At 40.3% G+C, this 130444-nt stretch overlaps 6 protein-coding genes across 19 annotated transcripts; 2 read left to right on the forward strand and 4 right to left on the reverse strand.

Annotated features, from left to right (window-relative positions):
- Nucleotides 1-5834: 5834 nt before the first annotated feature.
- Nucleotides 5835-10277, reverse strand: CH25H (cholesterol 25-hydroxylase). 3 transcript variants are annotated; one of them, XM_064662870.1, is made up of 2 exons: nt 9994-10277; nt 5835-7332 (listed from the first exon to the last, which is right to left on the reverse strand). In XM_064662870.1, exon 2 carries the CDS (start codon nt 7209-7211, stop codon nt 6387-6389), a length of 825 nt encoding a protein of 274 aa, XP_064518940.1. In that variant the 5' UTR covers nt 7212-7332; nt 9994-10277; the 3' UTR covers nt 5835-6386. The 3 variants fall into 3 exon arrangements, with proteins under 3 accessions (XP_064518940.1, XP_064518942.1, XP_064518941.1); XM_064662872.1 differs by having other exon boundaries at nt 10151-10276; XM_064662871.1 differs by lacking the exon at nt 9994-10277 and adding an exon at nt 9332-9987.
- Nucleotides 10278-12533: 2256 nt separating this feature from the next.
- On the reverse strand, nt 12534-26098 carry LIPA (lipase A, lysosomal acid type). Its single transcript, XM_064662869.1, has 9 exons — nt 25816-26098; nt 24190-24310; nt 20206-20404; nt 19801-19910; nt 19061-19197; nt 17454-17600; nt 16194-16265; nt 15085-15156; nt 12534-14429 (listed from the first exon to the last, which is right to left on the reverse strand). Exons 1-9 carry the CDS (start codon nt 25918-25920, stop codon nt 14196-14198), a joined length of 1197 nt encoding a protein of 398 aa, XP_064518939.1. The 5' UTR covers nt 25921-26098; the 3' UTR covers nt 12534-14195.
- Nucleotides 26099-26245: 147 nt separating this feature from the next.
- On the forward strand, nt 26246-33952 carry LOC135418034 (interferon-induced protein with tetratricopeptide repeats 5-like). The gene is given in 3 exon segments (XM_064662854.1): nt 26246-30350; nt 30352-30389; nt 31895-33952. Coding segments are annotated over 3 exon segments (1683 nt in total). The 5' UTR covers nt 26246-30140; the 3' UTR covers nt 33330-33952.
- Nucleotides 33412-77437, reverse strand: SLC16A12 (solute carrier family 16 member 12). Of its 6 annotated transcripts, none has more exons than XR_010432299.1 (8): nt 77301-77437; nt 54244-54452; nt 52230-52333; nt 51068-51211; nt 48106-48697; nt 46799-47058; nt 42512-45792; nt 33412-35138 (listed from the first exon to the last, which is right to left on the reverse strand). XR_010432299.1 is itself a non-coding variant. In XM_064662857.1 (7 exons), exons 2-7 carry the CDS (start codon nt 54351-54353, stop codon nt 45530-45532), a joined length of 1473 nt encoding a protein of 490 aa, XP_064518927.1. In that variant the 5' UTR covers nt 54354-54452; nt 77301-77437; the 3' UTR covers nt 39590-45529. The 6 variants fall into 6 exon arrangements, 4 of the variants coding, with proteins under 4 accessions (XP_064518927.1, XP_064518928.1, XP_064518929.1 ...); XR_010432300.1 differs by lacking the exon at nt 33412-35138 and having other exon boundaries at nt 39590-42706; nt 43830-45792; XM_064662857.1 differs by lacking the exon at nt 33412-35138 and having other exon boundaries at nt 39590-45792.
- Nucleotides 35505-39511, forward strand: LOC135418035 (interferon-induced protein with tetratricopeptide repeats 5-like). The gene is given in 3 exon segments (XM_064662856.1): nt 35505-36314; nt 36316-36353; nt 38077-39511. Coding segments are annotated over 3 exon segments (1560 nt in total). The 5' UTR covers nt 35505-36227.
- Nucleotides 77438-87787: 10350 nt separating the features above from the next.
- Nucleotides 87788-126224, reverse strand: PANK1 (pantothenate kinase 1). Of its 7 annotated transcripts, XM_064662866.1 has the most exons (10): nt 123670-126224; nt 123295-123413; nt 119416-119600; nt 118484-118596; nt 104459-104811; nt 97402-97655; nt 94992-95168; nt 94472-94595; nt 89922-90047; nt 87788-89289 (listed from the first exon to the last, which is right to left on the reverse strand). In XM_064662866.1, exons 5-10 carry the CDS (start codon nt 104792-104794, stop codon nt 89230-89232), a joined length of 1077 nt encoding a protein of 358 aa, XP_064518936.1. In that variant the 5' UTR covers nt 104795-104811; nt 118484-118596; nt 119416-119600; nt 123295-123413; nt 123670-126224; the 3' UTR covers nt 87788-89229. The 7 variants fall into 7 exon arrangements, with proteins under 7 accessions (XP_064518936.1, XP_064518937.1, XP_064518932.1 ...); XM_064662867.1 differs by lacking the exon at nt 119416-119600; XM_064662862.1 differs by lacking the exons at nt 119416-119600; nt 123295-123413; nt 123670-126224 and adding an exon at nt 122370-122680.
- Nucleotides 126225-130444: the final 4220 nt, after the last annotated feature.

A 130444-nucleotide genomic window follows, 5' to 3' on the forward strand; every position in this document is an offset into this window, starting at 1 on the left:
TCTGCCAGCCAGCTGCAAGCTCCAAGCCAGATTTTGCTTCAGCTTTCTGGTTTAGGAAATAGGCCTGCTACATAACACGAAATGGAGATGTCATAAACTGGAAAAGCAATTCTCCACAAGCGAGTCACAAGAAACATCAGACAGTGCTGAATCCAGGATGAGCCATGGCTGTGGGAACAGAGCAAAGACACTGGAAAAAATCAAACCCACAGAATAAGTAATTACATAATCTTTTGCTTTCCTCACCACAAGAGTAGCAAAGTTACTAAGCCATTACTAGCTTTGGGTTAGCCCTGATCACACTGGAATTGTGGCTGACAAGAAGCTTTGAAACCCTCAAGCACTGCATCCTGCAGCTCTATGTCAGCATGGCCCTACTGACTCAACTTTCACAGCCCCATCAGAGCCCCTTCCCCTCACACACCATCAGCATGCTCTGCTTCCTCGCCAGAGGACCTGGCATTTGATTTACACCCAGGGAAGAGACTGCACACGGGAGTATTTGAGCCTCCCCCTGCCATAAACACACCTGCACTGCAGTAAAGTCCATCATGAATTCAGGTCATTTCAGTGATCACACTAAGCCAAGCCAAGACCTCCCTGGACTAGGATTCAGGAGGGGAAAGTCTTCCTTCCTGCTCCTTTGAGCTGGGCTTAAGTGAGCTCTAGAGAGGCAGGTGGGAAGGTAACAGGAGGCTCTCCCACCCCCTGTGGGAAAGACTTTGAGAGAAAACACCTGAAATGCAAGCCATCCTGCCTGGAGCTGAGTAGAAGAGGAATATGGACAGAGGAAGTGCTTGGCTTCTCACACATAGTTTTCTAGGACAAGGTGTGAGGGTTAAGCCTCAATTTGCAGCAGGACTTGTGCATGCAATGTGTTACAGGTTCTCAGCTGATGCAGGCACCTGGGAGTGATACATGGGATAAAACATGGCAAACTTGGCAAAGCAGCTAGCAGGACTTGGCCAGTGTCCTCAGGGGAGGTTCTCAGCAGCTGCTCAGGAGAAGTATTTTGGGGTTACCAGGAAAAGAGAATACCAGTGGAGAAGATTGCAAGGATAAAAACAGAGGGAAGTCAGCTGGTAGGCATTTGGTTTTTCTGTAAGCTCAACTGAGCAGGCCACCTCTGATCCTGCACACTTTGTAAGCTGCAAGTGTCAGAGGAGCATGCTTGTGCAGAATTAAATCATTCCAGTGCTTAGCACATACATATTTCCCATGTTCATTTGTCTTGATAGCTTGACAAATTCCATTTTCTCAGCTATTAAGGCTAACTCCGGAAGTTTTGTAAATAAATCCCTTAAAAGGGCTGTAAACTATCCATGTTCTTAGGGTATAATTTTCCACAGCTGGTGTGAATGACTGAAGAGGTGTGTAAACAGACATAAACACAATTTCGAGCAGTGCTTTTTTATAATCTTTTGATAAAGATGGTACCTCTTGCTCACCTTAAAACGAGATTTTCTATAGCTCATCCTAGGCTTTGGACTACTTAATCCCCTGAGTTGTTTGCTGCTTTCTTCTGAGGACAAATAAAAATACCTGCCATCTAAATTCTCCCTGGAAGTATAGGTAACACATCCTTCCACATCCCACTGAATCATATATCTGTACTGTTAAAGTCTCTCTCAATAGACTGAAATCTTTAAGAAAAAGAAAGTCTGAATAGAAGGATTAAAAACTCAACATCATTTTCCACAGCTAAAGGGCCCTTTGCATTGGTCCTGTTTCATTTAAAGTCTGGAATGCTTATGTTGATTGGTCTGGGGGGTTGGGCATGGGGCTTTTTTTCTGTGAACAACTTCAAATTTCCATGAATCAGAAACACATTTAAGTTTTGGAAAACAATTGTTTGGCAGCTGCTTTTACAAGAAAATCATGCTGTACACACAACTCCAGACTGTGCTACAAAGACCCTTCAGGTTGGATTGTACTGAGCAATGCAGGCCCAGTGTAAATATTTGAGCACACAATGCCAGGGTCTTTGACGCAGTTTACATGTAAATGTGATAGTCAGTTTGCACTGATTAGTTTCTCTTCCAAGGAAATCTGTGAGTAAATCCAGTGGGGGGTTCATATTTTGAGACTGTCCAAGGTGGCTGATTTTTTCAGCTACAGAACCATAACTGGTTCAAAAAGGGTTGCATGGCTGTAGGCAGGTAATGCAGAAGCTTAATGCTTGTGCATGAAAGCAAGATTAAGTAAAACTGCTGAAGTGACTGCTCAGTCCACTCAGATAAAGCCACATCAGAGTTATTCACTCCTTCCAATGATATGAAGGGGCAACAGATGACAATTAAGTGTTCAGTCATTACACATTACTTCAAAACTAATTTAGAGATAGCATAGCCCAAAGAGATGCTATTTTTTCATTTAATGCAGATAACACACTAAATTAACCGAGTCACTAAATCCATTAATGATATAGGTTATTTTTCAAATCATTAAAAGTCATAAGAAATCATACTTGCAGACTGTAGACTGTGTTGATTTTCCCCTGTAAAGTACTTGCACTTGCTCAACATGAGAGAGAACCAAGCCTTTTCCAGAGCTGAATATTGACTCAGCGTGGCTATAAACATCATACACTCACTCCAAAGCACCTGTGGAGCCCACTTTCCAGAGGTGTTGAGGACACACCCACTAAGTAAAAACCTGTCCCTTTGCAGTGGTGGATACAAAATTGCCGAAGTGGGTATCATTTGAAAGACTCAGCCTAAATTTCAGAAGAATTATAGTACTAATTGTCAGTGAGAGTTTGGGAATTCCTGCAATTCATAAGTTCAGACAAAGTGTTCAATATTTAACCATGTGCCTAAGAACTAAGACACACTTACAAAGAGAAATGCATAAAATCTTATTCCTTTAGCTTTATTACATTTTAAGATATAAAGTCGACAATGGCAGCATCAAAAAAATCTCATTTTATAGCTTCAAGGGTCTCTGTAAACACCCTCTGTTTACTCACAATGACCACTAGTTAGCTTTTGGCAGATAGGAAGTCTCTGTGGCACATCATGTCACATCATAATGAGGAAGGAAACTAGGAGAATTTTGGAACAGAAGAGAGAAAGTTGGTTTTGGTTTTCTTACATAAACCCTTACAAACAAGTGTCATGCCTTTCCATTTGTCTGGTAAAGACTTGTGGTAAAGACCATGGGGAAATGCAAATATAGGAAGTAACATCTGTAAAATCCTATTTTCAAATCTCAGCACTATCAATACACAGAACTTGCTGTTCTCTCACACTCGGTGGCACAATATATGCTGAATTTTCAATGAAAACAGGAAAAAAAACAACCCTTATTTGATTTATCTTCAGTATATATTTTTGTCTACATTTTGCTTTTCATTGAATTGCAAAGACCTGAAGTTACATGTTTATTTGGGTCTTCTTTGGGTCATGAGTTTTTCTCATACACCCAGCTAAACTTATAGTTCACTGTTACAGAAAGCACTTCAAAGTATACACAATATGCAAACGGATTCAATCCCTTAGAGTTTAGAACTTAAGTTACCTTCAAAAGCATTGGAGAAATAGGGACAAGGTGTGCTAGGATTATGTCATTATGATGAAGTATAGAAAATGTTTTTAGCATGGGATTCAAAAAAGCCATTTCAGACATATATTAGTGAAATTTTCATTTGACAACCTTTTTTTTTTTTTTTTTTTTTTTAGTATTCCAAATTGCTGCAATAATGAGCCTTTGGCTAGAGGTTAGGTACAGATATAATCTGGGGGAAATTCCATATCTGAGGAAATGCATTCTTGGTGTGTGTCTGAAGTCACACAACTATTGAGGATGTGAGGGAGAGAAGAGCAGGCAGTACGTGGCAATCATGTAGTACGTGGCCTCCTTCCCTTGTCAGTTTGATCGTCCTCAGTGCTGTTACACCGCGCAGTCAATGCCAAACAAGACTATCATTTCACTTGACTTGACAAGAGCAAGCACAGTTTTGCCTGCAGCTGACTAGAACTCTCTCCAGGAGTAAACTATTTATTATATTGACTCTTAAGCTTCATACGAAAAGTAGAATAATCCCCATGGATTCAGCTACAACCTTTCTTGTGGGTTTTGCTCATAGGCTTCCTATAGCAATGTAGCAAAGTACCAGTTAGCCTTAACCTTGCTTACTTAGAGAGCAATAGTACATGAAACAGACTGTTAAAGTGTACAGTTACGATATATGGTATAAGGTATAACTCATTGAAACCACAGATTATCCCCATCAGATGCTCAGTATTTGCCAAGCTGAATTAAATGGGATTTCTAGAACTGAAAGGATAATTTTGGGATACCTCAAAATGGCTGAACAGCTCCAAGAAACCAGAAAATGTATTTTGCTTTGTGTTTTTGGCCGAAAAGAAAGAATATTTCCCTCTCTTTGTAGAAAACACCAAAATACTTCAGGTTACAATCATCAGAAAGACTGGCAATTCCTTCTTCCAGCTGAATAGATAAATGGCAAAGATTCCAGTTTTGTACTCTTTTAAGGCTCAGTTTTTGCTCTCAGTATGTGTCATGTTCTTACCAGGGAAAAGAAAGGTTGCTCTTCTGTGATATCCAGAGAACAGAGGGAGTAGTTAAGTACTAAGACCGCAGCATTTTGTACTGTTTATGAAGATGCTTATGAAAATTGTTTCCTGTTATCAAAAAGACACAGTGCCCAAAAATGACGTTCCTTTTATAAGATCACATCATTGGAAATACTAAGGGTTCTCTCTTCTCCTGGACAAACAGCCTCTGTAAGGTCACACAACCCTCTAGACATAAGGACAAAGACATTTTTGGACGATGATGTGTAAATGTTCTTTACACACTTTCTACATTATTTGCACTTTCTCTATTTGCATCATTACTCTGAGAAGTTTATTAGTAATACAGGATAGATGACTATAAGCATTAAAATGTTATGTAGGAGACATTAGAAGTCCATGTTTATCTCTGCTGAATGAGACATTGAAGACTTGCTTATCTCTTCACTCTTAATTTTTCCAGTGTGACTTCTGTGAGACTGCATTTTGATCTTCTACATATAACTGCTCTTTTAGCAACATGTAGTCACTTTGTTCTATGGCTTAGGATCCTGAAAGGTTTGATTCTATTCCTCTGAAATCTGGTTGAAGGAATCATCTACTTTGTAGAAACCCTGTTTATATTCCTTGGTAGGTTTTTGCATGCAAATAACAATTAATTGATGTGATTGTGAAGGATCAATGCTCCCTTGTATTTAGAGGCTGCTTAATGTTTTGTTTTCACACCATAAATTTAGTGAAAATTACACAAGCTTCTCGAAAATGTAATAAAATTCCACCACTGCTTTTTAAACTGCATTCTTCAATATCAGGTTTCTACAAAATCAAAAACTATTTTAAAATAACATATGACTCTGGAGAAAAAGTAAATGGTTTACTTTTGAAATAATATTACAGTACTTTAATAATAAGAGTCTGCAGCTCTGAAATTGAAGTGGATGTCAGTCTCTTTTCCCAGGTAACAAGGGAAAGGACAAGAGGAAATGGCTTCAAGTTGTGGCGGGGCAGGTTTAGATTGGATATTAAGAAAAACTTCTTCAACAAAAGGGTTGTCAAGCATTAGAACAGGCTGCCCAGGTCCCTGGAGATATTTCAAGGGTGTGTAAATGTGGCACTGAGGGACATGGTTTAGTGGTGGACTTGGCAGAGTTAGGGTAATGGTTGGACTAGATCTTAGAGGTCTTTTCCAACCTAAACAATTCTATAAGTCTAGAATTCAAATAAATGACACCTATACAAAAGGAATCATACATGTTCCTAATATGAATAGAGGAATGAATAAAATGAAACATAATATGATTTTAAAAGAATGACCATATTTATTTTCTATTAAAAACAGACAGTACATCAAGGTTGAAAATATAAATATGAAAATTATTGCACAGTTAGCCAACTCCCCTGGTTTGGCAGCAATATTTTACAATATCATTGCGTAATAATATGCTCTGGCAGATTAAACTCTACAAAAATCCATGATGTGTACCTTTTCTGTTTACATCATAAATCATCCTACAACAGTAAGATAATTGTTCTGGCGTATGTATAAAACATCATACAGTAATATGATACATGCTTTATGAAAGCAGGAAAGAAGGAAAAAAGAGAGAATGTCTCTTAATGCTTCCCTTAAACCTTTGACTCAAATCTAAGCAACAGATATTCACCTCCCCATTTGCAGTCATTTAACACAGGCAGTTCCAAGTACACATACAAATACACATATATTAAGAGGCTTTGTTATAAATAGCTATTGCTTTAACAGGCAGATTCAAATATACAAATCTTCTGTATGTCTTTAAAAAAATAATGTCCCAGTTCAGTCTATAAAAAATATGAGTTTGTCCATTCTTAATTAGAATGTGACTTGGTGAATGTCCCGAAGAGTTTGTCCCAGTGTGTGAAATAAGGAGCATAGTTTGATTTGAATTTCAGATGGTGGAGATCATGATGTGGTGCTCCTCCATACAAACCAAAAGGTACAAGTCGGTGAGTTGACCACGGAAGGTCATATCCTGAATGGTCCTCTACTGACAAAAAAATGTTTACAAGGAAGAAAATCATTTCTGTCAAAGGATGGCATCCAAGGAGCAGTGGGTTAATAGCAGCAAAAAATCCCAGTGAGAGTAACTCCCACACACTGGAATACTGTGTAGTAAGGGCAAACGTCGACACGTGCTTGTGATGCACCTTGTGGAAGGTCTTGTAGAGCCAAGGCACCCTGTGATGAAGCAAATGCCACAGGAAATATTCAAAATCAAATAGCAGCAGGCAAACTGTTACTTGCAGCAGGACCTCAGGCAGCGCTGGAGCTATCACTGGTAGATTCATTGGTTTCCAATACCAGTGGAGAAATGTCACTGGGAAGATCAACATAACATGGTGATACACACTTTGAATAATGCAAGGCACCATCATTCCAAGCGTTGGATAGTTCTGTGGCTGGATTTTGTATTTTCTCAAGTTTGGTAGTCTAATGCTTAAGAAGTCCAGTGCAATATACGGAAGACAGAAAGCCATGTATGCTGTAAAAGAAAACAGCACTGGAAAAAATGGTGACTTGATCAATGGCTCCTTTGCTGCGACAAAGTCCCAAAGAGACTGTAGGCACAGCCTGTGCCGCCGTCCCTCCATCGTGTAGTGGAGCAGCGCTCCGTCTGGCAGGCTGCAGTTCATGCTGATCGCAGTCTGAGAGGGCTGTTAATCCCGCAGCCTTTATCTGCTCAAGAAATAGCTCCGCCCCATCAGAAATCCTCCTTACATAGTAACGTGCCGCTTTAAAGAGGAAGTTCCTTTCCTGAATACAGAGATGATATAATGCATTACAATCTCAGAGCAGAATTAGCTGGCCAACGTAATCACAGAGCTCTACAAGAGACTCGCAAAGTAGGAAACACAAGCAGAAGTGGAGAACTCTTAACAGTGGAATTCAAAGAAAAAGGGATGGAAAATACTCCACTTAGTGCAGACACTTGAAAAATTGCTGTTTGTTACTAATTTTAAACTGCGTCATCATCCTTCGTTATCTTTTTGCCTTTATAGGTAAGGAAAAACAAATCAGCTTTTTTTTTTAATATGTGACTGCTACCAAAGATGTATGGGTACCTAAGGACCTGGTCTGACTTGTGGGTCATGTAGTCAGTAATGGATGTGTGCAAACACATGATTTCTTAATGATCCCTTGGTTATACAACAAGCTTAGTCAAAACCTTAAGGAGACCTACACTATGCTCCCAGTCTGAATGTGGTGGCTGTGACTTATCTCCACCTACTTTTGAGGCCATGTTCTCCTTCATGCACTTGTACTTGACATGGAAAAATTTTAAAGTAGATGCAAAACTGAGCTAACAACTTTTGAAGAACAAAGTATCTCCCTGCTTTGGAGAACAATACAAGGTAACACCTCACTATGCTTCCAGACAGATACCCAGTGACAAGTACTATTGCATTATTACAAGATTCACTCCACATCTCCACAGGTCTTTGAGCAAGATGATATGGAAATCATCCGTTACCCGAGTATCAAACTAATGTAAGCAACTAAAAGGTGCACCAGTTAGACCTATATCCTTTAAAGGATCTCCCTGTGAGCACAGGCAAGCACATTGCAGACAGAAAGTAGCAGGCTTGACTCCTAACTTTTCTAATTTGCTAAAAATATTTTAGGGGTAAATGATGGAGGTTTTGATTTAACCGCTAAGACATCACTTCTTTTGTGCTTTTAGAAAAAGAAAAACAAAGCTTTAAACACTTAGGGAAACAAAGCTTGCCATCAGCTTCCTATGAACTCACTTCTTTTGTAGGTACAGAATTTATTCTGCTGTTGGAAATGAGCTCAACTTCCTGGATGACTTTATTAGCTTGTTCAGATGATTTTAGCTCTTTGCTAATCAAAAAAGAAATCTGATGGGGGAAATGGGAGACAGATTTTCCTTGCTTCTCGATAATTAAGAATGATTAATTAGCAGTGAGCTTTTCTGAATATGCATGAACTTGTAACACTTAAGTTTGCTCTCAGTCTCAACCATTTTCTCTTCAGTAGATTCTGCTCTTAAGGAAGATTTTGCTCTTTCCTTAGGCTTTGAGGGGTTTGCTGAAATAGTAACATTAGCTGTGCTATTATTCAGGCAATCAGAATTTCTTTGTTGGAGACAGGTCTACCTGTCTCACATACATTTTGGAAATAAATTCAGATTCTTTGCTATTGTGAAACTGTTTTGTTGAATTCAATTAATTCAGACTGTTAACTGTAGTGAAATTAAAACCCATTAAGAGACACCAATCTAACACACGAGGATCTATATCCAAGAGCTTAATATCAATCTTCTGACTGTATTTTATCCTGATCTCTATTTCACAATAAGGACATGAAAAATGCATTTGTAATATAATCATCATCTGGGTCTGAGAATATTCATGTGATTTCTGTTGATTTATATAGCTACAATCAGAAATTAAGTTTCCCAGGTGGGATACATGATTCTCTATTTCATTAGAATTATGAAGGGACTAAATTTATTCTATATGGTATTCCATGTCTGCCTAAAGGGAGATTGACAGTAGTTGCTCAACTATCTTAAAGACATTCCCCTGACTAATCCCTACAGCCATGTCAGGTTTTAGAACCACTGCTGCCTACAAACTAAATTTTAAAGAATAGGCATTTTGCCTGCAGTTTAGGTCATAGAAAAAATATTCTGAGGTCCCTTAAGAAAGAATAACGGAGTTCTGCAGTCCTGTTACTAGTATATCCTGCAACACAAATCCCAAGCAAGGCGCAAGAGAGCAGCACTTACCTGGGAGGCTGGCGCCGCCCAGAGCCGGGTCCGCAGCGAGCCTGGCCCCGCGGCAGTGGGCTTCGCCACGGGAATGGGCTCCGCGGGGATGGGCCCCGCGGGAATGGGCTCCGCCGCACGGCTCCCCCCGCTGGGATCCCGGCCCCGCTCACCGAGCGGCTGCGCTCGGGAGAATGAATCCTCACGCATGAGAGAGGGCAAACCCTCATCCTCCACAAACCGTGTCCAAGCCGTTTGGCTCGGCCACCAAAATGCACTTATGGCACATCTCCGTTTCGCTGACTTCAGTTTCTTGGTCAGCGTAAGGTACAACGCGAAGAAAAGACCGAGTACACGCAGATCCTTTCCGTACCTAATTCAACAACACAACCCCAGCTTTTTTCACTCAACTTACAATGCTGCCAAACTTTCCCATGTGTTACAAGAATCTAAATGGTTCTCTCAAAAGCTCGAGACTCCTGCTACAGAGTTAGGTTGAAGGGCACATAGTTTGGAATGAGGCCCCACAAAGGGTCTTAAATAGATTCCACATGAGCGCAAGACGCAAGCACCTACCCCAGGCTGCACTGTTAGGTACAAGCTACAAGGTAAAGTCAAATACTACCGTGGGTAGGAAAATGAGGAGAAGTTAGCAGAACATTAGAAAACTAGAATCAACATACTGAAATTAATACAGCAGCAGAGGGAAAAATTCTTTTTCTTTCCTCCTCTTCTCCCCCTCTGTATGGTAGGATTGTTGTTGTACCAGAAGTAAGGCAACATCGCAGTGCATGCTGAGCCTTCTAGCGGGAAAAGGGTGCTGGGGAAGAGGGATGGTACCTTGCTCAGGACCAGTACCAGGGAAGCAGGACAGCCACCAGAGCAGAGGAAGGCAGCGGCAGGCCCCTGCTCTGGTTTTAGAGGGAATCGTTACCATGCTGGGCACGCAAGTCAGTCCGAGGTGCTCACACCGCGACTCACCTGATCCCGGGGCCGGAGCTCGGGACGCTCCCATCCCGGAGCAGCGGCGGCTCCGGGGGCGGGTCCCGCCGCCCCCCCGCGCGGCCGCTCCGCCGCAACAGCGCCCCCCAGCGGCGCCCGCGGCAGCCGCGACCCCGCCGCTCCCCCTCGGCACAGCGGGAACAGCGGGAACAGCGGGAACACCGGGAACAGCGGGAACACCGGGAACAGCGGGTATAGCGGGTACAGCGGGTATAGCGGGTATAGCGGGCACAGCGGGAACAGCGGGCACAGCGGGAACACCGGGAACACCGGGAACACCGGGAACAGCGGGTACAGCGGGTACAGCGGGTATAGCGGGCACAGCGGGAACAGCGGGAACAGCGGGCACAGCGGGAACACCGGGAACAGCGGGTACAGCGGGTATAGCGGGTACAGCGGGCACAGCGGGAACAGCGGGCACTGCGGGAACACCGGGAACAGCGGGTACAGCGGGTATAGCGGGCACTGCGGGCACAGCGGGCACTGCGGGCACTGCGGGAACAGCGGGAACACCGGGCACAGCGGGAACAGCGGGCACAGCGGGCACAGCGGGAACAGCGGGCACACCGGGCACAGCGAGCACAGCGGGAACACCGGGAACAGCGGGAACACCGGGAACAGCGGGAACAGCGGGAACAGCGAGCACAGCGGGCACAGCGGGAACAGCGGGAACAGCGGGCACAGCGAGCACAGCGGGAACACCGGGCACAGCGGGCACTGTTTGATTAAAAACTTTAGCCTAAACACAAAATACTTTTCTCAACAGAACTAACCCATTGTCTTTATCAAATTCTTAATCTCCACCTCCCCAACTAAGCTTAACTCTGTTTTACCACCTCTTCCTACGCTGAGGCACTTCTACATTGCTCGAGTTGATGCACATGAACTTTTGTTGGCGTTATCACTAGCCATGGAATCACTAACTAGCCTAAAAATGCTCAGCCTGGAGCTAGTGCATCACTCAGTACACTCCATTAACATACACACACTCCACCATCTTAGGCCTTCTGCATGAAATGAACAGTGTGAATGTACTTGCAGATGACTACAAAAAAATTCTTTTCAAATTCCAAGCACAAACATGAGGACAAAAACATGTGTCTTTACATCTGCGTTAGCCCTCACAGGTCCAATTGTTGTCATCTCTAAGTCAAAGCCCTGGATTGTGTATTGTCTTCAGATGCACACAGGTCTGTGCATCAGCTGAACAGGGACTACTTTCTTCTGGCTTTCTAGTAAAGTTTGATCATGTCACTAAATGCTGAGACCAAGTTAGATGAAGGTGCACTTTTAAGCTGGTGCACTTTTATATTATCCAAAGCTCATGTCCAGCCAACCTTCAACATCATATATATACACACACCTGTAACACACAGATGTTTATAAAACAGGCACTAAGTATGTAAGATCTGCTTAGAAAAATGTACCATCCACCGCTGCTGATTCTTATTAGCTTCTCGCTCTTCTCCTCTGTGTTCAAGGTGTTTTATTTTGCACGTTTCTTTCCACTGACAGCTCTGCAACCTTGTGTCACACAGTGCTTGTCACTTTAGCCAGCCAGGGAGAGCACAGCAGCTCACAATTTTCATAACCATCCCTGCTCCAGTGAGGGAGAGAAGCTCCACAATGGCTTTTATTTCCAGGCACATCAGCTGACAAAGGTGGTAACATGTAGGATTTAATACACTCCACTGTCTTGACTGCACAACTGTAGTATTCAGAACATACAGAACAGTATAGACTCAGCATATTTATTATTGTAGGTGAAGGTGACAAAGCTCAAAAGGTGTGCCATGGCAAAGATTAGTTCCCCGACTTACTGTGGGGTTATATGCTATTTATGAGATTAGCAGACAGCGTGTGAAGCAATCCAATTACCCAAGGTTTAAGAATATGATACAAGAAGCTTTCCACCCTGTCAGTGGTTTGAAAGAAGCCTCACCTGGAGGCTTAGAAAATTACTGTCTTGTGAGCAATTATTTACAAGTAGTACCTTACTTAAAGTCTTGCAAAACAACACGAATGGCCTTTTAGGTTTTGTTTGGGAAAAAATTCTTTCAAGGAAAAAGTAAAATGAAGCTTACTTGGCTATTTTACTTTTTTATTGTGCTTGGTTTATGGACGAAAAGCTGTGAAAAACAGACTTGGCTTTCTGGATTCTATCCCAAAGATTCACATGCATTCATGAAACAGGAAGTGAAACACGCCACACCACTGCAAATGCCAAGCAGGTCTCATGTTTATTGAAGTATCTCAAGCTTAATAAACATGATGCACATGGCTCTTGCCATATCACATACTCTCACAACGGCTACGTTAGCCACCTTGGATTCCTACAGAAGCTTCCTTTCAGCACAGCAAGGTGAAGCAAATCTGGCTAATACAAATATAAAGCAAACTTAGAGGTCCTGCTAGGAATTGCAACCAAAATATCCTGAACCAATGAACCACTTTTTCCTTAAACAACACCTGACAATTCCCTGAGTCTGAATTAGTAATAAAATAAATCTGAACAAATAAGCCCTAATTTATGGCTTATGAATACTTTTTCAACTTTTTTTTTTTTTAGTAAAAAAGCATGGCTCAGTTTAAAATGCACAATTTCCTATACCATGTAGAAAGGCTCTTTATCCTGTTGGGATTACTGACAGAAATCTGGGTTGAATCCAACCATGGCACAGAAACTATCACCTGCACTGAGGCAACTAGCTCTGGAGATTGTTCATTTGGCATGGAACTTTTAGGCATTTCAGAGGAGCAAAAGTCCTCTGCACAGTCAATAGAAAGAGCTCCAAAGTAAGAACTCTGAGGCAGATGTGAATCCTCTTCCCCATTAAATGGGGGCTTAGCCCCAGTTTGAAGTGGAAACTGGGACAAATGGAACTGCTGTTAATACTGTCAGACTTCTCCAGGCTGTTGTACAGTTCCTGAACACACTGGTGGGGAGCACCATATAAACAGTTAAGAAGTAAATAGATCTTCAAAGCAGCACATGATTAAGGGGAAAAGTCCACTCAAGCTGTAGAATTAAAGCTTTGGCTCTTCTCCCACCAGTAGTTTACTGGGAGAGCTTGTTTTCTAGTTAGTGGTCAGTGCAACATGCAAGTATATGTTAAGTCATTCTCCTTGAAAGCCATAACCTATTGACAAAGTTAACTGAAAGTGGTTTTCTTTGAACCACTACTCTTGTTCCAGAAATCTGTGAGGGTAAATAACAACCTGTATCCATAGCTGGTACGTGAAACATGAAAGGCTTTAGGGACACCATTAAATCAAGAAAATGCAGCAATGAATCAGTCCCAAAATAGGACATTTTAACAGGCAGTGGTCATCTCTGGCTTCAGGACAGTTCTTCTGGGCAGTATTGAAAAAGAAAGTAATCTGATGTAGCTAGCTTTTATGTGATGGCTAAAATAATAACACAGCCAAAAGTCACTAAGTGCTTTGTAAAGTGCCAGCACCAAATGGGTCACTGCAGTACACAGAGTACTTGTGAAAGGTACTAAGAAATGGCAGTGTTTTATGCACAGTGAAATACTTATTGTTTTAATTTTCAAGCAGCTGACGTGCTGAATGGACTAACTTGTCTTTCAGGCATGTCACTAAATTTATGTGCACATGACATACTCCTTTTGTGCTAAGTCCTACTGCTGTGTTTTGAGTACCATGCCACTGTGTGCAAAATCAGCAGAATACGATGAGGAGAGAGAAATAATACTGAAAAAAAACAACCAAATATGAATCCGATTCACTTGTCGTTGCTGGCATTTTAAAAATGCATCATACTAAACAATGTAGCATTATTGCCAGAAGAGTGTATTTTCAAAAAAAAAAAAAAAAGACAAATTCCTAGTGAAGTAATACTCTGAAATACCATGTCAGTTTAGAGATACTTCCTAATCATGTTAATTATTTCATTATACATGCGGTAAGGTGCATCAAGGCCCCAGATGAAATCCAAATGTTCCCATTCTGGAATGTTTTTGTGGTAAGCCAAATTTGTGATCTGAGTGAGCAGCATAGCAACATCCTTTGGGTCTGCCAGCCAGTCCTGTCCACCAGTCCACACCGCAGTTGGTACAGTCATCTCTTTTATTTTGTAGAAAGGGGGAGTAGACTGAGAAGGGGGAAAGTGAAAACAAAAGCATTAGAAAGAGAAAATCTTCAGTACGATTCTACTCTGCAGTGTAACACAATAACTGCAAGAATGTGTCAGATTCTCATTTTCTCTTTTGGGCAGCTAGAGATGGAGGTGGAGTCCTGACTCAATCAAAAATGTAACTGCAAAAGTCCTGCAATATTACAGCATGCCTAGCAGTAAAGACATGGTTTGAGGAGTTTACAAGACAGCAGGGTAGCAGAAGTCTCAGAGAAGGCATCCTGTTCAAGGTATTGTGTGCAGCAATTTAGAAATAAAAATGCATGAAGGTTAAACAGCCTAAAGATAAGCAATACACATGAACTGACACTTTCTGCCCAATGAGGAGAAGTGCAGGGGATCTCACGATCTAGGCTGGCAGGACTCCCCCTCAAGAAGCAGCGTGTCTCCATAACTTCATATCCAAGGATGAGCTCCATAATGAACTAGGGCTACCTCATAGCTCTACAGTCCTTTCTTTTTTCTTTTTTTTTTTAAAAAAAGCAGATCTCCAACCTGGTTACTGGGTAACACTAATGGCTCTTTAGCATGCAGCATAAACACAGTACTGAGAGAAGTGCCTGAGGACTATTTTCTTATGACACTCAAGAATTAATCTGTAAAAGATGTCTACCTGGTTGTAGTGAGCCATATTTGCAGCCTTGCTTCCCCAGTCATAAGCTTTGAGTTCCCCAGTTTTCACAGCCTAGAAATAAACAAATACACATACAAAGAACTGCAACACTACCACAAGAATTACGAAGTGCAGGTTGTCTGGACAACTGGCAATGGCAACCAATACAAACAACAGTGGAATACCAAGTATTAAAGTGTCACTGCTTTGCCCAATGTCACAGGAGTGGGAAACAAACATTCAATACCATTAGACTTTCTTCCTTAAGATTCCAAACGCTCTCATAGCAATAGTAGAAAAGATTAAGGAAAACAGCTTAGTGTGTCCAAAGCCAGGATGTGGCAACTCCATGCTTACTTCTCATACATTTACCTTGCTGTCTAAATATGTATTAATAGAGCATGGAGATTTCTTAGAAAGTCTGCTCTGCATGATTTACCATCTATTTTTGAGAAACAGATGTCTATATAACAGGGATCTGAAAAAAACCCAAATCTTCACAGATTTCTTTCTGAGCCAAGAGTTGAACAGCCTTGTAGAGCAGAACACATTGCTTCTGATTAGGTGACCAAGTCCAGCTACAAGATCACAGATAGCACTGAACACTGCTTCTGTGGCAAATGTTTCATTTGCCAAACTGCTGAGCAAGCTTCAGGCACAACAGTATCACAGGCATTAAACTGTGCATTGAGACGAAATTCAAAATATACTAATAAAATATAAAATGAAGCCAAACAGAATAGAACAGAAAACCTCCTGTTTTCCACTGGCTAAAAATATAACCTGTAATCAAAACAGGGTTTGCTGAAAGGGCAACAAATACTTGTTACAGCATCTCTGCAAGTTAAGTTATTCTGTTGTATTTTTTGTTGGCCTGAAGTACTTACAGTTAGCATATTTTCAAAGAAATAGGGAAGAGGGGTGAACCACTGCAAGTCCTTACCATGAAAAAAGACAACACCTGCTGTTCTGACAATTGTCAGTTCCAAATTTCACTTGGGCTATGCTGCATATATATTTTTGGTATTTTATTCCATTTAAATATCAGAGGCATCAATATTCTAAAAACAAGCTAGAATCACGGACATTTCAGATTCTGCAAACTCTACCTGGCTCCAGTGGATCATGTTTTGGACAGATGTTCCTGCAGGACAATGTGTCGAATACACATCCACTCGGCTCTGTAACAAGATAATTAACATGTTTTATTCCTCATAGTGCATCAGTTCTACTCATTGTTGCTTCCTGAACAACTAACAGAAACTATTCCATTCCTCTTAAAACCGTTATAAACAAAAGTTAAGTGGAACCACAAATATAAATGAGATAAAAGGTTCAGACATTTGGGGGATTAACTACAATTAACTGCAGAACACTAAAGCTGAGTTTTAAACCTAATAATGATATCCCTTAAGTTTTTATATATTTAGAAAAGAGTGTGCTGGTATTGTAAGAATTGGGTGCACATAACTAATATTTAGATGGACCTCCAGAAATGTTGCTACTCTACATTTAAACTAGCAGCTGGCAGTCCAAAGTGGTTCAGAACTTCATACACTTTTTATTTAGAAGTACAGAGCAGCACAGGGAAACTTAAATCCTAACAGAAAAAAAATATTATCAACCATTAAAACTATAAAAACCGTATGTGTTGGGCAAGGAAACACTGAAAAACTGTACTTTTTACTTTGATATAGGTTACAAAAAACGTACGCTTTTGCATACAGTGATTAAAAAAAGATAATTATCTCACTCCAGTAAAAAAAATTCTCAGCTTTCATCTACCTGTGGTTAAACTGATATCAGTTTTTACTGATTTCAGGGAGCTGGAAACACTTCAAGAAGCACTATGAAAAAAATGCAGTCTCACACCACTTGCTGTTAACCAGCTTGTAGATAACAAAGCAAGTTCTGTGAACAAATCCTTTGAAACTAGAGATGCAGATGAAGCCATCAGCAGAGTCAGAAACTGGTCTCAGAAAAAGTAATTGCATACATTCACCAAGAACCAGAAAACTTCAACAGTACTCTTAAAAAGTTGAAAATTATATCTTTATTCCTCAGTTCCTTGCAAAAGGAAGCAAATACTTGCCCCATCATACTAATTAATTTCTCAGATTCTCTTCCCTAAAAGATCTGAAATAATGTATTTTAGTTTTCCAGTAACATTTTAAAAGGTTAATTCTATCCATCCCAACTGGGGAACTAACCTATACAAAGGAAAGACATTAATCCAAACTCAGTATGATGAAGGCAGCATTAGTGGTTTTCTAATTACACTAAAGGTCCATCAGTACAGCGACACACAGTCAATACTGTGTCAGAGTTCACCATAACTTAGCTATTAAAAAAAAGTCACTAGAACACACCATATTCAAGTTTCTCTCATTAAAACCACACAGAAGAAAGAATAAGTTGCCACAAAGATCATCAAGAATTCTGTGGGTGCAAACATGGGTAGCAAGCCACTTCAGCACAGAATTCTGCGGGAGGAATTGCTTCTTTCCAAACATGTCCTACAAAATAACAAACACACAGGACAAACATGTAATTGCATAGAATGACATGTTTTCAGTTTTTACACTACAACATTCTTGATGTAATTATTTCCATTTGCACTGGTGACAGGTGTGTCCTATGAAATTATTTATCTCCTTATCAGCCTTGTTTACAGTCCCATGGGAATGTCACAGTTAATGCTTCTGCTACAAAGTGTGCAGTCCATTAACCCCATGAAAAGTAAATGGGAACTGGTAAAATCTTGCAAGAATTCCAAATCTACCCTCAAAATCAAATAAAATTTAAATTCAGTAGTACAGCTTCTTGTCATCAGAATTGTTTAGGGCTAAAGTATATTAAGCTGTGTCTGCTAATGTTAAATGGTTTTATACTTGCAACTTCCTCTCTTCAACCCATGAGAGAAAAACAAGTTGCACGAGCTGTGGTGACCGCTTCCTCTTGATGGATATTTTTAAAATGTTCAAGGATTTTAAAATAGCTCACTGAGAACTTCCTTGAAAGTGACAGCTCTATAAAGATATGACTGACCCATGGGTTTGTCACTTTGAGGAACTCCATGCACTCCATTTTTTTTGCAAGTCATCATGAGAATCAAGTTCCTCAGCACAACATGAACATCTGCACAGGGCACTGATCAGCCATTAGTCTCCTTTGGCAAAGTTCATTATGCAAGGAACAGGAGATCACAATTGTTAGTGTCCCTTTTATGTTAACTGCCTTTGGGGGGGGGGGGGGGGGGGGGGGGGAACTAATAATGTAGACAACACATTAAATCAGTACAAGGTACATCAAAGGAGGGTTTATATCACAGAACAAACAGCTTTGTGTGGGAATCTCCATGGGTGGTGGCAAGAAAGTGATGGTTAAAAATGACACACAGCAGGGTGTTCACAATGTCTGACTTCAGGCACTTACTGCAGCCTGCCTACATTCCCCTTGAAGTTAATGGGTAAAAGGTAAAATCCTCCAGAGGATGATTCACAGCATCTAAATAAAGCTGCTGCTCTTAATCACCCTCTGAAGGATCATCTTCCAATACTAGATGGTTAATTGTGAAACAAATCTGTTAAAGTGCATGACAATTCGGAAGTATTCTGTATAAACGTATCATATGACTCTTCCAAAACAGAGCAACTATTTAATTAATCGTAATTTCAGTAGCTTAAATTCTAGAAAAATGTTAATGGAAAAACATTTTTATTCTATCTATTAAGTTGTAATTGTAAAATACTACTTTAAACCAATGCAAATTGTTTCACTAGACAGTAATAAAGCCAGAGAAGCCACTGCTGACTTCAAAAGCATCATTATGGTAAAATGGACTCAGAATTCTTGTCATACATTACTCTCTAATCCACAGCTATTAACATTCTTTGCTATGCTATTTTCTATGCTATTTTCAACTAGAAAGGGGCATAGCTCATTCGGCTTAAAACATTTACACTCAAATACAAACCTTGAGTAGCAGGTCAGGAAACTCTCCCAATTTTACCAGAGGGCTAGTGGCAAACTTGACTGTAGCTACTGGTGCCAAGGCAAAAAACATTTTGATTTTCTTAGCCAGCTGTGGCAAAGTTGAAAAAGCAGCGAAAGCTGTAAACAATGTAAGAACAATTAACAAACCTCACTGTCACAAGTTAGATGAGATTTTTTTCCCGGTAGGAATTCTACAAAAATCTATGAACAAGTGTGCCAAAGTATTTTTAGATTAATAGTTTGATTGTAGTATCTAGGATCAATTTAGATAATGTAAATTAATCTAGTTACTACAAAACACAAATTAAATGCTTCCAAAAAGCAAATTAATGCTTACTCACCCAACATGTCTAACTCTTTCTATTAGAAGGTCTAAAGCACATGCCTTACATACAGCAAAATATTCTGGAAACGGGAATCTTAATTCTATGTGTCTCACGAGTCTAATTTTGTTATGCACAGCTCATCAATTTGTTTTAATAGAAGCCATTCTGCTGGATACCCAGGACTTCAATTTATCATTTCAACACCCTTCCACTTTAAAGTAAACACAAAAGGTTAAGTATTTTCAGTTTAATGCTGATGAATATTCCAGGAAGCAGCTAAAACCCAGAAGCAGTAGATTTCAAAAGCTCTACTTTTTCATCATTAAACCACATATGTGGAACTTAATACCATTTCGAACACAGTATAGCCTAACAAATGCATCTCTTCACATACCCATTGTGGTGCCTTGTGAATGGCCAATGTAAAATATTTGTTCCTGGCCAGTTTTTGCCAAAATGAAGTCCACTGAGGCTGGAATGTCATACTTAGCCATTTCATCAAAGCTACAAAGCAAACACAGAAAGTCAGTTCTGTAGGAAAGTTATCAGTGAGGAACAGCTGCACAGAGCTTCCCTGCACTGTTGTCTGGACATAAAGAAACACTTCTTTTGGCTGAAGCAGAACACTGGTTTTAGAGTCTTCACACCAAGCACTGGTGAAAGCAACCAGTGAATCTCAGCACACTGCACTGACCACAAAACTCCCCTTTACTGCCCCTACATATGTGACAGCACATGTAACAAGAAAAAAATATTTTGTACCTTCACAGTGTGATTGAAGATAGTAAGACAAGGATACCTGAAAACCCAGAATTCTTCTTGTTTCACTGTGAAGTGTGTATGCTTCCTGGACCAGGTGTTCCCTCTGCTGTTTCCCAGCCATACATCATAGCCAGCGTCTGCCAGCATAAAGCCAAGGCTGTTGTAATCCAAATTTGTGATCCAGTTGCTGGCATCTGCAAGCAAACCATGCTGCAGAAACACAGCAGGCCTTGGACCTGAAAAATAAAGCATTTATCATAGCTTCCTGTTCATTTGGAATTGAATACCTAAGAGTAATTCAAGTGAGCCATTGCAAGTCTGTTTTAGACTTGCACTTTGAGTATTTAATTTACTTGATTTCATCTACTAAGACTAGCAATTTGTATAATTGCTATGTCATAATGCTATGAAATCACACGCTTGTTCACAAAAGCTACTTTTTATCATTAAGGATTTTGAACTAGCAGCTTGTTAGTTTCCTAACTTGAAGCTCAAAACAGACAACAAATATGCAAGAAGCAAAAAGGAGAAAAGCAGGAGCTACAAGAAAAATACAGGTAGCCCTTACAACTGTTTCAAGCTCACAAGGACAAAGCCAAATGGCCCAAACACAGAGGCTGTTAAACTACTTTGGACCCTTCTCCTACTCCTACACGTGGGGAAGGCATTCCCACATATGTACTACTGAGGTCTTTGTTTTCCAGTTAAGACAATGCCAAACAAGTGTGCTGAGCTCTGGAAATCTCTGCAACTGTACTGATATTATCTCTATACAACAACTCCCTTCCATTACCAAAGCTCTGGCAGAACCTGAAGACCAGTACAGTAGCCAAAAAAATAATCTGCATTTCAAAGGACTTTCTCCTCTTGACTTCAGTTTTAAAAAACACAGCTAAGACGCATGTAGAAGGTAGGAAGACCCTCTTCTGACTTCCCCACCCTGAAAAGGTAAATGACACCTTCATGTGGAATATAGATCTAAAACCTCAAGGTTCTTGCTTCTACACAAGGAAAATAAATTAACATCTAATCGTTTAGGAGAAACATGACCTTCAGAAAATACAAAGACCTGTCTCTGTTTCTCATAGTGATACAGGTGTTTTGGGTTTTACTTCTGCTTTAATAACTGAAATCAGATAACATGATAACTTTATCTCAATGCCAGAGATTACACAGGAATTTACAACCTCCAATGACACATCGCTCTTCTACAGTACAGAATCACACAATGCTTCCTCCATTGATAATTCAGACTTGGATCTTTCAGCAGAAACAGCCAAATCAAAACTGTTTCGGTCACCTATACCCTCCATTCCAGGTCATGTCCATAAATATTTGCTGCAAGCTCCAAAAGGCAAATTAGCAATATTCCCCTTTTCTGGCAATCTTTATACTTGTGATGGGGAAACTTTTGAATGCCTGCTTTTCTCATTTTGTTAGAAAAGCCCACAATGCATATTGTGAAACAAGTGGAGCAAATCTCCAGCTGTGCCAAACTGGCTCTGGAGACAGTACCGTTCAACACTACTGTTTACTCTGCTGCAGTAATATTAATTGATATTAATAGGATTTTCAAGCCTAACACTGAATTTGTTTCCCTTTTAGCTTTGATACCTTTTTCCCTTTTACTAAACTTATATAAACCAACTTCTGATTTTTTGAAGAACAGGCTCTCCTCAAGCTGCTATTGCATGTTTCATAACATCGGAAGGGGAAGACTGTTTAACTGCTTTAATGCTTTAAATCTGTTCTCCTGTTAACCTCCAATTCCTGCCAGTTCCTTTTTCACTTTACTAAGTAGTCAGCAGATCTCCACGTGAATTGCACAATCATATGACAAAGTGACTTGGATGATAATAATTATTTTCTATCACCTGTGATCCCAAAAACCCCAGAGGGGAAATAAAAAAGGCAGGGCCTTAAACACCCTTTCTGCATAGAACATTTTGTTCTCTTCACTATAAACCCAAGAAGTTGAAGAGAGACTTATTTCCATGCCCCTCTTACCCATGCTATGCAGTTGGTTTAGGTTTTTCTTTAATATTAAAACCAAAAATCATCCATGTTTTGCCTTTAGGTTCTCTGGACATTTCTCTTTTTTTTTTTTTTCCTGAAGAACTGTGGGTTTTGTTCCAAAACATCATGTGATACATAATTCCAAGGGATCCTATTCACATTATGCAGGTATTGCAAAAGAAAAATACGGCATATATACGCTAAGTCAGCAGTAACACATCATTGGTATCTTTCTGAGAAAAGATACCAAGTCTATAAAAACTGAAGATCAACATGAACTTTGAAATCTTCATTCTCACAGGAGCTCATACTTCCACAAATGTGCTCAGTAATCCTTGGTTTTAAAATTAAAGTGCTCTGCAAAACGTGAACTTGGGGTCGAGGGTGCGGCAAGGGGAATGTGGAGAATTCCCAGAGGTCAGGAAACTTCTGTTTGCTTATGTCATCAATGAAGGATTCAACAAAATCAACAGGTACAAAGGCAGCCTGTCTTTCTCCTGTGGGCTTCTCTGAATTTAAGTACAAAGACACCTGCCAGGTTTGATGGGCCTCATCCATGCACTGATTTTTACAAACCCCTTGTTAGAGACAATGGACAATGCAAACATCCCAACCCACACCAACAGATAAGGTCAGGAAGACTGCTGGTTAGCCTTTGGCAGGGGAAAGGGTTTTTCCACAGGTCTTGCTCACATCAAGGCTATAGGACAATCACTGATTTCTTTTTTGAGCTCCATGATTTTACCCCTAATCCTAACTTCTTTCAGTCTAAAGCATTCTAAGGCAGTGCTTAGAACATGTACAGTTTCTATTCAAATGGGCTGCTGCTGTACAAATGTCTGTACGAATGTTTATAAGGGATGGTGTCAAGACTGATACCAAACTCAGCCACTACTTGTTCACATACTCTGTTAACACCACATGCAGCGTATGAGGATAGCAAGTCAAAGGGTACATGTCCCTCCTCTTCCACATCCATTTGTCTCATTTTAAAGCATTTCATCATCCAGTCCTCACTAAACCTTTGCCCATATTGCTCTCTTATAAGTTTGAGCTTACATTCCTCCTATCCTTTCTCTCCCCTGCCTCCTCAGCTGTACACCTCCTTCATCTCTTCCATGGTTGTACATCAGCTTTCACAGTAATCCTTACAGCTTGTAACAGCACTCTGGTAGCATGTGCCAATGCTCTCCCAAGGCCTCATCAAATCACATCCATAAAACAACCTGGCTGGGGGTTACTGACATCAATTACCTGTTACACATCCTAATTTGCAATATATTTTTAAATGTTTTGTACTCAAGATATTCTGAAGCAATTTTATGCTTTTCTTTTTTAACCTATTTAAGTAGCTGTGTGAAATATGACATCCCAGTAGTATGCAGTATTGGTCTGGCTTGTACCTTACTGAAAAGGGAGCTTCAGAGAGGTTAAATTTAAGAAATAAATTCTTATTTTATGCAAAAATCAAGCAGTAATTATTTTGTGAACATTCTAGTGAGAACTCTTGCAGTTTAGTTATACTGCACCAAAAGAGGTACACGATCTAGCCCTACTTCTGAAAACAATCACTCATTTTAAACAAACTACTAGTTAAAAGGAACCATTTTTAAAAATGGGGGTTGAAATAACCCAACAACGTTACAACCAGTATCTTTTCAAGAGACTTCATCACTTTAAAACCCCAAAAAATCTAAACCCTTATTTTTCACTTGCCAAAAAAAAAAAAAAATAAAAAAAATCAACCAACCATGAACAGCTTTGTATTAATGACACAAAAAGATAACGCCAGGAAAACATAGCTTTTTAAATCCTTTTCCCTTCCTTTATTCAAGCCACTCTACAAGTGCCTAATCTATTTTGGCCACAATATTCACCAATAAAATCTAATTGCATAGGTCATGTAGTCTTTAATATTTTTCTAGATTATTAGAGGAGCAAAAGTTTTATAAATCAATTGAGCTTTTTCACTACTTCCATTTTTCCAAATGGACAGAAATCTTACCTTTGCCTCCCTCATAGCCCTTTCTTCCATAAGGAATTCTATTAATGGAAAGGATATACCCATCTTCTGTTGTCACTTCGTACTCCTCACTAGGGTATCCCCTGAAGGTGATAATTTCACTCTGAGGAAAGAAAAGAAATCATCTTGGAGCCAGACTGTCAGGCTCCTCAGTCCAGGAACATATGCAAAGTACTCTGGGTTTCTTCTAAAGACAGCCATGCAAAATTAAAGGATGTGGCAGGAATGTGCAATACCACCTGCCCATTCAATGCAGGCAGGTTTTCTAAATGAGACTTACCCCAGTACAGAGTCAGGAACTAACCAGCGCACAGACCTTATCCCAGGAATCTGAGAGGACTCCCTAGCCTGTCCCTAGCCACATGGTGCTTACAGCAAGAAAGAAGATGGAAGTGTTGACAAGGAGACTATGGTAACAGGACAAAACACCGAGATGCAGATTTGGCAGACAAAAATTTAAATTGTCTGCTCTCAAGAAAACAAGTATCTTCTGGTAATAAAAAAGTGAGGGCAGAAAAAACTGGCTGGCATCACTGCGGCATATGGAAGGAAAGAAGGATGTGCCGTTTCTTTCCTTTCTCCTCAAGCCTTATGTCTGTTGCAGAGCTTTAAGTGACTTTGTTGACAAACCAAACAAGAAAATAACAATAAAAATCTTTACACTCATTTAACCCTATAATTTCATTTATCTTCTATCTCTTCTATCTTGGGCTTTATGTTATTTTATTTTGATGCAACTCCATTAGGGCAGTGAGCTTGCTATTTAATTGGTTTCATGACATCAACCTGTCTTGAGAAAACGTAAGAAATGCAAGACATGATCAGAGTTCTACTCTTAGACTGCTGGGCAAGGAAGGGGAGGAGAATTTAATTAAGTATGCTATTTCTTTTAAATATATCTTTCATTATCCACAGTGACACTAACATTCCGAAATGTTTTCAAGGCTAGCTTCTATTCAAATGCTATTAGCCTTAGACTAAATGATTATTTTTAGTCCTTGTATTTGCATGATCCAAGCACTTCTATTCTCAAAGACTTCAAGCATTTCTAGCTTAAAGTATCTCCTCGCACATGTGAAAAAAAATTGCAGTTTAGATGGGGCACAGGAAAGAGCAACTAATACCAGTTACCAACAGCTACCAACAGCAAATACGTTCACGAGTTGGCTACTGCAGCAGGAGGAGAATGAAGTTAAGAGAGTAAATGCCGAATGGGGAGAAAAGCAGTTCTGGGTAAGAACGCGCGACCGCGGCTCTGAGAGCGCAAGTGTGCTCCATGAATATCCGCTTTTCCAGCAGTAAAGAAAGAATGTCCGGACTCTGGCAAAAAAACCCCATAGATCTACGTCAGACAATATGTGAGAGAAAGATTCGCCACAGGCAATAGGGGACAAAGAAGGACCTCGAAGGAGGAGAGGAGAAGTTTAGAAAGAGGAGGTGTAAGCAGCGGGTGTGAGCAGCTGCAGCCCTGGGCTGGCCGAGCACAGGTGGCCGAAGCCTCCGGGGCTCTCTCCGCGGCTGCCGAGGTCGCCCAGCGCCCTCTGCGCCGCTCCTCGCCCCGGCACAGCCCCGGTACCGCCCGCGGCCGCCCCACGCCGCGCCACTCACGATGTTCATGTTGGTTTCGGGGTCCACATTCCTCCTCCGTGCGGCGAACGCGCCCGAGCCGGCGATGCTCTGCAGCAGGAGAGCGGCGACCACCAGAGCCCGCATCCTGGTCCTGCAAGAACGATGCGGGACGCCGCGGGGAAGCAGAACCCGGCACGGCTGCGAGCGGGGCCGGTCGGGGATTATGTGCCGCCCCTCCGGGACAGGGGCGGGGACAACGGCGCGGCCGGCGGGGCGAGGGCGGGGAGGCCGCTCTAGCGGCGGTACGAGCGCGGCGGGGCTGGGCGGGGTGTGTCCCGCACCCCGGCGGTGCCTTGGGCGGAGAGGGGCGGCTGCAGCCCCGCCGGGCCCGCCCGCGCCCCGCCCGCCGCCGCTGCCGGCGCGGGGATGGCCCGGCGGGAGGAGGCGCTGGCGCGGCCGCCGCTCGGCCCAGCGGCGCGGCCTATGGGCGGCGGGGCCCGCCCGCACCGCCCGCCCGGCCTTGGGCCGCCTGAGCCGCCGTGATTCAGCGTTTCTCCAGCAATACCATGTGGATCCCCCCGCCTCCCCCTGGGCTCCATTTGCAGGAGCCGCTCAGCCTCCGGAACGGCGCCCGTGGACTTGCTTCCCAGCCCTCCTCGTCTTCTGCATCTGCCCGCACTCCAGAGCCTGCAGAGCCTTCACGGAGCCGCCCCGCGAGGGTCTGCTGTCTGTTCCTGACGGCCCGCAGCAGGCCCCAGGCAGAAAGCGGCGGCAGCAGCGAGGAGGGAGGGGATGAGCCGCGCCCGCCGCGGGCTCTCCCTTTGTCCGCAGGGAGCATCCCGGGGATGCCTCCCCAGCGTGCCGGGTACCTGCGCCTCGGGAGCCGCCGGTCCTTCCTAAGGAGTGTACAGCGTTGCCAGCAATCACTGCCATTCTTACACAAACAGATCGCTCGTCCATCATCTGTGAGCATCGTCTAAACATAGCAAACCTAATACAAACGGGCTTAAGTTACACGCCGGCACGCAGTTACAGCAGGGTTATCATCACTGCTTCCTGCAAACCTGAGGCAACTAATTGGCAGGCACTGCATTGCGTAGCTATAATTTCCCAGAGAAGCGTGTCTGTGGTCAGGGAATATGTGACTGGGCTTGAAAAAACTTGGACCAAATTCAATCCTTTAATATAAATATTCATGTTATTAGGCCAGGCCCATATCCATAGAATAATACAGAAACCTGATACTAAACACACAGTGGTAGAGCAGGAGGGTGTCAGGAACTAAAATGTTTCTGTTTATTTAGAAAGCATTAAGATTTTAATCGAAAAATCATTGAAATTTTCATAGCATATCCTTGTTTTGATACGTTGATATGTCAGTAGATACAAATGACACTATGTGATCCTTTGCATTCCTGGATCCCATTTCTTAGGATTGTTTGGTTTTAAAGAACTTGGGTAACAAAAATATTGCTCGGCGATTCACTTGGGTTGTTTTGTCAAATTAATTACAGAGCATTTTTCCTTCCTAGGGGAAAACTCAAATTATAAAATGCCACAGCTGCTACTTTCAAATGTAGTAATTATATACTAACTTAGGCTATATTGAAACCTGCATAATATAGGATATTTAAAGTGATCCTGTAATTTATACCATTCATACCATTTAATGGTATCATTCATTTACATTATTTTAATAATGAAAATTTCAGGCAATTGTTTGGCTGGGCTAATGATATGAGGGAGAAATTCTTTGTCAGCAAGTATCCTTTTCAGCTCCAAGGAAATGTCCAGATATGAGTTTTCTCCCACAAAACGTGTAGATATTTTTGAAGCCATTTCTTATTCTTGTGTATGTACAGAACACTCAAGTAAAGTCTTTGTATAAAATACGAATGCAGTTGTTGTTCCCCGCCCATTTCTGGACACGTGTTTTCCAAGAAGCTTCTTCTGCATTTCCTGCTATGCAGTGCAGCTCTCCCTGATGGCAGTCTGCCCAGCTACAGCTTTCCCTGAACTGAAACCAGCAGGGATGTAGGAGGATTTCTGAATTTTCCTGTGCAGTGCCCACCAAGTTACAAAGATGACTGCAGAAAGGCATTGCATAACTGTTCTCTTACTCTATTTTAAGCACTTTCCTGCATTTATTTTATTTAATAGGCATTTGTGTCAGACCATAGCATATAGATGCAACTAAATTTATAAAAAACAAGGAAACTGGAGCAAATTTTTGCACTCCAGCTGGAAGATTGCTGCATTTTCCCATATGTACCAAGCAATATACCAAAGACAACAGACACCTGGGTCAGGAGAGATCAGAAATCCAGAGATACTTAGTAGCATAATGAATCATTGGTGTCCACATTTGATTTTGGCATTTCAGATATCTTATAAACACACTTTTCTGCAACTACCTGCAACACTTATTTTCCATAAAATACATGAATATGTGTAGATACTCTAATCCATTTTCCTTCTCAATTCACTGCCTCTTTTCATCACTTACCAAATACCTGGTTGCTAGAACCTTGAAGGTTATTCAGAGTAGTAGCTGTACTAACCTTTTTCTTGAGCTCTGAAACATCAACTCCAACAACCCCTCTGAACACACACATGCACACACAGTCACTCAAATGAGACACAAAGAGGTGTCGGGGTGTGTGTTACTAAGGCTCTCCAGATTCTGATACAAACCAGAAGTTCTAAGTAAGACCGATTTGTTGGGGGTTTTTTGAAAGAAGGAAAAAGAAGAAGAGGGAAAGGAGGGAACAGAAGGAGAAGAGGGAAAGGCAAAAGACAGCCTTGTCCTGGAGAGTCGCTGCCTGCCAGGAATTCACTCTATGCAACTGGAACTCATGCTGCCAGGAGCGGTCTCCAAAAGAGCAGTTCCCCAGTGGCTGCCCCAGCTTCCCCCCGAACAGCCCAGGGTCACTGGAGCCAGTTGGACGGAGCCACAACCTGGCCAAACCCAGAGGATAAGTGCAGTTTACCACCAGATCCAGAGGTTCTCTCTGCCTTACATATGTGGGAAGGTGGGGATATAGACTGTTCATACCACAGAAGATAAAGTTTTATAAGCCAGAACCTACAATTCTCAATTACAAATTGGCAGTCAGAGGTTATGTAAATTTATAAATAAAAACATGGAATACCATTTATTCTTGTCTGTAGTTGCGGAGATTGAACATGATGGCAGCAGCAGCAATTCTGAGGTGATAATGAGGTTTGATATAAGTGATTTCTGGCTTGTTAGGACAGAGGGACAACCTGTGTATCCTCCACTAAAAACTTCACAAAAGAAGCCAATTGAGGCAGCCTTATATGAATTTTTATTTGCTTATTCCTACAAAACAGGGCAGGGGGGACACCTCAAATTAAAAATTAAACATGTTTTTTAACAAGATGCTCTCAAGTTTAAAAATTGAATGGATTCAAGAATGGAGAGAGGTTCTGTGATATTTATGGGTAAAGATGAAACAAATCTTATAAAGTTTTTTTTGTTACTACAGTGAAAATCAGTCTACAATCAATAAATAGCATATTACATAGTAATAAATAGTCTAATGCAAGAATTATCATTAGTCTGGATCTAATTATTAAAAAAAGAGGCAATAATAATGCCATTAAAGTACTTATTTACAGAACAAATTTTACTAAACCAGTCTGCATTGTTTATTTTTTTAAACTAAGCACCAATGAGTTGTTCATATCCATAGATACTCCAGTCCCCAAGCTGTGCCCTTCTCTTTGTTACCGTGTGTGTAGCTCTGTAACACAGCATTGCTGTTGCTCCCAACAGGCCATAAGCTTTGCACTGAGTTTGCATGGCCTTGGGACTGAGGCTTGCCAGGTCTGCTCAGTTTGACCTTGTCCTGATCCACCTGTGACTTTGTTTTGTTTGGCACAACTGTGACAGCAGTTTCTTGAACTGACTGCCTATATCTAACTTGGTTTACGAAAGGTTAATTCTGGGTTTATGTAGGGAGAAGCAACAAACAGTTCCTGCAGGTGGGATGAGATATTTAGTACTCTCAGACAATGACACAGTCCAGAGAAACACAGGCCTGGTACAACAGCAGAGACCTTGTGATGTGGAGGCACAGGATGAAGGAGAAAAAGCAGGGGCTGTGCTCACGTGCATGACCAAACACAAATAAAATAGGAGCCTAAAGCATGACGTAGGTGTGCAAAGGTGCAGAGGTAAGAGGAGGAAATGACCCTTCCCGAGCCTGTACATGATAACCAGGCCAGCCCACACTAGACTGAAATATTCCCCCTATCATAGATAACCCCTGCCTTTGAACAGAGTAAATGCTGGAAGCACTAGGAGCTTTTGCCACATTCTCCACAACACAGAGTAATATATGGCACAGAGCCAGGCTGAAAAAGAGCAGCTTATTGTGCAGCAGTTTCGATTCCCCAACTGCAGACTGTTCTGCTTCTTCGGCAGACTCAGAGAAAAGCTGAAGTTTCACTTTCTGTTTCCTGTGAAAGTGGTCACAGACCACATGATGGTTGGATTCTATAAAATGGGAAGCATAACAACAGTGAGCAGCACTCCTTCAGCTTTGAAGCTACCTGAAGACAAGTGAGCAGAGAAGGAAAACCATGAGGTAAGATAGCAACCCAGTCCCTGAAAGATGCTTTTTCTCTATGCCACAGGAAAGTAATGCTTATTATTTACATAAATGTAACCAGTGAGGGACTTTGAGCATTGAAACAACAGAAAATATTTTACAGAATATTTACTAGAAGAATCAAAATAAAATAAGGATGCTTTTGAATATTGTCATGTTATTGCTTCTCCAACAAGGTTCAGTTTCTGTAAACAGAACAGAAAGTCAGAAAGATTGTGTGCATGCAGTTTGGGAAAAATGTGGATAACACATTCATGTTTTTTTGTTGCCAAGTCATGTTTATCCTAGTCAAGGACTTTTTTGTGTCTCATGTCCTGCCAGTGAGGAGGAGCACAAAAAAAGCTGGGAGGGAGCACAGGTGGGACAGGTGACTAAAACCAGTGAAAGGGATATTCTACACCATAGAATGTCATGCTCAATATATAAACTGGGGGAGTTACTTAGAAGAGGGGCTGATTGGGGTGTGGGGACGGGGTCTGGCATCAGGCAGCAGGTGGTGAGCAATTTTATTGTACATCACTCGTTTTTCCTTGAGATTTATCTTTCCCTTTTATTATCATTTTTACTATTATTATTAGATTTTACTTTTTTTCAATTATTAAACTGTTCTTGTCTTACCCTACAAGTTTTTCTTTTGATTCTCTTCCCCATTCCACCAGGGTGGGGAGTGGGGATGAGTGAGCAGCAGCAAAGTGCTTAGTTCCCAGCTGGGCTTAAACCTCAACAGGGACAAAGGGGTATTAAGGACCAGTTAGTTGTATGTAAACAGGGTCAGTAAGTGTGTGTATTTGTTTAGGGGTGAAGCACCTGGAGAGAGAGAGGCTCCCTGACCAGACACTGGATGTCCAAAGTCAGCTTCTGAGGAGCCATAGGGTTAGTGAGTGAGCATGTGGTCTGTACCAGCAAGTGGAGTGGGCCTGTACATCCAAATGCTGTCAAACAGGGAGACTGCTGTGATCTAGGATCCAGCTCCTGGGTATGATAGTATAACTATAAGATAAGAATGGTGCCATGATCTGACAAATGAGGATTTACAAATGCAGGAAATTCAAAATTAAATTTATAACATAAGCCATAAAATGTATAGAGACATAGGAAAGGCACTAAATCACTTTCTCTATATGTTAAGAGAACCTCTTTTGGGTAGGCTTCAGCAATTGTTCCCAGCACAGGATATATGTTTCTGAGGCCCAGAGGTGTGCCAGCTTTACCACAGAGACCAGCCCTCCTCTTTAACATCCAGGACACCAGCTCTGTTGCAGTATAAGAGATGTCCTCATATACAGGCAAGGAGAATTACTAAAATAACTATTCAGCACTTTAGACCTATGGCTCCCCACAGCTTTGGCTCATTTGAAGTGTTGTGGACTAGGGGCATGAGGTGAGGTATTGTCTGCCTTTAAAGTATATCATGCATGGTTTAAAAACAAGAATAGCAAAAGGCAAATAGAGTAAGTATGTTTTTCTTTGATTTCTTCTAGTACCATTTCCAAGAATTCCTTGAAGACTTCCCTGCTGCAGTTACAATGTCATTTTACATGGACTTTGCTGAAGCAGGATGTAGATATTGATGACCTAGAGGAAACAATAGTCAATCAGATCAAATATTTCACAGAATCTAACCTAACAGATTATAATCTGCTATCCTATATATGTCACCTAAAGAATTCAAATGAGAAAGCTCTGAGAAATCTCCAGAAAGCTGAAGAAATTGTTCAAAAACGTCATCGAGATGAAATTGCCAGGAGAAGTCTTGTTACCTGGGGGAACTATGCCTGGATCTATTACCACATGGAGAGATATGAAGAAGCTCAAACTTATGTAAGCAAAGTGGAAAACAGCTGCAAAAAGCTTTCCATTACTGCTGATGGGAAGATGCAGCTTCCAGAGGTCTATGCTGAGCAAGGATGGGCATTATTACGTTTTGGGGGGAAACACTATGAGAGAGCAAAGAATTGCTTTGAAAATGCTCTAAAGGATGATCCCGATAACCCAGATTTTAATGCCGGCTATGCAACAGCACTGTATCGCTGGGAAAACTTAGCTTCCAGATGTGGTGAAGACACAAGCCCATCCACTGAGGCCTTGAAGCGGGCAGTGGAACTGAATCCAGAGGATACTTGTGTCATGGCATTACTTGCATTAAAACTTCAGGACTTAAATCGAGCTGATGAAGGTGAGAGGTACATTGAAGAAGCGATGCAAAAAACCCCTGATCTTCCTTATTTCCTGCGCTATGCTGCTAAATTTTACAGAAGGAAAGGAGAAGTGGACAAGGCAGCGAAGATTTTGGAAAAGGCCCTAGCACTGACACCAAATTCTAGCTTTTTGCATCACCAACTAGGAATCTGCTACAGAGAAAAAGTATTTCAATTGCAAAGAACAAGAAATGCACCTCAAGATCAAGTGGAGAGACTCATCGAACTTGCCATTTCTCATTTTAAATTTGCGGCAGACCAAAAGAAAAAATTTATTGCTACCCAAACTGGCCTAGCAAACGTGTATGCACTAGGCAAGAGATATGAAGAAGCAGAAAAGATATATCAGGAACTGTTTCAGAGAAATAATCTACTCTGTCATGAAAAACAAGAGCTCTACTACAATTATGGCAATTTTCAGCGTTATCACATGAGGTCAGTATCAAAAGCCATTGAGTATTATATAGAAGGGCTGAAAATGAAAGAAGAGTCCTTTGGAAGAAATAAGTGCAGTGAAGCTGTGCAGAGATTGTTAAGACAAAAAATTGAGAGAGGTTCAAGAAATGCAAGAGATTTTGGAACACTTGGACTCGTTCATAAGCTAAATGGTGAGAAACAAAAAGCAATTGAGTGCTATGAAAAAGCCATTGCTTTGGATCACAATAATGAAGAATATCAGAATGCATTATTTGAGCTACGACTCTCTATCTCAAGCTAAAGCTCACAAAAATCCTTCACACCCAAAAAACTCCAAACCCAAGGACATTTCAAGAGACTCCCTAAACTTTTGTTGTTGGTTGGTTGGTTGGTTGGTTTTTGTCTTAAGGTAGACTTTATGACCAGATGAAACATGGGTGGTATCGCTTTCTGATCATAATGTAGAAACTGCAGACAATGACTGTTCATTTGCTAACAGAGAGCACACTTAGATAGCTATATAATGTAACATATAATATATAATAATAGCTATACAATAATAGCTCATCTAACTTAGGTCTTCAATGCTAACGCAGGTCTAAATGATTATCAGTAGAACACAGAACTTCTAAGCTAAAAATGAGATATTACCTTCTACTTGAGAAAAAGATAAGGGAATCATATGGTAGTATTTTGTCTAGATAGTTGAAAGGCATGCTTAAACCAAAATGGAATTTCTGATGCTCTTTCAAGTATTTCAAACATATCTTTTGTAGAAGGAACTTTTGTTGAAGGCTTGTTCAGTTTACTAACTTGTATGCTGTTTAATTATGAAAAATATTAAAAAACATTGTTTGCTGTAAAACTTATAAAATGTGTATTATTGTTGTGAACTACGAAAGGGTATTAAATCTATCAACTATTGCTTCTGGTATCTCTCTGCTGACCAGTCTTCCTGTTAGTAGATTAGGTAAAAGGAAAATGGCCATTTGGAAAAGTAACAGGGATAGAGTTTTGGCAGGATATGAAAGACTCAGTAGATAACCCCATTTATTTTCCCTGGGGTCTCAGCAAAACTGGCTTCAGAGGCGTTGCACCAGAGAATCAAACTGTGCACAAAACAGCACCTGTCTCGTTTACCCAAAACCACACTGTCAGGAGCCACTACAGCAAACATCTGGAGAGGGAGGAAAGGCAGTCCCTGAGCTGCCAAAGAGATGGCTATCTGTGGCCCTGGTTGTGAAACAAGCCATGGGTAGCAAACACACACAAGAAATGAACTAAAGTGGGCACCGAGGGCAGAGCACAGCTGGAGACAGGAGTTGCATGAGCACCAGAGAGCAGGGCAGCAGAATGCAAGGGGCATGTGGAAAGTGGGGTGGGTGCCCCCAGAGTCTGGTAAATGGGATAAAGGGCTGAAATGACAGAATGGGTGGACAAGGTGATCATCTTCAGATATTTAACTAAAAGTCAATATGCTTTACAACAGCCCAGCCTAATTCCACAGTAGCGTGCCTTCGTACGATAGACCATGGTGCTCAGGGAAAACTAATGCTGTAATTCCAAATCACTTCTGAGCCCTAGCCAGTAGTGTAGCATGAAGCAAACCGGTGACAGAGCCCATGTCAGGAAGGCTGTGCACTTCAGTTCCCAGCCATCCTGCAATATTCCTGCCCTGACAACAGCACCCCTGTATGGACAGAATGAAAGCCTGAAAGAGTGCAAAGCACAGTGCCAGATCAGAAAACATGAATAAACCTCTTCCTTCTCAGCGCTCCCTCAGAGACTCTTTCATAAAGAAAGAGCCACCTCTGTCTCAGTCATGGCTGTGCCCTACTGAATCTTGATGGCACTTGCTGCAGCTGTTTGTGTCCACAGACAAAAATTCAACATCCTTTTGGTCTAATTCTGCTGTGACAGAATAAGCTATTGCTCCATTTGTCCACATGTGCTGTTTCATGCCTGTATCACTAGTGAGCGACCGCAAATGTGTTCTTTTGATTTTCTTTGCTAGTCTTGCAAAGCACAGTAGTGTTGAACTAAAATATCATAGAAAATCCACACAGGAGGAATGATGCAGTATAGCTGCCAGTTGTGTCCACCAGCCAACCTGTAGGAAAAAATAAATAATGGGTTTTTAAAGATCCATTAGTATTCTGATAATTCAAGAATGGAGAGAGGTTCTGTGATATTTACGGGTAAAGATGAAACAAATCTTATAAAGATTTTTTTTGTTACTACAATGACAATCAGTCTACAATCAGTAAGTAGCATATTACATAGTAATAAATAGTCTAATGCAAGAATTATAATTAGTCTGGATCTAATTATTAAAAAAAGAGGCAGTAATAATGCCGTTAAAGTACTTATTTACAGAACAAATTTTACTAAACCAGTCTGCATTGTTTATTTTTTAAACTAAGCACCAATGAGTTGTTCATATCCATAGATACTCCAGTCCCCAAGCTGTGCCCTTCTCTTTGTTACCATGTGTATAGCTCTGTAACACAGCATTGCTGTTGCTCCCAACAGGCCATAAGCTTTGCACTGAGTTTGCATGGCCTTGGGACTGAGGCTTGCCAGGTCTGCTCAGTTTGACCTTGTCCTGATCCACCTGTGACTTTGTTTTGCTTGGCACAACTGTGACAGCAGTTTCTTGAACTGAACTTGATTTACGAAAGGTTAACTCTGGGTTTATGTAGGGAGAAGTGACAAATATTTCCTGCAGGTGGGATGAGATATTTAGTACTCTCAGACAATGACACAGTCCAGAGAAACACAGGCCTGGTATAACCGACCTTGTGACGTGGAGGCACAGGATGAAGGAGCGCAGGGGCGATAAAGGGTTCTTATGTGCATGACTCAACATCAATAAAATAGGAGCCTAAAGCATGACGTAGGTGTGCAAAGGTGCAGAGGTAAGAGGAGGAAATGACCCTTCCTGAGCCTGTACATGATAACCAGGCCAGCCCACACTAGACTGAAATATTCCCTCTATCATAGATACCCCTGCCTTTGAACAGAGTAAATGCTGGAAGCACTAGGAGCTTTTGCCACATTCTCCACAACACAAAGTAATATAAGGCACAGAGCCAGGCTGAAAAAGAGCAGCTTATCGGTGCAGCAGTTTTGACTCTCCAACTGCAGCCTGTTCTTTGGCTGACTCAGAGAAAAGCTGAAGTTTCACTTTCTGTTTCCCATGAAAGTGGTCACAGACCACATGATGGTTGGATTCTATAAAATGGGAAGCATAACAACAGTGAGCAGCACTCCTTCAGCTTTGAAGCTACCTGAAGACAAGTGAGCAGAGAAGGAAAACCATGAGGTAAGATAGCAACCCAGTCCCTGAAAGATGCTTTTTCTCTATGCCACAGGAAAGTAATGCTTATTATTTACATAAATGTAACCAGTGAGGGACTTTGAGCATTGAAACAACAAAAATATTTTACAGAATATTTACTAGAAGAATCAAAATAAAATAAGGATGCTTTTGAATACTGTCATGTTATTGCTTCTCCAACAAGGTTCAGTTTCTGTAAACAGAACAGAAAGTCAGAAAGATTGTGTGCATGTAGTTTGGGGATGAAATCCAGGCTGGTGCCCAGACAGAGACGTCTAATCTCTATCCTGAAGTTGGGTTTGTGACATTCATGAATATTCACTTTCCACAAATCTCTTTTTATTAATTAGTCTCCATTGTTGTTTTCAGCCAGGGACACTGTCATGATTCTCAAGCGAGGCAATAAAAAATGACATATATTTCGTTTTGAATTGAATAGGACTATTTAAAGGCTTCAATCTATTCCTGCTGATTTGGGAGCCAGCACCTGTTCTGTGATATTCACCTGTAGCCAAAGCTTTCTAACAAGATATGGTAATAACGGGAACTTACTCTCACTTCCCCTTCATCCCAGAAGAACTGTAATTACCTCACGTACAGCTTTGTAATTAGGAACTGTTGTTAATACCAATCAAAACATCAGTTAGGTAGAGGAGATTATTTGAGAAAGGCAAAGAAGTTTGCAAGACAAACTTATGCTTTAACAGCTGTTGTAAGTACCTTTACTGACCTTTTTCCAGAACCTCTGTGTCAGATGGTTTGGGTGGAAACATGTCCTTCCTTCCCATTGTCCCAGAACCTAAAAGAATTGCTTCCCAGTTCCTCCTTGGTTTGACTCCTCATTATTTTGCAATCTTTCCACTCACTCCTTTTTTTACCCAAAAGACATGATTGTGCAGTTGAGCAGCAGCACACAGTGTGCCACACAGGCTGTTAGACATTAGGTTTTACAGGAGGGACAGCAGAGAAGTCTTTTGAAGAAAGAAGGACTCAAGTGAGAAGCCTCAGTAATAATATGATTCCTTCTCCCTTACTAAAATGTCATCTTCCCTGTGTTGTAAAGATGTGTCTTTGATAGACTGTGTGATAAAAGCCAGTCTGTGAAGCCACACAGAGGCATATGCAGGTAATGGCAGGAGGAGAAATCCAAGTAACACCTTGCCCTGGGTGCTCCCAGGCAAAGAGCCATCAGCCCACCCCCAGGCACTCAGGAGTGGCACAGAGGCCAAAGGGCAGGTGAGAGCTCCCCAGTGCCTCAGTCAGGAACATAAGCCACCACCCAGCCCTTCTAGGGCTACTCCAGGGGACGATCAGCACCACGGGCTGGGGGGACACCCAGCATCACCAGGGGTCTACAGGAGTGCCTTACAGTTTAAATTGCTTAGGGATATGGGACACATTATGGGATGTGAGGAAAAGCATTAGGGGATTGCATGAGACTTATTATGGGATGTTTGGGGAGGGCACCAAAGGCAGGGAATTAAGGGATCTGGGTGATTTGGGAAGAAAAAACTGTTGAAAAATAGAGAGGGAATGTCCTGGTTTCATCTGGGATAAGAATTTTTTCTCAGTAGCTGGTACAATGCTGTGTTTTGGATTCAGTATGAGAATAATGTGGATAACATTCATGTTTTGTTTGTTTGTTTGTGGTTTAAAAACAAGAACAGCAAAAGGCAAATAGAGTATGTTTTTCTTTGATTTCTTCTAGTACCATTTCCAAGCATTCCTTGAAGACTTCCCTGCTGCAGTTACAATGTCATTTTACATGGACTTTGCTGAAGCAGGATGTAGATCTTGATCACCTAGAGGAAACAATAGTTGATCGGATCAAATTTTTCACAGAATCTAACCTAACAAATTATAATCTGCTATCCTATATATGTCACCTAAAGAATTCAAATGAGAAAGCTCTGAGAAATCTCCAGAAAGCTGAAGAAATTGTTCAAAAACGTCACCCAGATGAAATTGCCAGGAGAAGTCTGGTTACCTGGGGGAACTATGCCTGGATCTATTACCACATGGAGAGATATGAAGAAGCTCAAACTTATGTAAGCAAAGTGGAAAACAGCTGCAAAAAGCTTTCCATTACTGCTGATGGGAAGATGCAGCTTCCAGAGGTCTATGCTGAGCAAGGATGGGCATTATTAAGTTTTGGGGAGAAACACTTTGAGAGAGCAAAGAATTGCTTTGAAAATGCTCTAAAGGATGATCCCGATAACCCAGATTTTAATGCTGGCTATGCAACAGCACTGTATCGCTGGGAAAACTTAGCTTCCAGATGTGGTGAAGACACAAGCCCATCCACTGAGGCCTTGAAGCGGGCAGTGGAACTGAATCCAGAGGATACTTGTGTCATGGCATTACTTGCATTAAAACTTCAGGACTTAAATCGAGCTGATGAAGGTGAGAGGTACATTGAAGAAGCGATGCAAAAAACCCCTGATCTTCCTTATTTCCTGCGCTATGCTGCTAAATTTTACAGAAGGAAAGGAGAAGTGGACAAGGCAGCGAAGATTTTGGAAAAGGCCCTAGCACTGACACCAAATTCTAGCTTTTTGCATCACCAACTAGGAATCTGCTACAGAGGAAAAATATTTCAATTGCAAAGAACAAGAAATGCACCTCAAGATCAAGTGGAGAGACTCATCGAACTTGCCATTTCTCATTTTAAATTTGTGGCAGACCAAAAGAAAAAATTTGTTGCTGCCCATACTGACGTAGCAAACATGTATGCACTAGGCAAGAGATATGAAGAAGCAGAAAAGATATTTCAGGAACTGTTTCAGAGAAATAATCTACTCTGTCATGAAAAACAAGAGCTCTACTACCATTATGGCAATTTTCAGCGTTTTCACATGAAGTCAGAATCAAAAGCCATTGAGTATTATATAGAAGGGCTGAAAATGAAAAGAGATTCTTTTGGAAGAAATAAGTGCAGTGAAGCTGTGCAGAGATTGTTAAGACAAAAAATTGAGAGAGGTTCAAGAAATGCAAGAGATTTTGGAACACTTGGACTCGTTCATAAGCTAAATGGTGAGAAACAAAAAGCAATTGAGTGCTATGAAAAAGCCATTGCTTTGGATCACAATAATGAAGAATATCAGAATGCATTATTTGAGCTACGACTCTCTATCTCAAGCTAAAGCTCACAAAAATCCTTCACACCCAAAAAACTCCAAACCCAAGGACATTTCAAGAGACTCCCTAAACTTTTGTTGTTGGTTGGTTGGTTGGTTTTTGTCTTAAGGTAGACTTTATGACCAGATGAAACATGGGTGGTATCGCTTTCTGATCATAATGTAGAAACTGCAGACAATGACTGTTCATTTGCTAACAGAGAGCACACTTAGATAGCTATATAATGTAACATATAATATATAATAATAGCTATACAATAATAGCTCATCTAACTTAGGTCTTCAATGCTAACACGGGTCTAAATGATTATCAGTAGAACACAGGACTTCTAAGCTAAAAATGAGATATTACCTTCTACTGAGAAAAAGATAAGGGAATCATATGGTAGTATTTTGTCTAGATAGTTGAAAGGCATGCTTAAACCAAAATGGAATTTCTGATGCTTTTTCAAGTATTTCAAAAATATCTTTTGTAGAAGGAACTTTTGTTGAAGGCTTGTTCAGTTTACTAACTTGTATGCTGTTTAATTATGAAAAATATTAAAAAACATTGTTTGCTATAAAACTTATAAAATGTGTATTATTGTTGTGAACTACGAAAGGGTATTAAATCTATCAACTATTGCTTCTGGTATCTCTCTGCTGACCAGTCTTCCTGTTAGTAGATTAGGTAAAAGGAAAATGGCCATTTGGAAAAGTAACAGGGATAGAGTTTTGGCAGGATATGAAAGACTCAGTAGATAACCCCATTTATTTTCCCTGGGGTCTCAGCAAAACTGGCTTCAGAGGCGTTGCACCAGAGAATCAAACTGTGCACAAAACAGCACCTGTCTCGTTTACCCAAAACCACACTGTCAGGAGCCACTACAGCAAACATCTGGAGAGGGAGGAAAGGCAGTCCCTGAGCTGCCAAAGAGATGGCTATCTGTGGCCCTGGTTGTGAAACAAGCCATGGGTAGCAAACACACACAAGAAATGAACTAAAGTGGGCACCGAGGGCAGAGCACAGCTGGAGACAGGAGTTGCATGAGCACCAGAGAGCAGGGCAGCAGAATGCAAGGGGCATGTGGAAAGTGGGGTGGGTGCCCCCAGAGTCTGGTAAATGGGATAAAGGGCTGAAATGACAGAATGGGTGGACAAGGTGATCATCTTCAGATATTTAACTAAAAGTCAATATGCTTTACAACAGCCCAGCCTAATTCCACAGTAGCGTGCCTTCGTACGATAGACCATGGTGCTCAGGGAAAACTAATGCTGTAATTCCAAATCACTTCTGAGCCCTAGCCAGTAGTGTAGCATGAAGCAAACTGGTGACAGAACCCATGTCAGGAAGGCTGTGCACTTTAGTTCCCAGCCATCCTGAAATATTCCTGCCCTGACAACAGCACCCCTGTATGGACAGAATGAAAGCCTGAAAGAGTGCAAAGCACAGTGCCAGATCAGAAAACATGAATAAACCTTTTCCTTCTCAGCTCTCCCTCAGGGACTCTCTCATAATATGATCAAAAGTGATCAGGAGCTTAACAGTGTACATAATACAACCACGCCTTCTGCATAAGAAAGGGCTGGGGAAAAATCCGTCCTTGTTTCCCAGCCACCTGCCAGCTTCTCTCTTACAAAGGCAGCCCTACCTCAGAAAGGAACAGTGAGGAGAGAGAAGAGGAAGGACTGGGAGCAGGACTGACAGAGCACTCCTGGAAGCTGGTAGATAGATCAGCGGGGTTGAAGTCAGGAACATCACCTATGGTGATGTGCTCAGCTATGTGGGCAAAAGGGTATGTTAGGTGATCTCACTGCCTTTCTCAATCTTGAGCGTTTCTAAGCTCAGCATCACGGCTATCCAAACCCTGCTGAGGGCATAGAGGGTGGTGGACAGCAGAGAACGATTTGAGAAAGAGGTGGTGGCACATCTATTCTCCCCTCCACATGCTGCCACCAGGACCTCTCCTGGGAAAAAAAAACTTGTAAAGAAAAAAAGGATAAACTAGAAATTATTTTGAGAAAAAATGTGAGCTGAATTTTTATGAAGAGTCAGAGTGGTTCAATTTTCTGCACAGCAAATAAACTGACTGAGGGACATAGTGATGCACGAAGTGTATTTGTTGTGCCTCACCTCCTTCGGACTCTGAAGGACTGAGCTGGATCGCCGTAATACCTGGGGATGTTCCGTACGAACAGCCTTCTGTGTGTCTTGTAAATGAGGAGAAATGTTATCTCCCACAGGGTGGTGCTGCTGCGCCGCCTGGCATAGCAACGTGGGGAAGAGGCTGAGCTTGAGCTGTGGGAGGCGGACAAAATGAAAGACAGTTTGGAGCATCCAAGTCCATTGCGCAAAAACAGAACCACATAGAAGCCGAACCCCTCTCAATTCGCACCCAAGTATGAATTATATCGCCGGAGACTATGCTAGTGGTGCAGGTTAAAAATGACTAAAGATAACCCTTCAGGAAGTGTTAATTTACGAATCAAAAGCACCTTCTAAATTATATAAAAATTCTACTGAAATATACCAGAATAGTCACTTAGAAGAAGGCATTGTTTATTGAGGCAATCCCAGCTAGGACTTTGCTATGTTGACCATGAAGGACTGTAACAACTTCACTTAAACAAGCTCTTTCTTCTCACATAAATTTGTAACACTTTAGAAAGCAAACAAGGAATTATTGTGGCAATATAAAATATATTCCCCATATAGTAGCACAAACAGCCTTTGTTTTTCAGAAGATAAATTATTATCCAAGCTGAAAGGAATGCTTTAAGGATGTTTCTTCTGAAAAAAAGAGCAATTCTTCAGTGGAAGGTACTTTTCCAATGTTGTCTTCACGCAATTTTTCAATGTACAATTTATTAAATGTCCCAGATTATCACTAGAACATAAATAATTTCATAAATAATTTCACAAATTCTAGAACATAAATAATTTCAAAAGAATTATTACTACCCCAATTCAAACTTCATGGAATGGAAACAGATGGCATAACTTCAGCAGCTGTAAGCAGTACTTACACTGAATTTCCATCTATTGCACAGAACAGAGCATTATTCCAGGCAGGATTCATCTGAGGTAGAATCTTTCTGTTCCTGTCTCAGACAGATCTTACCCCAGTCAAGTCAAACCACGCTATCCTGGGAAGCCAGACAGGCTCAGCAGTGCAGTGCTCCATCCAAGCTTATATTCATCGATACCTGTATCCATCAGGGCTGGCAGGAACATAGAATTACATGATCACTAAGGTTGGAAAAGACCACTAAGATCATTGAACATGCAGTGTAAGTCTGGCAAATTGCTCACAGCTAGTCCAGCTATCTCAGTTTACTGCTGCACTGTGCCATGCCAGGAAATCTCCTCCTTGAAGGACAGCCTGTCTGAAAAAATATTATTATTATCCCGTCTGAAAAAATATTACAGATACAATGAATCATTCTTTAAAAATATTGTAAGCCAGAGACTTCTACAATGCATTGCCTGAAATATATCACATGGCAGGATAAAGATGAACCGTTCAGCTTGGGTTGTGTGGATTAGGAGGTAGAAGTCTGGTGTAAGGTTTCACCAGCCTGAATTGTATTCCCATTTCTTCTGCTTGCAGGTTGTTAACGCTTCCTTCTGTTTCTTAGTGGGGACATTCATGACAGGGCTGGTATTTCACAGTGTGTTTTATGCACAGAAAGCATCATGTCAGTATGTAAGCTTTTCCCCATTGACTTAAGTCAGAGCAGAAACAGTGTTAGAAAACCTTGAAAGAATTCTATTTTCTACAAAAGGTCTGTGTATAAAACCAGTTGAATGTTTGTTGCTAAATAAGATATTTAAAACAAGAAGTACTACTTTAAACACATATAGGGAAAAGCCTATGAAAAAAATATCTTGAAATAAAAAAAAATTAAAAATGCTACTAATGTATTACACAGTATAGTTTACATAATAAAAATGCATGTCACATTATTCCAACAGGCTTTTACAATATGCAGCTCTGACATGAACAACTAGTGACGTGTTATGATGTGGTAAACAAAGTAATTAATGTTTTGTAAAGTAAATAACAATGGTTATAACTTGTTTAAAATTACTTATATTCTTTGTAGATCATACTATGCCCCACTTCTTTACTACTAAAATATTGCATTAAGATGTAAAACATTATCTTCATCAGTATTAATTAATAAAACCACTTCATTTTTTCCAGATTTGCATATTTTTCCTAACTCACTAAGAAACATTCATGGAGGATTTTTGTCTTTTTTTAATGAATATATGTTAAAAACAATATCAGGGACCAGGACTCAATTTTCATGCAGAGCTGAAGAAAGGTTATGTCATTACCTTTAAGCAGTTTTTGCACTCCCATCTCTTATTCTGTGGTCTGTGCACATATATCATCCTACTGGCTCTGACTGCACTTCTGAAGCAAGGCAGCGAGAAATGCTTTATTTAATCACAGACAACTGAAGTCAAACAATTTTAATATTTTATATTTGAAATATGCTTGAATAATAAAACTACTTGATACACATGCTATTCATATATATATATTAAAAAATACATTATACCCCTATGGCTGTACTCTTGATCTAAATCAGCTTCGTGAACATCAATCTATGTTGCTTTCCCTTCCGAGGCACAGGTTGGAAAAGGACACCATGAGCAGCCACTGAATACACTGCAAATGATTAACAAAACTGCTAGGTCTGTGTTAATGAAAATTATTTGGACTCTGATCAATTTGTTAATGAACAGAACACAGCTTTAGACACCATCAAAATACTGAAATTATTTGTATTGCGGAATGTGAAGTTCCTCCATTGTTGACAACATTTTCATTCTGAAAATGTAGAAACATCCTATTATTTATTAGATCAGTAATTTAACCCACGATCTACATTCAGTCCCTAGCTCCTGTGAAGCAGCCAGCTGTAGTGAATTCCTCACACAAGTAGCAGGAAACCACCACCAAGTTGAAGCTGTTGTGTTCTGGCCATCAAGGACAAGTGACCTGACATCTCTTCAGATGGCACAAACGACTAAATTGCACCACCTGAAGATACAGCTCCTGGGGCCAAAAGGAGAAAGACTTGCCACTGCAATACACAGCACAATCCTCTTTAATCATAGCCTAGACAGGGAGCAGTCTCTCAGTCATCTGGTTGCATGGACTCTGAAGTTCTCCAACAGCTGCTGATTTTACAAGAGCAAGAGCCTCTGTATTTGAAAACACATGAGCCTCTCCTCTGGTCTCCTGGGCTGCCTTTAGGATTCTTCCAACTAACTCAGCTAAAGCAGGTTTGTCTATCAGCATGCCTAGTCCTCTGGCACAAAATTACTCCTTTTCATATAGCAGAGCTGCCACAGTACCTCTTCCACCCTTCAAGACAAAGATCAGCTGGAAAATCATATCTGGGATTTCAATTTTTAGAAATTCAAGCTTTAAAGACATCCAGGAGGAAAAAAAAATTTTTTTTTTTTTTGCTGTAGAGGGCTTGGGAAAGTAGGTCTAAAATTATATTTGAAATTAAATTGGAATGTATGTACAAAGTTCAGGCACATTGTAAAAATTAAAGCTGCTCCAGAGATACTTTCAGCATAAATCACATGTGGAGGTTTTTTGGTGGTGTGTGTTATTAGTCCATTGAAACATACTATACCACACCATCAAAAAGCTTGGGTCATTATTAATATTTTTTAAATAATGTAAATGTTATTGTTCAGTTTTGGTGACTGATTACTTTATCGTTTTCTGTTGAGTACAGCCAATTGTTGATTACCTGTGGAGTGGACATTGCATTTCCAATAAATCTGTGAACATTTGTATCTACAAACTCTATTTTCATTCTAGCTTTCTTCTATTACTGCATTAACTTGGTATTACTGCTGCTGTACGTAGATTTTAGTCAACTAAAGCATGACAGAAAAATCTAATTGAAAGATGCCTTGGTTCACAGGAGTAGTATCTTCAGCAGCGTAACACTACGGAGCCACCTCTGTCTCAGTCACGGCTGTGTCCTACTGAATCTTGATGGCACTTGTCACCTCTTGCTGCAGCTGTTTGTGTCCACAGACAAAAATTCAACAGCCTTTTGGTCTAATTCTGCTGTGACAGAATAAGCTATTGCTCCATTTGTCCACATGTGCTGTTTCATGCCTGTATCACTAGTGAGCGACTGCAAATGTGTTCTTTTGATTTTCTTTGCTAGTCTTGCAAAGCACAGTAGTGTTGAACTAAATATCATAGAAAATCCACACAGGAGGAATGATGCAGTATAGCTGCCAGTTGTGTCCACCAGCCAACCTGTAGGAAAAAATAAATAATGGGGTTTTAAAGATCCATTAGTATTCTGATAATTTCAAAATCCTGTTATCAATGGGAGTTTTATAAACTTATCAACTTGTAAACTTACAAGTTACCACATATAAATACAATCAAACAATACAGGTTTACATCACTATCACTGTATTTCTTCCTCCTAGGGCAGGGAGGGATTTGTCCTCAGCAGGCAGATAAGATTTTTTGGGCTCTTGTTTGGAGCCTCAAATCTCAAATCCATGAGAAAAGGCACAACAGTCATCACCACAAAACTAAATAAACTGCATGGATTTAACTGGCAGTCTTTAGACAGGCTTACAGAGTCCTGGGATTAAATAGTGTGTGCATCAGATCCTCATAAAGAAACAATTAGTGAGCTATGCCTTGGGCTCATGCTATTTTGCAATAATTTTTACTATGGAAAATAAAAAGCTTCAGAAGCAATGATTAATTGGGAATTGATGTGAACAGCAGACAAAATACACAAGACATATATATATATATACTTGGCTGTTTGAAAAAGATCTCTGACCTTCCACAATATTAAAACTGTGTCAAGTTCTTCCTAAAGACTAATAGGAGTACAGCTCTCATCTTTACTTCATTGTAATGGAATCTATGGGAAAAATGATGGTTAGATATTACAGTGATGAGCTGGCAACCAAACAGGAGTGGAGCTGACTCACCCACTTGTTCAAAGCAGTTTGGAGGTTAAAAGATAAGTCCTCCACACCAAAAAAAAAAAAAAAAAATCTTGGAATTGAACTCCCTTTAGGTTACATTTTCAAAATCTAATATGTAGAAATTATCCCATCAAGACAGGGATGGGAGATCTAAAGACTTACAAAGATCTAGGTGTGTGTTAGTTCTGTACTCAGAGGTTACCTCCACATTTAGTGTGCATTTGCTGTCCTTCCTCTCCTGTTACATCACACTAATAGGCAAATCTGAAGTACTGATAAGATCATAGGAAAGTCATTTGGGAACTTACCTGCCACAGGCGGGCTCACTAGATATGGTATGGCATGCAGGAAATACACAACGCCCAGTGCTGATGATAATGAGGAAGTTCCCACTACATCTGCTGTCATGACAGGGATCAGCGTTACATAGGCTCCATCAAAGTAGCCAAAGGTAAATGAGAAAGGCACAAGCAAGGGGAAGTTTTGGAGAACTGGCAGGAAAAGACAACAAAGGCCATCCATTCCCACAGCAAAGAGGTAGCAAAAGTACCGATGCTTCTTCAGACACCTGCAAATTTCAAAACAGAAAAGAAAAATATCACTGAACAAAGCATCTCAGTTTCTATGCCCTGGCATGCAGTGCTTCAGTCTCTCTCTTATATAGCTCAAATTTAAGTCCATTTTATTACACAGTCTTCAAGATTAAAACCTCAGTGCTGATGAGCCTGGATAGGGAAAGCTGCCCAGCTACAGCTGCAGAAACATCTGGCGAGCAGCAGTCCATGCTGTCTGCAGTGTTCTTCAGAATGCTCCTACCGAGGGAAGCCATCCTGCTCCAGGATTTTGCAGTCCTCTGAAGTCTCAATGTTTGAAGCAGTATTTCATTGGGCTTTGCATCCCAGCTCAGCAAGATGTTCCAGTATTATACATAAAATACTGCAGTATACCTCTCTTAGCTGTCACTCTTCCAATCAGCCCTTAAACATGAATTAGCATGAGCTAAGCAAGATGGCAATTCCCTTCCTCCTTGTTCCACAAAGCCAATAATTGATTTTTCCCACAAACTGAATAAGCACAAAGAATGCATCCTTTAGAATCAAAATCCCTGTTAATTTAGCCAGAATCTACTGATTTACAGTTGCTGTACACTGATGTTTGAAGTGAGCTGAGTTCACAAAGCATGGCGAGTTCTTACATACTGGAAAATGTACAACAATTTTCAGTCAGTCCTTCTGAGTATGTGCCTGACAGTGTTCAGCCAGACTCTTGACCCTCTTCCATAACTTCTGTGCCTCCCAGCAGCACAAAAGAGATGGAAAGTCAGAGGAAGCAGGGTGAAATCCTCTAGAAAATAGATACAAAAAATCACTCTCAACATACCTGAGGCAGGGGGTTGTATTTCCACTGCCAAATGCACAAACATAATTTCTTCAGGAAAAAAGATCTTAAACCAGTAGAATTGAACAAACTCAGAAGAGATGAAAACATTAAATAGTAAGCATTTCTGAAAGTTAAGACTGTATGTTGGTTTTTTTTTTAAGTTGCACATGCTACCTCACTTGCATCCAGCCTCCCACCAGCTAAAGCTTACATTTGCTTAGTTATAAACCCTTACCTTCTGTCTGTTAGCCATCCAAAGGTGATATTACCAATGATGTCTATGACACCAAGTATGGACATGAGGAAGGCAGCCTGGTGATGACTCACTCCAACACTCAAAGCATAAGGCACTAGGTAGACAAAAAGAGGGCTACATCCATATGCCATAAATAAAACTGACACTGCCAGCACCATGAAGCCTGGCATCAGTAAAAAGTCATATTCCTTCTGTGAACAGTAGCATAAACAGTCACGAGACCACACTTTGATTAAAGGTGAACAGACGGACATTTGCTTTAAGTCTTGTTTCTCTGTTTCGGGGACACGATCCCGTTCAAGAAACTCAGGAACAGTTTTACGATCCTCCTTAAGAGAAATGGGCCGCATCAAGGCGCCACAGACACAGAGGTTTAAAACAAAACCTCCCAGGATGAGTAAAGCTCCTCGCCAGGAAAACTGCTCAGTTAAGAGCTGGACTACGGGGGCCAGGATGAAGGTACCAATTCCACTTCCTGACATGGCTATTCCATACGCCAACGCTTTTCTTTTGTTGAAGTATTTGCCCACCATCGCAATGGCTGGAGAATAACAAAGTGCAAAACCAAGTCCTAGAAGAGAAAGCACAGTACAGATGGCTTAATACTAAGCATGACATATGGAACATATTAAATTAAACCACCTAATGTATTTTCATTAGCACAAATGAATAGAAAGTTTTTCTGATTCTGTATCATGCAGCCCAGTCAAGAGTGCAACGAGAAACTAGGATGACTCCTTTCTTCCAGTGGCAGAGTCATTCTCTTGACAAACCTAACTGATGAGCACTAATCTACGATAATAAGGTTCAGAAATAACTGATAGGGTTCACTTAATAACAAGGATGATCACTAAACATCAGAGAAATTTTGTGTCAGCCTCTCTTGCATGTAAGATGAGGTCTCGCCCCAGGGTCTGCACCAATGCTGGCATTGGACACACTGTCCTGATGAGGCACCACTTTGTGTTTTGGTCTGTTGCAACCCTGAACAATAATTTTCAGGTCTCTGAAACATAGTACAAAGAGTCTGTCTCTGTTACTAATATTCTACAAAAACCTCTTCTTGGTCAGCTAAACAAACTCCGTGGAACAGCTGCTTGGAGCCTTGACCATTTTAAATCCCTGCCTACAAGTAAAGAGGGAAGAAAAGCCTCAGAAAACAAAGCCAGATCCAGTTGAGTAAACAAATAAGATTCATCTCTTGGGCTGAGAAAAAGATTGTGGTCTCTGTTGCAGAACCAGAGAGCAGATTTTAATCATCATGTGGTTGCTCTAACACTAAAACTGAATTTTCCCAATCAGTCATGGAAATGAGTTCCTGACTAGGGTTTTGGAGCATGTCCTACATTGAGGGTAAAACAGACCTGACTGCCAAAAGCAGAGATAATCACCCTGTGCTGTAACCAGCTTGCCAGTCCTCCTCAAAGGCCACACTGTGTAGGACAGGCACTAAACCTGCCAGGATGCAATTAAGTGGATTAGAGGGACTCCAGGCGGCGGGTGCCTGGTCTGGCACCCCTCAGGAGGCAAGGCAAGAAGCAGGGCACAGAGCTGCGGCTGGACCTGTATAGGCACCAGAGCCAGAGGAGCAGCCCTGAGCTAGACATCATCACTTGAGTGGTGAAAATTATACTCTATTTGGCATACATGCCATTAATTTTTTTACTGAGTTGGCAGGGGGAAACATCCCAAAAAAAGCCAATCAATGTCCTGGGAAAAGTGCAAATGCAAAGTTTAGGGCTGAAAACATTTTCATACCTCTTAAAAGGAACTGTTAATTATTGACACTCCCCTGTCTCACCTCTGCTTCACCCTTCACAGTTTTCAACTGCTGCAACTTTTACAGATTTAGACATTCGCCCGTTATGGTCCCACCTCCTCTCTGGGTTGGGGGCATCACCTCTAGCCTTTACCAACAGTTCATGTCTCTGTCAATCAGTCCCCATATACTAGAATTTCACTGCTTTCCGAATTGGCTCTCTACAATTTCATGTACAAAGTGCAACTGCTTTTCCACCTCAGTATTCACAGCAGATCCCAGTAACAAAGCCTCAGAGGCAGCATGGTATGTGGCACAGTCCCTCAAGTTACAAGAAGCTTTTTTATTTGTTATGAACGCATTTGTCAAAGATTAACATTGTAATACAGGAGTGACATGCGCTACAATAAGGATTTTTTTTTTTTTAAACAAATAAGCTGTTGGCAGCATGTGAACCTCAGTAATTCCACCAACTCATTACTAAACAGCAGGGGACCAAGTACAAGGTCTTATATCACCGTGGCTACCAGGTCAGTATTAATGAGGAAGGAATGTCAGTGTGACCACGGGCCCCTCTCAAGTTCCTCTGTGCACAACAAACACGGGCAGACAGGAAAGAGCAAAGATTTATTATCACCGTACCTGAACACAAATGGAAGAGCAGCTACAACAATTCTACCAACCAGTAATTTTTTTGTTTTTCAAATGGAATATAATGTAGACAAAAATCAGGTTCACAGCTGAGCCAGGTATTCACCCAGTGCTCCTCTGCCTCTTACTTACTCCTATGTTTTGATTTAAACTTTTTTTCCTAAATATGTAAATATTTTGGGGCAGTCTAGAACTCCTAGTTTAACAAACTCCTCTCAAATCACAGGCAAAAAAAGGAAACCTTTTATATATATCACCTGCAACAGCAGTCCTTCTTGACCTCCCATTATTTCAGAACTTTATCCATAGTCCTCTCTCTAACAGAAGTTAGAGTTGCTTTTGCAGGGTGCTGCATTTGGGTTACATGAGACTCAGTGTGTGCTGAAGCTCTCACAGCGGCAGCCACTTTTTCAATGAAGGGAACAGGTCTGAGTATCTCTATTAGACCAGTGGGGTGTCAATAAGACATGAAGAGATCACTCATCATGTGTTGTGTTCCTGGCAGCAACAAAGGGGCTGAATGCATCCTACCTGTAAGGACTCCTAGTGATAAGTAGAGATGTTCCAGACTGGTGGCGAATGAGCTCAAAATTAGTCCAGAAGATGCAAGCAGCCCTCCTAGCATGATACCAACTTGGCAGGATACATGATTACTGATTAAACTCCCAAGCGGGGCTTCAAAGAAACAAACAAAGCTGGTAGTTAATGGCAGGTCCTCATACACAGTTCATTACAACAGTCATAAAGGAAAAGCACTCAGGAGGCAAGCAGGAGAAAACGGTGATAGCAGCTACACAGAGTGATCTTCCAACATTCCCCCTATTGTAATAGTATGAGCACCAAAAACAATTGAAAAAACCTTCTAAAACCAATTTTTCTGAAAGTCACAATAAAACTGAAATTTACAGTAGCTTTCTCAGAAGCCATTTTCATAGATCAAAATCATTACAGGACACAATCTGGAGTGCTGGGGTCAAGAGAGGCCACAGTGACAGCCCACAGTATTCATTACTCCACACTTACAACACTCCAACCTTCTCCCACCTGGAATTTGCACTTCAGCTCTCAGTAACTTCAAGTCTTTCCCAGATATAACCTGGCTGACACAAGTCAGTTGCTATGTCTCATTGCAGCTGGGTCTCTCTGCCTTTCTAGCAATTCTCATGGATTAACCTTCTTCCACAGGACATGGATTTTCACCTGGCTGTATAGCTTGAAAGCAAACCCACAACAAATTTGGTACAACTGCTGCATTTTTCCTGACATCAAATCTTCTTTTAGGGGAGAAGAGTAGTTGTAAATATACATGTATGGTAAAAGGAAGACGACTGTGACTTGATCTGGAGGCAAGATGTACATCCTGTGCTAAGTCTCAAATATGACTCCAACCAAAAGGCAAAAGAAACACATGCTCAGTTAGTAGCTCTCAAACACGACATGACCCACAAGACCTCGACGAAAGTACATTTCTGAAAACTTAGATCATTGCATAAGAAAAAGTTCTGCTTCTTCTCTTCAGTATGAAGACACTCCCTTCCTGCACATCTATGCTGATGGAAGCAGCTTGGATATACCATACCCCAGAGAGCCCACAGTATCGCTCCCAGCTGACTCCACCAACTTGTGAACATGCTAAAACCAGATGGAACTGATGAAAAAGCAGCCACATTAGGCTTAAAAGGGTAATACACACCACAGAGCATTGTAGCACAGTCGACAATGGAGTGGATCCAAGCAGTTCTGGCATAATCCTGCCCAAAGTATGCCTGGAACTCCACAAAAAATATGGAGATGCACCTAGGACAAAAAACATGAACACAGATTTGTTGAACATGGAACATTTGCTCACAGAAAACACAGGTCTCACTCTTCAGGTATAAAAAGTACCCACTTGAAGGTCCTCTCCAGCTCCCAGAAAAATCAAATCTGTGGTTTGCCGATATGCCAACGAGATAGAGAAATGTTTAAACAGTTTCTAAGGGATATTGGCAGAGAAGATCTACCTTAATGCATGAGGGACAAGACATGGAATATGAGAACAATCCTTGTTTTGCATTGGCAACAACTGAATCAAAAACTGGTGTCCAACTCAACAGTGGGATTAGACAATTAGGCTGATGTAGAGCCTAATTCAGATATAATCTCCAGAGAGATTACAAATGTTATAATACCACATGTTTCTTGCTGGGGTGCCTGCCTCTAGAGTTTTTATACCTCACAGTATTTTAAACTTAAATGAAGTTGTAATTATCATCAGCAATTTATAGCCCATATTGTGATGTTGCTTCCCTGGAACATAAAGCCCTAGTTTTCCAATTCCTCATTGACCTGGTTGCTCGCTACTCCACACCTGCACAAACTGGCTAACGTAGTACCTACAGAACAAACACTACCTACGTGTTCATGGATGGACAAGTGCAAAACAAATCCTGACAAACAGAGAATCAAAACACCACAGGAGCCCGTGGACCTTCCAACATTTTAATAAAATGCTTCTAGGAGATGTTACTTTGCTCTGCTTAGCAAGTGTTACTGTTCTACCTGTCTCTGCCGGGGAGCAGATTCAAAGGCTGCATAGTTTCATCCTCATTCCTGGATCAACAAGAGATGCCTTTTCACTCTCTCTTTTTCCCTCCAGTAAATCAATGAATGACCACTTTCTTCAGCTTTTTTTCTTGCACATACTTCATTCTTCTATATGGTCTACTGTGTGTCAGCCATTAGATCATTTCTTGGATGTAACACATTCCACACATTAAAAAATAATTAAATCCACTAGGAATTATTCTCTACTGCTATTATGGAATTGGTACATTTTCATACATTAACTAACACTAATCAGTGTTTTATGCCTCTTTTATGATGTTGCGTCCAATACACTAGGCTTTAGATCCCTGAACTTTAGGTAGGAAACACTATATTTACGTTATACTGACTGTCCAACAAGACACTGTTTCAGTGTTCCTCGCTTACCAGGGTGCTTATCTATCTGCCTAATATAGCTTTGAATGTCCATGTTCACACACACCAGGCTCCTCTGTCTCCGGTCGGCATCAAAGTCACTGTGGAAGCAATCTCATCCCAGATTGCTTTATGTTCATGCAAGGCAGAAATCTATTCCTGTTCTTTCTATTTTTGTGAAATATTTTCTGCATATTTTGGATACCAGAAGGGTATAAAGAGGGGCCTCTTCTCTAGGGCTCAGACCTTCTCGGGCAGAACAACACCTGAAGTGCTTGCAGTAGGAGAAGGAGGTATTTACGTGTTTTTCAGAGAGACTCAGGAAGCTAATTCACTGGGACTAGCAAAAATGAGCATGGCTGTGGGATCAGAGGGACACAGTGAACCCAAAGAGACCCTACGTGATTCCTCCCTCCCCAATCAAACTACCAGAGCCTGAAATAGCACTACCTGCTCCAGGCCTTGATTCTGTAAGAAATCAAGGAGAGGGTGCTGAAAGCTAGAGCAGCTGTCAGAGGACGCAAGACTAAAACCAGAGGGCTCTTAATCCCTCAGCCATCCCCACAGTTTTAAGGGTTTCAGGAAGCCTTTAAAAATGTAACAAGAGTTTGTACCTAACCAGAATAACCCCGGCAGCTGTGGGACATCAGGGGAGATCTCAAAACCTCTTCCTAAGATTAAAAAAAAAAAAAGGAAAAAGATAATGCCACGAACAGGTCAGCAAGACAAGCAGCAGTTGCCTTTACCTTGTCACGGCCCTGGTACAGATAGTGACAAGGAAGCAGCCAGCAACAATCATCCATCCCCAGCCTCCATCAGGAGGGCCAATGTGCCGGGCCCGCTGGGATGAGGCCATGGTGATTCCTCCCTCTTCCTGGCCTCAGTGGCAGGGGCTGACTCCAGCCAGCATGCCAGGTGTGGGCCGGGGCTGCTCGGCGCATGGGTCACTGGCCATCTGAGAAGAGAGAGAGAAAACAGGCAGACAGGGAGTCAGGGCACATTGCACATGCTGTAACCTGCACAGCTGAGCAGGACATACTGCTTCGGCTCTAATGCACAAAAGGGGGAGTTTTCTTTCAAATGCAGTTTATGAAAATTTGTTGGAAACAAGGGCCATCAGAATTTGGCCCCGTGTCTAGTATCATGCTTTTCATGATAATTTGCCCAGCAGTTACATCCTAGCACACGATACCCTCTTCCCCACTACATGTCACAGCACATTAACATGTAAGTCACACACTTTACCACTGCCAGTCATCCATCTACCTTCAGCAGGCTCCCCCTGCTCATGCCAGTCCCTGGCCTGAACTATATTTTCAATTGCAGTCTCCATTCAAACTATCTATTCTTCCTTGTAGGAAATTTAGTGCAAAATTTTTGTTTGAGAGAATACAGTTTTCACCTTTTTTTACTAAAAGGGAATATTCACTGCAAAATCAGAGCACATCTGATGATAAAATGACCTCCTTGTTTCACAAGCCAAACCCCAGATGAAGCCTGTAATCAGAAGGACACAGCAACTTCATTTTCTGAGCATGGACAATTCACCAAAGGTTAGAGCTAGCCTGTGCCTTTCTGCTATCCACTTAAATCAAAGTAGTGTCTGCATCCAGGCCACAAAGTAGTCTCTAAATGCACACTAGATGCTGCAGGACACTGCAGGAGACCAAATGACACCCACAGGACCCTAAGTGAGTAACTGAGTCATGTGCATTGGGATAGCTTTGCTAACACTTTGGGTGTCACCAGCAGCACAGGACCAACAGCCCTTAGTCCTTCTGCATCAGTGACTGTATGGCAGGGCTTGATGGAGGGGCCTGAGACACCCCAGTTTACTCAGTGCAGGAACACACAGTGCTGGCTGTCAGTGGTTGATTTCAGACCACATTTTTGCCATCATCAAGAAGCCCTTAGCCCCTGGGTGGATCAAAGATTTATAAGACATACGTAAACTATCTGGGATGCCTTTCAGTTTTGCTTGGAGAGAAAGCTCAAATAGCTTCTACATCACCTAACTATGACAGATACTAAATATGCAACATTTCTACTGACAAGAACCACAGGCCTCACAGGAAATGTGTCCTGTTACAGCATGTCAGAGGTCTGCAGAACCACTCAAAAGGGCAATTCAAGAAAGCATCTATATGGCTAATAATGTGCATTCTTGGTCCTAGATGCTGCTTACACAGGTGATAGCTAAGGCTTGACTTCGGAAAGCCCAGAGATCCCTGACCCAAAACAGCAAGGCACCTCAGAGCCAACCCTAAATATCACCACAACTGAACCTTTGAAAAATATTCATCAGTGGCCTTCCTGAGATATCAGAAGCTGCACCTCAAAACCATCACAAAATTATTTTAAGAAAACATACACAGATTGCCAAATTCAAAGATGAGCAAAGTAGGAGAATAGAGATATGACAAAATAAACAAAAACCACAATATGTTGAAAGTTTATCTGAATTCCTACTAGGCTGTAAATAATACCCTGTAACAACACTGTACAAGAGTATCAGTGGACTCCTTTTTAAAAAAAAAAAAACCTAAGGTAGTGTTTTGATTGCAAATGGATAAGAAATTTTATTCCTAATCTACCTGCTTGGCTTTCAAAGCCCAAGAATTGCAGCTGATCATACAGGGTATGATCAAGCCCTATGTGTTAACACAACTCAGTCCGTAAATGTTAAAAACTGAAAAACCTAGTGCAACTTTCAAAGACAGGAGGTAAGTCCAAAAGTCAGGGGCTGTGCTGTCATATGAGGCATCACAATTGCCATGGGAAGTGAACAGTGAAGAAAACTGTTTGTAACCTCTCAACAAAATGTGTGCTTGTCAATGTTTTTGAGCAGTGACTTCAGCTAACCATGTTTGAAACGATATGCTTGAAAAATATCAGTGAATAAAAATATCCACAAAAGATGCCAAAACCGTATTATACTGCCATCCAGTTACACAATCTTGACAAGCTAACATTAAATATCTGTTCCAGGTCTTTGTGTACTCCTCAAGTACCATTTACTTCTCCCTCTGTGTTAGTTGGCCTGTCTCACACATTTTACATTAGGCCAAAAACGCTGTATGGTATTTGGAAATAAAAATTACTGTCCTATTTTCTCTCTTCATGTAATAGGCTTTGCTAATATTTATTTATAATTAAATATTTCTATGCAGTTTTCTAATAATTCAGTCCAAAGAAATGCCCATTAAAAGCACTAGAACATGTACTAATGCTGTTTTAGTATTCTCTTCCCCTCCATTGTCACAAACATCTGTTTTATTTTAAGTTAAAATGTCTTATAAAGCCTTTGCAAGGTCTGTGTTGTTCTCTGTGTTTATATGGAGTCTAGCACAATAGTGATTTTCACTTCAGCATGAAGTACTACTACAGTATAACCCACACTAATGAACCAGAAGAGAGCTCAGGTATGGTAAAAAGAAAAACTCTAATGACCTGCTTTGCTTCTCACTTCCGTGGCTCCTTGGGGAGACATATAGTACTCTGCTCTGCCTGATTATGGAAACCATTCCCTCTTTGTAGGAAGAACAGGCCACATCTCAGATGGGACACATGAAATAGCTACAGTTTAGATTACATATCAATGGTCACACTAGCTCAAAAAGATCAAACAAGAATACAAGAGCTTTTGTAAGAAAAAAAATGTGGTATCTCATGGATAAAGGCTCCTAAGTGAGTTTAAAGGGTCCCAGCTGGATGCAGTCTTCACAAGTTCATTCCTACAGCTGATTAGAAAAATCACACAAAGCAAATTAAACCCAAATGAGTTTATGATTTCAAACCTCATCTTCAAGGTGTTCAATTACTAGGACTCATGTACATAAAAGATCAATGAAAGCTCTGGAATGGAGACCAGGACAGTTTGCCATTTCTGACACAACCTTCTAAGATACAGCAAAAAATGCCAAAGCTCCTGATAGAGCTTTCTGAGAAGACTCTACAGGTGCCCACATGACCAGCAGGGCATCACCACCCTCTTCACAAGCCTTGAACTTTACATTTCAAGCAAAACGTCACATTTTTTTACCTTACGTAATTTGCTTCAGGGCAAACATACAGCAGTGACAGTGTGTACCTGCACCCTGCTTTCCTCTCCATTATACTCTGAAACCAACTTCTGACACAAACACAAATTGAGGAAAAAAGGGACAACAGACTGGCCAATGCAGGAAAATGAGAAAGCATGTTTGTAGGCAAATATAGCACTATTCACAAAATCTGAGGGAGGCTGAAAATGTCTGCAGTCAGAATTTAGATGCCAGGCACATGACACAAAAGACACACCTTGTGTATTTGCCTTCCAGCCCACACTGCTAATCTGTAAGCAGACCATATTTCTCATGTGCTGATTCTACCCAGGCAACAGATAATTTTGCAGGGTTTATGTTACGTTTCGAGTAAGATGACATGAACTAATGACTGTTTTTTTATTTTTAACTGATAGAGTCAATTATACATCCCTTTCCATACCGCTTCAAGCAACAACTGCCTTATGAAATATGTGCAAACACTGGATCAACAAGTTATCTAATGGTTAAGGCAGTGGTTACATGATTCTTCATGTTGGATTAGTGAATGACCAGATCATGAAGTAGCACAGTTTGATGCAAACCACCACCACACCCCGTCTACTTAGATGGAAAACAAAATTCAACGCTTTTGTGAGTGTCTGGGTCTAACCTAGCCACAAAAAAACCCCACTGCTATCTAATCTAGCATGAAGCCAGAGTGGCACAACAGATTATACCCCGATTTGGCAGTGAGTCTGCCATTAACTTATCCTGCCAAATTCACTTGAACAAGCAGAGCCAGTACCAGTGCTTTGCACCATGTGACTACCACATTTTGCATCTAATACTAACAGCCTCAAAGGTGGATTTATTGCACTATTGCAAATTTAATATGTTATGTTCAAATACCTGGATGACTGAATAGCCCATAAGAATCCACGACAGCCACCTGAATTAACAGGGCACTCATAAAGTTCAAATTATTTAGCTCAAGGGCTTCCTATCAATCATAAGTAATGTAGTTAGGTGGAGTTTGTATAAGCACATGATAACCACAGAGGGATCCTGAGCAATTCAGACATACCTCTGCAGCACTTTTGCAGGGTCTTGGCAAGGCTAAGCTTCTTATTTTGGATCTGAGCACTATCCTTCATTGCCCCTTCTAGAGGAATGAAGGGGTTTTTTCAAGTTCTGATTATTAAGGGTGGAGGAGGAACTTCCAGGAATGCCAGAAGGGATAACAGTAACCATGCAATAAGCAGAAATATACACAAAAATTTTCAGAGGAGTCAACAATCTCCACATAAAGAGACCTAACTAATTTTAATGCACAAACAGCAGTAGCTGGGTGCCACAGCCTCAGCCTAGATTTCTGGCCCAACTTCCCAGGCAAGCTTCAGATGGGGATTGAGGCCCTAGTTTGCATTTTAGCTGTACATTAACATGCTTGGGAAGAATTTGATGACATATCAGGCTAAGCAAACATAGATTAGCTATTTGCTTACATGGTTACTTGCTGTTATTTTCCCAGAACCCTGCCTGCCAACATACGCACAAGCAGCAAACATTTAATGAGGTTACAAGCAACTGAAAACAATGATATTATAAGAAGTGCCTAGCCAACACAGAAATCGGCCACTCAGCCTCCCTACAGCAGATCAGTGCAAATCTCAACTCCTTGACTTCCCTCTCACTTCAAGGAGTACTGTGCCTTTCACAGCCACTAAACTAATAGGCAAGTTAAATAATTACCTTTCTTCCTGCTGCATATGTCTAAAAGCACTTATTACGTCAACCTGACAATTTCATTCTGAGGTTAGAAAACTTCATTTGTTTACTGTTTTCTAATTATTTTTATCATGGATAGACCAGATTGTGGACTCTGCAAGTGAAGCTGAACAAGCAGAAAGCACACTTTGTCAGAGCAATCATGTCCTCCCCCTTCCCAAACTTCAGTTTTCTCTCATGTTGCATCTTTTTCTTAACCTTTCTTAAGACTCTTTTTGCATATCTGCTCCACTTTCAGCACTATAAGGCCTGATGCCCTCTGGCAGTGCTGACTGCTATTATAACACATCTCAGATATGCATGAAAAGTTCCTGCTGTGTGAGACAGCTAAAAAAAAAAGCAAGGTTAAAAGACAATCCCATGAAAGAGATCTGTACTTTGCAACCTTTGCTAGATATTTTCACTGAAGCATTAAAATTGTACTTTGTTGTGAGTTCAAAGAAGATGCAAGTGGGGAGAAGATGGCAACATATTCTGCTGATCCCTAAGAAAGCCTTAGTTACCCAATGTGCCCTGACAGCTCACTAAACATTGGTTCTGTTTCCCCAAGATAATACATGAGGGTTAATATGGCAGGATAAATAACATATCAGTTACTTCAGCAGCTGCTGCTGAGAACCCTGGAAAGAAAACAAAAAGTGCTCAAAGTGCTCCTGAGAGCATCTCCCTTACTTGGTCTGCTCAGCGAGCAGAAAGGAGCAGGTAAGTTTAATAAAAAAGGCATGGCTATAACCTTGCACCTCATCACGAGGTCTCCTTTGCCGGGGAAAGGAGCACAAAAATCCACAGCAGCCTAGCAACTGGCCAGCACAGTGACAGGAGCCACTGACCTTTTAAACACAGCTTGCAGCCAGCAAAGCGATCCCTGCCCCCTCTGCCCACCCCTCCTTCCACTGTAAAGATTTTCTTTAAAGAAATTGATTCAAAAACGATATCACAGCAGTGTGAAGCTGCAAAGCATTGTATGACAAAAGACAAAGGAACAGCAGGTACAGTCAAGCTGGCCTGCCTGGCTGCCAGGGGTTGGTTTTTTCCTACCTTGTTCAGCTGCTCCATTTACACCGTTGATGTACCTGGGCAGCTCCATGATCTCAAGAAATACCACTTCACCTGTCAGACAGTTTGGATGGTTTTTGAAAATGCTCCATTTGTAGAGGGATACAGCTTCAGCCAGAGGAACGGGGAGAAGGTCAGGTTTGTATCACAGCTGCCCCACAGCAAGAGCACACAGATCCCAGAACATACTGGGGGTCTCAGCCCACTACTTTCTGCTTCTTCACACTATTCTGGCTACACAAAATCAAAATGGCTGTGTGTTAAGATGCCTTTGCAATTTCTGTCAGAACTGCATGGAAGGATTTTGTGCAGTTTATCCCAAAGGAGCTGGCCCAAATATTATACCAGCATAAATAAGCACAGAATCCAACACTTATTTTTACCTGTTTGATAATACAGAGATGCACATGACAGAAGAATGTGAAAGAGACTTACCTAGAATTTTCTTTCTGGAACAGCGACATACATACATATACATCTACTGTATGTAACATTTGCTATCTTCACAGTGGAGATGGGTTGGGTGAGGCCTGAGAAACTCGTGACAGTCTCTGTGTCCAGAATGCCAAGACACGCTCCCAGAAGAGGTTCATTGTCACCAATGAATTTAATTTGTATTTTTCTTGTGAACAACAACACACACAGCTTTCAAAGTCACTTTAAGAACATTCGTGCGGATGAATTTTATGAAGAACAAGTATAAAGCAGTTTAAGCACAGCTGGAAAAAATTCATTAATGCTTAGAGTGAAAGCTAACAGAATTGCATATATTTACTACACTTAACCTATGCACCTAGTTCTAGGGCAGTTTTAATATCTTCCTATATTTACCCTATTCACATAGCTCTAGGACAGATCTCTTTTTCTTAGTTTTCTTGTTCCTAAAATTGCACCAAATATTATTTGAATGCAATTGCTACATTTATTCATGTTGACCTCTTGCTTTAATACTCTCTTACTTTCTGTTCCCTTTACTCTGACTGCTGCATGTTTAATTAAATAAAAATAAAGAAGAAAAAAACTTTGAATAAAACAAAAAACAAAGAGGGCACAGAATGAGTAGCAAAGACAGAAGAAGGAGGAGAGAAAAAGGGAAAAGCTAGCTAGCAAAGAGATGTATGTTCTATGTGACAGTGGAGCATAAGATGTGTATAAGATTAAATATTTTACAGATTATTAAAGAGCTCATTTCTTTTGCATGTCTTGAAGGATCGAGGATGACCACATCTGACCACTGACCAGTGTCCTCCCCAGAAGCTTGCTAACCCCCTCATACAGCAGAGCATTTAAATGGGACACAGTATGTGATACAAGCACAGAAGATGCAGACAGCTGCAAACCTTCTACCAACTGGACTGTTAAGAAAAAAAGAGGCACTTTTTTTTTTTCTGTTCAGAAAAAAGGAGACACCTTTTCATCCTCCTTTTGCTTCCCCATGCTCCCACCCTAACAACTGCATACTATGGTAGGCACTATAGTCAGCAGCCTGGCAGGCAGCTAAATCCGAAATTGTGTACAGCTCTTGGGATGCAAAGGCTATTTCTAATCTAATATATTTTCTCCAATAAACAGCTGTCCCATTCTGCACTGGGAGTCAGCTATTTAACTCAAAAAGAACAGCTTGGTTTGATTTCAGCAGAGACTGTTTATCAAGAATTGTATGATTACGACTTTGACTTTTTTAAAAGCAACCCAAGAGGTCCTTTCCAACCCTATGTTCCTAAATAAAAACAACTCCATTGAGCATCTTAAGGCTGCTACTCTATATTCTCAGCTTTCTTCTCCGTTTAAAGATGTATTTGTTCAGTCTCTAGAGAAAATCAAAGTTTATGCTTTTCTGAGAAGAATGGCAGATGGGTCCACAGAAATCTTCCTTGTGTGAGCAAGTAATCTTGTGCATTATCCACATCTATATAAGCAGGCTACACATTCAGCTTCTCAACTTCCATATCTCTCCAGCACTGTTACAAATGGTTAAAAAAAAAAGAACTGCTTACCTGAAATTTCATTTAGGGAATTTTACCAGAATCAAAGTAAACAAACAAATATAAAATAAAAATCTCAAAACAAAACCAAAACCCAACCTGACTTTTAATTGCTGACATAGCACCAAGACAAGAAGCACATTAAGACAAATTGTAGTAAGTGCTTCACCCTTTTCCCATTTTTTAATAACATTCTTGAATAAATCTGGATGTTTTATTTTGAAAATCTTTAACCACTTTTACACTTTTAAGGAGGGGTTTCCCTGTGATACCAAATAAGAGCAACATTAATAACCTACTTGTGGTAGTACCTTGGGGCTTCTAATCAGGAAGCAGTGTCACAGTGCTGGGCACCACACAAACATCTAATTAAACTTGCCCTCCATCCAAAATGTATCAAGATAGAGAAGATTAATTGTATGACGGCCCAGCTTATTAACTTCTATCACTACACTGAACAGCAAATGTTCTTTGTTTACTTCAGTTTATGCATATGAGGGAGGTGGCTGGTGGAGAACATAGACTGAAAAGAGCATAGATGTGGGAACAGGAAAAGCAATCTGGAAAGTGCAGGGATGTTAAACAGCTGGTAGGGAAGGGAGGTGCCAGAGAGGGGCACAAGTGACTGGGGAGACAAAACAGGGGCAAAAGTTTAGAAGACTCCCTTTTACCCAAGAGTAGAAATATTCAGAGCTGAAACATGAAAAAGACTGTCAACATAAGGGTTGTAGAGCAGCTCAACATTATCTGCTCGCCCACTGAGCAGTGAGTCTCTGGGAAAGGATGAGCCATGCTTGCCTCCCACAACAATCACTTTGTCACAGTGGCTACCTAATTTGTCAGATTTGCCAGGAATTGCTAAACCAAATGGTACAGCTAGAGCCACAGCAGAAGTAGCTACTGTCTGCTGGGTCGGTAGTGAGAAATGTAATATGAACTTCCCTTGTCTCTCAAACCACTGTAGAGGGCTTATAGAAAACCAACAGCCTGACAGAAGGGGTCTATAGAAAAAGGTTAAGCAAATCATAATGGAAACCTCTTGACCCTTTTACATAGTTTCTGGTTAGGTTAGTCCTTAAATAATGCAGTTTAACTACAGAGGGTAAAAAAAATGTGAAGGAATATTTTTCCAGAGAAAGCTTGACTTTTACTTAACCCCATCTGAAAATGTGCATTTTTGCTTGATATTTTGAAATTTTTTTAAACTATCAAGCACAGGAGTCACCATTTAATTTTTCACTGTGATGAAAATAACAGAGAACCCAATAATTTCCTTCAGTACACGGCTGTTGCCGAAATCCGAGCTGGGACTGTCAGTGTGCATGCCCTTAGCAAGGTTATGGTCACGCATGTTCCATCAAACACATATTTTCTCCCTGGAAGGAGAACTCCACTAATTGAATAACTGATAGCCAACAGCCCTGCTGCTGGGGCAGAGGAATGGTACCATCACTATCTCCATTCTAACATCGCTTACAAAAAATATCAGGAAAACTCTTGGGGAGGAAACAATCATTCCTGCTGTCCAATAACTTCAATTACACAAGACAAGATTTTAAAATTTCAGTTGAGGGGCTGTTGATGACATTATCTTATGATGTCAACATACAGATGTATCTGATGATATACACAGAACTTTCTGATGTTTTCTATTTTTCTAGTATCTCTCAATTTTTCAGTATTTCTACATTTTCCTAATTTTAAACAGGTGGTGGGTAGGCAATGGTTGTGGAAGGGTTTTTTGTTTGTTTATTTATAATTACATTACATTTATCTGTTACTTTTGAGTTTTACAACATACCATTAATTACGATTAAACATTTTGTCAAACACTTCTCATTTATTGTTGAGCTTATATATGTGATAGTACAATCATTTTTCTGAGCCATTCCTATCTGTTTGAGGATCTGTGCACTTCTGTGGATCCTTAAAGAAATGTTAACATCTGATTATAATTGTTTGGAAATTCTGAAAAAGCTTTTTATTCAAAATGTCTTCAGCTGACACTTTTCCCATGCCTGGCATACCTTTTCTATCTTCAGGAAAATCTTGCCCTGGGAAAGTACACCACTGCAAAGCTGCCATGGAACATGTGAGAATGGGACATTTTTTCTCAGTCAGTCTATGGAATCACTACTCTTTTACTGATTCTGCACCCCAGATTCTGCTTTGGTGATAAGGATCCAAAAATCCAGGTCTATTAGGCCAGCTGGAGATGACCTGGTGAAGGATATACCAAGCAAATGCTCTTCTGATCCCTCCAGAGAAAATGAGAATGTTACCAGGCACACCACGAGTGCTCAAGCATCAAGATTGCATCTGTGCCTGGATAAAACTGAGGGGCTGATGACTATGGAGACATATCTCCCTGCACATACCTGGAAGTGCCAAAGGCCACCCTGCTGCCAGCTTCTATGTCTCATCTCTGATAAGAAATGAATGCTGATGGACACCAGTTCCAGCAAACATCCTCAGTGGGGAGTCCCAGCCCAGGGAAGCACTGGCAACCATTCTGCAGTGTCCTGGGAGAGGTGCCACCCACTGCCCAGGCACTCGCTCAGCAGAGGAAATCCAGGCAATCAGAAGACAAGCCAATGGGAAACTGATACACCCTCACCTAGAAATCTCAGTGATGAACCTACAGAATATGTACCTGTACTTGGAGCTCTTTCATAGTTATCATCTTTTTAGCCCTTCTGTTTATGGAAAAGCCTTGTTCCAGCTATGCAAAACTAATTTGGTTTATAGTGTTCTTGATGTTCCTGTCTGGGTTTTAGTAAGATAAGGAACTGTACTTAAACAAAGACACCTTTTCCCCATGTTCCTGAAGGGTTCAGAGCGCAGGTGGCATTGTCAGGTTTTTAACAATTCACACAGAAAAATACTCTTCACGGTTAATTTTCAAGATGTGACTCTTAGACAAGTGCTTTCTAAAGGGAAAAGGGATGACTGTTTTAGAAAACAAATTCTGTACCTACAGAACAAGCTATCCAGAATATTGCCTCTATTTATCTGATGATTTAGGGCTGCTGTTAGTGTCAATTCATCATCATCTTCAATATGCAATATTTGTTTGCAAAAACTAATCAGGCGTGGAAAGGCAAGGCAGGCTATTTCCTTTTGTTCACACAAGCTTATGTTCTGAAATAAAGCTATTACGATACTTAATGCCATGCATGCTCTTCTAATGGACAATACACACCACACAATAGCAAACTGTCACTGTGGCTATTATTTTTCTTGGGACGTTTTCAGCTGAAACCCTGAACTCTGTAAAAATAAGAGAGCCCTACTATCAGGTCAAAGCCACAATTAATTTTCCCTTTAATAATATTAATATATAATTATTGTATATACAATGGTGCATTAATATAATTCCCAGCAGGAATCGAAGGGAAATCTCTAAATACTGGAAAGACAACTGTTAAAAACAAAAAACAGGACATCTGCCATTTCCTGAAACAGACTTCCAAAAGGAACTACTAATGAATGTTGTTTTACAGGTTTAGGTATTTCTGAGAAGTCATTGCACAAATCACATGTACTTTATTAAAAAAGCATAACATATTATCATATAGTTATAGGTGCATTCCAATGAATGTATCTCTGCACAAGTAGGCTCATATACGTGTCCCTGCACATAACCTTCAGAAAGTAACAAAAGGGAAACTATTAAGCTGGGAAGGAAACATGAAATACTAAAATGAAAGACAAGGAAACAGATGGAAGTCAAGAGGAAAAACTCATAGCATGCCATACAAAATAAATCTCTGACCAGGAAGAATACATTTGACAGCATGCACATCATGAAAACATACATCTACTCACAAGTAACAGTTTGTCTTGGTGAAATCACACGCTGAAAGTTAACAATCAACCAACGCATCTTGGGCAGATCAGCACATTCTTCATGCTCAGTCTTCCACTCAGCCTCACCAAGACATCCATGTTTCAACTACATCCTGGCTTAATAGCTTATTTTAGGTTTTAGGAAAGCTTTAAAGCTTTGAGAAAAGAGCTTTAGGTTCCCTTTGCTGAGTGAATACTGGTGCAGCTGCTTGATTACATCACTTTCAGAAACGATCAGCAGGAACTTTCCATGCTACTTAAGGGTGTAGTCCTGCTAGTTAGCATTGCAGCCCAGAAATACAGCTTCTCAATTTTATGTTAAAGAACATTTCTCTCTGTAGATAATGGTTCTGTTTTGGTAAGTGAAAAGTGTGGAAAAAAAAATCTACCTATCCCATTAAGTATGTTTTACCTTTGCTTTCCAGATTTCTATATTAATTCTTTAAAAGTTAATCTCCATTTTCATTTTCTCTGGTGTTCCCATATGGATCCTCAGCTTGTATCCTCTCAGATCCATAGACACACAGAACTGTCAGCAAGTAGAATATTACAGTAAGTGTTCAAACATGCCTATGATGGAAATGTAACTGGAGAGAATACTTGAAAAAATACCTGACCACAAGAAACATGGGATTAGTTTAACTCATAAAAAGCATGAGAACAAGGGCTTTGCAGCAAAGGACCCAAGGGTGCCTCTGGCAGGAAAACTAACCTCTAAGTAGCAAGGGCAGAAATTTTACTGAAGAGAAGTTTGAGTTACATTAGGAGTAATGAGACAGCATGTAGAAAAACAGGAAACCACTTTCCTCAGATTGTATCACATTTGTCTTTTCAGTATCTACACTATAAAGGCGGAGAGCTATAAAAGGGAGGAAAACAGCCCATATAGAGCACTAAGACAAGATGTCAGAGAGTGACATCTTGTTAAATGTTAGACAATAATGATAACAGAGCCCATAAAAGATGAAATTTTAAAGAACTTGAAAAGGGAAAAAAGGAAAGAGGCTGATGCTATCTAAGAAAAATAACCTAGAAATTTATGTAAGAACTGGTAATAAAAGCATGTTAAAAATGCTCCATTTCTTCTTCCTATTAAACCCAGTCCTAATTACAGCAGCTGAGCATTTACAACCACAGAACCAGTGCAGCCTGCCAAATGCCCATAAAACACCCAAACACTCCTATCAGAAACTCTCAAATGGAAGCACTTCAGAAGGAAACTACACAGGCTCTTCTTTTTCACGTGATCCTGCAGACCAACTGCTGGCCATTTATCACAGCATCTTGAACCACTGCATTAGAAAGTTTATAAAAACAAAAACCTGGCTAAGAAATTTCAGGAATAGATTGTAGAACTAAGTGTAGGCTTTCAACCTGGTACCATGCTCCCGGAGGAGTTACAAGAAAGTTATTTTTAAAAAAAAAAGTTGTCCTGACTTTTCACTCTCAGCTTCCTTATTTACGTCACTGGTCAAGGAGCCATCGTGAAGAAATGCTTTGCTGTTTAAATTGGACAATTATATGAGTCATATGGTTTGGTCAAAGTCTTACCACATGTCAACTTGGGAACAAAACACCAAGAGACTTAAAAGGAGGACTCAACAGTTATCCTCTTATCCTGTTATTTCAGCCAACCTTGTAATTGTCTCTCAACTAGATCTCATTATCAATAATCCTTTTAGTGGGATGGTTCACTTTAAATAGCTTTATTACGTGGATGACAGAAGGAGAAAAAATAACTAAAAAATTATCAGACAACAAAAATTATTTCTAAAAACAATGTTCATATATTGATACACAGAGGATGATATTCCTTAAAATTCTTCTCTCAGTGAAATTAAGTTTTTTCTGTAAAAGTGAACAGACCCTAGTGATTTTTTTCAAGACATTGTCTATTTACAAAGTAAATTCACCCCATCTAGGGAATTAAACTATAACAATAATGATAACATTATTTAAATTGCATCTTCTGAATTATCTGAAAGTGTAACTTGGAGTATCCCCAAGAAGAGTTGTGACAGAGAACTGTTGGTTCAGTCAGGAGTTCATCAACACCTTAATAACAAAAGGACAATTTTGATCTCACATTAAAACTGATAAAAAATCCTAAGGTCAAATTAAATTACTATGTGTTTCTCAGCTAAGAGACCTCTCACGAACTAAGTTTCCATTTCCAATTAAGTATCACCTGTGTATCTTGGTACCCTGAAAAACACTGGAAAGATGTCAGTAACAATGCCTGCCTAAGAATTTACCTAAACAATCTCTGTTGCACGCTTCAAATTCTGCATTGTTAAATCATTTTTCTTCTTGAGCGGGCATTTCATATTAGGACAGGTTGTATTTGATAAATTTTAAACTACTACAAAGTTTCAAATTCACCTGAAGCAAAAAAGAATCCCAACCAACTTTTAATCAGTCCTCAAGTGCCACCTCATTTCCTTTTCCTTGTTCCCAGCCACCCTAAAGCACACTCGTTTCACACATTGGTCTGTCTGTCTCTCCCTTCACATCCTCTGGGCTTTTTCCAATTTTTCCCCACAGAGATTTTATTTAGTGCATTGGTGCCAACTGCATTCAGAAGGCATTGATACACTGACAACATTGATTACATGCTGGTTATATTCTCTTGGAGCAGTAAAAGTAATTTCTTTGTTTTGTTGTTTTCAAGGAGTAGCTTCATGTACCAAGTTTTCAAAACTGTCACCCAAGAATTACTTTCTAATTTGGTTAAAAGTAAAAATTGCCTACTAAATACCTCTGCAAAATACCTCTGCTGATGTGCCCAAGACATCCATGCAAGAGCTCTCATCTGAAATACTCTGTTATCCCATTCTTTCTGGCACACAAGCAGAGCTTGGAAACTCTGATGAGTGCCATTTTACCATCAGTCATGTGTGGCCTGATTCTATGTAGCATGCACCATAAGCAAAAGGCAGAATTACATCATATGGGTTGCAACCGCTCAGAGATTACTCTCCACTCCATTAAGTTCATTAAAAATAGACCAGCTGTGTGGGATAATTCTATTTAATCTTTCCAACTTGGTACTCCATCAGGCTAAATTAAAAGGACACTGATGGAAAGAACTCTGACCACAAACAAGAGATGAAACGCTGGCTTCAGGAAGAGCAGAGGATGGTGGATCAGGCAGAGGATGAGACACAGTTCATTAAAATTTCCCATTCTCTCTTGCACTGCTTTGCTCTATTGCCCTGCATACTCTGCATCTTCATCCCTATAAGCTAACCAAGAGGGTAACTATTCAAAGCTTTGGATCTGTGCTGTGCATCTCTGAGCTTCTAAGGGTACAGAAATAACTATTTGCTTCTACAGGAACTGGCTCTGTCCACGATTCACAGGGATGTCTCTGCTTCAATGCCTTTTTGCCCTGCCAATCTGCATCACAGCTACATGCCAACTTACAAAAATGAAAATTAAATTTGACCAATTTAATTGTTCTCCAATTGCATCCTGTTTTGACTGCTGAGATTTTCACACGTTTAAGGTAGAAAACAGGTCCTTCAATACATAATGACACAAACTGCAATTCTTGCTGAGAGTTTGAGGATCCTTTGTGATCAGCTGTGATGCCGCATTCAGTGCATTCTTCATCCAATATTAATTTCTCTGCTGTCATCAAATTGTATTTCATGACAGCTCCATTTCCCAAATTAAATCTCTGGGCCACCTTTAATACAAAATATCAGACACACAGAGAAATAGTCTTAACCACTTTAGATGAGGAAACAGAAAATATTAATTCTGTACTTAATAATGAAAACAGCTTTCATACAAAATGCTTCAGCTTTGATATCACTCAAGTGAAGAAACTACCTGGTCTTTGTATTGACTCAGTCCTTTCAAGTGAGAAAGTACTGCTCCTCTCAACTGGCTCTTCTTGCTCAGCTGATTTCCATTCTAATATTCTCTCTGTCCACAAGAGAACTTTTTCAATCCCTTCAAAAAATGCACTTTGGCTTGCTGCTGGTGGTATCACACTATGGCTGCCCCAAGGACCATTCAGATTAAGTAAATAAAGGAATGTTATTACAGAAGTTTAGAAAGAGAGAAAAAGGAAGTCAACGAACAGAGGGCACTTTACGGAGAAGCTTCCCAAATACCTCTGGTCTTTAGCAGTTTTGGCTTGTTAGATTAAGCAGGTGAGGTAGTGTAGCTTTCAAGCTTTTACGTAAAGAAGTGTAACTTAGAGGAATGTTTGCATGAATGCAGAGTTGCCAAGATATACAATCAATAGTGAGAGAACTCTCCAGGAACATGTGGCAGCACAGGACACGATCATGGTGAGAACAGATAGGCAGTGGCTTGTTATCCAAACTGACAGGAGTGTATCTGGAAGGCTTCAGTGTTTCAAAAAAAAAAAAAAAGGAATGTGAACTACCAGAAATGTTGCTGCTAATGAGAAGTGTAACAACAACAGCACATTCAAACGGCAACAGCACATCAATTCTTTAAGGGCCAACTCACAGCAGTTAGCCCAGATGATGAAAGGGAAGCCTCTATTCCCACCAAGTTCAGCGCTGCAACACATTCTAAAAGCAACTGTGGATATTTACTGAACACTGACACCAAGGCACAACTGTATAGGCAAGGCTGAATGTGATGCCCCTGGCCCAGGAAATTTCAAGCTCAATAGCTCAGAGACTGGATGCAGCATTTCAGTGGCAGAAAGGTGAAGCTGGCACATGTCTTGAACATGGAACCATTTTGGTTTTGACTCTTCCTATTTTAACTCCTCCTTTCCCTGATATTGTAGTGACTTTTATGGGGAAATAAAGGTGATGAGCTTGAAGGGCTGATTACAGGGGATTCTGGAGGAGAGGAATAAACACAAAGTCAAGAAATTACCAAACCAAATACTCTGGTACTTTGGGGAAGGCACAGGAGTAATGCAAATATGGAATTCACAGTCCATTGCAGTATCAGCAAATGAACACCTAGCAGAGAGGAGCCAGGACAGTGACCACAGACAAGCAGCAGAGCCCTGTACTACCACCTTCTCAACTGTGCACCAACCAGCAGTTGCATGAACAAGCTCTAAACACCCCTCTGTCAAAAGAGCTTGATATTGAAATATGACAACTTGAAAAGACAAGCCCTAAAACAGACAGGAGGAGGAAAAGGTATTTGACTATGTCTACAGACTAAATTAATAACTTTTGTGTGGTCTTCAAGAAGCTCTCAAAGCCACCCAAGTTTAAGATGCATTTACAATGAACACTCTAAGACATGACTCATTAAGTAGTGTAACAGCCCCCAAAACACTGAGGCCATCAGGAAAACCATTTGAATCAGGAGAAACATGTTAATTAAGAAACTTGACAGCAGCATAGACTCTGAGAAACCCCTAGAGAGGCAGGGGAAAGATCCCACTTCCCACATTGACATTTCACATCTGGGAAATGTGAATCATCCCACCATCACTGGGAGAAATCCAGAAATTGCAGGAAGGAAGGAAGCTTTGAGTTGGGGGGGGCGAAGTGAAAGACGGGAGACTTCCTATCTTGAACAAAGGGAGAGAAAGAGCTCAGCACTGTCCTGGTGAGGACTGAAGACAAGGAGCTGAGTTCCCAACTTCAAAAATACTTTTAGGTCTTATTCAGAAGAGGGGATGAAGGAGTTTGGTGGTTGCTAGCTAAAACATCATCTCTGGTTTTGTACTCAAAACTTGCCTCTAGAATCTTCTGCAATGGCTGGGAAATGACTTTGATTTTTTAAATATCCAAATAAAACGTTTTCTTTTTCTATTTGTCTCCTATCTGACTTTGTAATGAAGAACCGAAATTTCTTTTACCATATTTTCATCTGCACTCTTACTTTTAAATGAATTTAGGAGAAGCTTCCAAACATGAGATACATTGCTATCCCAGAAGAAATGAAGTATAAATGGTGTATGTAGGCAAGTAGACTGGCAAACTGTGATAGCTGAGGAAACCCAGAAGTTTGGTCATGACTCTTGGCAAAATATAGATACAATTTTGATAGTATTATCAAATGGCAAGACCAGAAGAGACATTTGTCCTGACATGGACAGGTCAGCTCTCATCTAGCAGAAGGAAAATCTGTAATTCTCAGACACTCACAGATTGCACAAAAAGCTTGGAGAGTTGGAAGGAAAAGGGTGACAAATTGGTTCTCCATAAATTACCTGCTAATAAGTTAAAAGAACGATAATGTGCATTATAAATAAATATCTACATATGGTCTAGGACTGCCCATTATCATTAATTCTGGACACTTATGACAATCCTCTGGCAGCAACGAATGTACTTACTATTCAAAAAGCATTCAAGGACAATATTCCCTAGAAACTGAACAGATTCTAGTGACAACCAGAAAAGTTAAAAAAAAATAATATTTATTAGTAAAAGAAGTCTAGATTATCTCAGATGCCTTGTTTTTACATTAATTTTTAATCCTATTCACTTAAATGCGTTAGCAACTTGCAAGTTGATGCAAAATGTAAGCCTATGTAATCCTGGTGCATATAAGTGTAGGTGTACATCCTCCACATAGATAAGACATAAAACACAGATAAAAAAAATACTGTTGCTTCATTCTTCTATGTTATTTACATAATGCTCTGAGACAGCATTCACACTAAAGCCCACAAAATCATCTTACAATAAAACATCAGAAACGGAAAAAAGAGAGACCAACAATCCTTCCATGGAAAACAGGTGATACTGTCTAAAAGCAAACATTAAAGACTACTTAATTTACTGCCTTCTCACTCCATTATCCCCTCAAATGAAACAAGGAGAAACTAATAAATACGATATCTAAACCAAATATCAACAAAAAGTCCTGTTTCATTCGTTTTAAGTCCCAAGGAAAAGCAAGAATATCCTAGTTTGTGGATAACCTGTTGTTCTCCAACACTGAACTGCAGCTGAGAAACAACTATCCAGTAGCATTTGGACTATATGCAAAGTAACCCATAGAGTTTCACTAATGAAGACTAAGATCAACCTAACTCACTAATAAAATATATTGTCACATCCCCTCAAGCCAGTTCTACAATTCCCAGCTGCTGCAGGCTCTGGGGAAGAAATCTGCCACAAATTGCTGGCTAATCTTAACAACTAATAAGTCATCTTGCTGCTGAAATGCTGATCTGTTGCCTCAGGGGCCTCCACAGCTTAAAATGCTGTGGAGACAAAAGTGATGGATTTTGCTTTTACAGTGTAAGGAAAGAAACTTAAGTGCCTTCTGGCTATACCTGAATTCTGTGGGCTCCTGAGCTGTGCTACCATGGTCTGACCATGCCAGACAGGTGTCATCTGAGCAGCTGGGCATACAGCACCACCCACTTTCCAGTACTGAAAATGGAGAATGCTTCTTCCAAAAACAGGAGGATAAGGCACCTGAACAACAAAGATTTTATATTTGGAAGATCACAGCTTGCCTTGTGTGTAGATATATCCAGAGTCCTACAAGCCTAAGAGTGACAAGGAGCCAATCCAGTAAAAGACAGTCTTCACCTGTGTATCTTCATTCAGAGCAGCTGACTCGGTATATTATCCTATTGGCAACAGCTCTTCCACATCCCCCATCACAGCAAGTTCAGACAGCTTCCAGAGAGGAAAACAAAACTATCTTCACAGTTCAATAAGCTGAATAGGAAATACCTTCATTGTCAGTGAAGAAAAATTGAGTTATTAGCTTGGATGTCTACATTTTGGTTTTTAAAAGTTGTACCTTTCCAAATCTCTCCATACTGCAGGTTGGGAGCCCACCTCCTGCAGGCAAGCTGTAGCTTGCAGTTTTACTGCTCATAGTCACATCAATGTATGTCAATTAATAAAAGCAACAATATAGCTCATAAAATATGTATTTGGCTCTCATAAGGCTACTGGCAAGAAACACCTTTCCTCTTAGAAAAAAATGATAAAATGAAGATTTTTAATTTTTAATCTGTTTTTTTAAATCTACATGAGACTCTACAGATAATCCAAACTGCAGTTGTAGTGACCCACCACAGGACAATCAGTAAAGGTAAGATATTTTTCTTAACTCCCATACAGTTTCTTGGTTTAGGTTGGAAGAAAAAAGGCCTATGATTTTTCTCTGTTGAATAAAGACCGTCATAGAAACTAATTAGTCCTTCAAGTTCTGTGAACAAGAAAGTGTACTGCCATTCTCTAAATATGCACACGTGCTACACAGACAAGGTGTTGTGAATGTTTTCTTCCTCACTACAATAGGATCATGACAGAAAGAAATTGTCTAAAGTAGAAATGAGAACAAGTTCTAAAACAATGCACAAAAGCGTCAATGCTTTCCAGACTAAAATAAATTATAGCAGATTATAGCAAAGTTACACTCCATTGACTTCTCAGTCTCACCATAGCAATTAAAAGTGCTATTTGCCTAATCATTTCTGTCATTCATAATTTCATAGCAGGTCTGCACTACATTCAAAAGTATATTTAACATTTTACGTACATCTAAAAGAGAGTACAGCTGACAATTATGCTCTCTAGGACCAGAGGCACTCTTTTAGGGGTCTAGGTTTAATCTTCCTCTTTAGAATTTTACGCATTCACCTATCCAGGTAAATATAATCTACTAATAAAACTCATAGCCTTATGATGCCTAGGTCTATTGTCCAGAAAAACAGTATTTTGAAATGCTCATACTACAAGAGAGAATAGTATAGGGAATGTATCCTGAAGTTACATATACAGCTATACATCACAAAAGTAAAATCATTAGGTGAAAACTCAGAATTACAACAGAAATATAGAATCAGATCTTTGTGTATACGGCCAACTGCATCTGAGCACTCAGCTATGTTTTTCAGGCAACTGCCTTAACCATATGTCATCTCCCACTGACCACAATTTGATAAGCAATTACTTCTTTCAGCAGCAGTGATGCTGGCAGAAACAGCCCTTACCTCCTGCTCCCTGCCACATGTTCCCTCCTTCCAGGCCACCTTCTCAGCCCTGACACAGCAGCCACACAGTCAGACAATTCAAAGTAATTGATAAAAAGGAAGAAAAGGTGCTTTTGAACCCACTGCAGTTCCCCCAATGCAATTTACCACCAGCCCCACAAATGGTTGTACTAGCACAGCTCAGAGGGTGGCAGGGGGCTGCTTACGCAAGCACGGTTCTCTCAGGAAACATGCCAAATTTCTCCCTCGGGAAGCAATTGTGTTTGCACCAAAACATCTGAAAAATCTTCCCCCTCTGTGCCTGGTCTGTAGGACCTTGGCCTGGGAATACAGATCTGGAAGGGATCCCTGGGGGTGTCCTAGTCCCCTTCCTCACGGTTTCAGACAGGAACCAACTCAGCAAATCCAATTAGTCAGGAGACATCCCGTAGCAAGCCACTTGTCAGGTAAACAGTGTACAGCCTGAAATTGAACTGAATGTGCAGGGTGGGGGGGGAAGAAAGTTCCTGAGGTTTCCCCTGTTTACATATCAGTTGAATCAATTCTGATAAAACTTTGTAAAATGAAATTACACACTGTCCTATGCTATCTTTCATTGTCACTTTCCAGCTTGAGGCTAAGGCAGAAGTTAAACATTGAATTTTAAAGGTATTAACATGGAAACCTCTAAGCCCAGAGAAACCTTCCATTAAAATAGAGCTTCTATTACACTGCTGCAAAAGATGGAAAACTAAAAACTAAAAATAATACAACTGAAAAAATATAAAACAAAAACACATAATGGCCCATGTATAGCTAAAAAAACAAATGTGAAAAGACAGTAACAGCAAACGATTTGAGGTGAGCAATAACATGGCCCTAACTGAGGCATAATAGGATCACTCTGAGCAAAATGCAATCCTGTTTCACTTCATTAAGTTCCAAGTTATCCTCCAGTTTCCCAGCACTAACGGAAACGTTTCCTCATTGCCACTGCAGGAGCAGACTAACAACAACAAACATACTCACTGCCCCAACCAGCTTGTTAACTTAATGAAATCATTTCAGTCAGAAATCACACAAACCCAAATTCATCCCAAAAACCTCATTAACTACTTACTCCTAGAGATATTAAACAGAACAGGTCAATAAATGAATGGCAAATTATCAGAAAGTTCTAAATAAGGATAATACTCGTATCTTTGGGCTTTTTTTTTCCATTGGATAGTTTCCCTGAACTTAGCCTGTGAACACAAAATTTCCTGCAAGACATGCCAACAATACCATTTAGCCTGAGCCTATTACTGCACACCTGGCTAAGTCCTACAAGGGACTAAGAATTCTCCTGGAAACGAACTATATTAATATCCCAGAAGAAATATCAAGGCCATTCAGGATAAGGATCACTGTAATTAACTACTTCCACAACTGACTATTCCTGGGGAAGGTCACAGGCCAGCTCTCTAGCCTGTCACTGAGCAGTCTGCGCCTGGGTTTTTTGGAGCTCTTTTGGGAACCGCTCGCACACACGCACAGCCACGGGGGTCCCGGTGACAGCCGCGAGTCCGCACCCACCGAGACGGTGACGAGGCACAGCACAGCCTCTCACACCCGCCTCTGAACAGGTACATTTATTCTGTTTATGCAACAGAAATAAAAGATGATTGAGTTTCCTCATACCCTCTAGCAACTTGAAACGCTGTTTAGTCTTTAACTGACCAGCATCTCACCTGACCAACAGTTTTTATATATATATATGTATCCACATATATACAGTTTCTTAATTTAACAGTGGCATTTAGAGTGATTTTTATTTATTTTCCAATGTTTCCGCAGTTCTAAGGCAGGGCATGGGAGCGACCCGGCTGAAGCCCCACCGGAGCGCTGCCACCCGCGCTGCCCGCCCCGCTCCGCGCCCCCGGCCCGCGCTCCCCGCGGGGTTGCTCCCCGTCTCCCTCCTCGCTTTTCCCGGGACGAGCCCCTCGGCCCCGCAGAGCCCCTACCTGCAGGCTGCGGCCCCGGCAGGAGCCCCGCGGCCGCCGGTGCTGCCCCGCGGGGGCGGTGGCTCCGCGGGCCCGGGGCGGGGGGGGTGATGCCGGCGCGGCGGTGACCGCGGCCCCCAGCGCGGCGGGCAAGGAAGGGCTCGGGTTCGGCTCAGCCCCCACCCCAGAGCTTCCCCGGCCGCCTTGGCCGCCTACCTGATCGACCGGCTCCCCTCCCCGGTGGGCTCGGCACGGCTCTTCCCCTCGCTCGGCTCCGTCAAGCTGCTGTCGGAGTCCCTCCTTCGTGGTACCTTCACCGACAAGAAAAGCGAAAAGCGCGTCTCACCAGTGCCACGGGTGCTTTCACCGCATTAAGAGGGCTTCCCCCCCCCCCATCGAGGCAAAGTCTGTTCTGGGATTTGTGGATCAGTGCTCTCAGGCATTTCATAAGGTATTTTTAACCTGTTGCAAAGTCAGGCAACACTCGAGAGTGGAAATAACACCAAAACTTCAGCATAGGGATGGCCCGCTATCACATACACCAGCCCTGCACGCCCATACACCATTAGGAGTCCTGCTGCCATTGCTTGCTAGTCTTTAAATTTTCAAACTCAGTTCAAAACCCCAGACCAGGGGAAGGACTCACAGAGATTTGGACCCTAGACTCTTGGAACAAGTTTCAAATTCCAGCAGCCTTCTGTTTTTCCAAGACAGATAAACTAAGTGGCTTGCTGAATACTGCATGTGTTTTCAGGCAAGATCTGGAAAACAGCAGGTCTTTCCTCAGAAAGGACATTAAACATCCTGTGACACTTTTCATGAGAACTAAGATAAAATTGAATCTTTTCTTACGGTTCCCAAACACTGTTGCTGGACAAGAGCTGCTTGGTTCTTGTCATTCCCCCAGGACCTTGCTGACTTTCAGTGCTGCTATAAAGAGCAAGTGCAAAGCTCCCAGGAGTGTGCAAGCAGAGCATTTGGAGAGTGACAGGGAGACATTTGCTATGCTGGTCTTCAGGATGAAGTTCAAAATCCTTCAAGGTAAGGGAGCATACATGATTTCAGTAAGCGTGGCAGCTTTGGGGTGGATTATTGATTGGAAAAGGCTTCCCTTTCCAGATGACAGAGCTACTCTGTGCAGTACAGCCAGCCACACAGGACAGCTAGGAGAGACTCATACTTCACCTTTTTCTGCACACCATGGGATGAAGCTAAACACTGGCAGCCCACATCACCTATGTACATCTTCCCTAGCAGTACACCTCTCCTGCAGCATGGCGGCTCACAGCAGCTCGAGAGAAAAGGAGCTACTTTTCCCTACCATCCGTGTGGGTAACAAAAGCTTGTCCTTGAACGAGAAAAAAAGTGCATCTCTTACTTTCTTGGTGAGTTTTTTATTTTTTCCCCTTTTTTTAAAGGTTTTTTTTTTATATTTTGGAAAGATTTTTAATCTTACGTGGATTAAACTATGCTTCACGTTGAAAGATTTTGTCAAAATACACTGCTAACATAGTTGCAATGCACTTCATTTGAACTGTGTAACGCTGCAAGATAATGGCTCTGAACAACGTGTACACTGAGCTACCGGTCAAGTGACTGGGGATCTCAACATCGCAGCAAACTTCCTCTGCAAGTCTGGTTGGCAGCATCTCAATGATAACTCCCCATCAGCAGTGGGAATGACAGCAGTTATCTGTGTTGGCTGCTGACATCGTCTGGGTCAACAACAGGTAATGTATCTCTGTGGTGTGGAAAGGATATTGCCAGAGTGCCACAGAACCGTGTGTATTTGACATACCCGGGATATGCAGAGACGCAGTAACACCACTCACACCCTGCTGACCTGCCGCTGGCATTACAAAACTTTAAAACGCTTTTGTGCTGTTTAATTTTTATATAAATTAGTTTTAAGCACTGAAGTATCCTAAGCTAGATATCGCCAAAACAACATTCATGACTTCATTTGGTTCTTGGAGCAACACTCTTAACAGTAATAGAAATACAAGGTTTTGGGTTACATGCATGTTTTACACATTCGTGACAGGCTTCCTTTTGTCACTGCTAGAACGGCTTTTTCTCATGCAAGTTTCAGCTGCTGACACCAGATAAATGACCCATTGCATGGCTCCATTTAGCCATTTGACAAGCAACAGAATAGGACTCACCTGTAATGGCCTTAATCCCTCCAAAGTTGCAGGACTATGCATGTTGCTTTCTTTAGAAGTGCTGTAATCAAGATATGAAAGGAGCACATGCCCTCACCTGGAGTTCCTGACCAGGCAAAGAAAACACAGTCAGGAAAGGACTTGTTTTGGTTTGTTTCCTATGCAAACAAGAGTAATACTTTTGCACTCTTTTACAGTTTGCAGAACACAAAAATAAACAAAGTATAATACTATGGAATTTAACAGGTAAAATAAGTGGTTTTATAGTTTGGAGGCTGGTTAGGTGCCATGGTACAGTTGATGAATGGCCTCCCTATGCAATGTGTTAAGTTGAACCTTTATATACAAATATCTGTTGTAAACTGAAAACCTCATTACCCTCATTCCACTGCCCTCCTCTCCCATCTCCCTGTTACAGCCAGCCAAAGTACAGGGGTGTGCTGTAATGGCATGCTCAGAGCAACATTTCCAGATCTGGTCACTAATATTTGGATCTACAACCTTTGGCATCCTATAGCCAAGGGAACAGAGGTTCCGTGGCATCTCTAGAAATAAAGCCAAAGATAGGAGAAACTACAGTCCCTATGGTTCCCTCAATCACCCCTCTGCAGCTACAGTCCAAATATTGCTGACTCTAAGGGAAGAAGGTAAAGTACCCACCACTTGTGAGCAGAGGCTCCTTTCTGGAGGTGAAGGCAAGCTCTGCTTCTTACTGACATAAAGGGCTTCAGAAAGGGATCAAGAGACTGTGAGGAAATGCTTAAAATATGTGGTTGTATAAGTCATATATGTAACCTGGGATAGAAAATTATTATTCCATGGCCTCCTCACTTTTTCATGGACACTAGCAATTCCTGGAACATCAGACCATCATATGGCATCAGATCAAAAAATGCTTTTAAAATTACATTCAAAACTAGATGTGGGTATGTCTTTCAACCTACTGAGTGCATCATCTTCCAGAATCTTTGGAAATTTTGGCAGAAATATCCTCTCTTTCTTGATATAAAATAAGTATAGGCAGATCAATACCTAATATGAGTTCAACAAGAGGACAATTCGTCTCCTTTTAGTAATTACAAGCTTCCACATTTCAAACCTCCTGCCTTGCTGCTGTTAATCTGGGATATCTCTTCTGGCATGCCACTGAAGTCCTTGGTCCAAGCACATACAGTAAACTTTTTAGACACATTTAAATGCATGTATTTTACAAAGATCTGCACTCCAGCTAGCTAGTGCAACAATGTTTCACTGGAAAACAAAGATTCATCACTACAATTGTCCTATGGAAACATGGTTTAACAAACTTTTGGCTGGACAGGAGCTTTAAAAAAACTTTGTATGTCAAATGACTTGCTTTTGGCAACCTGCTAGGCTTCCTGCTAGCAGGCTTTTTTTTTGGTGAAAAAAGTGAAATGAAATGTAGACATTTTGAAATTTCCCATCAGAAGAAAAACTTAAGTAGATGTTGGAATTTTTCACAGCATGGGAATAATAAATCTGAATTAGTTGTACTTGGAAGCAAGCCTTTGCACAGCCATTCCAGTCTCTCTTCCATATTCACTTGACTGTGACCAGAAGTTTGGGCTACTTTAGTCCAAAGAGGAATCTGACACCAAATATAGGCTATAATGTTGTTCTAGTCTGGGGAGACCTAACCATTTCCATGGTTCTACAACTTTTCATAGCATTATGTTTTTATTCTTCCTTCTGAATGATGAGGCTTACTGTGCTCTGCAGAAGGGATGGTGTTAGCAGCTTATCCTGCTCATCATCAACACCCTTGTTGGTACCAACTCTTGAGGAAATGAACAAGCTAAAGACAGGTGAATTGGGGATCAAAGCCTGAGAGCAGTGCAGGGGATCTTTATCCTGTTCTCCGAAGCAGCACATGATACCAAGTAAAAGAAGATGGTGAGCCACCACCAAGTCTTCACACCTCCACGACACAGAAAACCAGTCATTTGGCAATAACTGGCTGTACCTCAGACAAAACTCTGGCTGGTGCTTGCTGACTGCTGGGGCCTTCAGTGAGAGCTCCTCATCCAACTCAGGGTATGCTGTGCCCCTGGACATGTTTTTGTTCCAGCTCACCTGTAAAACGCACAGCTTAACACCTAAGACTACTTTCAATTCAGTTTTTACTACCTAATTATTGTAGTTGTTGTAGTTGTAGGCTGGGGGAGGAGTTTCTTTGCTTTAAACTTTAATACACTTCTTTAAATAAAATATTGCCATTGATAGTATCTACAGCAAACATTTACAGAGTTAACAAACACAGAAACTACTGTCATTCCACACAGAAACTTACAAGCATAAAAGATTTCTGTTTTATTTGGAGATGTACCAGATTATTTCCAGGGGCACTTATGCAACACAAAATCTTACAGATAATTTTTTTTTCACCCCGTGCTTGTGCAAGGTGGTTTTTTCTCCCCCATTCATTTGCTTTTTTCTCTCAAAGTTAAGCATGTACAGACAGAGGCCTAAACCAGAGCAAGCTAAAAGTACATCAGAAACTTGCTCTGCATAGCAAGATATTTTGGTAAATATTACATTGATTATACATGGCCTTGCATTTTGGTATCTGATACTGCAAGGGCTTGGTTTCCTCTTCCCATAGGGCAGTGCCTGAGCACAGTGCTTCATGGGTTTCCAGTGGCCTTTTTAGTATGGCAAGACATGTTTAGTATGACATGAGAAGTACATTTGTGAGTCAGGCTTCTGTCAGGAGCCATGGGGTGCCCAGAGGACCATGGGTGCAGGCTGGCTTGCAGCTGTGCTCACCCACACAGGCAGCACATTGTCTTCAGGAGGGGCTGGAGCTGAAATGAGGCTGGTGATGCTGGTAGGTGGGAAAAACAGCATCAGAGCATGGCCCCTTTTTGTGCCACTGACAGCGTTTGGTATGAGAATGTTTGATGCATCACCCCTTCAAGGGCAAGCAGGTCAGCACAAACCAACCAACCAACTCACCTTCTCCCCAGGCTCTCCTGCTGTAAAACCACCCAAATGCTGTGCAAGGTGTGAGGATTCAGCCATGGGCCTGCAAAGCATGAGAGGCCTCCTGTGCACATGCATTCACCCAAGCGTGCTTTCGGGTCTCCTGAGTAAAGGCACCCTGCACTACTCTTGGGGGATGAATACATGTCTGCACAAAGGCTTGAAGCCTCATCTTACCTTCTCAAGGCTTGAAATTTAAAACGATAAGGAAACATAGAATGGTATTATCTACCATTTGATTGCTCTAAGAATAATGCTGCTAACTTTATGACAGGTGACAGAAACTGGTTTCTTTATCGACAGATTCCTGATTCACGTCTGAGTAATATTTTGTTAAAGCTTGTTTATTTTTCAAACGGTCCTGAATGTTTTCTGCCCTACCTGTAAAAGAACAAATGTAGTGTGAAGTGGGTTATGAGTCAACCAGCAGCAATCAGCAGAAAGCAGCTTTAGTTTCCCTTGCATTGCTCTTCCCCCTTCCAAGAGGCAAGGTAGTGATGCAAAAGGGGCTGCCATGCTGCACAGGCAACTCTGCTGGAGAGAAGTCTTCAAACTTCCTGCATTTGAAGAGAACAGATAACTTACTTTTTAAGCTAAAACACTGTGACAAACATGGGGAAATTCTGGGAGTGTTTTTGGCTTATCCTGCAAATATTTCTGGATTTTTTTGTGTGCAGCCTTTTGTAGCCAAGTGCAATATGCTGAAAGCTAGCTGGGTAACAGCATGCTTAGGACATAGGAACAGCATGTTTTTGTTTACTTATTCAAATAGCAATAGGGGTGAAGTTGCTCTAAAAACAAAACAATTCCACTAAAAGGAACTAAAATTTTTTTTAAATTACATTCAGAATTCTGTGATTCATTTAGCCAGCCAGCTTTAAAAATGATAAATTAATTTGTTCATTTAGGGTTTTTTTTTAATTAATATGCATTATTTAACAGTTAATTTTTAAAACCATAAAAAGAGTAAGAATAATTTTCAAACACAGGAGAGCATTCTCACTGTTCAAATCGATTCCAATAAAATAAGTTTTTATTTCAATGTCCAGGTGAAGCCTATCCAGCCTTCTGAGAGGAGAAGCCTCTCATGGCTTCAGTTGCCTTGTCCATATTACACTGTTGCACTTCACAAAACAGATGTTAATGGACCACATTTACTGTGCTGCTTCCGTTGCCTCCTGCTGACCATCAGGATATCGATGGGGCAATGCCAGTGGGAGGACAAAGGGGATAGATTCAGCACAGTAGATAACAACACTGCTATCTCAACTCAGTGTTACACTTGCCAGTTGGTAATAATTTACTGACTTACACAAGAATATTTCAATTGCAGTCTCCCAACTGAAGCAGCTGTTATGAAAGCTTGTAGGAAAGAACATTTTGATCAGCATGTCTTTCCTAATGCCTATGAGGCATTAATTTCCTCATCCTTACTGACATACACATTCAACCTAGCATCTGCATCAGAAACCCCTACAAGATGAGACCAGCTGTTTTATTTTTGTGCAACTTGCTAACACATGAATGCAAGACAAAACCCCTGAACAAAAAAACCCCAAAGACCCACCCAAGTCACAGCATACCAGCAGCTCTACCATCTTGTTGCTTGAAGCACTGATGTCTCTATTGTGACAATCTGCATTATCAAAACAGTGTCTGTGATGGACTCTGTCTTGCTCTAAGCCACTGTTCCTTGATTCTTTCAATGCAGCAGAGAATGTGTATTCCTTCACAAGGGAAAGCTCCTCTCAAAAAAGATTTTAAACAAAAAAAGCATGCCACTTGGAAAAAATGGCTACTTCTGGTTTGTTCCAAATGCCCAGATTCGCTCAGACTTTTAAGAAAAAGAGATGGATGGGTCACCCATCCAAAAATCTGGAAAATGGTGAAGTTGTCAGCTTGGAAACCTGAGGCTGGAAGTGCCCTGATCATCACAACAAAATAAGCAAAACCACTTAAAAACAGGGAGTGACATATTGTTTTAAGTGCAACATGATGCCATTTCAGGCTGTTTGTTCTCCTTCATTGCCTTAAATCATACCTTTAATTTGGTGCTTCATAGTTGCAACACAGTGTTTAGAAATAAACTAGACAGGACCAAAGAACTCTGCCCTGGCGTGATCAGTGGCTGCACCACCCTGAGGTTTTTGAGCAGCTTGGGGGACACTGCAGGAGGCTGCTGAACCCCCTGCCACTACCAGCCACTTTGCACAGCTCTGCACAACAGAACAAACTGCTGGAGGCCAGCAGAAAAGAGCTGTGCTTCTGCCAATGTCATAGCACTGGTTTTGATGTAAAAAGAAGAAAAAAATCTCTATCATTTGGAGGCCAGTACATCCCCTGCTGCGTGTCTCACACGCCGAAACAAGCAATGTTTTAGACGAGGCTTATTGTCCACATTAGAGAACATCTGCATCTCAGTAGAAGACTTAATGCTTCACCACAGGTCGTTGGGTGCTCCAGGGGTGCTCCAGCCAAGTAGTAACATTCAATGCTCTAGCTCACGACCACCTACCCTTCCTTCTCCCTTCTGAATTAAGGCACCTCCAGCCAATCTGTGAAATCACCTGGCCTCCCCACCTACACCACCATTCTCTCACAGCTTGCACTAACAAAGAGCTCCTTAATTACTCACCTGCAAGGCCCTTCCCGCCTCCTTCATGTCACCCCAGAACTTCCAAAGATGCTGCTGCTTTGTCCCTTTCCTGGGCTCAGTACCTTCCCCTTCTGGGAGCCTCAGCTTTTCTTACTCATTTCTCTTCCATCTCTCCCAGCGCCAGTACCCCTTGTTTGAGGCAAATCTCAATTCCCAAGGCAGCTAACACGTTCTCCAAACCACAATTTTTACTTTGCTTTTTTTTCTGCCTTTTTTGGGGGGGGAGCTTGGGCAAGGAGGCGGTAGGGGAGGTTTGAAGAACTCTCTTCTTGCACAGTCTCTATGTCTCTTTTTCTCCAAACACACGAATAATCGTGCAAAGTTGCAATTAGCACCAGTAAATATTAAAGAATCAGAAACTGGATTCGGTTTTTATGTTTAAAAAGGATTTATTTTCCAGGACATCCTAGAGATCAGATGTTCTTTGTCTTTCAGGTGCCAAGAGGTAGCAAGACACAAAATGGTCTGTGATCTTTTTCATAGCCTGTATTTCATTTATTCCCAAATTCAAAGACACCTTGTATTTAAAAAGAGATCCCAGCAGAACTCCTCATCCAAATGGAAACAATCATGCATGTTTATTTTGTCATCAGTTCAACCCCATATGGTTCTCCCCTCTCTAAAGATGTGCTGTGTCCTGCCAAAAATCACTTGCAAGTATCTTGTGACAGTCTAATGGGAACAGAAGTGCTGATAACAGTGAAACACCAGGACAGCTTTGCTGAGGCTGGAATGCACTGCAAGCACCCCACTTGCCCTAGAAGTCAGATTCTTGTACTGCCCCCATGCACCCCATGCTACCCTTCTCTAATAAATCTGATCAAGTAAATACTCTTAGTTGTTCCTCACTCTTCAGTCAGCATTAGGGACTTTCCCCCAACAGTTTAGTCCAAGCACTTTACTTTGAAACACAGACCCTTCTTCCTATTGGGACATGATTAGACTTTTTGTCAAAACCATTAAAAATCTGGGTTTTGCAGTGGCAGTGGGGAATGAGGAGAGCAGCATGTGATTCAAGAACAACAAATGGTCAAGTCCTAAAGAAGCAGCTCTTAGGACAAACCATCAGAATTGAGAGGAAATAGTCCCATTCACTCTGCTCCAACTTACCTTAATAATTACCTTACCATGTTTCAGAAAGAGAAGCTGATTGACACAAAGCTGGCTTGTTAAGAGGCCTCATCAATTTATACCAAAACAAGTATTTTCAGTACATACTGAATCTGCAAACTCACTGATCTCCCTTAGGGAAGTCTGCTTCTTCACTATCACTATTCCCAAAACAAAAGAGATCTAAGGATCTGGGTATTTCTAGGTTCTCAATAATACTTGTTGATAGTGCTGCAATTGAGCTTTGCTTGCACAATTAACAGTTTGTACCATCTATACTAGAAGTTAATTTCTGTAGTTGAGCAAGACTGTTTTCAGACTGTTCAGATACCTCTGGATGATGAAGAGAGTCAAAGAACCCTCCTAGGAGATGACTGTAGACAGCAACTGGATACCAAACACAATCAGAAAAGTTCAAGACAACAGCAATGCTTTTAGAACTGCCCATAGTGCTCCCATATGGCAAAAATACTGTAACAGTGCTAGAAACCAACCTCCCTGTCATTCCTCCATTACCTTACTTATGGAGGGGGAACACAGAGGAGGAAAACAAAACTTGGGATAAGTGGAGGAAGGCACAGTTTGAAGGTAAGCAAGTTACAGTACTAGCAGATTCATATGATGGTGCTGGTAAGGACAGAGAAAAAAGGAGTCAGCTGGAGACTGAGGCAACAAAGAAATAGTTTTGCAGTAGGCTTTTCTCCCTCAGGAAAGGAAGAATTGAACTAACATGTTCCTCTAGGTTCTCCTACTTCAGACTTTCCATAACTCTCTATCCTATTAATTTAGTTTGCTAATCTTTTTCCCAACCAAGTATACTCCTTTGTGTAGTATATAATTGAAAGCATTTTCCCCTGTTCTTTTAACGATAGCAATTCACATATTAAGCACTTTAAATTTTAAATCAGCATTTTCAAGTTAAGGTTTTATTTTGTGCTTTTCTTAGAACTGCTGTGATCTATTTACCTGACAGTCCCTGGAACCTTACAGCTAACTTCAGGGCTACCAGGACTGTGCTTTTCTTCTTTAACCACACAGCCTCAATTTGTGCATCTTCATAGTCCTTATATATTTTCTTGGATGGCTTGCTAGCATTTTTTTGTGTTTCTTTTTTTTTTCCTTTTTTGGGGTAGAGGATTTTAATCCTAATAGAACTGCTATTTCACATTTGTTTACTTAGCATTATATTTTTCCTTCACATAACTCTAAATGCTAAGAATGAAAGAACACCTATGTGACAGATATTCTGACATCAAATTCCCTTCAAAAATAGATCAGGGAGAAAAAGATGGGATCCTTCTCTGAAACAAACCAACCAAGCATCGTTGATGTCATGTTTCCCTCTACCGTTTACTGTAAGAAGTGCAGTTACCTCTTAACATTCTGAAGTCTTCCTTAAAAAAAAATAAAACAATGTCCAAATGAATCTTTATTTGCAGCCAAAACTTAGCAAATAAACTTAATGAAGGTTTTCTTTTCTTTATTAAAAAAAATAGAAGCATTGAGCAGAACTATCCTCACTTATCTCAAGCTTGATATTATAGGAAATATCAACTACAACATGCTAATATATTGTCTCATCTTTTGGTTTATAGTCTTTTAAAGTCAACTTCAAGAAGGCAAGGCTTCAAAGGCTAAAGCAATATAATTAAGAGTCAAAACATGTCAAGAACCAAAAAAAATCATGGAAATAACTAGTCATGTGTGTCATAAAAATAGTGTTACGTATTTCACATCACTGCTTTTGAGAATTGAATTCCACAGATACATTAAAACTGTCAAAACAGTAGTGGTCTTTATTTCCATTAGACAAGTTAACACTTCAGTTAATATCACCTTTTTTCAGCATTTGGGAGATATGGAAAAGAATGACTTAGAAAAGTGAAATAAACCCCCTTCCAAAAATATACTGGATAATACATGTGTCTGAATTTTATATTGTCCCTCTGATGATCCTTTACATTATGTGACATCATATACAGTCTTGCAAGACAAAATCATTTATGAACTCGTCTTCAGCCTCTCATTTGTGAGTCCTCAAGGTGTCTAAGAAAAGCAACTTTATATATGCCCTGCAGCAACCTAAGTACATAGATTTCAAAGGGGTCTCAATTCAACTTGAAAAAAAAAATCTAGAGAGGTCCACAAATCAAAAAGGTAGAAAATACTGCATTGGAGTGAACATTCAAATTTTAGTGCCTCAGAGGGAAAGTTCACATTAACTTAAAAGCAGAAAGTACATTAGTCTGTACTTTTCTCATTTTAGTAACTGGGCTTTGAATAATGCAGTTATTAGTTGTTTTCAATTAAGAACAAGTTAAAACTTGCAGACTACAGAAAAATAAATGAAAACAATCTCCCTTTACCATCTAATGCCAAGTATGTACCATATAAATAATATCTCTACTACAGAACTCTTCAGATCAGAGCTTTTAAACAGAAACAATTCAATTTAATTGTCAATTCAAATTAAAATTTTAATTCACATCTTGTTTAAGATTTTTATTATAGAGAAAAATTAGTCCTGCAAAACCAGTTGGCAGTCTGTTCCTGTTGCAATTCATGACTACCAAAAAATTATGATCTTAAACCCCCTACCCTTGTCAAGCCTTCTCACAGTCCTACCAAGAAACACATTTAGCCACAGAAGGCTTGTAAATTTATTTTTTGGGGGAGCAGGGGGGTGTTAAATAAAAAAGTGTCTTGTCTAATGAGGAAAGGAAAGGCAAAAAAAATGACTAGTTTTCACAGTAAAATGCATCATCTTTGTAGTTTCATTTGAAACCAAGAAGAAATCATGAAACGTCATGAAAATAAGATTAAAAAATCTCCTAGAGTGATTACTAAATGAAGTTAAAATTACCACACTAATCAGTAAACCCCAGAAGAAAAGCAGATGCCTCATATCACAGGTCCTACATTAAACAGTATCCGTTTTTTAAAATAAATCCATAAAATCTGTATGTTTGGCCACTTTGCACATTTTTTTCCTCTAAAAAATACAGTGTACAGAAAAAAAATCCTCATAATTCCCAGTATGAATTCTGAAGTATAAGGTCAAAACCCAGAAGTTAAAGATTAGCTAAAAGGATTTTAAATTATTTACAAATCCAGCAGGTAGAACTACCATAATGGCTTTGTTTCCATCCTTGTAGTGGCTTTCACTCTTATCCAGCAGCATCTGCAGTAGGAATCTCTTCAGACAGCTTCATCATTGATCATCTGTCATTTTAAGCAATTCTAGAAGAGCACCAACAGCTCCAAAATAACCCTTTGAACAAAGGAAAAAGCAAACCAAAACCAATCAAATTCCAAAACAAGACATAAGCATGAACATGTAAAGTCTTCAGTTCTGTTAAGGCAATTAAAAGATCTTTTTTATAAGATCAGCCCTGCTGTGCCAAGTATTTGCTCCATCTGATTATGATTTAATAAGATCTTCTTTAGGTACAAGAAAGGGCCTGATACTGAAAAAAATCTTACACAGTTCTCCAAAATTGTCAAAAAGAAATTACAGAACCATTATAATGATGCTATATTGAGGTTGGGCAGTTTCCATTATGAACCCATCCATCTGGTAGTCACCTCAAAATTGTGCTTACAAAAATTAATTATACTTGAGGTTTATATAGCAGCCCATGGTATGAACACTGTTGGTACCAGGGTCAGAGAGCAAAAATCAGAGACAGGCAATGTTTAACAACACACACCACAAGATTAGTGATCAAGCCAAGAAGTTAACAAGTAGTATTTTCAAATGAATTTGTAAACTAAATTGCATTTATGCAGAACTTAGCTTGTTGCATTCACTTCAAAGCAATGGCACTGAAATTCTCCCCTTTTAACAAACAAAGAACAAGATCTTTGTACTTACAAATAAAAGTTCAACATGTATTTCCTTACCTCGTGTTCCAAAAACAGAGCTTTCAGCTGTCCTTTGGACCAATAATCCATAGCATATGCTAGCACCTTCATAGAAATCATATTAATTCTGAGAAAGTTGCCAACAAATACCACTTTGTCAATGTTCTGTAAAATTGAAATTGAAAAACAGACCAGAAAAATTATATTCAGCTAAATTATTTGCCTCATTCAACAGATACCTCTGCCTCTACTATAAAGTTAAATGGGAATTTTGGGTCACATTTAAACTCTCCAGACTGAAAAGTCAAAAAATAATTACAATTACTGACTGCTAAGTAGAGATGTTGCAAGAGATGTTTAATTGTATATGGCTGCACTGAAGACATCTTTGCCCCCTGCATGTTAAATGAAGCAACTTTCCAGAGATCACTATGATTATTAAATCCAGATGGAGAACCTCTGAAAAGTATCTGAGAAGGACTGCATTAGAGATGGGAAGAAGCATCTTTCATTACCTATTATCTGGACTGTGGTTCCATTTTCAAAAAGCAAGTGAAACGTGGCTGACATAATACTGGATACGTATAGCATTCCTTTGTTTCAAAGCTCACTAGAACTCAGTTTTCATTCAGGAAATTAAGATTTTTGAATCATCAGCACTAAGCTGCCAGCAAGAAAGCCATGGGCTATCCTTTCCTGTACGTACATCACTGCAGTAAGCAACGGTTCTGTCTGGTGTTTAAACAATGCCCATAACAACTATTTCACCAAGCCCAGTTCTGCCTGTAATGCTCAAAAACGCACTTGCATTTTGCATTGGTGTACCATGATGTTCACCATACACTAGAATTGGTATAGAAGATTCAGTAGGAGGCCAAATCCTGGAGACAGAAGCTTTTTCAGGAATCCTGAAGTACCCTAGAAAAGGATCTTCAGGAGTCCTCTGTAGAAAATTACCAGAAAACCTTTGCACAGGGGCTAGAATTACCAAGGGTTACCTCTCTACACTCATACAGCTCATACCCAGATGCAGTAACTCATTTATCATTTGCCAATGACTGAGTTACATATCTGATTGCCCTCAACACCAATCAAACACATCAACACAAACTGTATTGAATTTATGACTGAAAATAAGAACATCTCAAATTTCAAAAGACTGCTATTGAACATAGCCAAGAGTACCTTGCATCGTTTGATAAGGCAGTTTTGTCTCTGAAGTAATTTCTGATAAAGGAGGGACAAACATGCAACTAATTAATTTCCTATAATGCAATACCACCAAACTGATTAGAATCTACATTTCAGTTTCACATTCATATTATTCTTTTCTGTATATAAACACAAAGCTATTGTTACCAGAAATTGAAACAAACACTACCTAACACAGAGTATAAACATTTGTATCTGTAAAATTTGAATCTAAAAATACTAGTCATACCTACTAGAATAGCAGAGAGTATATCAACATGAAAATTTAATATCAATTTTATTTTCCAAAATTTCTTGACAAGATTAAAAACTGTATTAATGATATAAAGTTTCCTGGATTTTTTGAACTGAACTAAAAACCCAGCATTTTTCAGGAGTTGGAAAATGAAGAAACGCTACTTTTATCCCTTAAGGGAGTCTTGTCAATTTACTTCTAAATTGTGTCCACTGCTGAAGCTTTCAAAGCTGAAAGACAGAAGTCTTAAACTGATGAAGAGATGGTGATGACATGCTTACTTAAGCTAATCAAATTACAACATCCTAGAAAAGACATGCACTCTTGCACTCTGTGGGTCTCATTGAATTGTTCAAATACCCTGCAGTAGAAAGCTACAGTATAGCTTCAATGTAGTGTATTCACATATTTGCCCATATAATTTAATAGGGAAATCTATATCAATAATGCAGTAAGAAACCCCACACATACTTTTGCAAGAAGGCTTGTTCAGATACAACTTACATGTTCTGCTAGTAAGAAAAGTATAAACCAGGGCATTGGTTTCCTTTATGCAGTTCTGCCGTGCCTAGGACAGACCACTTCAAATGATGTGTAGCCAAATGGTTCCAGACTATGGAATTTTTCTACCCCACTGCCAACTTTGCGCAAGCAAATTTGCTTTGAAGTTCTTCAGACAGAATATTTCATTTATTCCCCAGCCTCATTTTTTCCTGCACATATGCAAGTCATTTTCAACACAATATTAAAGCTGCAATCATTGGGAAAAACTTATCAAAAGTCATGCTTCAGGGCATAAATTGATTCTGTCAACCTAAAAGTGAGCTTCACCATAACCCTAATCTAATACATACAAGCTCCATAAAAGAATGTCATATTCAACTGTTTTTAAGCTCTTATTTGGGGATTTCATTCATCAAGCTTGCTGTAAGTCAGCCACGTCTCCCAAAGGCATTTAGGTGTCTAGATTATTTAGCAGAATGATAGCATTAGGTTTTTTTCCCCAAGAACAAACTATCTGAAGATTAGGTTACTTGCAACGATACTGCATGTCTGATTTTTCTTTTTAATAGTATGTAAAGCTACTAAAAGAAGTTTTCATTCTTTAAAACTACAAAATAATTTAGTTCATGTGTTGGATAAATTCTACTTTGACACTGTGAGATGAAGAATACTTAACACATCAATCCACATTCCTCCACAAAATTCTATGGATCATGTCCAGTTTTTAAGTAAGCCTGCCCACAAAACAAAGATGTTAGGAACTTTTTCATGATGATTCAGAAGCATTAGTTTCATTAGTAGCCTATTTCCTCCTCTGAAAGCATCGCATGTGGCTCCCTGCTGCAACTCTCCATGCTTTGATAGCCCTGTACAATGCTGCTTGAACTCCATGCCACAAGGCAACACTGTAAAGAAGCTGAAAGCAAAGAGAAGACTGAAAGAGAATTATCTTGACTGAAAGATTCAAATTGCCAAAAACACCCCCAAAAACACTCACACACACACACACACACACACACACATATATGTCTGAAGCCACTTTTCACAATGAAAGGTTATCAGTGGCATTTGATAGGAGCATACACTAAAACTTGTGCTGTTCAACATATTTTAAAAGTGGTCTAGAGAGCAATGAGGAACAAACATAATTGGCATACAAAGTTAGTCAAAAGAGAATAAAAAATTAACAGCATAGCAATGCTGAAGAGACTTACGCCCAATGACTAAAGAAAAAGTGGTAGATGAAGTTTAAATTAAAAAAATAAAATTACACAAATGAAAGGGGGTAAAACAGAAACACTTGAGTATTCAGACAATGATAGGCTCCAAATTAGCTACTTTAAGACAAGACTGTGGAGGGACAGTGGATGGTTCCTTAAAATTGAGTTCCATGCTCACAAAAATGAAATATTAAGAGCTGTTAGTAAAGGAAGTCAGAACACAAAATTTATCAACATGCCATCACAAATTCATTGAGCAACAACACTCTGAATACCACATGAAGATCTGACCATTCAGTCCTAAAATTAGAACCATAAGAAGATTAAAAACACATAATGAAAAAAACAGTGAAAGCAAGAGATAGTGTCTTCCATAAGAAAGGAGATTAAGTATTAGGACCTTCTGTCTTGGAAAGAGCACAAGGGAGATGTGGCAAAAATTTATTAAAAAATAAAATCAAAACCCAGACCCACCAAAAGCACTAGTAATTATTTCCCATTCCTTGTAAAGCCAAAAGCTAGATGGGACCCCATAAAGTAAACAGATGGCAGTTTGGTACATTTCTTGGTTTTGTTTTATTGGGGTTTTTTTGGGCTCTGTGGATGTGTTGATGATTAAAAATATAAAAAAAAAGAAGCAATTCTTCTACTGACAGAGTGCTGTCCAGCTAAAAGACCTGTGTATTAAAAAAATTATATAAATTCATTCAGAGCAGATAAAAGAGATTAGTTACCACATAATAGTAAAGGATGCAATGTGCAGATTATAAACAAGGGTCTAAATGTTTGGTTTTGTGGTGGGGTTTTTGTGTGTGGGTTTGTTGGGTTTTTTTAACTGCTAGAAGTTGGAAAGGTGTATGAATGGAACAATCCATCCATATTTAGCATGTCTAAATAAAAGAATGTAACAAGCATCTGATAGGAGTCTGAGGCAGGATAATGCCTCAAGTGTATTTTTCTGCTTTCTGACCTAATGCAAAGGTTCCTATAACTATCAAAACATTTAACACAATACACAGTTTGAACTTGCCACACTATGCAAACAATCCAAGCAAAACAGTGCTCAAAATAAAATTTGTCATGGTATAGTAAAACCTGTTAATACCTACAAGGTAGTTGAGAGTAATAATTTTTATTACAAAGGTGTTAATATCTATGTATTACAGCTTGAGAGCAACTGAACAGCCCTAGGCTGAAGCTCAATGCTTCAAGGAGATCTTTACAGTTAACTTTTCTCCCCTCTTGCCTACCTTTGAAGCTCAAAGTACCTTTCACTTTGCATCAAAGCATACACATAACACATTAAATATATGCATATTTACCAAGGCCAGTTACACACCTACTATGCCAGCACTGTGTTGTTTCTAAATCTCACTGTGTTGTTTCTAAAGGTTTTAAGCTCGTGGTAAATAACTTACCTCATTCAGTGCACACATGCGAGCAATAGAACCTATGTTGTTGGTGATGGTGACCAAAGTAGCTCTGGCCAAGTCCTCTTTACTGATGGAATCTCTCTTTTCTTTACTCATCATATGACCAAAGCTGTGTGAGGAAGATATCTTTTATTTTGAGATATTTAGGAGTGCTAAAAGCCCTTAAAATTTTGTAATTTAATAAGCTTGGCTTAGACTTGGTATCCATTGATTTGTGACAGATTTGAAATGTGAAAAGTGATCTCATTAGAAAGGTAGAACAATGAGTAAGGACACTTCTAAAATAACTGTAACTTAAATAGAAGGAAAATATGTCAAGCATTGCTTATACCCGTTTAAAAAAAAAAAAAGAGTAAGAAGTGAGAGATCTAAGGACAAACCACATGATACATCGAGTGACATAACCACATGGACTTAGTACATAGTCCAGGGATCATGCACTCAGTTTAGCATGCACAGGAAGTTTCCCAATGGACTCCTTAAAAACAGCTCAATTAACACATACCTTGATGCTACAGCAGACCCCTGAAGGCCAAACCGCTCATAGTCTCCTCCATAAATATCTTTCACCAGCTTATCCACATTGGTGCTGTCTCCTTTTGCGGCCATTTCTAGTGCTTCTTCAAACGTCTCGCAGCCAGTGAGCAGACAGCACAGGCCCAGGAACGTTCCTCCTCCAAGACTAGAAAAGCACAGTCCCTTCAGACTAGCAGCTTGAACCAGCTTTTACCACAACTCTTCAGACCCCCACTTGCAACAAGGTCTATGGAGCTACCAACTGTGTCTTGTAACTCCCTTAAAGGAGTGAAGACAGATACTCTAAATTGAGTTGCTATTTAACTCAAGTGTCATGCAGTGTGGTTTTAACTGAACTACTCTTAAGTCTTTAATACTTAAATAGGAGAAATTATACTAAATAAAGGGTTAGCTAAGAATGAAGTCCAATCCAACACTACAGATACCACTTTGCTATTTGTAGCACTCTTAACAATTTTCCTTGTGCAAGAATAATTAGCCAGAAGAGCACTCAAATCAGTGATGAAAGAATAAACAGTGAACAAAGTTAAATATCTATACAGGGGCAGGCAGCCAAGACAGATCTAGCCAGTGGCAGGAAGCCACTGGTTGGTTCCTGTTCAAAGCAAGGCTAGTATCAGTCCTGAATGTTCCTTCCCTGCAAGAACTCTGAGCAAGGAGCAGTCACTTTAGTATCCTGTAAAGGCTCAAGTACAGTATTTACTGACTATATAAATTTAGCAGGGAAGATTTAGCTGTGCATAACAGGTTGCCAACCCATTAAAATTCTACTTTGGATTCTTCAGTCTTAACAGACATGAACTTCAACTTACTAACCTCTACATCCTTCCTCATTCTTTCTTAGCCCCTGAGAAAGTTAGCTTATTGCACTGACTGCAGTCACACCAACTGGAGCCACTGTAAACAAGAGGATCAGTGAGACACCACGCTTGCACTTCATGAAAAAGCACAGGAGGTCAGATAGGAACACCATTTGGTCTGTGCTCTTGGACTATCGGGCTTTTTAGAACACATCTAGTAGCACTGTAACATACTCAGGGTCTGAACAATAGAAAGCTCTCCACATCAGCCACAAGACATCACTTATAACAAGTCAACAACCCACTGCAGTCACATTTTTCCTTAGACAGTGGAAAGGATCAGAAGCACATCTACAGATGACAAAACTATTGTGCTTGAAAAACAACCAGAACTGCAAGAAGACCAATACTTCTCTCATTCAACTTGTGTCCATCTGTACTGTATACAAAAAAATGGCTCATGGCTACCATTGTGACAAAGATATGCCTAGATAAGGCAACAGAAGACACATGTGCAGTCATGTGCAATATACAGGAGAAACCTTAATATGTACCATGCACTGAAGAACAGAATGCAGGTTTGGAAGGAACTATAGTGACTCCAAGAAGCTTCTTCAGTTGTTGTTTTGAAAGGTGATTTTTTTTTAGGTTTCTGTTTTGGTGGTTTGTTTGCTTTTCTTTTTACTATTACTAGATTATGAAAAATGAAGTATATCAGTTCAGTTTGCATGTATGAGAAAAAAGTTGGATAGAGTTATTGGTATTTTTGCTACATCTCTGGATGGACACACCTGTAACTAAAAGCTTTCCTAAAAGTTAGCACTGTTTCCAAATCTTCAGAGCAAACTTAACCATTCTTCAGGCTGGTTTTTTGACCTTAAGAACAAAATTTTGCATCCATTCTGCTGAACTCCTGAATTCCTAAACAGAGCAGGCACATCTAAATCCCTTACTGAACATAGGCCAAAGACCATTTCAACTCAGCTGTACCATATAAATCAGTTCAGACAGCACTAGCTGACTGAGGCTAAAATCACACTGAGGACAAAGTAACAATGAATTCAGACAATCAGATTCTAGTCTTTACACACTGGCATTCCTTAATTTACCAGTACAGTCCAAAGACAGGTGCAATCAGTAAGGAAACAAGGGATCTAGTGAGATTCCTGTGTCAAAATAAAGTCTACACAGTTTTCCTACATGCTGGGCATATCCTAACTACTAAGCCCTAACATATTTCATTGACCAGGCTGTTCCAGGGGATCAAAGCCGGGGAGAGAAGATTCATTTCCTGGGACAGCTTGATTTTGGTAATTCACAGCAAGAGATGGGAACTAGGTAAGAACACCAACAAGAGACTAAAGCAGATCTAAAGCTGAATGGATCAATGATTTCCCTTATGTAGAGCCCACTCTGAAGGAATCCTGTGATGTTTTCAGCCTTGCTACTGGTTTTTAAAAGAAATGGAAAGACAAACACAATTTAGGGCTGCACCTACTGCTCACACTGTCTAGTTCTACCTGTTCAATTACTAAAGAGAAAAGAAAAGAGAATTAAAAGAAACAAAATTAAATTTACCTGGATCCTGTAACTCTCTTATAATTGTCCTTGGAATACACAGCTAGGATGCTGACCCCTGAGCCTATGTTAACCAGCAGCATAGGATATGGATTATCAAGGCAGTAAGGCTTTTTCTGGCACTGTTCAGGATCTGTGGGATTTTCAAAGTAATAGCACTCTGGTTGGCCATTGAAACCAACAGAATCAACAAAAAGGAGGCCCTGGATCAAACAGTCCAATTCATCCAGTTTGTGGAGCTGTAGGTCAGCAATCTGGAAGAGAAAAACAAGAAATGAATAAATAAACATTTCCTAGTATAATACAACACTAAGAAGGACAAAAGGCTCTGCTGAAGCACTTTGATCACTTTAATAGTAACACATTATCCCATTTAAACAGTACAAAGATCTAAGCATGAAGTCTGAAATAAAAGTTTGCTATCTGCCTGACAGCAGGTACCTCCCAGAGCAATGACGTGCTATGCAGTAATGCCATTTAGTTCCCGTGCCTTTGAGACATTCTCTGCTCTGCAAGCAGGAAATATTTCTCCCCCTCAGTATTCTAGAGCAATAAATTTATTTCCCCTCATTGCCCAAGAGGACCTGCAGCTTTTGGGGAGTATCTGACACATGCCTACACATCACCATTCCTCAGGATGCAAAGTACTTTAGCTCATCATCCAACTACATTTCCCATCAATTTAGTGAAATTTTCAGTAGAAGCTTTAAGATGTGCATGGTATGTTAATATGCATTAAATACACAGTGAATTATGTTTAAAAGATGTGCATTTTTTTTTAGTATGTCACCAGTAATCTGAGAGTTATTTCTTGAAATTACCATAAGCACTTTAAAATGCTTAATGAAAAACAGGGTATTCACTATGTTTGGTGAAAAAACATACAAAAAAACCCAAACAGAAAGATTGTCAGGCCCATGCCCCCAGCAAAATGTTCATAAATATAAAATGTTCGTAAAAATACAGTTGTAACAGAAGACAGAAAATAAAAAAAAAGCTTACAAAGGACTTTCCCTCTGAGATTTCATAGGTCACAAAAACTGTGCTTAAGCAGACATGTCTACTTACCATAGCATTCTATTCACTAGAATTAGAAATCACATCCCTTTCTAAAGACAGAATACAGTGACAATCTGTAGAAAGTCTCCATTCCAGTTTTAGGTAGAGGAGAGGGAGCAAAAAAACCTGTCAATTTCCCCATTCAAATCTTGAGGTCATTTGCATCCTCACACAGGCAAAGTCCATCTCACCTAACTCTACTTTCTAGCAAAAAAAAGCGACAGTACTACAAACAATAGAGTTATGCAGTAGAGAGCTGGTTCTCAAACATTTGCATATTGCAGGATGTTTTTATAACAGCTAATGGAGAAGACTTAAATGGGTAACTATGTCCTATTTTTAATACTGGAAGCTATATTAAATCACTGTAAAGAGGAAAGATATTTTTATGGAACAGGCATGGCCAATAGGTTACATTCTTTGGAGCTATTTAAATCTCTCCCATGAAGTCTTTTCCTACTTGTACATTGGTCCAGCTTGCCATAACTGAAAGCCAGCTCACTCTTTGGGTCTGCCTTTTTGTTCTACTTGCCAGTCCTCAAATCCTGGAACCATAGAAAAGAATTAAGACCAAAAAAACCAGCAGTCTCAAAGACTCAATATAGATCCAGTTGTTCATAGGACAAGAGAGACAGGTGGATATAATTTCTTCTTGTTTCTGTATTTCCTCTGGTAACTTTTGCAATCCCTTCATATTTTTTTCTTTGTCAGCACATGGCTACACAAATTACAATTACAGAAATACAGCATAAAAGACTTGAACTAGAAACTGTTATACAAAGACAAGTCATTAGCATATTTATGGTCCCTACTTGTCAAAACCTCTGTTCTCCTGTAAGACAAATACCTGGCCACAAGCTGCTTTCGTATGATCCATGTTACGCTTTTACAAATAGGTAAGCACTAGTCAGAGGCCTTCCAAGACACAAACAAGCAATACAAATCCAATAGTAAAGCACTTCTGGCATCAGTGCAAAAACACAGACAAAATCCTTGATTCTACAAACTCTCCAGTCAGCCCACCAATTTTGTAAGAACAGAACAAAAGAAACTACTCAGATTCTTTCTCAAGCACTACACAGAGAGGTTTTATTAGGTCCAGGCCTCCATGTATAAAAGACATACTAGAATTTGTTTTGCTTTTTATAGCTCTGTGCTATATTTAACAGCTGATATACTGTAAGCAGAAAAGTTCTATTACTGCTTTCTTTCATGTATGATATTCATAGCAGAATGAAAAACTATTTCCCTGTGTTGTTGCAGCAGTCTGGTTTTAATTTCTGAAAAGAGCAAGACTGGCATTGGTATTCTATGTCGATTCACCTTCATTCAGAGAACCACAAGCTCTGCAGCCACCAGACACCCAAGGCTCCAAGCAGCCTGGTGAGCTACCACTGTTCTTGCTAAAGAGAAATTAGGGGAAAGTTGCAAGAAATGTAGTCACCCCATCTTGGACAATAAGCCATGATAGAGCCAGTGTCAGAATTCAGTCCCTTCCCATGCCTATAGAACTGCCTTTTTGCTATTTGTTCCTTTGCTCACAATATCTCAAAGCAGCAAAACTGCATTGCAAAATAGATGTGACTGAAGCCATTGTAATTAATTTGCAAGTAGGCAAACTTTCTTCCTGCTGCCATCACCTGACATACCACACACTACTTACCCTCAACTTTCAGCTGTACAAACTTCTTCTCCTTGCAGGAACTAAAGTTTAGGTATAAACATGCAAAAAGAAAACCAGAAGCTGCATATAGAAGCACATTTAATTGGATGTTTTTCCTACAATGTTTACAAAATGCATTTGCAGGTATTTCCCAGCTCTTTATAATTCCTAATGTGAAGGCAGACAGCATAATATTCAGCTTACTCTACTCTGCACTCCTGTAACTATATTCAGCACAGTGTCTCTATAGAAAAGTTATGTCAGAAAGTTGTGCTATGAGAGGAACAACTGCAGAGCAAAGTTGTATAGAGGACCCTGGAGGGAAAATTCATCATGGCTACAGGGAAATCATATGAACATTTTTTAAAAGAATAATTTTTCTGCATTATAGCCAGACTGTAATTTTTTTTTTTTTAAATACTGGGGAAGGGAACCAACCACTTCAGATCTCAAGAAACTCTCCAGGACCATCAAAATGAGGGACTTAGGACTTCAGCCATGCTTACAAGCAGGTAAAAGTAGCCAACACTTCCTCCCATGACAGTTCACACTGTTACATAGTTCTGGTGAGCACAGGAAAGTCTGAACCTGGATACAGTTACAAATCCATTTGTCTCTTGAACTTTCAGTTAGAAATATGACTATTTTTCCGGTAAGAAACTGTTAGGAACATAACATCTTGCAAGTTTTTAATTATCAATTACAACAGCCTCATTTACTATATCAATCTGGCTTTTATGTCTTCTGGGCATTGCTCCAATTTTTATTTCTTAGAATAGCTTATGATCTAGCTTTTCCTTCCATCTCCCTCCCATTACCTCTCCTCCACTTTCATAAAGACATACTTTGCTTTCTTTATATTTTGATTATTTTCACTTCAGCCCCCAACCCTGCTTCTTTATGGAGCTGGGAAACAAACCACTCACATTCAAACAAGACAAAGTCTAATGCAAGCACATATCCAGCATTCACTGAGGCAGAAGACAAGACTCACTCTGTAATCAGCTCTGGGCAAAAAAAGCACTTGCCTGGAATCCTTTGCAGAGGTCTGCCCTCTTGCCCAGCTAGCTGTAGGGATCTCTCCCCTCTCTTGACAGGGAAGAGATGCACATTGTTTCTCCCCACTTCCTCTGAAGAGCTTCCTAGCTTCTTGTTGTGATAGTTACAGAAGGTGTCATGGTTACTTTACGCATTCTCTGGATGCCGCATTCAGCTCCAGCCCAGTCTACACACTACAGGCCAGCAGCTACAGCCTGAGCACAGCCTCCTCAAGCAAGAAGACTTTTGAGTGTCTTATGTTAACTTAAGTTACACAGCTTACTCATCCTACAACACAGGATGGTGAGTTTATTTGTTTTAAGATAAATACAATCTACAAGTCATCAGGCATTCGGTTCATACCATAGTCAAGCCTTAGAATCAGCTAGTAACTGGCACAAGGAAATCACTATCCAACAGCCAAGCTCACTTTTAAAGCATTTTCGTTACAGGTTATGGGGAAGGTCAAGGCCTGAGTTTGTGTTGGTAAGAGACTTCCTTCCTCTCCTGTCCCAAATGTTCTTGACTAAGTCACTGGGGTTCTTCTGGTCCACACCCTGCTCCCACTGAAATTAGCGGTAAAATTTCTTTCAAGACAAGTCAGGTTCTGCAGGTGTCTATTTAGGAAAGGACTACAAAGATCCCACCTTTGAGCCACTGCAATCAACACAATTTTTGCAATAGTGCGGGTTTTAGACAAAGGTCTGAATAGTTCTTTCTTCTCTCCCCCCCCATATATTCTTTACATTGAGTTGCTTCACAAAACTGAGGGGCAGCTTAAGAATTTGTTCCTCATTACATTAACAGCAAACTTCTGGGCAAGTAATGTATGTGTGCTATCATGGAGGAGTCACGGAGCATGAAGAGATTCCTATCACAGATATACAAGCAAACAAGTCTAAGTACTCCTTACTTTTACAAAAGTGGTCATTTGAGTATTTATAGAATATGTGAAGTGACAGAACATGTTGGGGAAAGGAGGAAGGATTATCAGAATTAGGCATCAGATCCACCCATGCCTTAACACCACTGTTACCTGAAAATAAAGACAGCCAGCCATAAAGACCAGTCATTCACAAAGGGAGCAAAAAAGAACAAAAAAAACCTCCAAAAAACCCAAAACAAAATGAAAATCAAGAAAAAAACCCCGAAGCTGGAAATAGTCCTTTCAGTGAATACTTTCTGATGCTCTCTTCAATGAACATTAAGTATATTCATATGGCTGGTAAAATAGTCCTGTGGCCTAGTTTAATGAATAGAGTTAGTTTTCCTACTTCTAAGGGAAGCATTCAGATGTTAAGAATGAATCACATGATTTGCCAAGCTACTGATCATTACTGCTGGCAATCACCAAGCAAACCACAGAGACTTCTTCAGGTCTCCTCCTATCCAGCGCTGCAGATCACACGAGGGAGGTCAAATAGCTAAACCTAGGTAGCTTTGTAGATTTAGTTGCCTTTTTATGGCACAGAAAACAGGCTTAAGGTAAACAGAAGATGCCTCACCATTTTATGTTATTTCTTAATACACAAAAGCAACAGAGATGTCTAGATCAAACCTATTCAACCCATTTAGGGGTTCAGGATTAGACAATGGAACAGGCAAGTGACAACAGGGTGTTTACTTGTCTATTTTAAGGAGAAAAAGCTTTGCAATCTTAGAAGGCTTCCTTCTTTGGGATTTGAATGCTGTTTTGCAAGATGTTGGAGCATCTGTCCTAAATCTACGCAATTCTAGAAGTCACATAAGCATTGAGAAATACAATGAAAGATAAATAACTTAAAAGCATATATATAGGGAAATAAAGGGCCAGAACAAAAGCATGTTTGCTAGATCAAACCGTGAGTTTCCTAGCATTGAGCCAGATTTTTTAAATGAAAATAACAACGTTCACAAACATACCTTAGTTTTTCCACATTGCTTCTAAGTAATAAACAGGAACATTTAAAGTCTCCTCCATGTAAGGCATTATACAATACTGAATCCTGCAACAGCCAGATTTAGACTTGGCACATATTCTCTACTTCTACAGGTGCATTAGTGATCAAATATTTGAAACAGACATTTCAGTGCCTCAGCAGTCCTGAAGCTGTTGTCCAGTGTCAATTTACAGTCAGCAGAACACATTGAGATAGCCAGCTGTTGTTACAATGGCTAATGAAGTGTGACAATTCAAGTGCAGGTACCCAGAACACCCAGGCCTTTGAGAGAGATTAAGAAAGCAAACCTTCATGTAATGGATAGTATTTTTCTTCTGTAATTCTCCATGGATATTGAAGTTTGAGCCAAGAAACATTTGCTGTAAAGGAAGGTGTGGCACTGGATAGCTGGAAGAGGTGTCCAAAGCACTCACTTAAGAGTGAGTGTACTTCACTGATTGCATTATGCAACAAAACTCCCCAGCCAGCCTTTATAGGGTTTTTCTTAAACTACCTGCAACTGTTTTAGCACACTGAATGTTAACCAACCCTGCAGAGACGTGGGATTTCACGCTGAAGTCCACCAGTCATTTGCTATGTGATCTTGTATATTTGCTCAACAGATAGAAAAACAGCCTGAACTTCAACTATGGTTCCAGTGCTGGATCAACCACACTGCAGCTGAGACAAGACTGGTCCCTCAGTGTAAATTGCATATTTATGGCAGATGCAGCCAAAGCTACAGAGAGAAATGCTTAGCTGTAATAGCTACCAGGTAACTTCCAGTTCAGTTCTACAGCTGTGGGAGTGAGGGACACAAAATTCCTTACAAAGTAAGCAACTGTTCCTGCTATTACATGATGTAGACTCCCAGAACTGAAATCAAAAGCTAGCTGGTACTGTCATGCTTCCATACCTTGTTTCTCCCCCATGTTCCACCAAGACTCTTGACTTTACTCTGCTTGAATGTTAATACAAAGGGAAGTGAACCTGAATCAAATTTCCAGTCAGTATGGCTTCATTTCTTTTCCAACAGATAATCAGTTTGCAGGTGCCTGTATAGTGTCAAGGCTTCTGTGTTGTCATAACATACCCTCAGGTTGATTATGAAGCATGTGATCACCACAGATGTACTCTAAAAAAACCCACATTTACTAAATACATCCTGCACAATATTACTTCAGTAGAATACCCTCTCCTCCTCTCTCCATGTTCTCAGCAATGCCACCAATTAACAAATGTGAATTAATTCTGTTAATCTTAACCAGTTAGGATGGACAAAAAGAAAATGTTATTCTCCCTGCAAATTTTAATAGAAGGCTCCCATGATGCTTTTCCAAAGTACTTCCCCCTGATCCCATATGAACTGTTCACTTACCGTTCTAAAGTCCTCCTCAAACTTGTAAGCTCCACCTCCTGTGGCACAGAGCGTAGTGTGCAAACTGGAGAAGTTCTTTTCACTACCCATCTGTATGAACCTGTGCATGGCACAGCTGGGAAAGCGGATGAAGTGCAGGTTTCCTTTGCGTCCACACATAGTCAAATTTTTCAGTTCAAGATGGACATCGCGAATGCCAGTTTTACCATAGGCTGTATTAGAGGTCAAGTATTTCCTAATGCTTTTCAGGTTTTCCACCTCCTCCTGTTCCTCCTCTGCAGTAATGTCCTTAGGTTCAAAGTAGACCAGTTTAACCAATGTTCCACCGATATCCATTCCAAACCATGGGAACGCTAAGAACAAAGGGGATGGGGAGGAAGAAAGAGAAAGTCACTATAAATACACAGGCTAGCCATATCACTGAAATCATTTGCTGAATGACAGTTCACTGCAGTCACAGTACCAGCATCTGCTCCTGAAAGCTGGGGGTCACTTACATGTCCATTTCACATTTATTGAACACCTAAGTTAAAGCTTCATAAAGCCTCAGCTGAGAAAATGAATAAAGAAAATCTCAAAATATTATTCTGCGGAGAAGCAGGTTTTAATAAAATGAAAACATTTTTTTCCCAGGAAATCATTTTACTCTTCAGTCAGCACCTCTTGACAAAGCACATTTACTGCATTTCACCCAATCGGCACCACTGGGGGAAATGAAACGAAATTGCGTTTCACCCAATTGGCACCAATTCTACCAATACACTAAGGGGGAGGAGGAACAAACAACCAAACAGAAGAAAAACATTTCTCAAGTCATATTCCCACTGTGTAACATCTACAGTTGCCTTTCCAAGCCCAGTCAGAATTTCCAGTCACAAAGCTCTGTCTGAAGAGCAGCAATACAGAACTCTCATTATGCTGGAAGCCTCCAGACTTCAACCCACCAGAACCAGCAGCTCTGTTGGAACTGCACCCCTGGTATATAGTACCCAAAAGTGAGCTGGCTTATGTTCAATATTTACCATTGACAGACCCGTCTTCTGACCATAGACTGATTCCCTTTGCTGGTATATGTGTTAGTCTATCATACAACCATAAGAGAAATGCCACTATTTGCTTCTCAGCATACATATATTTGCCCCAGCTGGCCTACCTAGGTCCACCAAAGCCTTTGTTCTGTTAATAGCAAGAGAAAATTACTATGGAAAACATGCAGACAGAAGATTCTAACTGAATCAGGTTAGTCTGCATGCTCCACTTATATATGCATGCATACATTTTAAATTGTAAGCCAGGTAACTTTATGAAGCAATAAAAAGTGAGAATACAAAATCTATACACAGGCAGTGCAGAAGGAGGCAGCTAGCAATGTTTCTTAGAAAAAATAAATTAAAAGCACTAAGTATATGGCTAACATCTAAGATACACTTCTGAAATAGCAGTTACACAGTCACCTCCCTGCTTTTAGAGAGAATCAGGTAGACTTGCTAGAAACGTGATTCTATCAACTAAGGCGTCCCAGCTTAGTGTTGATGCAAACTTGAAACCGTGTGCATAACTGATTTTTCTGCCAGTGAACCTAAAAGCAAACAACCTGAAGCAAAGATATTAATAAGTATAGGAGGTACTGATCACACTGTCCTTCCTCATGTAATCACAGATCACTATTAAATTACTCAGCATCAGACTGAAAGAAGCTTAGAGTCTTCTTTTTCTTACCACAAGGGTCTCAGCATCATTCTTGTCTGGCTGAGTAATTCGAAAGTCACAATTTTTAACACACCCTCCCTGCTCAAAGTCACATTTTTTAACACACCCTCCCTGCTAAAACCAATCCTTGAATGTCAGATGTTTAAAACAGTTATTTCACTCCACTGCTGTATGCCAAGTAATTGAATCATCAGTTTCTGCCGCACTTTCCCTAAGGACAAGCCAGGCATAATGCACAAGCAATGAACTAGCTTGCTTACAGTTCAGTTTTTCTAAGAGCACCTAAGAGCATCTGTTGTAAGGTCTAATTTTTTTTTTCCATGGCGTACAAGTGCAAGACACTGAAATTAAGTCTAATTTGCAGTTTGGGAAGATACGTCATCCTATGCAGATACATTAGAGCTCCCTGAAATGGGAAGAATTCAAAACAAGTGTTTTTAAAACAGGCTTTATTTTAAAGAGGAAAAATATGATACCATAGACTAACCTGTAAGTCAAACCCTTTGGAAGCACAAGGTAAATATTTATGCAAAAGCTGTCTGGTCCACACTGCACAACATTCTAATGCAGTGGAGCTCAGGACGCCAATCCCATTGCGATTTACACAAATCTTTATTTAAGCGACTGAGAACTTTAATTACCTGTCCCACTGGAACAGTAAGGCTCCTCCTCAGATATATCTTAACTAGGCAAGCAGGAAGCTTAATTTTAAAAGCAGCATGGTTGGACTATGGGATACAGAATCAGCCTGTAGCTAAGTGTAAGCCAACTTCTGATATTTTTCATTAAGGGCATAAAATTTGCAACACTCTACCCTGCACCAACAGTTGCTTTAAAGCTGTAGTGTAGCTTTCATCTGTAAGAGAGGGAAAAAGCATTCCATCTTCCTATTCAAACACAAGACCAGCAATAAAAGTGTGAAGTACTAACAGCTGAGAGTTATTCATGAATGACTGCCAAGACATTTAATTTCATATCTTAAGATTTTGAGGAGTTGTAACTAAATCATTCACAAAGAATTAAGTACTGTAGAAAATAACTATGAAGTTATTTCAAGTCTGTATAATTCTTGGGATAGCAACATACAATGCTTGCATTTAGAAAGCAAGCAGAAATACTAGGACACTTTTTTTTTTTTAGCTTATTTTTCTCTAGGAATCTAAGTTCCTTTCATTTTATTTGTTGTGAGCCAAATGGAGAGCTGCAGAAAGAAAGGAACTTTGCTTTCAGAACAGCGGCAGTTTTCTTCAGCATAAATAAAGAGCCCAAGATCAGTCAGCAAAAACAGGTATTTCAGTTATGCAGAACAGCACCTTAATTTTCTTCACAGCTTTTAGCACCAACTATCTGTTGGAATCACTTGCAATAAAAACAACAACTACCTTGATTGGTTGACCAATTAGGAAAAAACCCAAGTCTCAAGGTTCCTGAAATTCACGCTGAAATTCACATAACTTCTGTACAACTGGAGTGACAGTAAACACACTTCTGTATTCCAGTCACTATTTTAAAAAAATATTCATTGTATCTTTCGTTACTATCAATATGTTCCAAAACTGAAACACCATCAGTTCTTTTCAGTATCCAGATAATTCATCTCAGCTGGTACCTATACACTTCAACTTTCCTAATGCCAGTGAATGAGGTGCTCATGGGAATGTGCATGCAGACTGGAAGGTGCTCCTGGGCTTTGCTGCCTCTCTGAATACATGGAATAAGATGATTCAGAGGCCATCAAAATTATCAGAGCTCCCAGTACTACAACCAGGGGGTATCAAAGAATGAAAAGTATAGATAAGGTCTCCACAGACTTGAAGGAAAATGGGAGAAAAATTGTGGAGGTGGTTTTTTATTGGTTTGCTTTAAACCGAAAGTCCAGCATTTCATTGATAACCTGAATAAATATCCAGTTTCTTGAATTATAAAAAGCCAGGAAAGCAAGGAGGGGAAAGTAAAATCCATCATACAGACATCTTAGGCTGATTGCAGTTAGTCAAAATTGTATGATTTACTATGAGCAATGAAGACACTGGATATGTTGCAGAAATGCTTTCACAATCTAAAAAATTGCACTTTTTAACTAAAGTTGTCTGATGAGGCTCACGAGCTGATTTTTCTGTGTTCAGGAGTAGGTATGCAACATACCTATAGAATCAATAGAAGTTATTACTGTGGCAAAACCAGAACTATTCGACTGTATTGCTACACAGCAGTAAGTCATAAAAAATAACGCCATAAAATCTACTTCTAGGTCCCAGCATCAACATGATCCATGTTTTCTTAAAAGACTACCATAAATCAAAGACTCTGCTTGCCTTCTTAAGAAAATGAATTCTCTTTATGTTAATAAACTGTAGGTAAGTGATAACTACTTACTGGTTTGTTACCTTGAGATAAAAATCTGTACTAGTCCAAAATATAGCTAAGAAGCATGTGACAATGCAAACAGAAGGTATCTACAGCATTGCATAACTAGGTAATCTGATGCACACCAACAGCTGTGCTATCTGGGGCAAAGGTTCACTCATGAGAAATTCCATGACACATTTTACCTAGTTTCTGCATCAACTCGCAAGAGTATGAACCTATCAGGCTATTTCTACAAGGCATTACTACATTCAGATTTCAACACACTGGATTTTTAAAAATCTTACCATTAGCTTACAATATAAGGATATAAGGAGGGCATGTGGAAGGTAAATATCAAATCACAACATCCTCATCACAGACAAGAGCTCAGGGGAAGCAAGAATCAAAGGGAACTCCTAGGTCATCAAGTAACATTTACCCCCATTAAGAGGATAACCAAGGGTAATCCTTTTCATACGTTTAAACAACTACCACACAAGGTTAGTTGAATCTTTTTACTCCTCAACTCTTAGAAAGAGGTTGTGCCTGAATCCTTCTGGTTAGAACTTTCTTCTTTCTACCTGGGCCCTAGATTTATTCATGACCAACCTGCAGCAGTTTCTTCTTTGGCCAAAACTGTTTCAGCTTTGTATATCTCTCTTATAAGACCTGTATTTCCTCAAATAAGGGACAGTATCTCTATTTTTTTAATCAGTAATATGAATGGGGGTATCAATACTCTGATATCTTAGTCATAGATAGATTAGATATCTTAGGTTCAGCTGCTTTTCTTTCTGAGCACACCTATGTTGAAATCCTATTACTTCATTTACATTTAATTTGCATTGCTTGACATTGATGGTCTAAGAACTTTTTTAATTGGATCCGGAAGAGGTGAGAGAGCCAAGAACAGTAACAGGGAAAAAAACCAAGAGACACACATAAAATGGCAAAGTATTCTCACAGCTTCTGAAAGCTGATTTTTATTAAAAACAGAAACTGATAATAGTTTACATATCTTTTTCAATTACTTCTTCCTGTTTTAAAAACACATAAAATGGAAGATTTTTAAAATTTTGAACAAAAATAGAATATGTAGTTCAAAAAATTAATTATATCTGCTTAGTAATGGAAGTTTCTTCAAACCTTCCAAAGCTAGAGCTAAATAAATCATGTACATGTATCAGGTGAAGCCTTCCAGTTAATCTTCAGCAACAAGGGCTTATTGAACGTCTACCTCCTCACCAGAAGAAAAAAAAAACCCACAAAAAACACATCACAAAAGCCTTCAAACAAAAAAACCCAAACCAATCAAACCACAAAAAAATTCAAACTCAAAAGCACAGAGCTGTTTGTTAAACAGGCACAACCATCCACACATATTGATACAAAACTTATCCACACAAAACTGACACAAGCCTAACACCCCTGACAGCCCATCTAGTTAAACTAAAGGAAAAACAAAGACAAGATTCTCAGCAGAAGTATCACTAGGTGAGTGTTCTCTCACTGCAGGCTTGTCAGCAAAGCACACTGGTTTCACAGGGAATCTTCCCTTCTCAGAAGGGAAAAAGACTCAGGAATATAGAATTCTACCTCATTTTGTCAGAAAGTAAAAACAATCAAGAAAACATAAATAAGGGTTTAAAAGAATAACTGCTACAGAAAGATAGGTTTCATTTGCTGAAATATTGGGAAATGCCAATTAGCTCATTATCTTCTCCACCACATAAAGCAAACCCCACAATCTATACTGAAGTCTCACATGCCATGTGGCAACTGCACTTCATTTTGCAATGTGTCCTTAAGCACAGAACAAACATCTGCAAAGGCCAGGATTAAAAAAACCAGTAAAATGGTACTGTGTAGTATTCACTAGAGGAGGATGCAGTGGAAAACTATGCAGTACCAGAACAATTTGAGTAATAGTTCAAGAATTTTTAAAGCTAGTGACAATGTCCTGTCATAATTTCCTGCACAACTAATAATTTTGAATTTATTCTGGTAAAAAATAAACTATATAAATTAAAAAGTATAATTGCAAGCATTCATGCATTTTAATCAGCAAAGAAAATGCCCACAAAATAGTTCTACAAAGCACTTCCCTCACCTGCTGTTTCCATTGTCATTTCATGAAAACCCCACAACTGAAGATTGAGTTGTCATTCTTCTTAAGCAACTGAGTCAGTCACCTACAATTTTACTCTGATGGGCTCTTTTTCCCCTCAAGATGGGATGGAAAACCCAAAATCCTCATTCTTTCACAATCAAGTGATTACATGAATATCTAAAAGCTTTATTCTTTGCTTCAAAATAGGTTTTACTATTATGGAGAGTTTGATATGCAAATGCTGACTCTTCTTAGTTACACCAAATTAAAATGTAAGCTCGTCCAAGTTCTGCAGGTTTTGTTCATGAATGAAAACGTGAAGCTGGTCAAAGACTACAAAACCAGTTTGTGACAGAGAATGATCTGGTCATCGATATGTTAAATTTCATAACTATCAACAGGTAACGCAAGCAGTATTTGATTAATCAATCAGAGAACATTCTAAGGAAAAGTGGTGTGTGTAGCTGAGCAAAAACATTTAAAGAGCCAGAAAAGGCACTGGCTAATGTGCAGTCCTGCATTAAGCTGCAGCTCTTCAAGGCTGTTTCTGAATATTTTGTTCTGCTTATACAGACAAGTTTTTTAAATGTTCATTTCAAAACAAAGAAAAAAACCCCCAAAGTAGCTGAATGCACACTATTTCCTACTGAGTAGAAACATCTTTAAGTCTTGGCAGCGGGCAGCTCTGATCCTGACTACCCCTGATTACCCTTTTGGAACATGATGAATTTTTAAAAAAGAAGTAAACATTTGTTGCCTTTATCTGAAGGGCTAGCAAAGTAAGAGTGCAAAGAAATTCAGTACTTTTTCCATCAGATTGCTTTACTTCTAGAGTTTACTATGGAATTATTCGATACCTCCACACTTACAAATAAGAAGTTAGCTATGATCAAGTAAAACTATTAATCAACAAGTCGTATAAAATTAAGCATATTACAAATATGGGTGTTTGAATTTCGCAGCCTTAAAACCAAGCCTGAAAACAGACAGCCAGTTCACTAACACCTCCTAAACCAACTAACCAAAAGGCACAGGAGATGCTTCTGAGGAGCATATTACAAATTTAACGTGTTTGCAATACATTTTTCCCCCCCAGTCAGAATGGCTTGCCCTGGGTTCCCAGATCTACTTCTTTCTTAATTCTAACAACGTTTGGAAAACGAGCACCGACTAAGGGCGCAGAGCCTTCCCACGCTCCAGAGCGCCCCGGTCGCCCCCGCCGGGACGCCGGCCCAGCGTTACTTACAGTGCTGCTTGTGCACTATGAGCTTCATGAGCGCGGCGGGGAGGAGATGCCGGCAGGACCCTGAGCGCCGCAGGGCGAAGAGCGGCCGCCCGCGGGCCGTCCGCGTTTGTGCGGGGCCGCCGCTCCCCGCCCGCCGCCGCCCCATTGGCGCAGGGCGGGCCCGGCCCACGCCGGAGCGGGGCCGTGCCCGGGCGCCGCCGCCGCATTGGCCGCGCGGGGCCCTCGCTCCGCCCGCCCGACGGCCGCCGGGGGCGGAACGCCCGCGGAGCGGAGCGGAGCCGGGCGGCCGCCAGCCCCGGCCGGGCGGCGCTCCGCAGGGAAGAAGGGAGGGAAGGAGGGAGGGAGGGAGGCGGCGCAGGACCCGTCTGACACGGGGCCAACGCCGAGCCCCGCCGGGCCGAGCTGCGGCAGCGCCGCGCCGAGGGGAGGGGTCCGGGCGGGCATCGCTCCGCAGAGCCCCGCGGTCATCACTTACGTGGCCTGTGCCGCCGGCCCGAGTCCACCCTCCGGCGCAGCCTGCATTTCTTGGCCGGGGAGCCGTGGCTGAGCGGCGGCAGCTCCGGGCGGAGCAGCAGCGGGTGCGACGCCTCCCCGCAGCCGCCGTTGCTCAGCGGCGGGCCCGAGGGGTGGAAGCCGTTCTGCAGCAGCCCGCCGAGCAGCGAGCAGGAGGCGGCGGCGGGCGGCGGCGGCCCCGCCGGGGCGGCGGGCTGGGCGCGGAGCCGCTCGCCCATGGCGGCCGCCTGTCCCCTTTGTGTCCCGGCTCAGCCCCGGCTGGGCGCGGCGGAGGCTCCGCTCATGCCGGCGCCCGTGCCCGCAGCCCCGTGCGCTGGATGCGGCGCCCGCCCCCCCCGGCGCACGGCGCACGCGTCCTGCCCGCAGCGCTGCAGAGGGGCGGCCGCCGCCCTCGCCGGGGACGCGGCGACCCCCCCACCGGGCAGCGTGCGCGCTCCCGGCGCCGCGCCCCGCACCTGCGGGCTCCGCCAGCAGCCGTGGGAGCGCGGGCGGGCACGGCCGCTCCCCGAGCTGCCCCCGGTACAACTGCGGGGTGGGCCGGCCTCGCGACCCTGGTCGGTCCCCTGTGACCGGCTGCGGTGTCATTTTCGCCTCGGCGTGCCCTGACGCACACTCGTGACTCAGGTATCTGTGTCTCGGAGGCCTCCGTGCGCTCCTCGTACGCCCCAGGCACACCTCGTACCCCACACAAAGTTATTCGTACATCGGCATCAACGTTCAAGTTTTTGTCTACATTATCACGTGCCACTCATCAGCTTAGAAAGACTAGTATGACCTTGAATGAGTTTGACCTCATGCTTTTTTTTTAGTATCTTGGCTTTCCCTGCACTGCACTGATAATCTTGTGACTGTGATTTATTCGCTGACCGCTGAGACATCCAAGTGTAAAGACACATTTTCTGAATGAAATGTACCAAATATCAAGTGGAGATAAAACTGGGTGACCTGTGCTGTGGTGTCAATGTGTATACTTGAAAAGAAACACTAATTGAATTTTTCTGTGCACGTGAAGGTCATTTCTTTATACAAACTGCCAGTCACTACATGCATGCTTGTCCTTAAAGTAAAAATAGGTCCCATAATGGCTCCTCCTTACACCTAGAATTAGTACAGGACATAAGCCCTCCACTGTAGAACACGTACCAAGAATGAAGAGCTGTTATAACTGCCTACAGAAGACATTGCTTCATGAGAGGTTACCCGACATTCTCTCCACTTCTTGTCTACGACCAGAACATTATGTTTAGGTAACTGGAGGCAAGCAATAGAAACGCATACGCACCAAGTTGGGAAAATGAAGAAAGAGTGTTCAAGAACAAAGTAAAATTTTCTTCCTAAAACCCTGTATGATGTTCTGAAGATGATTTAAACACTTAGAATTTTCCTCATACCCTAATGCATAAGCACTTGCTGTAATTGCCAGCCCTAAAGCGATTGCACTGAAGAGGGTAGGAAGAAAGACTGGCTACACACATTTATTGCCAGAAGGAGCTGTAGTGCTTCCAAAACTGTGAAATTCTTTGAGAACTCCCTAACATAACTAATTATGCTTAAACTACAAAGCTGAAGGGTGTTGCCTGGAATGGCACAGACCTTCATGCCATTTGTTGGCAGTGCTAGGCAGCTGGCTGGGTATGCTTTGTGACCTTTGGTTATCAAGTCAGACCTCTCAGGGCATGAGGAATCTTTGCTGCCACTGTCCTCAGCTGGTAACAGTTGTCCCCTTCTCCGTCCCTGACACAGAAACTGACTGCACATACAGCCAGCCAGATGCAGAACCTGGGACCATTCCTGCAAGCCTGTTTTTCCCTGCAATTGCTGGGAGCAGACACATGAGCAGTTACTGTATCTCAGGCAACTTTACCTTACTCCAACAAAAGCATGCGCACCTTTAACTGCATACTTAAATGTCCTTGTGGTAGGAGAGCAGTCCTTCCATTAACTCTGCAATGGAATACTGTACCTGTTTCAAGTACTGTGCCCAGTTTTAGGCTTCTAAAAAACTTGTGGAATAACTAACAAAGGATTAAATAAAAACATCGAGTTCCAGTCTATGAAATGAAAGATTTGAAGGAGTATTCACTTCTGGAACAGGTATCAGCAAAGGAAATACATCACAGTTGCTGAGAAACAAGAAAATTCCTAAGTTGTAAGTGCATTTAAGGAAATTCACTTTACACTGGAGGCAGACATTTCCTAGCACAAAGTTAGACAAGCATTAGACTGAACTGGAAGACTCAACTGTCCACTGCTGACAAGTATTTAGAAAAAGTTAAATATCTGTGAGGAACGGTCTAGGTAGAGTTGATCCAGACTTGCAGCAAGGAGAGGACATCTTTTTGAGGTTCTTTCTAATCTTTTATTTCTAATTAAATATTTCCCTAATACTTTGCTGTAAATATTGCAGAATTATGCCCAAGATAGAAGCGGACTGGACTGTGCTGCATGGAAGAAGTAGGTCAGGAAATACTGTTAGAATATGATCCAAATCACTGGCAAGTTCAGGGAGAGTATAGACCAATGACATATAACAACAACAAATGTCACCTCAGATAATGCTGGAGAAAATATTAAAACAGTGAAATGGTAAAGACTGTCCAAATCAAGTGACAGGCTTTATGTACAGGGATGGATTAATTTCTAAGAGTGCAAGTTTCCCTGATCACGTAAGCTCTCCAGCAGGAATGCATATAAACACTTCCCAAACCTTTCCTTGTGGAAAGATTGTTTCAAACCGAGGTGCTGCTTTAACAAAACAATTTCTCTCTTGTACTTATGAATATCACATGAATGGATTTCTGCATCGTAAAATACCATCTTTTTCACATTATTTTTGTTTACACTTGTTTAATTTTGGAACAAGCTCTTAGAAAGGTTTTACATACACTCTTCAGTTTTGATTTCACAAATCTTCTGCATTGTAAATCAAAACAAAGAAAATAAGATTAGAGTATGTTTAATGTATTATCTCTAAGGATTTAAAACGAAAGAATCTCATGTCCTCAGGTGTATATAGCATTGCTTATTTTGGGCACAGGCAAATTACAGTGTAATCTATTTGGTATTCAGGGGGAAAAGACATGAGTCTTTTGAATTAATAAAGCTGAAACTTGGAGCAAATGAACTGTTCAGCCTAATTGCACCAGCTGTGAGCCACAGGTAGGATCACAGCACCCAATTTTATGAACTCACTGCCTGATGTAGTGATGTAGACAGCCTGTGCTCTTCCAATATTCTGCACAGAGCTAGGCTGGTGATGTGAAGGCTTTAACATTATACTTAGTATTTGAAAATCTGAAACATGATAGAAAACATAATCCAGAAGAAATATGACAGAAGTGATAATGTCACATCCTCAAAACAGAACAAAAAGAAGCAATAAGCTGTCCTGAGCAGTTGGTTCAACTGTCAGAGTCTGCTGGGTTTTCATTGATATTATTTGAGACAACACATCACAGCACAACTGGCTGCAAGCACGTACTGTTTTTAAGAGGTACCACACTCCCTTCTCTTCATACCACATATACACATTCAGTAAGTTACTGCCTACTCTACATCCCCTTATATTACCTTCTATATACTTTATACATGTTTCAATTGCTGCAAATCAAGAAGTAGGTGGAACATCTCTGTCCATGAAGTTATAACATGTATTACAAATTCGGTTTCTAATGGTGCAGCCAAAGTAAATTTTTTCTCTTTCTTTTACTCTAACTTTCTAAACAAACCCTATTCGACAGTTTTCAGTCTAATTTGCAAGAAAACAATCCAGATAGAATCTAGGTACAATACTGACAAACAAAATTAAGGATGATTCCAGTTTTTTCAAAATTAATGTTTACTCAGTATTTCTGTCTTTCTGAACTGGAGTAGGTGGAAACTACTTGTTTATTTTAAAATATTTTCTCATACACTTCACTGTAAACTAGCAATCTGGTGGCAAAAGGACTACAAACACATTGTATGCAGAAGAATCCAGGACACAAATGTACTCAGAACAGTGAACAAGTCTGCTGTACTGACTCACTGCATAAAACACATTTGCACAACTCCATGGATTATTGCATACTTGCCTGCATTTCAGACATTCAGCTTTCTATCACCTCTTTTTATTTGTTTAGAAACCCAGAGGGCAAGGCTGCAATTCTCTAACTCTCAGAGTCAGTTTCAACTAACTGCTGACTACCTTGCAGTTAAGATACTTGGCCCCAGGATCCAAAGTGCTGTGGTCTACCTTTTACAGCTTCAAAACCATTGGAACAAAAAAAAAAATCAAATAAAAGAAAAACCCACAAAAAAACCCCAAACCCCAAAAAACCAACCAAAATATCCCATCCTTTCAGATATGTTATCATCAGGCAACCTGGCCTGAAATTTTTTAGGAACCTATGAAGATTAGCTACTCTTCCCTCATTCCATGGGGCTTCCATAGTCCTGGTCTAAGACTAAGCTAAAATATCATCAAACAAGTGCAGTTCACATGTAAATCACACAAGAACAACAACCACAAAAAAAATCTTACAGAGCACCAGTGGTGTTACTGTAATTCAAAGGCAGCTGGCTATAAAGCTTTGGGCATATTTTGGAGAGCCGTGGTAATGAGATGCATGTACACATCTTCTTAAACCACACAAATTGTATTATGCAATGCAAGGAGTGAAATGAAACAAACTTGTGGTATAGCTGCCTGCAGATTTACGTTCAAGGGGCTACTGGCACTCTGCCAATCCAGTTTATATTCTACTCATATTACTTCTGTGTTTATCCTGTTTCTGCAGTGCAGGACAGTCACACTAGTTTTTATTCAATTTTTCCTCTTTGAAAATAAAGCAAATACAGTATAGCATAATACTATTAAGAACATTCCTTGCAAAAAATCAGATACTGTTGATTTGTTTTAGGTATATTCACATACAACACATATCAAATGGAAAGCACCAAGTCTAGGAGTCTGTTAGTTCTTCCTTCTTTTTAGAACTGGGAAAAAACACCCAAACTGTTTTGGTGTATGCAGTACCTTTGGTAGACACATGTTTTTTTAAAGTTCTTTTTCTCATAAATTGCAGGACTAGAAGACCAACAGTCAAACATAACTATATAATGAGAAATGATAGAGTGTAAATCAAATGGGACAAAACATCTCTAACTGTGTAAAATTCTTATCTGGAAAATGCAATGACAAAAGGGACCCAAAGGCCTCTAGTATTATTGGTGTGATCACAGGAAAGCCAAGGAAACCTTACTATGACAACAGCTAGCTAACATGAAAATTCTGCTTTCCCCAGATAGTAAGGCATCTGAGAGGGGAAACTGATTGCAGATGACAGAGGAAATAAAGGGCACAAATTGAGTCATATGCCTAAATCTTTGTCAGATTGAGGACAAGAAAGATTATACTAAGACCATCAGTTCCTTCCCTTCCCACCCACCTACTACTGCAGGCTCCTTTTATTTATGCCTTCTGTGACAGTTAAAGATCTGTTGATGTTATGAAGAAAAGCCCTGCAGAGTTGAAGCTCATCTCCCCCTCACTTTCACCAAGGGACAGAAACATGGAGAAAGGCACTCTGTCTAAGCAAGAACTTTGCTTTGGCAGTCTGAACAGCCCTTAATGAGCAGTGTTCTTTCCCTTTGTTGATGAAAATACAGCATAGATAGATCTCCTGGCCCAAGCACCAAGCTTGGTGTCCTGGCAAGCCAGTTTGAATGCTACCTGGAACCCGGAATGGACTAGGACACAGAATCATAGAATGGTTTGGGTTGGTTAAAGACCATCTAGTTCCACCCCTGCCATGTATAGGGATGCCACTATCAGATTAGGGTGCTCAGGGCCGCAGCCAATCTGGCCTTGAACAGTCCCAGGAATAGGGCATCTGCAACTTCTCTGGGCAACCTGCTCCAGTGCCTCACCATCCTCAGAGCAGAGAATTTCTTCCTAACAATATCTAATCTGAATTTCTCCTCTCTTAGTTTAAAACTGTTCCCCTTGTCCAATCACTATCCACCCATGTAAGAGAAATGACTTACACATCTAACAGCAATAGCCAACACTAAGGAATAACAGTCAGAAGAGTACATAGGTGTAGTCTGATCTTACCATCCTGCCCATCCCTGTGGCCAGCCTTTGCAGCAGTCCAAGTGGTTTCTACAGTTATCCTCTGGCAGTTCTGAGATGAGGTTAGAGATTGTGGTTGCTGTCTTTCATCCCAACTGAAAAAAAGCATGCAGCAGTCACAAAGCAGTGATAACCTTTTCCCTCTAAAGCCTTTTCTGCCAATATCTCTATGGCCAGCTACACAATTACCTTAATTTACACTTACTCTCCACAACTTTAACTGATCCCTGGCAGAGCTGTTGGTGCTCTTCTTTTATAGGAAACAAAAAACTTAAGTGCCTTATTTTAGACATTTAAAATAAAACTCCCCAAATTAGTAACATTTATAATCTAGTCCTTGATTATTTCTTAGGAGTATCAGCCTGTGAAGATAAAGTAGGTGTTGGAGGTGAATAATCTTTTTTTTCCCACGCCATAGTTTCTATTCTGCAAAGAGCTTTAAAAAAACACAAACTGGTAATGGATTCAAACTATTAGGTATCTAAAAAAGCTAAAAAACTAATTTCAAATACACTCTCCTTTGTCTCTATCAAATCTATCTTGTACCTCAGTATTTGGCTCAGTGTACTGCTGCTTATCTTTAACTATCAAACCTAAATATACAAAATGTAATTGGAAAACATGCAAGTTCACAACCCACTGATTGAGAAATACTGTTCATCATTATAAAAAAAACTATTGCAACAAGTGGCAGAGCATTTGTTAGAGAAAACAACGGCCTTTGCTCCTGACTGCTCCCCCACAGACAATTATCCTCATGTATCTATACATACTGGTTTTGCTTGCCTGAATGTCTTCACTTTCTTTTCAATTCAGCATTTTTACGTGGTCCTTCACAATGCAATCAGGAGGGAAGCGACAGTTTTAAAGCAAGCACTTAAAGACAGAATGGCTAACAAGTATGAAAGACTCACTCTTCCTTATTCAGCACTGCCACATCTGAAGAGGAGGAGAAACTGGTTCTACCATCAATAGTCAGCTGCACAGAGATTTTTTACTTGCACTGGTCTGTACTCCCAGAGCTTAAATGCTGACATGAAATTCCATGGATATTAATGACAATGAAACAGGTAACAACAGAGAACTTCACTTCCTATGCCTGTGTGTGAAAGAGGAAAAAAAGGCATCTCTTGGAACCAGCTAGACACACTGCAGACAGAACTGGCTTACTCCTCTAACTCAGGAGGAAACACACAGTGTCCACTAGAGTGTAGAAAGGACACAGAGGTTTTATTTTTTTTCTTCTAAAATAGTCCAGAGATGGGAATCAGAGTAAAACAGAAACATGCCACACCTTTAGGATTTCTCCACTAGCAGGGAAGTGTATGTCTGAATGAGGATTCAAGCACATGGTTAAGTCCAAACACCACAACTCATCTGGAGTTAAAACCTTAGTACAATATGACTGTGCTTTCAGACAGATAAACCTTTCTGTTTAGGTTGAAAAAACATTTAATGTGTCCTTGTGAGATGAAGCTGAAACCACAGACAATAATACTCAAATGCTAATATTTTTAAAAATACCTTTTTTATGCATGCTTGCAAAGAATGAAAGTCTTGTGTAGGAAGGGACTATGCTATAAATGACAACTTTGGCCCTAAAGGCTCCAACTACCTAGCAACAAAGAAGGGAAGCAACCTTATGCTAACGTTGGGTATGTTTGCCATATTAATGTCTTCTGAATATTTCTGGAATTAGTGACCTTTCAAAGTAATTATCACAGTGAAGAGTCTGTTCCATGCAATCCATTTTGTTTTGTTCAAGAGGCCAATTTAGAGCTTTCAGGTTTTCACAAGATCAATACAAACTATGTACACACAAAAAAGAAAAACAGAACTATAATCACAGACCTCCGTCTTTTCATTAGATACATGGTGAAAAAAACCCTGCAATAGAAAATAACTTTCAGGGTCTCTCCTGAATAGGAGGCAACTTGTATTCCACTGCAGGAACCTTAGCGTCACCAAAATATTTGTTTTCTTGTAATAAAACATAACTAATACAAACACACACTTGGTCTAATGGGAATTTAAGTCTCAAAGATATGATATGGGTCTTCAGAACAAGTTCTTTTAAACAATTATTAACCTCAAAGGCTCTAAGAAACATATATGCCAATCGCCATGGAGTACAAAGATTTTGTATTATCTTGTAACATATGGCAGAATACCCTGAGACATACTTTGGCACTCACATAGGAAGTCTTAATTATACACATTTATTGTTCTTTTCAACCCAAAATGGTAAATCAGACTCTTTGACCTCATGAACACTGCTAACCAAATTTGTTGTATTTAACCTTATTTTCTCATGGAAGTCAGATAAAGAAGCTACAGTTTCTTTTGGTGCCAGCACTGTTGCACATAGAATGGGAAAACATAGCACTATGTATCTCCTGTAAAACAGGAGATAAAGATACTTGTTTTTGTTTAGAAAACCCTTGTATATCCACTGAAAACAGAACTGGTACAGCTAAGACATCTATCCCTCATATTTTTTGCCTGACTGCTCTAAATATAGTATGCATTAACTGATTTGATTTCTCTCCATTTATAAAATTTACTTAATATACCAAAGGTGATATTGCTCTTAAAAGGAAAGAGGAAAACAAAACAACAAACACCCAAACAAACAAAACCCCAAGACATAAACAAAAACCCCAAATAAAAACAAACAAATGAACGAAACAAAACAACAAAAACCGAGAAAATATAAGCAGAACAAGCACATAAATCAGAAAGGTACAGCTACCCTGTCAGATAAAGGTATGGAAGGTATGAGAAAAATACTGATGCAGGGGTTATGAGGCATCAGTGGTCATGGATTGCAAATAACAGAATACCCACAAATGATATTACATTAGTCTCCATTCACAGGCACAACTGCAATCTGATATAAGCTGAAATTGATATGTGTGACCTAAAATCCTAAACCAAAAAAAGATGTCTGATTCATTACCTCCTTATTATTGACAGTTTTCAGACCTTAGATCCTCCCAGAACAAACTAAAGAACACATACATAAACAAAGTAATTTTTAGAGATTAATTCCTATATTTTGAGGCAAATGCAAAGAGCACTGGTGATTGGCACAGCATGACTACTTTCATAGGAATAGCAAAGATAAACAATCAGTGAAACATTAACCAAAAATAACCTCAAAAAATCAAACAAAAAAAGCATATCTTTCCTGCAGAGAGAAATCAGTCTGGAACCCTAATTTCAGTGAACTGAAAGGCTGCGATTAAAACAAAAATCCTACAGTTCTCCATCCCTAATCACCAACCAAGTTTAGGTTTGATTATAAGCAGATTGACTTCAGTCACAGTACAAAGTGATAAAAGGCAAAAGGAAGTAGACGTAACATAGCTCTGAATTTAAATACTTTGCAACTACACAGTGCTCTGTACCCACAGATCTTCAGACCCTTCACAAAATGCGAATAACTGTACCTCTCACCTCTCATTTAAAGAAACAAAAGCAACAATGACAAAACAAAAAGTAGTGAGAACTGAGAAGGACCTGCAGACAGGTCTCACCTTCAAACTGAAATCTACATTTGGATCAGTTTGACCCAAAGCAGAAATTGAAATGCTCATGCCCCTCAACTGGAAAATTTAGCAGCAGAATTCCAGAGTCGTTCTCGGATTTTTAACTTGTTTGCCTAGGCAGGGTCAGTGCTGAAATGGAAACCTGAAATTCTGATGATTTTCAAACATAAGTCTATCTTAATTTTCTTACAGAAATTGCCACTTTTCTCACTCACAGATTTAAGAAACAGCTTCAGTTCCCCAGAAGCTGTATTCTCAGCAAAACTGGCTATTAATCTAGCAGTGCTTTAGGCAGGCTGATTAGCAGCTGAACTTACATTTCATCAGACAGAGAACAAGCTGTCTTCCATTTCAAATGACAGGGCCCTGGAAAGACTCCTCCTTCATGCTGCTTATTGAAAACAGGATCCATTTAAATTTAAAAACAAACAAACAAAACCCCTTGCTTGCAGTTTCAGCAAATTAATTCATCAGTATTATCTTCCTTTATTGAAGTTCCTTGAGCCTATTAGAAACACACATTTTCACTTTACTGACGTTTTGCTGTTCTGCTTGTAAAATTCATTGAACAGCTGCCTATTTATCTTTGCATGTACATCCACACAAGTTGTGTCATCTGGCCGTTACCAGTATGATCAAAGTTCCAAGCACACAGGTAACTGACCTCAAAGCATGGTGTTTGAAGTCCTTGTTTGACATGATTTGTGTTACTCCCTACGTCAATAGTTATTTTATCTGTTGTTTGTTATATTTACAACTGAACAAAATAACGAGAATAGAAACTACTACTCAATCCAGCTTTCTTAAGACATTCTCCTGTTTCAGTACAGGAATAATTTCAGCTATACTAGCCTACTTTTTAAGAATAAGGCTGTACAGTATCTGCAGTGAATATGATTAATTTCTAGTGTTACTATAAATTTAAGCTCTCAATTTAAAAATCATAGTTGAGAAACATGAACATCTCACTAAAATATGCCAGGCTTTCTTCTTCATTGCTTCAGCTGAAAATCATTCAGAACTATTACAATAAGATTGTGTTTCATATTTTCATTGCATGATGAACACCCAACAGGGAGGCAACCTGTGACTTCTTTAGGGAAGAGTGTATGTATAGCCAAATGAAACCGGGTTCCCAGTAACCAGGGACACTGAACTTTGATATGAGTTAATGATACAGAGGAAGAAGAGGAACAAAGGCAACTGAGGGGGGTGAAAGGGGAAGATGAGTAACAGACTTACCTAATAAGAGGCCAGAAATCCCAAGTTTATAGGCTGGGTTCTCTTCCCTTTATAGGCAGGCATTGGCATTAGTTGTGGTTTCATCAGATCAGACCTGCACTGTGATAGTATCTTACAAACTGCAGCCAAGGCGGAGTGCGGAGGGCAGGGAAAGACAAAGAAACAAAACAGAAAGAGTGGATTAGAGGCGACAACATGGTATCATATCCATCCCAAGAAAATATGGCATGAATCTTCCCACCATACCCATATCAATGTTCTCAATAGTATTCAAACAATTTATTAAGAATTCTGAGGTGAAAAGTTTATTCAGAAGAATGTTCATGTGATGAGGCTTTAATAAATCACCGTTCCTGGATGGAAAGAAATACATACCACATTAGATTTTCCTCCTCGAAGTACACTGCTTAAACTCTTGGTGGCCATGTCTGCTTTAGACACCCAGAACCTAGCTATATACCATCCACCTAAAACTGAAATCAAAACATCAGATTAAAGAAATTTGCATGTGTAATACATCCTTGAGCAGCACTGTGGTATAATTTGCAGGGTATAGGTACATTTGTTATACCCAAAATCAAGCCTCATGTCTAGTTGTAACAGCAACAGCCAGTAGCATCTATTTCTGAGTCACTTGTCTTGGATAATTAGTTTGCCAAGAGCATGAGTCACCAAGTCAGAAATTAGTTAGAGAATGACTCATTTCTAACTTTATACTAATATTATACTTAAAAATAAAAAGGACTCCTCTCTTACCCCAAAATTGTTACATGTTTTGGTTCTTTTCACAATCCCAAAATGTGCTTTATATAGAAAATCTGGATTAAATGTTGGAATAATTATCTTCTCTTTATAATGCCATTCACTCAGAAAGATCCTACAGTGCTTTATAAATGTGTGTGTATTTTTCAGTGCACCCACATATATGATGAAGTGTGGCAGTATGACCGTACTTGGCAACATTATACAAAAGCACCTGACTGAATCTGCAGTCAGATCCTGTAATTTGTTGAAACAAGAAGGGAAAATTCAGATGCACAAAACTGAATTAGTAACAATGAAATTTTGCTGTTTACACCTTTTTGCAAAATGGGGTTTATTCTGACTACAAAGGGTCAGATCAACCAGTATGTGGTAACACTCTTCATTTCAGTGGGAATCTTCCAGTTTCTTCAGATTTCAGCTGTGACCAAAGTTTCAGTAAGGAAGGCTGACCTGTTTCATAACTCTGCTTATTCTTGGCTCCAGCACATTGTGACAACATGAGGCAGGGCAGCATCAAATTGAGAACAAGATGTTAAACTGCATTTGGAAATACTCTCTAACTCTGCAAGTCTGGTTATGCCCAAAGACTGCAATCCAGGCAGCCACCTGCATATTTGAGTCCTTGCTGAAGAATTGCCAAAGATGTAACTTACGATTTAGCCAATCTAAGACTGCCTAACACAAGAGAAGCAGCCCTGCCCTTCTGTCCCACCAGCACTTCTGCCTGCTCTTCTGCTGTTCCAGTATCTGTTTGGCCACATAGATCTACTTGCTGATTTGGCTGAAAATAATGGCATAAGAACATGTTAAAAAAAATTAGCTGCTCATTAGTCCACCCTCTGAGAAGCAACTGAGACTTCCTAAGTTTTCATCATCGTTCATCTGCTGGTTCCCTCTGAGTGAAGAAGACTTTTTCTCTTCAAGGACTGCAAAGAGCACTGTTGTCCAATTGCAAGGCACAAATACAGTCTCTTTTTTTCAGAAGTATGATTTTGTTCTACGCAGGGCAGATGTCTAGCTCATATCAAGCTCTCTGCCTTCTGTTTTTCCTACAGGATGGGCAATGCTCAGCCTGTAATATAGTAAAATATAAGCTTTAAAAAAAAAAAAAGACGAGCTCACAGGAAAACAGGAATCCCCTGGGCCATTTGCTATTGTCAAAGAACCATTATTTTCAAGTCCTTTAAAGATAAATCACTGGTTAAGAAATTTTTTTCTAAATGTTCATTCCTTGCCCTTTTATCGTACTGTAGGATAACCATGTAACCCAAAACTAGACATTAATTTTGATATCTAAACTAAGAGGCTAGTGAAGAAAGCAAGGTTCCTCCAGAGAGTAATTTGGATTACACTTTTATTGCTTAGCTGTGCCAAGAGTTAAACAAGAGTTTAACTTAGGCCTGAATCCATTCTGAGCATTTCTCACCACTGGCTGTACAGGAAGCTCAAGTTAAAACATCTGAAGGTCAGTGGCGTGACAATACCGCTCCAATCACATCTTCACGTGAGTTAAAGCAGAAGCCCTGAGTGCCCAAAGCCATGATGGCATTCCAAAGAAGGGTACATTATGTCAGAGAACAGCACTGATTTCTGAGGTCAAGACAGCTGGCTGACACTTGGCAAGAATAACAGAAGCTCTGTCTTGGGTGTCAGAGACAGAAAGATGAGAAATACTACACTGAAATACTGTAATGGCTACACTGTAACATAGTCTGCTCCTTGGATTTAGCCCACGTTATTTGAGCAGTAAGTTTCTTGCTCTTGATCCACATCTTTTTGAGGATATATATATTTTATTTTTGAGACACAGAAGTGTCCAGTCTTTTGGCTTCTACACAGAACTTATATATGGATGTACACACACATCCCCTCCTTTAGTGGAAATCCTTCAGTTTCTTCAACTATCAGCTATATATCTGATATATATTTAGATATATCTTGGTATCTTGGCCAGTTTCCCTATTTCAAAATTGCATTACTCTAGATATGTATTGACTTCATGTTCCAATTTACTTGTTAAGTTTTTAGTAAGATGACAGAGCAACAGTTGAGAATGTAACTTCTAAAAATATACTTGGTAAAATCTTCTGGGGCTGTTCTGAGGGCTCTGAGACCATTAGGCAGCTATTTAGAACCTGTATTTTACATAACACTACAAAAAAAAAAAAAGAAACAATATTCTTAAAAAGTAATCCTAAGGATTAAAGCTCAAAATTCTTACACCATGAAGAATTTTAATAAGCAGCTTGGAACTGAAATAAAACTTCTGAAACTTCAATTGAAATAAAACTCAAACATATGCTTCATTTTAGGGAAACTCAACCCTGAGATTTTACCTTTAAATTATGGTTACTCATGCTGGTATTTATACAGCTCTGTGGATGATTGAGAAAGAATCAACAACACATGTAGAGAAATAAAGTTTTACTAATAAGATTTGGAATGCATCTCCAGCCCTTAACCTGGAGCTAACACACTGTGTCGCTATAGCAAAGAATGGCAACAGGCCTAGTCTCAGACATTATGCAAACATTTGCAGAACTTAGGCACAGTTTTAGAAATAAAAAAAGAAAGAAGAAAAAAGAGGAGGCATTTCAGGGAACCAAGAAAAATTTGGATGCACAGTTCAAATACCCTTCATGAGATATAAAAACATTTCCTGAAGTAGCCAGTGTTTCTGGACGGCATTTTCTCTATCAACAATACGATCCATTTTGATGACCCAAGGATATAAAAACTTGAAATCCATAGGAAAACTATAATGCAAGATCCAGACTACGTGAAAACTGTCCAAAACTCATGCTGACTTCTGTAAGTATAGGATTCAATTTAGTATTCCACTTGTAGAGCCATTTCTAACAGTATGTCCTGAGACATCAGTATCATGTTGACTAGGAGAGAAGAATTTTACACAACTATTCAATACCAACCACCAGTCTTCCTGTTCATGGATTCTCTGTCAAGATTTCTAATTATGTGATTACCAGTAACTCAAAAATGTCTCATTCACAGGACTCAGCAGGGTCACACACCAACTGTGTCTGGATGGGATAAGATTCATTTTCTGGGGCACAACACAAATGTCCTACAGACTATATTTATACAGCATACAGTTTAAGAGTAGTAATCTTTTCTTATAAAAATACAATTTCATAGAATAAAACCTTTGACTGTATATATTATTAATTATATTATTTGTTATTATTATTAATGTATCATTATATTAACAATAGTTTTACTATTCAACACACATATCTCAAACACCTAATAACTAACTACGCTATTCATTATATGACTATTAACCAGTCAGACAAAACAGCTGATGCATTTATAGGACAAATACTTGTGTCACAACGTGAAAACAGTTCTTACCATTTTCTCCAATGGAGGCCTCTTTTGCTGTTACATTGACTACCATGATATCATGTTGTTTTGCCTGATCAGCCGACTCATGTCTAAATGTTTCAGCCCCTTTCAGCAATAAAGAAGCAAAATACTTAACCATCACTAGTGGTCTTACAGCATCGTGTTGCCAGACTTACAGAAAGATCCTAGAAAAAGCAGAAGAAAAAACAAAGTAGATTTTATTTATTTAGTTAGTTAGTTCTCCAATTAGTAAAGCTTCAGTCTCCTTTGGCAGTAAAAAAGATTTAAATATATACACACATATATACACAAAATATTGCTTAATTATTATTCACCTTGATATCCTACTAAAAATTGGCAGTTCAAATGAGTGAGTCATAGAAACATTTAAGAAACATATTTTATCATCATTTATGCTGTGATGATGCTAAAAAACCCCTCTGTGGTTAAGCATCTCACTGTATTAGGAGAACCCAAGTACAACTGCCCTAATGGAAGGCCCTGAGGATCCTGCCTTGAAAAGTTTCCTGTTCATAACAACAAAAGATTTAAATATGGATGGGTGGGTGGAGAAAATATACAGCACACTAATACTGGAAAAAGAACTAACTGCATTACCAAGTCCTCAGAATATCTAAGCCATTCCCTTGCTTTAGTTGCTAGATCCTGTGTAGAACACCATCACCATGAGGCACTTGGTTACACACACTTATGAAAAAGCTTTTCAAACTAAAATAACCTGACAACCCAAGTACATTGAAATGCTTGGTAAGAATAACGATCCAAGGCACAATGATTTCAGGTATATTTGAAGCCTGTTGATGAGGGGTAGAAGGTTCTGATTTCAAAATGATAGATCTGACCTTCAAGATGGTGAGTACTTATAATAACGCATTACAGAGAATAATTGATTTTGAAACTTTTTGGTTCAATTACAAGATTAAAAGGTTGGTTACAGCTGAAATAATCTCTTTAGCTCATCAGAGAATTATGTAATAATTCAAAGAGGGACAGAAGGAATACCAGACGGTTAAGGAGAAACAGGAAGAAAGAGCAATAGTTTTTTTGTCTCGGTTGCATTCTTTCCAAAGTCTTGAATTATACAAACTGAAAGAAATACATCTCAGATGTATTTCATAAAATATGCTTCAAATCTTCTCCTATGTAAGACAGTAAAGCTCTTGTTGAAGGAGTAATACTATGTTTGCCATGCACAGGTTTTCATGTGAAGCTATAAAGATTTAAAAATGGTATGTTGGGCACATGTAGCATGTTTTCATTACACAAAACACTGGCATGGGACCAGGTGGCCTCACTGCATCTATGAGGAGAACACGCATGGGAGTACCTGAACAAGCCTTCTTAACAAAAACATGTCTCCAGCTGTGAGCTCTCTGTCTTCTCTCTCCTCAGTGAATGACTTTTTAATCAGCTGTAATCACCGAGCCCAGGTATCCCCAGCACCTTCCCTGCTGGAGCAGCTAGCCCAGGGAAGCATCCAGAGGCCAAGCATTAAGGCCAAAGTCCAGCACCAGGTGCTACAGTTTGCCTCCCACTACCCATCAGTGATCCCTCCTTCCTTCCCAGCATCCTGGCTAGCTTTCTCATAGTAGCATATGCTCCTCAAGTCCCCTCTTTGTCAGTGAATCTATGATTCATTTTCCAAACTGTATTTCATGTTCCTAGAGCACCTCAATGGAGTAGCCTCACAACCAGCTCCTTCCAGTGAAGGTTTCCTCCTGCCCCGCCCAAAACCCTACAATTACTCAGTTAACTAAATTAGCCATGAAACAGCAGCAGCATTTGCAGGCTGAGGACAGAAAGCTCCTGCCTACCCCAGGGAAAGTGCCCGATGCCCTGGCCAACTGCCCTTCTCTGCCCAGCACCACTGACATATCCCTGTCCCAAAGCCACTACCTGTCCCTGGGGCAAAGCCTTCCAAGCCAGGGAGCACCCGTGAGACTCAAGAAGTAGCTCATTGCTTAAAAGAGATCATAAAAGAAAACATACCTACATTGCTAAAGTAAAATAAGCGAACGAACAGCCTGTGAAGTCATGAGTTCATAAAAGCAGCTGTATGTGCATTAGAAATAGTATCACCCTGAAGGCAACTGATGGCAGTGGGGCAGTGAGGGTACAGGATCAAATTAAAGGAAATGCACCCACCAGGCTGTGGAAATAAGAAGGACAGACGACACAAACTGCCCTGAAAGATAGGGATTAAAAAGGGCTGGCATGGCAGACTACCAGAAGTATTACATAATGCACCATTTTCCTCCAAGACATCTCTGTGACAACAAACAGGAGTGCTTTTGGCAGTTAGCCCCAAAAGAACCCTGCAGAAGGACTTGGCCTGCATCCAGGATGGGAAGGCAGTGCTGTCAGGGCATGGGGAACCACAGCAGAACCAAGACTGATGAGGGAAAACTGAAGTACTTTGTTAATTCCCTGGGGAAGGTAAGTTGAGTACAAAGAAACTGAAGCCAGTTCTGGTTTGGCTGCTGCTCAGATGTGCTGAAGGATGCTGGGCAGTGTTGACTGTGTCTCTAATTACTTCTGACAGCAATGTAAAAGCAAGCTGAGAAATGCTGTCTCATAGGATATCATCTTATCACTCAGATAAGTAGGCTATACACAACTTTTGAATCCCATCCCAGATAAAAGGAATATAAGTTTCCAAGGGTAATGGTAACAAGTAATTTATAAAAATCTTTTCCCATTGGGAGTGGCAAGTTGCTACACAAGTTATAGAAAATTTAAAAAGAAACAAATTTCAGGGGTGAATGAGTTTCTGAATGATGTTTTGGCAGCAGATATACTTTTTGCAACTGGCTGTCGTTGCACAACCCACTTTAAGGAGAATATATTGGTGGAAAGCCATAAAGCTTATATACACAGATGAAGTTGCCTCATCTCTCATTCCAAAGCAAGCTGGATTGGTTATGCTGACCTAATGTTTTCTTTATCATGGTTTGTGTGAGGCTAGGAACATATTTTAGATTGTGATTTAGTTTGCTTT

The sequence above is a fragment of the Pseudopipra pipra genome, chromosome 8 (assembly GCF_036250125.1).
Source record: "Pseudopipra pipra isolate bDixPip1 chromosome 8, bDixPip1.hap1, whole genome shotgun sequence".
Taxonomy (NCBI): Eukaryota; Metazoa; Chordata; class Aves; order Passeriformes; family Pipridae; genus Pseudopipra; species Pseudopipra pipra.

Excerpts from the sequence above, each read along its gene's own strand:
- CH25H (XM_064662870.1), bottom strand. The coding sequence starts at position 7,211 with ATGAACTGCAGCCTGCCAGACGGAGCGCTGCTCCACTACACGATGGAG.
- LIPA (XM_064662869.1), bottom strand. The coding sequence starts at position 25,920 with ATGCGGGCTCTGGTGGTCGCCGCTCTCCTGCTGCAGAGCATCGCCGGC. Across the intron at positions 17,601-19,060 it reads TTCCTGACCTGCTACTCAAG|GACATGTTTGGAAAGAAGCA; the intron begins GTTTGTATTTGA and ends GTTATTTTGTAG. Across the intron at positions 16,266-17,453 it reads ATGAGAGAAACTTGAATATG|AGCCGAGTGGATGTGTATTC; the intron begins GTGTGTTCTAGT and ends ATCTTGTTACAG.
- SLC16A12 (XM_064662857.1), bottom strand. The coding sequence starts at position 54,353 with ATGGCCTCATCCCAGCGGGCCCGGCACATTGGCCCTCCTGATGGAGGC. Across the intron at positions 52,334-54,243 it reads TGTACCAGGGCCGTGACAAG|GTGCATCTCCATATTTTTTG; the intron begins GTAAAGGCAACT and ends TTTTTGTCCTAG. Across the intron at positions 45,793-46,798 it reads AGTGAGCCCGCCTGTGGCAG|GTTGGCTGGTGGACACAACT; the intron begins GTAAGTTCCCAA and ends TTTTTCCTACAG.
- PANK1 (XM_064662861.1), bottom strand. The coding sequence starts at position 112,604 with ATGGGCGAGCGGCTCCGCGCCCAGCCCGCCGCCCCGGCGGGGCCGCCG. Across the intron at positions 95,169-97,401 it reads AAGAGAGTTACAGGATCCAG|TCTTGGAGGAGGAACGTTCC; the intron begins GTAAATTTAATT and ends GTGCTTTTCTAG. Across the intron at positions 90,048-94,471 it reads GCATGTGTGCACTGAATGAG|AACATTGACAAAGTGGTATT; the intron begins GTAAGTTATTTA and ends TCAATTTTACAG.